Below are 144,179 nucleotides of genomic sequence, written 5' to 3' on the forward strand. Positions count from 1 at the left end.
AGCTGCGGGGACACCTGTGCACCCGCGGCAGCTGTGCAGGAGAGAGATGTTCTGGACTGTCATGAGAAGCTCAGCAAAAACCTTTGTGGTGTGTGCAAAAGAGAGTACATCTCTTCAAATGATGTTTGTGTAGAAACTGTCCTGCTTTATGGGATATATCTGTCAGTGATTGAGGGAGGTTTAGGGAGTTGCTGGGCAGGTTATTGCATGTTTATTAGCCATAGAAATTTTGTGTATGTGGGAAGTAGCACTATTTCAACAAAAATCAGTTTCAAAACACAACTTATTTTAGTGCAAAACCCCAACAGGGGTGCTCTCATAGCAATTTAATCTAGATATACCAATTTAGCTGAAATGGACTCCTTACCAAACTAAGCAAGGGGTGTTACGGTTTTGATGCAGAAGTTACGGAAGAAACTGGAGTTCATGCATATGAAATTATGTCAACCCTTTTCGATCTCCAAAAACTATCCATGGTGTTCAAACCCGATTTCAGAGTGCTCAGCTGGGACCTCAAACTTCTGAACACATCACTTTTGAAAATGTTACACTGAGTGGGGTGCACATTTGCAGAGAGGCCAGGTAAAGCATTGGTGTCTTGGGAAGGCAAGGGGCCGGGTAACAGTGGGGAGCGGCAGCAGTTTGTCTGTCCCACCGCCTTGGTACACTGTCCAGCATAGGCTGTCCGGAAAGCCCCTCTGTCCAAGGCTAAGCTGTGCTTTTCAGGTTCAAAACCTCAGCTACTGAATCACTATTTTAAAAAAAGCCAACAGGCCGGAGTTTTTTCAATGTGGAAAAAAAATTTTAAAAATCCATTTGTTCCCCTGCCTTTTGGAAGACGATCAAAATCTCTCCAGCACTGGGGAGGGAGAACTTCAGCATTTTTTGCTTGAGTGTCTGAAACAATTTGCTACCTGCCTTTGCCTTCTGGTTTGCCTGTGGAGGTAGCCTGCAAGAAGGTACCAGGAATTTGGCTGGGGAGAAGGCAGCTTGAAAGCCAGTCAGCCTGTGAAAACAAAACTTTCCAGAGAATACCTAGAAGCTCCTTATTTTATTTTGCAAATACACTGAAAATAAATGTTTCAGTTGCAGTGATAAGGAGCATTTTGATATTTTTTTATTCTTAAGTAGCTTTTCATTCTGAAGTGTTTTATTTTGTATTGCACGTTGTTGAAAACAGAAAAAGTATTTCATTGAAACAAAATGTTCTAAATGGTTGGTTTGAAATTAATTGCTTTTTATCTTGTTTTGTAGAGGAAACTTTGATGCTTTGGGCTTTCTTTTCATTTTGCTATGAAAAAAAATAGCAATATATTGGAGATTTCCCAGGAAAAGGAATACTGAATTTCAACCAGATGTTAAAAATCTCAATTGTTATATTCACAAACATATGAATTGCAGAGTTTTGTCTGTATCTTTACAAAAAATGATTTTTTTATTCCATTTTTCCTGGAGTTAACAAAGATTTGTGAGCTAGAGAAGAGACTGGGGAAGAGTCTAATTTGTTGCTTCTTAATGATACAAATGGAAAACGTTATCTACATCCCTATTTACAGCTAATAGCAAGATAACATACCCGAGAGACAAATCATAGGCTCTTTAAAGTGCTTGTTAGCTCAGAAACACAGCACCCCACAGTATTCAGCAAATAACAAAGGTTTGCAAAGGCATTGTTAATTTTATTGTTAGAGAGTAAAGATGATGTGAATAGACACAGGACTATAAAAAATATAATTTCATGAAAGGCCACACAGAAAAAAAAATTAAACTGGCACCTTTGTGACCACAGCAGCAAACAGGGGTGAAGCCCTGCAGAGGGTGGTAGAGGAAGATCCTGGACCAGCTTCTCTGAAAGCTGGTGGGAGGGTGCTCAACCACTCCAGTGACCCTCACTAAAAGGAAAAAAACAGTCTGAAATCCCCTTCGTTTGCCTTCAATATTTGTTCCCAGGCTTTTACCAGGGTTGCAGTTCCCCTGGGAAGTATTTCTTTGTTGCTGAAGCATGTGCTGGAGAGGTATGAGACTCCAGGGCAGAAGGGGCTCCAGGCATGGCTGAGGTGGGTCAGTGCCCAAAGTCAGGCAACGCAACTTCAGCAGGGCCGAAGTCTTTTGGCTTTGATAAGGAAAAAATCAGGAATTTTTTACATTTCCTGCAGAGAGCAGTCCTGGTTTGACAGACTAGAGCACTTCCGTCTCATGTTATCTAGAGGCAGAGCAGGTCCCTTCTCTGCAAGAAACTGCCCTTGCTGATAATTCAGGAACACGTGCCTCTCCCCGTGTTTCATGCAGCACTTCCCTCTGGCCCTACAATACTCTTTGCAGCATGATGAATTCCAAGAAATAGTCATGTAATAGCCTCATCTTTTTCCAGGGTTACTTGAGGACTTCCATTATGAGCAGCCTGGGAAATTGTCTCAAAAAATGCTATCCTTTTGCCATAAGCATCAGAGAAATGAGCCTATTATAGGGACATGGGTGAAGGCTGAACCATCTCTCATGGCTGCTATCTTGGAGCAGGTTTACTCTCATCAAAAGAATGGTTGCCTTGGAATGAACTGTTACCGTGCCAGACTTACCACCCCTGGAAGAGTTACTGTATAATTTCTTATGGGAAAAGCATTTAATAAGGGGTATATACAGATGGCTGAACCTACGTTACACTCATGAAGAGCTGAAGTGAAGGTTAAGTGACAGGATGAACTTTTAATGATGCTGTCAGATAGGAGGTAAAAAAAATAACTTTTCTGGTAACAGGAAAACTACCACCATTGGCCAAAAATTTTCTTTAAAACAAGTTTCACAAGACTTCTTCTGGCCACAGGCAATGAACAAACCGTTCTGCTGGCCTTGGGAGTATGGCAATCACTTCTCTCCAAAACTTCGTCTGAATTTTAAACTTATCTGGTTCTCCTGGATATTCTCACATTGTCCTTTGTTTTTTAGTGTACCAAGGTCCTCTGGGGACTATTCCAGAGCCTGATTAAAAGCCAAAGCCCTGACTGAGTGCACACAGAGCATCCTTGCCCCAGCCCCCCAGCAGGTCCCTGCCTGCAGGCTCAGCTGTCCCAAGGCTCCTATCAGTAGCTCCAGTCCTGGCATCACAACATTCCCCAATTTGTAATCAGCAATTACTTTCACCTGTTCAAAAATAACCTGTGGGGCATAATGCACATCTCCACTACTAAAACCAGATCTTGCCCTGCCATCGCTTCACGTGCTCTGTCAGCTCCACCATTGTCCAAAATACTAATTGGCAAACTTTACGCTCTTTGGCTATCTGAAAAGCTCTAAGACTGAAAGTTGAATTTTGACCTGCTGCCTTGCTGTTCCCTCATTTCAAGTGGCTTCAACAGCAAACCACAGGATTTTCAGGCACTACGGCTCATAATATGATGCACAGTACCTTTTCTAGGACTGCTAACAAGACAGTGAACTGGACAAAGAGATGTTAAAGCATCCTTAAACCACAGCATTTCTAGCCCCGTGCCACTTAGTATCACTGTAACATGTTTGACTACCATCTTCTCCCCCTTTATCTTTCACTCAAACAGATGCACACATGCTGAGGATCCCAATACTATTCTGACAGCATCTGAGGAAGAAAAGGTACCAAAAAGCCATGTATCTCTTATTCCAAGAAAATTTTTTCTTTTATTTTTTTTCCCACATAGGGTAAAGGGTGAAAAAGAAATATTGTTTTTGTACATGACTGTGAGGGAAGAAAAACTGTGGGGGAACGGAGTGGGAGAGCCAATTCTGACTGTGCTTTCTCAAGATGGTTCTCAGCTTTTTGTTTACTGGGACTAGCAAATATCTCTGCAATCTTGTTTTGAACCACTCGAATAGAAGAGCACTCTGCTTTGAATAATATCTCTGCCATGGCTCCATTTCATGTTTAAAGTCCTCCATTGTTTTGTGATGCCTTAAAAAATAGTATTGGCAACAAAACTGGCAGAAAGGTGCTGATGGGAGTGGGCTGGTTCCCTGCCACTGAGACCCTCACAGCCCGGGGCAGTGACAAAACCCCAGGGCACACACCACCCCAGCAAACCATGCTTTGGAGAGGAATTAATGCTCATTTTAGATTGTCAGTTTAATTACCTAAGAGGACATAGCAGCTTTCCTACTCTGTGGTCCTGGGCTTTTGTGCAAGAAACCAGCTAAAAATAGACTTCTTCTTCTGTCATTTCAGCCCATTTGGATATCACCCCTCTGTGGGTGAGGATGTGCCAAGTGCACCATTTCCAGACATCGTTGCAATCCCCCCATTGCTCACCTGGGTGATTACACAGGCCTGGGCATGGGGCATTGACCTTATCCTCCTGCCATAATACAGGTAACCACATTCCCCAGCAGAGATGACAGTGCTGATTTATTCAGCAAACCCAGTTATCTTTTTTTCATTTTCCACCTTAAAGGTTCAATATAACTAGTGAGACTCAAGTTGTACTCATTTTTGTCAAAAGCTTCACCTGCAAATAGGGGTGGTGGAATTAGAGCTTGTTTCCTCTTATCTAGCCCCCAGTAATTATGCAGATGAATGGCTGCTGCTGGGTTTGATTTGCCCAAGTTATCTTAAACTGTGAAGCACTGTGTGAATGTTTGAAGTTTTGAGTGCTAAGTGGCAAGAAAGTCACGGGAAAGCTCTTCTCCTGCACTCTTTATTTACTAGATTTTTACAGAAACTCTCAAATTAAATATAGTTGTTAGATTGTATTATTATTTCTAGATTTTAGTGCAGCCTGTCTCAATACTTGAAAGCCACAGGCTTAAAACATTTACTGTGACTCGATGGTGAGAGGCCACACCTGGGAGCAGTAATCCTGGGATTCTTAGGCCACAATCACACTAAATTAATACATGTGATGTGCGGAGTAATGACTTTACAACCAGTAAGGTTATAAAGAAGGTGTGTTTATTCAGCGCTGGGTGCACGGGGGATCGCTCCTCCACAAACGTGCACCCCTTGGAGCAAAAAGCAGCTCCTTTCTATAGTGTAAAGTGTTTACATATTCATTATAATTCCAAGAATAGGGAGAGATATTTCAATTAGTTTTGAGAAATCGTTAACATAAATCCTGCCCCAAGTCCCTCTCTGTTGCGCCTGTGCAGTGGCTCCTGGTGGTCTTGGGTGGGGGTCTTCAGGATGAAGATTGAAGATGCCTGCTCTTCCTCTCGTGACTTTTCACCCAGTTAGGTCTTCTTCTCCATTAGTCACCGTGACTTCAGCATTTCCATAGTCATCACAACTCAGCATTCGTTGAGTCCCCATTCCTTATCTTTGGACTTAGTAGTTGCAGCTCCTTCCTTATCTCAAGAGCCCATCCTGCTGAGAGCCCACCCTGCTGTAACTCATCCTTTTATTGCATCATCATGCCTGTCTAGTGTCCCTCTTAGTTGTCCTGCATCCATTTTGTTAAGGTTCCTCACTTCACATGTTTAGTAGTTAATGCTTAACTAGCTAAAACTGTGCTGGGCAACCTCCACACACATGCCCCAACATGCCTGCCCCAGCCAGAGCATCATGCTGTGCATACAATTGTCTTGTACTAGGAACTGATCTGCCTTTGGGGTAAAAGTGTCAGCTCCTGCCAAAATTTGTCATGTTAGAAGAACTGTTCTGTATATGATAGCCTTCAGATGTGCACCATGCAAGCCAGGGTTCAGCACTCAGCATCTCAGGGAAAAGATGCAAAATCTCTGCAGAACAGGCTGAAGTGCCTCCCCTTTTCACGCACAGCATCAATCAGACTTTGAGATGGGGATTAACAGCAGGCAGGCAGCTGTTGCACCAGCAGCAGCACTGCACAGCACTTCCCCACTCTCCTGACCCACCGTCACTTGCTCTGCCTTGAGCACAGCAGCATGTCCTGCACACACTGCAAACAAATGCCCCGGCCTCAGGCAGGTCCTGCCTGGCCACACTCTGCTGGAGGCAAAAAGCCCTTTCAGGTCAGGATACCTGTTGTCTGCCTTAAGTCTATGCCCCCAAAGGTCCACAAGCACAGCTTTAAATCTGATGAGATTTGAAGATATGCGTAAACTAAACATGTAGAGATCAGCCAAAAGAGGATCCCATCCAAAATCAGTAGCCACGAGCAGTGACTGCAGTGGGTGGGTTTGTTGCCCTGGGACCCTCTGTGCCACGATGTGATGCATGGGGCCATTTGTCTTCGAGCTCCCTGTCTGCTGCACCTGGTTTACATTTACTACTCCCTGATCCCTCCAGCCTTTTCAGCTCCGCTGTAAAAATAATCTGCTGCACAATTAAAATCCCCATAGAAACAAGCTCTCAGGTATGTTCTCAGAGGGATTGTTTTGGGAAGGGTCAAACAGCTTGTTAGGTAGAGACATACAACAGTGGTGATTTGGATAATTACCAGCCATGACCTCTCCCACTTTTGAAGTTAAACCATCAGTGATTCTCATCATTTCTCTGTGACAATATAGATTACCTCTAAGGTTTTTTCCTTGTTAACATATGGAGACTTTTTTTCCCACTGGATGAGTTTTGCAGCTTCACACCCAAACAAGTCTGTGATGTTTTCTTTGTAACTATTGACCTGCCAAAGTACCCAGAATGACTTTAATGGCTTTCCTGCACAACTGCGGGTAAGTACTTTGGAAATTATAAATGGCATTCTGGGAGGCTGTGGTTTACTTTGTATTGATCCGCATCCTCTTCTCCTCACTGCAGCAGTTAACATGTCCTAAAAATGCTGAATTGCTCTTGATGAGAACATGGATATGCTGTTGCAGACTAATTTCACCATCCTTCAGTTTTATATCTAGCAGATTTATGCAGTTGGCTTTTTTTTTTTTTTTTTCCCCACCCCAGGCTGTAGGTTGCCTGGAGAAGAATCTGAAAATGTCAGTATTAATCGATACAGCAGCAGAGAATCAGCAAATACGAGCCTGTAAACCCACAGAAGAAGGAAGTACCAGCAATACAATGAGAAGCATCTCTTCATGGAACTGAAGTTTTCGGCACCAGTTCTGTGGTGCAGGACAGAGAAGTGGTTTTGTGCCATTTCAGTCCCAGATGTCAGCCCTGTGTTTTGCTCCGAAGAAGTCCTGAGCCATTCTCAGCCAAGGCTGACAGATGTGGTCGTACAGCCCTGTCTGCCACCACTGTAAGCATGGCCCATGCAATGAACATCTACAATCTGAGGAGAGCCGTGTCCAAGCCTGATGTCCGTCCTCGCCCCGGTGGGTGTTGCAGCCAGGAGTATGCTCAGGGCTTGGGCTAGCCAATAGAATTCATAGCATCATGGAATCATTTAGGTTGACCTTTAAGATCATCAAGTCCAACCGTTAACCTAATACTGCCAAGTCCACCACTAAACCATGACCCTACGTGCCACATCTACACATTTTTTAAATACCTCCAGGGATGGTAACTCAACCACTTCCCTGGGCAGTCTGTTGCAGTGCTTGACAACCCTTTCAGTGAAGAAATTGTTCCTAATATCCAATCTAAACCTCCCCTGCTGCAACTTGAGGCCATTTCCTCTCATCCTATCACTTGCTACTTGGGAAAAGAGACCAACACCCACCTTGCTACTACCTCCTTTGCTAAGATGTGTCCACTTCACAGGGATGCATAATTTTAATTTTTCAAACACAAGCATCCATGTGATCTCCAAATTAAAATAAAATTAAAAACAGAGAGAAGAACATGCCATGCATATTCTTTTTTTCCGGCAGGTAGTGCATGAGTAGCAGTGCATTAGAAACAGGCCAGCAAACCAGACGTGGTGATGCTCACCAGTTGCTCAGCAGTAGCTCCGTAACCATGCCATTCCCCAGCACCATCTCTGCCCACACCATCCGTCACAGCCACATTTCGGCGGAGAGCAGCCAGATCGAGCAGTGCTCCCCCGCAGCCACCCAGCCGAGCATAGCACACACCAGCTCTGCTCTTCTGGTCTCAGTTCCCCTGTTGCCATGGCTCAGCCGACACATGGACACACAGTGCTACCTCCTTGCCTTCACCCAAGAACGAGCCCAGGCAAGCACGAAGGCTGCTGAAATTTGAGCAGTCTTCCTTGGGCAAAGGATGTTACTCCTCTAGGATCAGCAGGATGCCAGAAGGAGGAAAGCACAGGTTATGGGTTTTATTGGAACAAATACAAGATGGAACTAGACAACAATGACTAGCAAGCCAGAGTGCCAGATTATAGATTTAAAGTTTGTATTTTTAGGGATATTTATTGTACAAGACAGCTTTGTCTGCAATAGGCTCACAGAGCTTTCTTTATTCTTGGACAGATCCGAGAGAAAGCGTTAATTGCTCATACAGCCAGATTTTCCAAAGGGATGGGGGAAGCACTACTTTGCAGGATATAGGCATCAGATCCAATTTACAGTCTTTATTCACTCACTGCCTAAACAGATGAGATTGAATTCGTCCTGGAATTAATGTATACTTTCTGTAGGTGGTACCAATGTGTTTCTTCTGTGTCTTGCCTTTCTTTTTTTTGGGTAACATCTAAGTTTGCTTTTCACATTGCTTTTGCTCAGATCATGAAAACTGATTTTTCTCCTGGCTGCAGTTTTTGTTCTTCCTGTAACATGTTTTCCCTGCATTTACAAAAGTTTTCAATTCCCTTTTCTACCTATGTGTTACATACTTTCCAGCTGACAGAACCAAAGGGAGTATTTAGGAACTTATCCAAAAATTAAAAGTAATTGACATAGGCACCTACAAGAGAATTTTATTAATCTAGGCAATCCAATCTAAAAGGGAAAATCCTGCTCTGTACCCTACTGAGGTGCCAGAGCACCACACTGCCTGACCTGCCAGTTCTGTAGGTGCCTACATGTTTTTGTTTTGTGCTTGCCCAGAAACACCTGGCTTAATGCAGGTAGGTGCCTACATGCAGGGGAGCCAGAAAGGAGGGGAAGCAAGTTGCTTACACAGTTTAAAGCCTGTGTTAAAAAAGCGCCATTCTTCAAAGGATAATTCAGGCCTTGCAGCTGCTGGGTGAATGACTTACATGCTATCTGACCGTCTCCTGCTCCTTCTTGACTTCGTTATTCACAGCCTTGCAGGCCTTGCGATCCTTTCAGATCTCCCCTGAAATGGTAGTCTCGCCCAGCTCACCCCACAGTGTGGTGGGTTAGGTGTTTTCCTGGAACAAGGAAATGTGCTTTGAATCTTCCTGGACAGAGCCAGGAACTGAACCTTCACAAACACTCTTCTTGCTGAGTTAATATAGGGAAAGAAGCATCGTTGCCATTTTTTGAAGGAGCTGCGGCTGTGCCGCTTGTGTTGAAAACTGCACAAACCTACGTACCTGGTGAGACCCTTCAGCAGTCAGGTGGATGGAGACCAGCTTGAGAATCTCAAACAGGCACAGGCCTGTGACAAACGCGATGATTTGCAGTGCACTGAGGGCAGCACTTCTCACCCTGTGCAACAGCAGCAGTGTCAATGCCCAAAAGCAGCAGCTGCAATCTAAACACCTACCACAGCTTTACACAATTTTTTCTCTGGATTGCATGCTCAGGGGACAGCTTTAAGAGCATGGAAATAGAAATTCTGGTTTTAGACTCTACTATGCCCACAAACAAGTAATGTCCTACTTCCTTTTGTAAGCCAGTACAATAATAAAGTACAATAAATAAAATCTAGGTACTGTGGGGCAGATGGAGAACCCATTGGCCTTGAAGGCAAGAATTTCTTCCACGCTCTCACTTCTTCTAAATATGTACATAAATATGTGAACCAGGCACAACACAAACACAATAGCTACTTTTACTGTTGCTGGAACCTCAAAAATCTGATGTTTTGTAAGTACAATCAGGAAAGGAATTTCTTTACAACCCCACCAGGTGTCCCCTGAAGTTCTTCCATTAAAAACTGCCACGCATCATGCAGTGTAGGTATATTTAGAGCTAAGACTGTGGTCTACAGCAGCAGATGGATATGGACAGAAAAGGGGCTCAGAATACTGCAGTGCATCAAAGAAACGATGGAATATTGTACACAGGCAACAACAGAAGATACACAAGACATAACAAAACTGCTCAGATATGCCTGTAACCAACTCTCTCTTCCTGACAGAGGAAAACTTTATGTTCCATATTTGTATGAGTGGATTTAGAGCTGCAAGACGGGTGTACTATGTCAGTGGTTTTGGCACTTACCTTGTACTCCGCTTCACAGTGGTGACAGACTGTTGGATTTTGACCATGCATATAAATTACTGCAGAGTTTAATTTCAGAGCAAATCATCAAAGCTTTTTTCTGAAGCTAAACATTTTTCTTCACATTTATCAACCTGCTGTACAATGATACTGAAGATAAAATGATACTATGACATATTTACTCATAACCTTATGACATGTTTGGAAGGATGACCCCACTAACCACAGACAAGCATTTTCATCACTTTGCAATCATCCACTTTATCATTCACCAGGTGGTTAATGGAATTTGTCTTCATGTATCATCTAGTACTATTTTCAGAGTGCAGCCACACACTAACATCAATGATTAACATCACAAATGCTATCACTTCTACAGCAGTTTTAATCAAAAGGTAAAAAAATCACTTCTCTAAGGACTACATATGTAGTCCATTATTTGACTTGACTGAAAAACAAGTAATTATGAAAATGAATGTGATAATTATGTTTGAGATTGACCCAACAGAGACATCAGTGAGAAGAGAGAACATGGAGAATCCAGCTGTCAGCTGAGTTCTGAGCTTCATTGTTTCTGTTTATCAAATCCCTCCACCTTCAGCCAAGACCTTGAGTTTTTCATGTGTGCTGAGGTGTGACATGCTGGTGTGAACGTGAGCTAATCTTTCACTGCTCCTAATGGCAGAACAGAACACCATGAAAAATGGTAATAATAGAAGAAACTTGAGATTTTAAATCTTAACTTTATTGATTGTTTTGCAAATACATAGAAGGACTTTGACATTTAGTTTGCAGAGCTTACAGTACAACTACATTTCCTATAATATTTCATTTTTTTGCTTTTTCAGGGACAAAAAGTAAAATATAAAGTAAAATAAGTCCAATGTGATAATATAGTAGACTCATCATCTTCTTCAGGAGAAAGAGTATCAACTGTCCTTGTCTTGTGAAGTGCTGTCAAGCAGGGGATGATCTCAGTGATGTCCCAATAAACCTTCACACATACCACCAACCACCGAAGAGGAATGAGAAGCTCTCATCCCTGTAATACTGACCATTGCAACTAGTGCTCAGAGTGTACCTTACCTGCGAACCACACTTGCGTCCACAGAGAGGGAAATACTTAGGAGTGCTTTAATTTCTAATCCTACTTTACAAATCAATTTAAAAAGTGGAATCACACCTTGTTGCAAATAGCTTGTGCGGACATGTTATGTTTTCATAACAATACCAATATTCTAGCACAATATATTGTCCTCATGATAAAAAAATTCAAGTGTGACATACAGATATTTGCACCACTGTTGTACACGGAGAGAGCCTGTTCTCCTTTCTTCCCCAGTTTTCAGCACCATATTGACTTTTGCTCTCTTGCACTAACACTGATACAAATAAGAGAAGACACAGAACTCAAATATCCAGCATGTACGACAGTCTTCAAGTACTCTTCCACACTCTTGATCAAGTGTGATCTCCAAGCTTAAGAGAAAAAATAACCTGTTGCACAGACCTTAGCTGGTTATTCCTCACAACATCCCTGTGAGGTAGGAAGAAAAACATCTGCTTTTCCAGGAACAGGAGACAAGGCAGAGGGCACAGATGACATTTCTCAAAGCAGTAAGTGGAGAACTGGAAAAGCTGAAACTCAGGAGTTCTTGGCTTCTAATTCTTTACTTCAGAAACCAAGGTGCTGAACTCCCAGACATTATCAGGTCATTAGTCTTTTTACAGCCATATGTTAATGACAACAATGGCTTCTGTGCGTACTCCAGCAAAGCATGGTTCTATGGCAGGAGCAGCATACACCTGATGCTGCCCTCAGACACTTCTTCTGTACTTTATATATGTCAACAAATGTTCAATGTAATTAACTAATCAGTCCTACAACTAATGTAGCATAAGTAATAGCAATAGATCAACATTTCATTTATAGATTTAAGACCTCCCGAGCTATTAAAATATTTTTTTTTTTCTCTGGATAAGTTAATAGTAACTCCCTTCACCTGTTTTAGTTTTTTATACTCCTCTCCTAAAACCAGCATCCATTCTGAGTACTCTGTACGGGAGCTCTGAGTGATGATGAACAAGACACCTTCAGGCATCACACCTATCCCCTCAGAGTAGCTTTTCACCCATCGTTGGCCCTGAAGGCAAAGATAGGCACCTTTTGCTGTGTACAGCACCACAAGGGTCAGAAGTGTCACTGAAGTGTCTTTATGGACTGGGGAAGAGGTCTCTGGGCTGCTCTATCCGAAACCAAAACTGTTTCATTCTTTGCTAAAATAGAGTCAATTTTTGTCATGTAGAGACTTTTAATCTGCAAAACCTCTGTGAGCAGAACTTCAGTCCACCTCCACAGCAATAGAAATGGCTAAACTTTAAGAAAGTAACTTGTCTGGAATGAGTGAATAACATAGGGAATACACCTAAACAGAGAAAACAGGCAAAAACTAAAGCCAGGTAAAAATGAATTTGTGCTAATCCTAGGTTAAGATACCACTTTGATGAATGTAATCTCAAGTCTTGCATGCAAATTACCTGTCAACCAAATCACTTGTATATGTTTAATCACAAAATTAGCACTAGTCTTTGTACAACATGTTTCTTTCCTATGGGCTCAGCATCAGATCTTGCCTATACATCCAGGCTATAGAACAGCCTACCACCCATGAATTCAGGTCATACAATTAATTATTATAGGAGTACTTTGTACCAGCATAAAGGTGCTTACAAAGGCATTTTGGTTATTCCTTTGTGGGAAGAAGGATCACCTACGCTGGTATCAGCAAAAGATTTTTAAAATTGTTTAGAGTAAGTGCAACTAAACAAAATAATCTAGAATCAAACGAGTTTTACTTCTATAGAACCCATGTGTGGATCAAGACAAATTTTGTAACTGTCCCATGAAAGAGAAGCATTTCTTATTTTAGAACGGAAAAATGCAGGACAAAGGCTAGTGCAGAAGATAAATACTGCAGGATTTTCCTATCTGGTTTCCTAGAAATGTGTTACACTCCTTTCACAGCACACACTGACTATGGTGAATACCTGATCCATCTAGTATTAGAATGCCTTTCTATACCATATTCCAACACTGCTTATCACATGTATGATAGGCGCACATATATATATATATATTTATGCAGCTACATTTTGCATGGTTTTCATCACTTAATCTGCTCTAGTCCTGATGTCAAACATTATGTTAGGAATCATTTCAACTGAAGTGTTTTATGTGTTCCTATTTATATGAATGACAGAAACCATTATACTTGGAGAGAACACCGTATTTTAGTAAATGTGGATTTCCAGTCAATTCATGCTCTGTATAATAAAGACATATTGTGCTGATTTGGGATGTGAGATCCAATGCTGTCATATTACCTATTTGCAAAAATAACAGTCATTTTGTAATTAATAACAGGGAAAGGAAGATCTTTATCAAATAGCAGAACCAGTATGAGAGAATGACTTTTCATTTTGATTGTCTCATGGCATTCGTTCTAGTTATGGTATCATGAGTTTGGGTTCCAAACTCTAGTTTTTGCCGATGCCTTCATCAGCAAATGGTGCAAACTTATGGCTTTAACCCTAAACCAACTGTATTCTCTTCAGAAGGAATCTTCCAAGTGCCCACAACATTCTCCCCGTTTCTCTATGTTAACACTGGAAGGACAGATCTCACTCCAGAAACAATCTTCATGTGCCTTTGAATATGGGCTGGGGAAAAGGATTATACCTGGAGAGTAAAAGCAGTTCATGTGAGACAACTGTGCAGCTATCACTTGTCTGCACAGGGACAGAGACTTTTTAATCTTCCTCCTGCATACTAGCCCCATTCTAGTTTGTATGATTTAAATAGAAGGGGTCAGAGTTGGACTTTGGGAAGTGTAGGCTTCTTAATGCCACACAGAGCCCAGCGTTCAGGGCTAAGGACACAGTTATTTCCACTGGTAAAAAGTTTTTTCACAGATTCATTAAAAGGTTTGGGAAAAGGGAAGTCCATATTCCTGATGTCTCTCTACAGCTGCGTACATTTGCTATAGAGCACTCCAGAAACAAACCCCACAGCTTTACAGGAGAATGGACATGGTAAGTGCTGCAGTTCCAGAGCAATGGAGTGGTTTGTGAGTTTAATGACATAAGGAAAAGCAGAGGCAATCATAAGTTTTGCATGGTCATTTTCTGAATCTGTGTAAAAGATGTATTTGGCAGACAGACTACAAGGCATTTTTTTGACAATGTTCATTAACATTTTAGTATAACATTATTCACTATTTAGGGAATAAATTCATCCTTCCATTAAAATTGGTAATGTTATGAAAGTAAAATGCAATTTAGGCTGATAGTCACAGCATGAATTTAACTATCTGGAAACTACTTACAAAGCCCTTAAAAAAAAAAAAAAAAGAGAGAGAGAAGGAAAATTGCAAAACTGTCACTGATTCCTCTTCACTGAGCTTCATCTGGAAACAAGCCTTCTGGCAAGTTAAGCCCAGTCTGTATTTCACATTTAAATCTGCCTCATAGGCATTAGTTTTGGTGAAACCTGGCAAAAAGGAGGGAAAAAACACAACAGTTGGCATACAGATATAGCAGTACAGCCCACCATTCACTTCCACCTCTATCAACTATGTGCCACTGAAGACTAGAGACACTGTATTTATTTAAGCTGATATGTTTTGCAGTATTTCAGAGATAAACACTCCCACAACTAGATTTTCTGATACAAGAATACAGGATATGTGTGGTGCTAGTATCCAGCCTCTAAACTTAATTTATTTTGAGTTTGATTATTTAAGAATGCAAGCAGATTAAACTTGGACAGCTGAACCTGTACTTGCCACTGCTAATTGCATGGTCTTCTCAGATGGGTTCCGATGGCAGCAGAAGGGATAGTTGAACTCAGTTGAAGCAGCTCCTCAATTATACACCGTACAAGATGGCACACAAATGTAACTCAAAAATAGGGCGAGGCTTAGTTAATACACTGGCCCATAAATGGTCATAGCTTGTGTACAGTGGGGTGTACTTGCCATGGAAGCAAGAGGAGAGATAGCTGCAGATCGGCAACAGCTTCAGCCATCACCTTCTAATCCACTCGCATTCACACACCAATACACTGAATGATGTAGAGGCAACAAAACAGATTATATTCAACACATGATTTAATCGCCACTGCAGTATTGAAACAAGTATGCCAAGGAATCTTAAACTGATGATTTCCCTTCTTTGCTCAATAGCCAAGTTCATTCTGCTTTTCCTCCCCACCCACCAGGAGATAGGATGCTGTCTGTCAATGCTGGGTCTGTGCAGAAGTAGTCAACTGAGTTTTGCAACACATACTGTACCTATAGTTGTCCTGGTTTCAGCTGGGATAGAGTTAGTTTTTCTTCTTAGTATCTAGAATAGTGATATACTTTGGATTCAGAATATGGATATACTTTGGATTCAGGATGGGATTTGCTATGAGAAGAATGTTGATAACACACTCATGTTTTCAGTTGTTGCTAAGAGATCAAGGACTTTTCAACTTCCCATGTCCTGTCCATGTGCAGGCGCACAGGAAGCTGGGACGGAGCAGAACCAGAGCACTGGACCCAAATCAGCCAATGGAATATTCCATATCATATAAGGTCATGCTCAGTATATAGAGGAGGGTCAGCCAGGAAGGAGAGGATTCTTTCTCCTTTTCAGGATTGTGGTTTCAGGATTGTAGCTTCTCCAGGATTGTTAGCTGGGAATGGGCTGGGCATCAGTTGGCAGGTTGTGAGCAATCGCACTGTGCATTACCCATTTGTACTTTCTATTATTATTAGTCGTTTATATTATTTCAATTATTAAACTGCTTTTATCTCAACCTATGAGTCTCCCTACCTTTACCCCTCCAGTTCTCTTCTCCATCCCCCAGGTGAGGGAGGGTGAACAAGTGGCTGCTGGTGTTTGGCTGCCAGACGGGTTTAAACCACAACAATAGTATATGCATCATTTGATTTGATGATTTGTTTGATGATTATATAATTCAACACTTCTAATTTTACCTTTTTTAATTTAAATTTGCCTTTTTCCATTCCATTTGTGTGAGGACCTATTTATGTATTCTATTGTTTTAATTCCATATACTTATAAAATCAATTAGTGATATTATAAAATATATTAAGAGACCAAAACCAAAACACAGTAAGCCTAAACAGGAAACTAGATGAGGAAAGAAGGTGTAAATGGGAACAATACAGAAAAGACTTTGAAGAGTAGCAATGGTTAACACTTGACTGAACCCTGACTACAGTTCTACACAAGCACCCTGAGTATAAGCTCTCCACAGAAGATCCAAGCGTCTTTAAATATCTCCTGTTCCCAGACCTATTTAAATAGGTGCCCCAGGATGAAGACCAGAAATAACTCATGTGATCTTACTTGTTCAGGATGAAAACAGTTCCACAGATAATCTGGCTCCTAGTTGATTAATGTGTCCCACTGAAACATCACATACTGCACTCCTTCTGTCTCCTTATCCCATCTTTTTCACTTAACAGTACTGAGCAAGCTAACTCATGAAAGAATTATATATAAGGGCCTTTCCAAGCATTAAAGCCTCTTTCTTTTAGAGGTACAGGGCTGTATTTCCTGTACCAGTTAGATTTCTATGTATCCTTCCTCCAGCCACTATATATCATCATTTATAAGCTTATGAGAATAGCCACCAAGGAAAGCTTAGTTCATGAAGAATGTGTTTACTGCATGAAATGCTAATGAAATGTTTCCAGTGGATAGAAACTGTTCATTGATTTTTCAAAGTTGTGTGTGAACTAGGATAATAAATAGATGTAATAGTACAAGTGTAGAGGAGCTGAAGAAACTCCCTGAGTGCACCAGAATTCCTGGACTAGTTCCAGAAATGTTTCAACATTTCTGGTTCCAAGTGCCTATGTGCCTCACTTAATTTAGGCCTATTTCTGCCTCACCCAGGGATGGTTCCATGGAAGTAAAGGCAAAAACTTGAGGACGAAGATAGCACCATTAAAATACGTATTCTGCAAATAATGACAAAAGGCAATTACTGGAGGAGATTATTGTTTTTCTGCTGTTGTAGATTTTGGTGCCATCAAAACCTCAAGTGTTTTACATTTGAATGAGCATATTACGTTAAATGTAATTTCTGCACATCTGATGCTAACAGCTGTCATTTGTGTGTACCACTATCTGCTTCAGAAAGGGTCTGATCCCCGTGAGTGCTGAAATGCCACAACGCCTGCTGAGGATAACAGAGGTGGCAAGAGCCTAGCACCACTCAGAACTGGACCGAAATAAAACTGTTTGCTCTAAATAAAATGTGATTAAATAAGCAGAAAAATGCTAACGTAACAAAGGAGATGGTTTGTGCTTGGAAAACAAGGAGTGATCAACTCTGAAATGCAGAAAGCCCTCTGAGTCCACTGCTTTAAATCACACTAGAGTCAGTCAATTTGGTAACGCCCTGTGCTAAGAGCACAGCATTTGGTAAGGGCTGAATGTGCTTAATGAAAACTATTTTACAGTACACAGCCACAGAGTTGCTACTTTCTTACAGCACCTCCTGAGCAACACATTCATACTATTATTTCACTCACAGGAAGAACAGCTTATCTTGGAAGTTTCAAAATACTTTGCTAACATTGAACAGGTAAGCATACTGGGAGGAGTTTACCTGGGCAGTCCCGTATGCCGTCTCTTAACTGGTAAGAGGACACACAACCTCAGGGACTCCATGCAACTCAGGCTGGTTGACTCTCTGATTTCCAAACCCAAACTACCCTTTTCAGCTATACAAACAGCCCTATGCTTATTTCATTATATTTCTTTATGGCAAGCAGTTCTTTCACAGCCTGATTCTGAATGATACTGAGTCCTAATAACTTCTAATGACCTTATCAGGTGTGCAAAAACAAGTTAATATTCAAAAATGTAAAAACAGGCCCTTAAAAAAAAGATGACCAGTGTTAGTATATTTGTCAAAATAATAGAAGCTGCTTATACGTTACTAACTCCCAATTATTTGAAACTGCACATAAAAGCAAACCACAATTCCAACATCAGCTTTTGTACAGAAATCTGTTCTAATGTGGCTTTTCAGTGGGGGTGATTGATCAGGAAAACACAACACCCATTTAAAAATGGACTTAATCCTGCAACAGCGTGTTTCCTCAAAGGAAAATGTACTTCCAGAAAATAAAACCATATCCTCTATTATTTTGTACTCACTAGCTTGAACTTGGACAGTCAATTTCTTCTTAAACATACACTAGTCAATTGCTATTCAACTACCTAATCTTTCCTTAACAGATGCCTTTCTTAAAATCCATGTTATCTTTTAAGATAATTTTGTAAAACTGAACTTTTACATTAAGGAAAAAAAAAGGAGGGGATGGGGATTTTTTACCCAGACAGACTTATCTTGATTATTTTTATAATGAAATACATCTGAAAAAGTATGGTTCTCAATCTGTTCTGTCATGGTCTCATCAACAGTATAAACCAGTATTAGCCCAAACAGATTACCTGCCAAGGTGATCTATATGCTAGGTTACAGCAAAACTGATTTAAGCATGGAAGATAAGCCAACACTTCGTCTTCACAACACAGTAAAATCAAGGGCGAATTGTTTATTTTTGATATGATGCTAGTCTATAATGAAGACTGTTGACTCTAAATCATGTTTTCTTTGGCATTTTGTTGTTGCAAATGTCCTTTAGGAGATGTTTTTCCAAATAAGCAGGCTGTGAAAATGGGTCTGTATCACCAAATGTGTCTCAAAGAAAGCCATTCAGGCTATAAAGTTCTCCTCTCCAAAAAGGAGCAGTCTGCATGAGGATAGTTATATATAAAGTTACAGACATCCCATAAAATCTCGTTCGTAATGAACCTAGAGAGATGCTTGTTTCAGTTCAGATCATTCACTGCATCCACTGAAAAATGCTGCTAGAAAAGGGTCAACTCCTCATTTTCCACCCATTACTTCTCTTTCAAACTAGCAAAACATATGATCCAAAAAACCTGCTTTTACTGTAGCAACGCAATATCACTAAAGTTCCTGTCACCGATATAAACAAGAACAAGATGTCTCATTCAGTGAACATAAATAATCACAAGCATACCTGTTAATCCTGCAAGGAAACCTGAGGCAGAGTCTTGAAATGTGGGAAAAAAAGGGATCAGGGATGCTGCTTTCTGAACAAATGCCTATCGCAACACTCAAGTCTCTATATTCTGAACTCCAAAATGAAGTAAAAAAGCTGTAGGTGTTCACTGTATATGAAAATCACGCTATCAAGGGTCCAATATGACACAACAGTGACCCAGTCTTGCTGTCACGGATGTCAGTAGAAGTTTTGATAAGGATTTCAGTGAGAGGAGGACTGGGTCACTGTGGCCTGGAAACATTCTTTAGAGAAGGAAAAAAAAGAAGAGCTAGTGCTCTTCCATGCCACGGATTTAATAAATCATTGTGGTTCATGCCTTCCATCTGCAGTGCTATAAAGATTTCAGGCATTACCAATCAGTAGGTACTGCTGACCCCCACGCATACTTGGCAGAGGTACATGCTTTGCAAGCAAGCATTGCTTTGCAAGCATTTATTCAAGCCACATTCTTTCAAGGTAAGTATATGAAAGTGCATAACCAAGCAGCATCCACATCTTTCATGCCCACGGCTCCTTTAGTGCAAGCTTCTGATTTCATGCATGACCATGGCAGTCATACAAAGCAGACTGCACTGGAGTTTGCCTTCAGGAGAACTAGGAAATGGTGCCTGTGAAGTGTCCCTTCCTCATCCTAGTAGGACAGATCCTAGGGACCTAGACTGTGGATGGATTGTTGCAATACCTCTCATCAATTGCTAACTTCAGGCTATCCTGAAGATTCAAAATTTATACCATTCCTTTGTGACATTTACAGGAAGGCACTAAGGGACAGTGAGCGGTGCTTTTACTTGGTCCTAGTAGCCTTGCCCTATCATATCCATTGTGCTGCTGCAAAGCTTAATCTTGTAGACCATCATTTTAAGCATATCACTTCTCTCTCCAATTTCTTTGATCACTTCCGCTTTCACTGCCTTGAGCACAGACTGCTGGACTTTACTTCGGGTAACACAATTAAATGCATACATATTGGTCACCTGAACCAAAAAGAAACCAACTCCTGGCAAACAAGCAGGTTTGGAACATGTAAGGACTGCTGTCTTCTGACAACAAAAGTCCTTTCCTGTAGTTTCAGTCTATTTAAATGCTTACTAAACACAGCACCTTCAAATTAATAATGAAGTTAATCCTCAAATTAAATATGGAAGCACAAACCAAGGTGACTGACTGCAGTAGATACAAACCTACAAGGTCCTTTTTATGTTTTAATTTTGGATGCTAGCTGTTTGATAGGTTGATCAGCCAAAGAAAAAGAAGTCCTAACATTATCAAAGTTTTAAAAAATTTAAATTTTTTTTCCTAAATCACAGTCATAAACTGAACGAATAATTTATTTTGCACACAGAATTGCTGAATATGGAAGATTGCTTTGACTGTATATTAAAAAATAATAATTGCTTCCATAAAATGTTACATGGAAAATTAATAATGGAGTAAAGTGATTTTGTGGCAGTTTCCTGCACTCTGCAGTTGCAGGTCACTCATCTTTAACCGAACAATTTTTCTCAGATAAATGAAAGCATTTTCAGAAGTGAACAGCTCTTTGTTTAAAATATTTAAAACTCCACAAGAAAAACATACACTATCATATTTAGTTATCAGAAATGCTCTCTTATGGACACAGGAAATGAATGAAACTCCACAGGCTCATTGCTCATAAAGTTTTACTTACTGCCAATAGTATGCTCAAAGCCTTAATAACAAACTCTTTCACATACTAACTGCTCTGCAATCTTTCAATTATGTGCCCTAGCCCTACTGCAGAGCCCATGAAACTCTGCAAAGAGGAAGATAACTGCATTTCATTACCAAATATTCCCCAACTATTTTTACAGCACAACTTGTACACTGTCATATTCGATGTCCTCACCAAAGGAGGGCTGACTTGCCCCAAAAGACTTCACAATACAGAAGAAAAAATTTTGTAATGAGCATGTAGGAGAAGGCCATGAAGAAACTCTTATCTTATCAACCACATATACGCAATCAGTTACAATCTAGTGCACTACAGCTTTCCACTAATAAGTCAGTTTTGTGTTAGCATTAATGAGACTTAAGAATGAATGTGAAGGTCAAAAGGCAGTGGCTTCTGGATTAATGCAGAGCATAAGTTTCATTCGTACAAGGCAAAGGGAGAGAAAAAGCAAAGAAATCAACAGTAGAGCATTTGATTGGCACTAGTAACAGAGTGGACACTTGCAGTGACCCCACCTAAATATAGCATGAAAACTTAGCAACAGAGAGTTAGGTAAACTAACTTATACAGTGGAAAAAAAAATATCGGTCCACCTTTCAGGTATGAATCAGCTCCCCTCTTCAAAACATTATAAATAAGTTCCCCTTCCACACTGTCCTTTTACTCTTAGTCATTTCTCCATCTCTCCTGTTTCTCCCAGCTTCTAATGCTTCCAATATAATCACACTACATCTGCCCTAAATTATCTTATTTTCATTGTAAATCCCACAAGTAATCTACCCAGCCCTCTTCTATAAGGAGGAAACTTAATGTGTCTACAAGTCTTCATGGGACAAGTATTTGTGGAAAATACTTGTTCTGATACCAGACTAACAATATTTATTTGTAAAATGACTTACTGTGAAGTCACAGCCAGTGCTTTTCTTGATATCATCCACTGTCAGTCCTTCCCAGACTTCCACAAGGGTCAATCCCTTCTTCTTGTCCACATCAAACACAGCCTGGGAGGTTCAAATAACACATAATTTTTTATTATCATGAGCATGTAAATAGTAATATTGTACAAAATGGTGTGCTGAAGTAGGTAGCATTCAGTATCAAAAGATGCCATTATCAATTGGTTTCACTCTTCACTTCTCTGACTGACCAGTAAAGATTTCTGTTACATTTATTTGTACCTGAAAGAATCTGAAATACAAGATGTGTTAATTTTGTGGGAAAAAAGTGCAACTGTTCTTCATTGAATGAAATGAGGACCATGCCTTGTGGTCCAGTCTGGTGAGAACTGGGAGGTCCAAAGGGAAGGTCTGAGATGTTCTTTGCTGCAAGACAATGCTCACCATCACCAAGAGATCATGAAGGAAAACAGAAAAAGGCTATGTCTCCCTCATTCTTGTGTTTCATTTTAAGGCCAGTAGAAAATTGAGTGGTTGATCACCTTCACCAGATTATAAGCTTCCAACAGTTACTGCACACCTAGTGCAAATTTTAGTATTTTCAGAAGCTAGTAATGAAAGACAAGATTTCTTGTAGTTTTAATAGAAAGCCTGTGAGGAAGTGTCTGAAGGAGCAAAGGCTGTTCTTTCTGATGTCTTCATAAAATATGCTTTCCATTTCCAAGGCTCACAAGCACATCAAATAAAAACACCTGTAAAACAATGTGCACTTTAATGGTGCCTACCAGAGGGGGAGATACACAGGTCACATGCTAGCTGACAGGGAAACCCTAAGGTCTATCTATAGTTATTTTCCTTAAAAAAAACAAAAGTCAGTAGCAAAAGACCAGTGAAACTCGAACTTGAAATGTGAAGTCTTAAGCTCATCACAGAAGTGCACTGAAGTTCAGCTGTCCTCTGGGCACATAAGACTGGTTTACGGGACTGAAAAACCATAGCTCCTCTAAGTCTTAAAAGAGAAGCTGGGCATAAGGAACATACACACTAGGAAGGCTAGTGTGGAAACAGAATTTGAAACACTGTCTAAGTACTGTTGTACATTTGTGTCATCTCCTAATAAAGCAACGAGATCTGACAAGTGGTGACTGTTAAGAGAAATTTCTGCTTGTTTATTTTCTATCAGTTCTTGTTCACTTCCATTTTTTTATACCTTACATTTGTATGTGGTCAGTTAGTAGAAGGCTGAAAAAACTTCCATGTTTCCATTTATTTTCCCTTATTTTGCGAAGAAAAAATCCCTTCAAATTACAGTAGCAATATATCACCAAGAGAAAGCAAATTCTACATCAGCACCTTTGATGCATTCTACTTAGTATGATAGATGGCTCACACAGGGACTACTCTAAGTCCTTAAAAATGTAAACACTGACAATAAAAGAAGTATGATTACAGCAAAAACCTTAAGTCACTTATCCTTTGCTGAAAAGATCCACTAATGCACTTTGAGCACCAGCAATATCAGATACCCACAGAGAGTAAATTGCCTCACAAATGGAATCAAGTAAGGACAAAAGAACTAAATCCCTTCTACAGCTACTGGTTGTGTTTCTCCGAAAGAGTCTGCAGTATATGCCAAAGAAGACGCCAATTGTCTGACATACACATGCTACATAGTTGTTGCTCTGCTGGAAAAAACGAGCTGTGATGACAGCTGTATTTGAGGATTTGCATCTCACACAGCAAATTTTCAGGAATACTTTGGGAAATATAAGGAGATACACACTCTGCATACTTCTCATGCATGGCATCTTTGTTCTGAAGGTGTCTAAGAATATGGTCCAGTATGCTAAATGTCAATGGTGAAAGCTTTAACAGGAAAAATATGAGCCCCCAGACCTCTGGAATTGACCTCCAAGGGAAGCTTTGACCTTCACTGGCAACAGGTACTGAATATATTCTTAATTTTTATGAAGCTTTAGTACTCTACTGATTGTCCCTTCTTAGGGATAGAGGAGGAAAGTATTGGCAAGGATTCAAGAAAAGTACTTTACCTTCTCAGTAATGATGCGGTTTACACATTGTTTCCCAGTAAGTGGTAAATTGCACTTTTCCAAGATTTTATGGACGTTGCCCTGTGTTTAACAATACACAGACAAACATTAATTTTCAAAAACAACACAACTTACTCAGAATTCAAATACGTACATGAAAATCACAGATGTAGCCATTCACTATTATTGAAACATTCACTGTACTCAGAACACTCCTTGAATTAACTTCTATGGCAGATTACATCTCTGGTAATTTGGGACAGTTATTATTTAAATCCCACATATAGGGAGATGACTAATAAGAATCTCACTGTACCACTGAGTGGGCTCCTGAGTTTAGAAGTTCTGCATACTTCTGCTTAATAATCTGTCTTTCCTGCTGCAATGTGAGAATAAGAGATACATGGGACATCATTGATGACATATAAAGGACAAAAATTAGGGAAGGACATTGCAGGCATGACATTTCTCTGCCTTATACTTTATCAAAAACAGTATGTGCAAGATCAGCCATACACACAGGCATTTCAAATCCCCAGGGCTCAAGTGCATAGTCATACTCTGAAAATAGTAAATCCAGTTTCTTTACCCACATTGAATTCCCATTCCCTCCATCTCTCCAGGAAAGCCCAAAAGCAGACTAAGAGATGAGTGCAATATGCTCATCCTCAAGTGCTACACAGAAGTTACATTATCTCTGGTTTAGATAGGACAAATTAGCATGCAAATATAGTAGAAAAGAATGTATATATAGAAAATAGGATTTACATTTTTCTGGGGCATCAAATGTCAGCTGCTCTAAATCCTGGGAAAAATATTACCTAATGAGAAGACATAGCTCTGACATGAAGCTGGGTAGGTAAAATTTGGGTGGTGAGGGGGTTTTATTCTTCTTTTATTCTTCTTTTTTTTCTTTCTTTTATTCCTTCATTTTTTTTCATATGAATTCACAAATGGCTTTAGATCCTGCTAAATGAATGTAGGCTGCAAGAGCTCTGAATGGGTATAAAAGAGATGGATCACTACATTTTTAGTCAGTATTTGTAGGCGTTTTACAGAGGTAGCATTAAGTGAACATTTCTCCCATTATCACATGCTTTTGTTTTTTCTCTAATTATCAATTTTCAGTTATGCATTTCAAAACTCTCAGAGTATTACATATCTCATTTAACCACCTGAACACAATACTTTTTAAATTTACAATCATCAGTTTGCCTTAAGGCTTAATATAAACCCAGGAACCATCTCTCAGCCAGTTTGACTCCTGACTGACAACAAAATGAGCAATACACGTGCTTTAGAATTTATCTTTTTCTATGAAGAACTATTTCTTCATTCTAATTCTAATTATACTGGCAAGATCCACATCTGGTATCAAGGCAACTACTCTGATGAAACTCACTCACTCTTAATGAAAATAATGACTTGTGACACTGTTACTTTCAATTGATCTATTTGTATCATGTCCACCTTGAGGACCTTCCTGCATAGTTTGCCTAAGAGCCAAGATTAATCTGTGCTGTTTATAATATCTTCAGCAACATATCAGGTATACTTCTCAGCCATATGAAATGAAGTGTCTCTTCTTGGTACCCAATTGAGATGGAAATACATAGACTTGCAGAGGTGACAGTTTGAATGGCTCCTGTGACCCTGAGAACTGATACATTCCAGCTTCTTAACACTTGAGCTGAAAATTATTGTATTACCAGTGAGTATTACAGGTGACTTTTTAAAGACATCCATCAGGGCGCTATCAGAACAAGAATCAAAATGGAACCGCATGAATTTTTACCATCTGAGTTTATACAGGATTTGTTCAGATAAAGAAAAAGACTGTTGTGTAGATACATAAAACATTAAGGTGTTTTAGTCCGCTTTAAGTAAAAAAATCTGTTGTTGAAGAATAAAAATGTCCTTAATCTTCAACAACACTTTAAAATGAAAACTATTCACAATGATAGAAAGGACTTTTCAATTCAGTGCTCCATGTTTCAGTCACATCCAAATCAAGTGCTTAAAACTAGCTTCCATTCTATTTTTCTGAATGGTGTAGACAACTCATTTCACAACACGGAACAATTACCAGCCATTACTTTATTATGTTTTGAAAAACATGTCAATGATGGTATGGGGGTAAGAACTTGACTTTTATTTCTCTTAGGCAGCATTTAGCAGATTAGGCACAGATGAACAGTGACTGTTTAGAGATTAAATAACAACCTTACATTCTATTTTTTTTTTTCATGTTTATAAACAAAAAAGTAATTTAGCAAAAAATACATTAAGAAATACCGTAATGAATACCATAAGAAATACCATAGACTTAAGGTCCATTTGCCAAGTGTCTCACAGCATCTTAAGCATATGGAGCAAAAATTGAGCCATCCTTCCACAGGTATGCCCTCCTGGTTCCTGACATGCTGTGATGTATAGATTTCCTGAGCTAGAGACTGCTCCTGGGCAATGCTATTTAATTGTCACTGATGAACTTAACCTCATAAAACAGTTTAGTCACTTTTATGTAGACTTAATTCTTTGAGCTTCTGCATCATCCTGCCGATCATCCACAACTTCATTAGCTGGCTGTGAAAAATGGTTCTTGCCATTTTAAACATTCTGGTTGCTAATTTCAGTTGGCTTCTCCTACTTCTTTTATAAGGCCGTGACCAGCCATTCTGCATTAATCTTCTCTGTGCCCTTATTATTTTGCATATTTCTGTGTTACCCTTCCTCAATAGCATTTCTTAAGCTGAAGAGTCTTCTACAAAACTCATTTCATGTTCTGTCATCTTCCTTCTGTCCCTTTTGGTTTTCATTACATGTAAAAATTTAAGTAATTAAAAATGTAAATCATTTGGGGCAGAGCATATTTAGTTTCATTTGTAATATACTGCATATCATAGTTTAAAAAGATGAAAATTCTTTGAGTATTTGAGTGTTAAGACAGATACTAGTTTCATCCTCATAATCAAGTGTAAATTATATTTTGCCTGCACAGCAAGGACTCAGCCTACTATGTTTAAAAACTGCAACAAGTGCACTGAAAGAACAGCGCACTTTTAAACTCTTAGAAAACTTAATGTACAACAAGCTATTACTACTATACAAAAAAACTTAAAAGGGATTAAAATATCCTTCACAAGATCACAAACCAGACAAAACTGACTGCAAGAACTACCTATTACAGCAACTCTTGAGTATGTCCATTGAAGGTACTGCACGTATCCCATGCCTTTCACTGTATTTCCATCCATCAAATCTTGACTGCTGTTGATTTACAGGAGACTTTGGCATCTAATGACAGATTTCTTATTCATTTGGAGAATAAGATGACAAAAATATCTCCATACTAAAAAGCCAGCAGACACAACAGACTGTCACAGTACATGCAGACATTTCTTTCGCTCAGTGGCACACTGGGCTTTGATCAGGATGAAAGATTGCTCCTCTGATGCACAGATACAGATGAAATAAGTTTGTGAGAAAATCTTTGGTGTAAAGAATTAAAAAGCCGTGAATATAAAATCAGATCTGTAAGAAGCAGTCACCCCAATAAAAGGCTAAAGAAAAAAAAAAAAAGAAAAAAAAAAAAAGGAACATCTGTAACACCAGCAATTGATTTCCAAACATTAGACTTCCGTATTTCATTATCTTCACTTTTCAGCAAACAAGAAGTAGTAGTTGGAAGACCTCAAAAAGAGGCTAGGTAAGAGTGCCAAGAATACCCTCCATTTTAAAACAAGAATAAAATGAAAAACCATGTACATAGTTTAGTTTTGGAGTGCCTTCTCACAAAAGCAGAAGAAATAATTTATGAAAGCCTATAACTGGCTCTCTAGAAGTGCCCACCAGGCATCCCATGTACGTAAGAGCCCAAGTTCTGCACACATATGCCAAAATGAGTAAGTCTATTCCTGGACTGTTTGTAACAGTGAACCTATCTGTGTATCCATCTTTTTCAGGTTTCAGTACTCCTACTGACAGAAAAACAACATGCAAACAACTCCCATACACTGTGTGGAAAAAAGATTTTGGTAATAGTACTCTTAAGATAAAAACTGGCATGAATAATTACACCGTGTGTGGACTCTGAGCCTTAACCAAATTTCACAGTAACTAGAAATTTAGCATAAATATTTATTCAGATCATATTTATACCTTAAGTATGTGTCTGAGCAAATGGGTCATTACATATCTAGTTTTGGGGAGGCTGTGATAGGGATGAGAGTCTTAGAGACGAATTTACTTTGTACTTTCATTTACTTATTTACACACATGCATACAGAAGCTACTGGTCAGGCTCAGCCCTGTAACTGAAAATGTGCCCCTTGAGATCACAGCTTAGTAGAAACAGTGAAACTACTATATTTTTCAACATTTTTCTTTTTAAAGTGAAAATTCATTCTTCAAATCACATTTAAAAAACACACAACTGTTAATATATTTAGCTTTCATATTCACATATTTACTATAGTTTACCATGCAAATTCCTAATGCTTGCCCACATGCATTCTGACAGGGATATTATCTTGAATGATACACAACTAATTCTTATTGCAGACACACAACAAATTTGTAGTTACAGAAACTGAAATTAAACAAAAAGTTCATTTTCAAGCATCGGTATAGTTCCCTGAAAATAGAGATTTTTGTCCTTCAGTACATTTTCTCATAGTTTGGACAGTCCAGTTTTAGGAGTTTCAAATGACAAGTTTCCTATGACCTTCTGTGGGAGACCGTTTATATCTATAAACTCCCACCACAAAGAAGTCTCTGGATTAACCTCTGTCACATAGTGATGTAAGGCAGCCTGCATCTCATCATGCCCAAAAGATCTATTCTATTAAGCTCTCAGTACCAATTTGACTGGCAACTTCAAAGGTAAGTATTTTTCCATCATAACAAGTATCTAACCACGGGGAACCTCATTTTTCAAATTATTCTGAGGCGAAGAGTAAAACCTCTGGGGTAGCATTTACTGTAGCTCTGGCAATTGCCACTCTCATTAAATTTGGATGAAGTAACTAAAAAATGTGCGCAGCTTTTAAACATCAAGTTAATATTTCATTTTTTTCCGTGGTGAATGATTCACTTACAAAAGGAAAGGAACCACACTAACCTAGCCCTCTGTTCCACCTCCATAATAACCAACAGCAAAACTGTCAAAACCTCACAAAGTAGCAGAATGAATGTAAGATGTCCTTCTATTTTTTCCTTTTTTGGTACAACAGAAAGCACTAATTTAGAAAGAAGCAGCAGAACCTTACCTTGGCTGAGTGCTCCATGGTGACAACCACTTTGGTCTGTGCACTGGATACAAGGTCCATGGCACCCCCCATTCCTTTCACCATCTTACCCTAAAAATAAATTTTTAATGGAAATGTAACATTTTTACTATTAAAAAAAAAAAAAAAAGAATATATTGGCTGCAATGACAGCACAAGATATTCACCTTTCCGCATAGAAAGCCCACCTATTTCATCGCTACTGTATTCAAATGCTAACAGAGCTTCACCAGAGCAAAACCAGCTGTTTCATTCCAGGCTTTGTATGATGTAAATAGGAGAAGAATGATGAGTAGAATGAGGATCCACTGCCATGGCTGGTGCCCTGGGGTGTAACTTAAATCTGAGTAGTACCGTTGGGTTAATGGAAGCCCTGACACTGAGGAGCGATGAATTTAGTTTCAGTGATTCTGACATTAGAAAAGCAAAGTGTTCATTCTATTGATAGAAATATCATTACTTCCTCAAAAGAAACCTCCGCTTATGAAATGCAGCAACAAGAACATCTAAGAACTCTCTACCCGCCAGTTTAGAAAGCCATGGCTCGTATCACTGTATCAGCACAAACCTATCTTTCTGTTCTATTCCAGATGTCTGTGGATGTCATTTCAGAACATGGGCAAATAAATTAAGGTGGATCAGTATTCACTTCTGTTTGTCCCTCAAACCAAGCAAAAATTTCTGCCTCCATGGCTCACTGTTCTCTTAAAAGAGTGTCAGAATTACACCTGTTATCACTGCAGCTATATTATGGCTGGTGTTCAGCTACCTCTGTTCTTATTTTCCATAATGCTACAGCATTCAACCCCTGCCTGCTTCCACCACCTTAAACAGGACACATCTGATCCTGGAAGGTAACAGGTCCAGACTTGGCACACTTCTGACAGGAAATGACCATAAGTACAAAGTTCTATCAGTATGAGCAGAGCAACCATTTTTAGCCAACAAGCACTAGACCCCAAAAAACAAACAAAGCAACAACCTCATATGCCACTCCAGAGTTGCTGAGGAGGGCAGAAAGGGGAGTGGCACGTCAAGGACCTGCATGACACAAGAGGTTAGTAGGAAACATGAGGCAAGGGAATCTACAGATTAAAATAAATTAATTTCTGTCTCAAGTGTTTTGTATTTGCTGTCTTTTGACTAGTTATTACCTGTAATTAAAATATATTATGGACAGTAATACGATGTATGCTATTTTATATATAAAACCTAAAAGTATATGGTTAAATGACTGGAAAACTTCATAGTATAAAGCTTTTCTATTATGCTTCCTCTTATTAGCTATGTGATTCAGTGATTTACTACTATCATTACCTATGGTCCATGATATAAAACATATGGAAAAGACTTGTCTCATTAAGCTGCCAGGCCAGCAACTTATTGGTCTCATGATCATTGTGGTCTCTTGACCATAATGAAGGGAATATACACACCCCACCCCAAAACCTGTATTTTCTTACTGTTTGCACAGTGAAGAATAAAACATATCTTCCTCTATCTATAAACAACCACTTTGGAATTTCTCAGGTCAGATTAATGTTTAATATTAATCACATTAATTAACATTACTACTAAATATTTATTTGCAAATACAAACCTGAAAGGGATGAGAGGACTTACCTCTGTCCTTAACTTCCTCGCACTGCTCAGATCATTCTCTATCCTATCTGAAAATATAGAGCTCTTACAGAGACTGCAGTGACCTCTCACCTGCCTGACAGAAGCTCACTGACCAGATAATGCAGAGTAGCTGAAGGCAATTATTTATCTCCCCAATAACTCAGAATATGTCTGAATTGAGGATTATGCTATCAATACACCTGTTCTGGCAATGCCAATAGTTCATTTACCAGGCCTTTTAGTTCTATTAACTAGTGAAGACCTATAGCAACTAGAAAATACCTGAAGAAGTAAGTGCCGATGAAGCACAATGGCAATCTGCTGGAGAAGCTGTCATACAGTACTGAGAGAAAACACTCCATCCCCTTGTATACACAGAAGCAGGAAAATGCAAGTTAAGTTGAAGAGAAGGATTTAGGGACCTTTAAACTGCTACATCTGCTCCTCCTCTTTAGGCAGACATACTCATCACTGTAGGAGGTCTGGTAAAGCAAGTCAATTAAGCATTAACTCCAACTAGCCAAGTAATTACATGCTTTTATTTTGAGAAATATCCAAAGCATAAGAGCCTTACATCGCTCTCAGTGCATCTATCAAGTTCCCACAACTTCTATTTTCTACCATAGGGGACAGCTGTTTCCTAAATTTGAATTAAAATGCTTGAGACTAAAAGGTGATTCCCAAAAGACATTCTGTCCCTTTTTGTCTAGGATAAGCATGCAGATCAAACCAGTTCTGATATTTACAAAAACTGCACATTTACAAGCAACAAGCAATTTCTGTTTCTCCTAAATTTTAATAGCATATTTAACTGCACCTGACACAAATCAGACTGTTATATTTGAACACTTTGCATGTAATATGCAGTCTGTCATGAAAATAAACATTTTGTCCTGAAGACCTCTTTCAACAGCCATCTCTGCTGTGAAATCTCTGAAAAAAACTAAATTGGGTTTATAGTGATGGATACTAGCTGAAGTGGGAACTATACCTTTCACTTCAAAAACATGTTAATTTTTATTTATTTTGATTGACCAGGGCAAACTGCAGACAGTAAAACTGTTCACTTTTGGTTACTTGACAGGGCATTTAAGTGTAATGTAATAACCTGTACAAAGCTCAATTTTTTTAAACATAAATACATTTGCAGGTTTTCTGCTCCTTCCTATCATGTTGGTAAGGTCCAGGGTTTGCACGCTCCCCCCCATTAATTAATTTGAGATTATTTTTGTTAGTTCCCAGTTACATTGGTACTGCTAGCTTAGGAAACCAGAAGGAAAGACTTAGTTCAGTGGGAGTGCACTGGTAATTTGAAGCACTAGTATAAAGCCCTCTTCATCAGCAAGAGCTTGAAGTGAGAAGAAAAGTTTTTTGAATTAGCCATGTGCTTCCTGGAAGGTCCAATGTTGGCGATATTTATATAAAGGGTTAGGTAGAGGACAGAAACAAGCTGACAGTTTCCTTGTAGCTTCTCAGTTACCAAAAAAGGTCCATATTGCAGGGAGGAATTCTGCTTTTCCCATTTTGCTTCATCAACAGTTCTTGCTAAATCAGTCCAAATATATCTTGGGTTATGAGAGGTGGAAGTTCATGGACGTGACGGATTTTATTTTTTTTTTAAATTAAGATATTCAGCTGTTTTTCTTCTTGACAGCCATAAAACCACACAAAATTCTCATAATGCCTAATTATTGCAAAAGAAATTATTTTGTTATTGGGGTGATGGGACATCTTTAAGAAAATATGAGAGAACGGTATATATATTCTCATCTGACTTCTTCGTATCTGAACATAATTTGAGTGGTCAAAATACAATATTAAAGAGCCTCAGAAAGTAATTTAGCCTAATAGTAATTTCTAAACAGAAACCTTCCTGTTGATTTGGTCACTTGTGGCATCCAAGACAACCTGTGGCATTCCAACAGAAGCTTGTGAGTACTCCAAGGTGGGCAAGACAGTCAAGATATTTTTCAAGAGAATGTGAAGTTTTTCCACAATGGTATTGTAAGCTAGAAGGATGCTACAGCAAGCAGGAAACAATTTATAAGGAACTCCAAACAGCTTAAAAAGAGGTGGCTGAGAATAAAGAGCTAAACTCAGGAAACTTCAAACAATCTTGATCCATGCTGGTGTCTTAACCTTCCCTCTGTATTCCCAGGGGGAAGGACTTTTCTTCCATAACTGAATATTATAGCTACTCCAAACATCATAAGGTAAAATGCATCTGAACTGATCTGGTTACGTTAAAAGAACATAATCTTTTGAGACAAACACATACCACATCAACAGCACAGCAAAGCAGATGCTAATGACGTGTTCAAGAAACCATGAAAACTTATTAGTGGTAAATGCAGAGTCTGAAGGATTAGAATGCAGATGAAAAGAAAAGCTTGAATAATTCAATTTAAAATTGAGTATCAAAGGACAGACAAGGTGAAAATGTATACCCATTTGAAATGGAACGGAGCTACTTCCCTGTTAAGAGTCCTTGACCATGTTGCCAAATGCCCTAATATTGTATTAAATAAATAGCATTTAGTCTGAAATTTCTCCTTCCTTCCATTAAATAAAAGAATACATATGCCTCACACTATGCTCAAAGTTAGTAAAACTACTATTTCAAAAACTCTTACAGAAGATAATGAATGCTTGTAGTTTAAATTACAGTCCTCATGCAGGCTTCTCATTCAATCTGAATTTTCAGGCATCCCTCTGGAAGACCTTCAACAAGCTACTGACAATGAGAGAGTAAAAATTTTAAGAATGTCAGTATGATCTCTGACGGCCGCAGATGCAGAGTAGGTGGCAGGTACAGAATCCATTGCCAATCTCAGCTTCCTTATGAAAAGAAATAATTGTATTGTGCCAGGGACATCTACTAAAATTCAGAGCAACTGGAACAGTATGAACTCCACAGAGAAAAGCAGAAATGAAGGTAATGCAGTGGATACAAGATAGTTCCATCACCACCATCAGTGGTGCAAATGCTGCAGTCAGATGGGTAAATTTAGGACCCCTTTGAAGTTTTCTGCTCTGCCCCTCTCTGTAGTGGTATGTATGCACTACTAACATGTATCAGTCACACAGGTCTCCCCCTCTGTACAGGTACTGTCTGTCTTCACAGATGTGCCAGCTTCAAATGACATTCACAGCACAAGTAAGGAGGTCATCAGAGCCATATATAACTATTTGACAAAAATATCTCACAGTTGTGGTAAGGTTAGATGGGGTTTTTTTGTTTGTTTGGGGGGATGCATATTAGCACAGACCTTAGCTTTGTACAAAAAATATGCAAAACAGAAGGTAAAATTAAAAAAAACGCATACACATAAATCTAACTTATGTAGATGACAATCCTTTGCCCATTGCTAACAGTCCTGTCCAGTGTTTAAAGGAAAGAAAGGTACATTTATACTTGATTCTAAAATGAAAGTCACAACTTCCAGATTTCACTTCTCATTTCCTCAGTGAAAAAGATGGGATGAAGACTACATCAAAAAAGATTAATAAAGCTGAATAAAGATGTAAGGAAGAAGTTCTTCAGTGTGAGGGTGGTGAGACACTGGCACAGGTTGCCCAGAGAAGCTGTGGCTGCCCCCTCCCTGGAGGTGTCCAAGGCCAGGTTGGATGGAGCTCTGAGCAACCTGGTCTAGTGGAAGGTGTCCCTGCCCATGGCAGGGGGGTTGGAACTAGATGATCTTTAACTTCCCTTCCAACCCAAACCATTCTATGATTCTATGACTGTGACAGATAGATTAGATTTTACTCTGAGAATATAACTGAATAAACATTACCAGGAAACACTGGGAAATCATTAATGGGATTTTTAAATTAGTGAAGTTGATAATGCAACAACACAACAAAGACTGGTCACTGGCTGAATGCAACAAAGCTAAGCACACTCTACATGCACAACAGGGTGAAGATATTTTTTAAAGGATGTTCAAAATAAAGATTTAGTTGTATGGCTTAGCCATACAGAAAATGACCTGATTTTCAAGAGTGATAACCAGGTATCTCCTAAAACACATCTAATGAAAATCAAAATTTAAAAGTAAGCATAATTTTTGAAAGAATGGAACATAAGTTCTCGAGTGACTGATACCTCTTGGCAGAATTTATTAGTAACTCTTCCCTAAAATGTAGCATACACAAATATGTGCACTAACTATATTTATATTTTTACTATCCATAGCCAGAAAATTAAGACAGCATAAAATATGTACAAAGAAAGTTGGCCAAATTTTATTCCTTTATTCTCCCATAAAATTAACTTGAAATAACCATTGGCAACAGATTTGAATGACTGAGTGAAATTCAAATGAATACATTGAGAAATTGCATCTCAGGAGCAACTCAAAACAGTCTGTGACATGCTTCATTGAAATGGATTTGCTTTACAGTGATGTATGCTATTTCAGTCTGATGTTACAGTTAAGCCTTCCATTTACCTTTGCATACAGTTTTGAAAACACACAGCATGGCATGCAATAATTAAATATTATTGCCAACACAATACTAGTCTCACTTGAAAGTGATGGTTCCATATCGTAGTCACAGTTGTTACCACTAACCCACAGATCAGGAGTCTTTTGACATATGCTTGTATTTTCAGGACAGGCAGAATTTCTTCAGCTGCTCTCATTATACAGATGCCTAATGCATAGCTGCCACTTCCCACATTGAAAATTTAAGAGAGTATGAATAAAATACCAAGTGAGCTCCTACATTCCTTCCATGCAGTCTGAAGAGAAATAAACACAAACAAAATTGATAGAAAAAGCTGTCAAAAAGGTGGAAGTAGAGCTAACACAATATGCTCTGTTTCTCCTTTGAGGCTCCAGGACTCTTCCAATGGCGGTAATTATATGCTGCAAGGGTTTTGCAGGGCTTCCAGGCATGTGTTTGTTGGGAGAGAACCAGTAAGCTGATATACTACTGTAGGCTTCATTCCAAGAAACATGTGCACAAAAACCTAGTATCTCTTCATATTAAAATAATATCCCACTGAAATGTAGATTTCCAAGGAGACTCTAGGTAACTGCAGGCCCTGTCCTTTTCCTCTGTTCAACTGCTGCTGTATAAACACTACTCAGTCATGTCCTAGACATCAGACAACTTCACATTACTAGTAAGAGAAACCCAGTTATTGAACATAATTAACCTGCATGTTTTCTATTCATACAGAATTTAGCTAATTTGTAGTGCTTAATTCATTTTACAGTTAATAAATGTGTCTCAAAATTTCTTGCAATTCTGTACAACTTGAAACAAAACACTGAGTTTGATGCACTCGGTGCAACAGAAATACTAGAAGGGAGTTACTAGTCAGCGTGCTTGGATTCAAAATGAAAATACACCTTGTGCAAAGACACTCCTATTCAAGCAAAGTGGTGAAGACCTGCAACAGGTCTCCTTGAAAAGACCTGCCATGCTCTCAGGCATTCAGATATGTGTCCTTTCTCCCATCATTAAAAGATGTATTTTCAAGTCAGAAAAGCTCTTGGTGTGAAGCCTTCTGCTCTCAGGGTTGGCGCTACAAATAATACTTAAAACCAAAACCAAAAAACCTTCCCTCGGTCACATACTCAGCTGGCCTCTGCCAACTTACTTTCACTTTAAAAATGTCTCTACAAATTAACATGCAGTTCACCTCATGGTCAAAGTGTCCAAACCTGTGCAAAAGATGTACGTTGAAGCTCTGTAGAATAACTACCAATAATGTACAAAATTATATTCCTAACGCCTTAGGTTATACTGACCTCTACAGATGGTAAATTAAAAGATTTATTATTAAATTTGAATTGGGTTTCCTCATATATTCTCTTCAGATAATCTTTGATTAAGCCTAGAATTTTTGTATCATTTCCTTTCAATTTATTTCATTATTAACACTTTAATCCTTTAGGTTTGGCTACTCCAAGTCAGAGCATTAAAAATTAAGACTGCTTGTTCTAAAATTCAATGATTATTTATTTATTTTTCCAAGAACAATCCAGATTTATGTATCCAAACTGGATCACCCTGCACAAATTACATCACCCTCTTCCTCAGCCCCCTAATTGCATTACCTTAGCTATCAAAACATAAATGTTGTACTTCATCAGAAGAATATACAAAGCTAGAGTTAATTTTCTTCCTCAAGATTTTATTTGGTTTCTATTGTTTGGAGGGAATATAGATGTTAAATAGTATCAGCCCTGGTATCATCCCTGAGGCTGCTGCTCATTAACTAAACTGATTAATCAGTCCTCAGTCCTCTTCTATGGTGGGTACTACCCACCCTTCCCCAAATTCTACCAGTAGCCACAGAGACCATGTCACTGAAGTCTAAGGCAAAGATGTTAAGTACCTCAGCTTTCATCCAAAATCACAGAATCATTTAGGTTGGAAAAGACCTTTAAGATCATTGAGACCAACCCTAAACCTAACACTTGCCAAGTCCACCACTAAACCACATCCCTAAGTGTCACATCTACACATCTTTTAAATAACTTGAGGGATGGTGTCTGCACCACTTCCCTGGGCAGCCTGTTCCAGTGCTTAACAACCCTTTCAATGAAGAAATTGTTCCTAATATCCAATCTAAAACTCCCATGGTGCAACTTGAGGTTGTTTCCTCTTGTTACTGGGGAGAAGATACTGACCCCCACCTCGCTACAACCTCCTTTCAGGTAGTTGTAGAAAGCAATAAGGTCTCCCCTCAGCCTCCTTTTCTTCAGGCTAATCAACCCCAGTTCCCTCAGCCGCTCCTGGTAAGACTTGTGCTCTAGACCCTTCACCAGCTTCATTCCTCTTCTTTGGACACACTCCAGCACCTCAATGTCTTTTTGTAGTGAGGGGCCCAAAACTGAGCATGGTATTCAAGGTGCAGCCTCACCAGTGCCGAGTACAGGGGGACGATCACTTCCCTAGTCCTGCTGGCCGCACTGATACAAGCCAGCATGCTGTTGGCCTTCTTGGCTACATGAGCACACTGCTGGCTGATATTCAGCAGGTTGTTGACCAACACCCAGGGTCCTTTTCCACCAGGGACCTTTCCAGCTACTCTTCTTCAAGCCTGTAGATTCACATGGGATTGTTGTGACCCAAGTGCAGGACCCGGCGCTGAGCATTGTTGATACAATTTTATACAATTGTCATACAATTGGCCTCAGCCCATCGCTCCAGCCTGTCCAGATCCCTCTGTAGAGCCTCCCTACCTTCAAGCAGATCAACAGTCCCACCCAACTTGGTGTCCTCTGCAAATCTACTGAGGGTGCACTTGATCCCCTCGTCCAGATCATTGATCAAAGGTATTAAACAGAACTGACCCCAATATTGAGCCCCAGGAAACACCACTTGTGACTGGCCACCAACTGGATTTAACCCCATTCACCACCAGTCTTTAGGTCCAGTCATCCAGCCAATTTTTTACCCAGTAAACAGTACATCCATCCAAGCCCTGAGCAGCCAGTTTCTCCAGCAGAAGGCTGTGGGAAATGGTGTCAAAGGCTTTACTAAAGTCTAGGTAAACAACAGCCACAGCCTTACCTTTATCCTCTAAGCAGATCACCTTGTCATAGAAGATCAAGTTAGTCAAGCAGGACTTGCCTTTCATAAACCCATGCTGACTGGGCCTGATCACCTTGTTGTCCTGTACATGTGATGGCACTCAAGATGGTCTGCTCCATAACCTCCCCCAGCACTGAGGTCAGACTGACAGGCCTGTAGTTCCCTGGGATCCTCCTTCCAGCCCTTCTTGTAGATGGTTGTCACATTTGCTAAACTCCAGTCAACTGTTAGCCAGGACTGCTGATAATTGATGGGAAGTGGCTTGGTGAGCACTCTACCAGCTCCCTCAGTACCCATCTGGCCCCACAGGCTTGTGTGTGTCTAAGTGGTGTAGCAGGTGGATTATGGGGTCTTCATTCTGCTCCTCATCCCTGTCTTCCCACTCAGAGGGCTGAGTACCCTGAGAACAATTGGTCTTACTATTAAAGACTGAGGCAAAGAAGGCATTAAGTACCTCAGCTTTCTCCTCATCCGTTGTCATGGTGTTTCCCCCTGCATCCACTAAAGGATGGAGATTCTCTTTAGCCCTCCTTTCACTGCTGATGTATTTATAGAAACGTTTTTTATTGTCTTTTATGGCAGTAGCCGAATTAAGTTCTAGTTGGGCTTTGGCCCTTCTCATTTTGTCATGGATAACCTTGCAACATCCTTGTAGTCTTCCTATGTTACCGTCTCATTAATGACATGCTTCATAGTTACACTTTTTACCTGTAATAAATTTTTGCCTACTGAAATGTGATGTCACAGACATTTCATCCATTCTGCTCTTTCAGATTTGTCAACTTCCAGCTGCAGGGCTCCTCCACCAGTGTTTCAATGGTTCTTCTGCTGGTACAGCATGTCAGCTATCCATAGTTATATTATTTGTGCTTTTTAATGGCTAAGGGATGTTCAGAAACACAGATTAAGAAGACAGAGGACCTGGTGTCGCAGGGGAACATTTCAGAAGTTCCGGTGTTTTGTTTTGACCTATGCTCAGCCTCTGATATCTGTCACGACAGCACCCAGAGTCAGATACCTTCCATTAGAAAGCCTGTAGAAAATAAAGGTGTACTTCGTAGTAAGGTATAGCCACCAGAAGGGCAGCAGAAACTGATTCATAAAATGATTCTATTCTGAGGGTCTCAAAAAGTCACCAGGAGAAAGGAACTACAAACAAAGCAAGTACAGGCAGAGATGTGCAGTCAATCCCACAACCTTTAAAATCCCAAGTGAGACAATTTAAACTGCCACAGGAGCCAGGATTGCTGCTACAGTGCATGCTCATGCTGCTGCTCTGCAGATGCAGTGAAGTTGCCCTGCTAGCAACAGTTTCTGACGGTACCTTGAGAGACACAGATAAGTCAGATACTGTGTTCTTCACTCACAAAGTGAAACATGGCTCCATCCATGGGCTCCCATCTGTTCTGGCCTGTCTGCCCTACTCCATGGCCATGTCTTCAGTGTTTCTCTTCCACCTTTCTTGGCCACCTTCCCCCAGCTGCACTCTGTTTCCAGGGGCTCCTCAGAAATTTGCCACCTTCTTCTCCTTTCCCTCCCCAGAAACCCTCTTGTTAGTTGGAGAAATACCAAAGAAAGGAAAACAAAAAGCCATTAAGGAGTAGTGCTTAATGGAATAAAACTACCAGTAAATGCCAGTGTTTAGGAAGTAACTTCTGCCTAAGCAAACAACAATGTTTACTGCATGTGCTTAAAATATTCTCACCCTCTTCTTCCTTTGCTCACAGGATTTTCCTCTCCATTAGAAATTAGCAGATAAGAGCAAAGAAAGGGCTGTAATTATTGCAATGAGGCTTCCTTAGCTCAGTTCCTAATAATAAGCAAGTGCTAGTAAATACACACATGCATGCACTAGGGCTCAAGTGTTATCAAGCTCTTATAGGACACGAAGGATAGCTTCATGATGGCACTTATTCAAAACACAAAATTTAAGAGTTATTACTTGCCTCTGAAATAACAGTGAATACCATCAACCCAAGAACCCAAAAGCTACAGCTTATAAGAAATACTTAAACCAAGCCTATATGCAAAGTGAAAAATTATACAATAAAATACAGCTTAAAGTTTCCTTACACTATGAGCTTTCAGCAAAGTCAATTTTTGTGTCACTCCACACAAATCTTGTGACTGAAAGAAGATGCATCTCGCTCATAATTCAACTTGATTGACAAAAACATACAATCTTATTTACAGGAAAAGCAGGAAGATCTGAATGTCTGCATGCTGGTTAGTTCTGTTTTAAAAATCTGTACTGTAGTAATATGACATCAGTAAAGCGGATTAAGAATCATCTGACCAATGGATCTCAAAACAGAGTAACCAAAGGAAAATGATTACTGACTGGAAAGGCTCCTGGTTGGATTTACGGACTATCATCAGGCGTACTTACTCACAAGTAAATACAAATTCATGGCAAAATAAATTTGCAGACAGCCAAAGGTTAATAAGAGTGGCAAATGAGGACAGCAAAAAGTCACAGGGACTGCTGTGGTGTACACTAGTAAAAAGGTACACCTCAAAGGTAATAAAAAGACAAATAAAAGTTTCCCAAAGTTGTATTTTACACTTTCATGTTCTGAAAATGTACCTGTAATTCAGAAATTTGGTGCTGCACAGAATGGAGAGACATCTTCGAAGTAAAATAAGCAATTCCAGATATGGAAAATAATGCCCTTGATATGGATGCAAAACTAAAATCAGCATCTTCTAGAGAACATAAAACACTGAAGGAAGGAATATATAAATCTACACAGTTTTGAGAAAAATGTAGAATCATACAATGGTTTGGGTTGGAAGGGACCTTAAAAATCATCCAGTTCCACCCCCCCTGCCATGGGCAGGGACACCTTCCACTAGACCAGGTTGCTCAAAGCCCCATCCAGCCTGGCCTTGGACACTTCCAGGGAGGGGGCAGCCACAGCTTCTCTGGGCAACCTGTTCCAGTGCCTCACCACCCTCACAGTGATGAACTTTTTCCTCATATCTAATCTAAAAGCTACCTGATTTCAGTTTAAAACGATTACCCCTTGTCCTATCACTACATGCTCTGGTAAAAAATCCCTCTCCATCTTTCCTGTAGGTGCCCTTTAGGAACTGGAAGGCCACTCTAAGGTCTCCCCAGAACCTTCTCTTCTCCAGGCTGAACATCCCCAACTCTCTCAGCCTGTCCTCACAGGGGAGGTGCTCCAGCCCCCTGATCATCTTCGTGGCCTCCTCTAAACCCGCTCCAGCAGGTCCATGTCCTTCTTATGTTGGGGGCCCCAGAACTGGACACAGGACTCTACGTGGGGTCTCATGAGAGCACAGTAGAGGGGCAGAATCTGCTCCCTCAACCTGCTGGCCACACTTTTCATGATACAGCCCAGGATAGGGTTGGCTTGTTGAGCTTCTTGTCAACCAACCATCCTTCTCCTCAGGGTTGCTCTCAATCCATTCATCTCCCAGTCTGTATTTGTGCCTGAGATTGCCCCCACCCATGTGCAGGACCTTGCACTTGGCCTTGCTGAGCTTCATGAGGTTTGCAAGGACCTACTTCTCTGGATGGCACATCCCTTCCCTCCAGCGTGTCGACCACACCACACAGCTTGGTGTCATCAGTAAACTTTCTGAGGGTGCACTCAATCCCACTGTCCACGTCTCCAACAAAGACATTAAACAGTGCCAGTGCCAACACTGACCCCTGAGGAACACCACTTGTCACTGCTCTCCACTTGGACATTGAGCCACTGACTGCAACTCTTTGAATGCGACCATCCAGCCAATTCCTTATCCACTGAGTGGTCCATCTGTGAAATCCACATCTCTCCAATGTAGAGACAAGGACGTCATGTGGGAGAGTGTTAAATGCTTTGCACAAGTCCAGGTAGATGATGTCAGTTGCTCCTCCCTTACCCACCAATGCTGTAACCACATCATAGAAGGCCACCAAATTCATCAGGCTTGATTTGCCCTTAGTGAAGCCATGTTGGCTGTCACCAATCACCTCCTTATTTTCCATGTGCCTTAGCACAGAATCCAGGAGGATCCACTCCATGATCTTGCCAGACAGAAGTGAGACTTACTGGCCTGTAGTTCCCTGGGTCTTCTTTTTTTTCCGTTTTTAAAAAATGGGGGTTATGTTTCCCTTTTTCCAGTCAGTAGGACCTCCACTGAACTGTCACGACTTCTCAGATATGATGGATAGTGGCTTAGCCACTTAATCTGCCAGTTCCCTCAGGACCCGCTGTGCTGGGTTTGCGTGGCAGGGTTTTCGCAGCAGGGGACGGTGTTACAGCGGTGGCCCCCTGTGAGAAGCTTCTTGAAAGCTCCTCTGGTTCCAAGTCAGACCCACCTTTGGGCAAGGCCGGGCCAATTAGCTGTACCTCTGCAACAATATATTTAAAAAGGAAAACCTGAGGGAGAGACGACTCATGAGGAGGTGTTACAAGAAGGACACCTGTGCAAACACTGAGGTCAGTGGAAGGAAGGAGGAGAAAGGGGGGGGAGTTGCACATGAGCAGAAAGCCCCCCCGATACCCATGGAGGTCACCAGAGGAGCAGAGATTTGCCTGCAGCCTGTGGAAGACCACTGGGATTGTATGGGAAGCTCTCATTGTTGTCGTTCAGCACTGGGAGAACTGCAGCATGTGGAGGTGACCCATGCTGGAGCATCTCAAGAATAATTCATCCTGTGGGGAGGACTCACAACAGAGAGTTTGTGGAGGATTGTCTCCTGTGAGAGGGACACCATGTGGAGCAGGGGGAAGAATGCAGAAGACTGCTTCCCCGCTGCAGTGGAGGAAGAACTGGTGGACTGACTGCACCCCCTATCCCCTGCCCACTGCACTGCTGAGGGAGGTATGGGGAACAAAACTGAGCCTGGGAAAAAGTGAAGGGTGGGGGAGGTGTTTTAAGCTATGGTAAGCTTAAGGTCTGTTAACTGTTGCTTTTGTTAGTGTTTGAATTAGAATCATCGATCCTTGGGATCACTGAGTCCAACCATCAGCCCTACTCTACAAAGTTCTCCCCTACACCATATCCCCCAACATCTCATCAAAACGACCCTTAAACACATCCAGGGATGGTGACTCCACCACCTCCCTGGGCAGTCTATTCCACTATCTGACCACTCTTTCTGTGAAAAATTTTTTTCTAATATCCAGTCTACACCTCTCGTGTTGCAGTTTAAAGCCGTTCCCTCTTGTTCTGTCACTAAACACCTGTGAGAAAAGACCAGCACCAACCTCTCTACAATGTCCTTTCAGGTAGCTGTAGAGAGTGATGAGGTCTCCCCTCAGCCTTCTCTTCCTCAAACTAAACACTCCCAGCTCCTTCAATCTCTCCTCATAGGATTTGTTCTCCAGGCCCTTCACCAGCTTCGTTGCCCTCCTCTGCACTCACTCCAGCACCTCGATATCTCTCTCGTATTGAGGTGCCCAGAACTGGACACAACACTCCAGGTGTGGCCTCACCAGTGCAGAGTACAGGGGGACTATCACCTCCCTACTTCTGCTGGTCACACTATTTCTAATACAAGCCAGGATGCTCATTGGCTTTCTTGGCCACCTGGGCACACTGCTGGCTCATGTTCAGCTGCTTGTCAATTAGAACCCCCAGATCCTTCTCTTCCACACAGCTCTCCAGCCACACCTCCCCAAGCCTGTAGCGATGCAAGGGGTTGTTGTGGCCCAAGTGCAGGACCTGGCACTTGGCCTTGTGGAAGCTCATCCTGTTAACGTTGGCCCACCGATCCAATCTATCCAAGTCTCTCTGTAGAGCCTCCCCATCTTCATGCAGATCGACACTCCCGCTTAACTTGGTGTCATCTGCGAACTTACTGATGATACACTCTATGTCCTTATCAAGATTATCAGTAAAGATGTTGAACAGAAATGGTCCCAACACCGAGCCCTGAAGAACACCACTTGTGACCAGTCGCCAGCTGGATTTAGCTCCATTGACCACCACTCTCTGGGACCGTCCATCCAGCCAGTGCTTGACCCAGCAGACCGTTCGCTCATCCAGGCCATGAGCAGCCAGTTTTTCTACGAGAATTCTGTGGGGAACTGTGTCGAATGTGTGATATTGTTTTGCTTCACCTAACAAGTCTGTCATTTGCCTGTCATCATTTAATGGTGAGCTATCCCTCCCTCTTATCTAGATTCCTGAGCCTTTTGATTCATTTTCTCCTTCCCAGCGTTCAGAGGGGGAGGGGGGAGGGGGGAGTAAACAGCTGCATGGTGTTCAGTTGCCCTCCGGGTTCAAACCACGACACCCACAGACACATCTCATCAGGTCCATGGACTTGTGCACCTTCAGGTTCCTCAGATGGTCTTGAACCTGATCTTTTCCTACAGTGGGCAGTTCTTCACTCTCCCAGTCCCCGCATTTGTCTTCTGCAACTTGGACAGTGTGGCTGGAGCCCTTGCCAGTGAAAACTGAGGCAAAAAAGTCACTGAGTACCTCAGCCTTCTCCGTATCCTGGGCAGCCAGGTCTCCTGCTTCCTTCTGGAGATGGCCCACATTTTCCCTAGTCTTTCTTTTATCACCAACATACCTATAAAAGCTTTTCTTGTTGCCCTTGATGTCCCTGACCAGATTTAGTTCAAACAGGGCTTTGGCCTTCCTAATCTTATCCCCTGGCTGCTCGGACAATTTCTCTGTATTCCTTCCAGGCTACCTGTCCTTGCTTCCACCCTCTGTAGGCTTCCTTTTTGTGTTTGAGCTTGTCCAGGAGCTCCTTGTTCATCCATGCAGGCCTCCTGGTGTTCTTTCCTGGCTTCCTCTTTGTTGGGATGCCTTGCTCCTGAACTTGGAGGTGATCCTTGAATATCAACCAGCTTTCTTGGGCTGCTCTTCCCTCCAGGGCTTTACCCCATGCTACTTGTCAAGCAGATTCCTGAAGAGGACAAAGTCTGCTCTCCTGTAGTCCAGGGTAACGAGCTTGCTGTTTGCCCTCCTCACCACCCTAAGGAACTTGAACTCTGCCATTTCATGGTCACTGCAGCCAAGGCTGCCCTTGAGCTTTACACTCCCCACCAGCCCCTCCTTGTTGGTGAGAACAAGGTCCAGCATAGCACCTCTCTTCATTGGTTCCTCTTCCTTGGAGAAGGAAGTTATCATCAATGCATCCCAGGAACCTTCTGGATTGCTTATGCCCTGTTGTGTTGCCCCTCCAATAGGTAATCAGGGTGGTTGAAGTCCCCCATGAGGACCAGGGCCTGTGAACATGAGGCTGCTCCTATCTGTCTATAGGGGACGTCATCTGCTCGGTCTTCCTTGTCAGGTCACCTGTAGCAGACTCCCACTCTAATGTCTCCTGTCCCTGCCTTTCCTTTAATCCTGACCCATAAACTCATGGTCAGCTCCTCATCCATCCCCAGGCAGAGCTCCATGCACTCCAGCTGGTCACTGACATAGAGGATGACACCCCCTCTTCATCTCCTCTGCCTGTCCTAAAGAGCCTGTATCCTTCCATGCCAACACTCCAGTCATAGGAGTCATCTCACCATGTCTATGTGATGCCAACAACTTCATAGCCCTGCAGGCTGTGCACGTCTCTAACTCCTCGTGAATAATTATAACAATTATCATATTATTATTATTATGAAACATACATGTTAGTGTGTTTGCATAGAGACATTTAAGTTGGGCCCCTGATGAAGCTGACTTACTGGCTGGAATTCCTTTGTGCTGCTCTTCAGATGCTCCCCTGCTGACCTGTGATCCCTCTAGAGGCTCTGGGCATCTATTGCTGGCACTGACATCAAAATGGTATGAGTGGGATGGACTGAGGTTCCCCTCCACCGGCAACTTTAGTTTAAAGCCCTTTTCATCAGCTTGGCAAGCTGATAGCCGAAGATGCTCTTTCCCTTCCATGACAGATGGAACCCATCAGTCCCCTGCAGACCAGGTTTCTCAGAGTCCCATGATCTAAGTAGTTGAACCCCTGTCTGTGGCACCAGTCCTGTAACCAACTGTTGATTCACCAGATTCAACTGGCTCTTTCAAACCCCTTCCCTTTGACCGGGAGGACTGATAAAAAAAAAAAAAAATCTAAGCTTCAGTGTTTCAACAAGTATATTTGTAAATGAATCTGTTTTATTAATGCAGAATGCTGGTTTCATCTTTTGATAGTTCAGATCTTGAAAGACAAGTCACAAAAACTGTCAGTGAAAGATTTTCAACATCATGATTTTAAATCAAAAATGATTTAAACTTCTATATAGCAAAAAGTATTCTGAAAGAAAGTAAAAAGTGCACAAAGCTACTGGAAATGTGAGTATTACTTATTCCCTGAAAACAGTATGTGGTACTGTAAGTATTAATTGTGCCTGCAGTGTATGTGAATGCCGTGCTTTTGTTCAGCCTAAATCTAGGACAAAGGCTAAATTTGTTTGAGTAAACATACTTTGTTGTACAAAATATAAATACATCTAGTTTATCAAGTTTAGAAAATGCTTGTTCAGCTTGACTAATTTTTTCAAACATAGAAAAAACAGAATTATGAAAAAGATCAAAAGATGGTATGAGAAAATGGCAATACATGTTTATTTTAACTGCAAGTTTTAATTTAAGAAGAAAAAGTCCTGCAATTCTATTTACAAATACTATCATGAATAACAACACTGAACACTTTGCTAAAAAGCTTTGGAACATAGCAGGAAAGTCCTAGGAAAAGCCAATGTGAGTGGTCAAAATAAAAATAAAACTGGAAAAACAGCACAATGGGGTTTTTTTTAAAAAAAAGGAAACAAAAAAACCTACCCCAAGTAAACCAAAACCAGCAAGAAAACAACTGGTGAATTGCTCTGGCTCATGACATTGCTTTCAAGAATGAACGCTCTAGTGAATAGCTTTTAGATTCAGCACAGGTGCAACTGCATGAAATTTTATATCCTGAGATACCAATATGGTCAGTTGAAATTACTGGGATTCTTTGGTATTAAAATCTATTCACGGATGATTCAGGAGTGTCTTTTTCAAACATTTCAGCTTCGGGAGCTATCACTAGAGATGCATTTTTGCTGATTTACTTGGAATACTTTACAGCAGGAATCTTTATTCATTACTTGTTCACTTGGGCATTTTGAAGATTACTTCTCTTGCCACTTCAGTCCTCAAAAGCAACAAAAAAACAAACAAAGCAATTCTTCCTACCTAAATTCAACCCACCCCCTTCTGTTTTCTAATAGGCCTTTCAGAAACAGCTTGAGTAAACAGAAGGCTTTACCAGGTGCAGGAACATTTAACACTGCTTTTGCAGGACCAAAAGACTGTCAAAAAATAAAATCTCAGGATTTAAGTCATCTTGAACATAAAGGATAGTCTAGGGACACATTTATACAGTGACTTTCATTTTGTAAAAGTATAAAGAGAACGTCAGTCGAAGGCAACCCATCTAAAGAAATCCTAGAATTTATCTGGCAATTGAAATAAAAAGATGTATAGATTAAAATCACCTTGAACTGCACCTATAAGAAAATCTCTAAATACTAATTACAAACAGAAACCGAGTTTATACTGTAACAACTTGCCTTCCAATATTTTTTCTAACTTCAAAATTTTGACAGAGAATGTAATAATTCTGAATAATTTTTAGAAGCCACTATGTAAGCAAGTAACTTCTACTTGTATAAGACATCACAGCCACCACAAGTTAATGTGAAGGAAGTGCTTTCACAAAACCAAAGCTACTTCATCCAGTAAAAGGATAGTCCTTAGACTGACATGAAGGAAAAAATATCCCACTCAGCTTCTCAGTGACATATACCTGCAGTACCAGACTAACAGTGTAGACTACTTATATTTATTTATGTCAATCATCTGAAAAAAAACAGTTTACTAAATGTAAGTTTTTTAAAGTTAGCTACTTTAAATATGTAATTAGTTTAAAAAAACCTTTGAGATACAGAGCCATGGATAAATCAGGTGAATCCTATTTTAGTTACCTGAGGTTTCAACTCCTTGAAAACTTACACTATCATACTTTTGTATTGGCTCAAACAGCAAACCTAGGGTTTAAAAAGTAATTTGATTTATCCTTTATATTTCAAAGTGTGCATGCTCCTCTGTAGAGGCTGGTTTCATTATTCTTGATTCCAGTGACAAGTTCATGTAACTTAAGACAAAAAAAGAACTTGGAATTGGACAATGCAAAGCTAACCAGTATTACCTTAATGCACCTCATACTTGGGACTCCTACAGTCTATCTGACCATCAGATTATGTTTAGAACACAGAGTTCTTTAAAAAGACATAAAACAGCAATGCAAGAGCACACACAATATCCCAGAGTGATGCACTAACAGCAGCATTATTTTTCAGACCCTATTTTTCACACTGTTAACTGGATGACACTGCAAGTAGAAAAGAGACTAGAAAAAGCTAGCATTTGTATCACTGGGGTCTGAAAAGATCTAGCCAGCACTAGTCCATCTGTTCTCAGTTGTGTGACCATAAAACCAGGTTGTGCTGTGAGAACATCTAAGGACACTGTTTTCTTATGGATTTATCTCCTATGTGCCATATTCCAACCTAGTCATAACCCCTTCACATCCCCTACAGTTGCTCACACAGACATCTGGAATAGCCCTTTAGATAACCCCTCTTCCCATGTCTGTCTGTATAGACCCCATCTTCATTCCCTCTCACTAAAAGTAGCTTATGCTCCAACTACTGATCCATGACTTGAGCGCTCCCAGGCCTGACACAGAAATTGTACAGACTGCTGGGCTCAACTAACGCTTCTCCAACAGACAGGACATTCATTTGGGTTCTTTTCCTCCTCTACCCAGCTTTCAGTTTTCAAAGACTTTCCTGAGACCTTTAGCACTGCTCAGACAGATAGAAATATGCCTCATTACCTTAAACCTGGCTAAACTGTATCAGAAAATACCATATGGATAGCCATTGAAAATATCAAACTTGTAAACCATGTGAAAGATACATATGTTGTTTAATGTTAAAACATAAACTGTGTTCAAAGAATAGCTTCATGTCATCAGCTGCTTAAATAATACTGGGATTAGTTTATATTTCTATGAAACCTTGTATTTCTTGAAACCTGTAGGACTATTTGGGTCAATACAATAGTATTGCCTCCTTCTAGATGTATTCAAAATGGCAACACTGTGATCTCTGACAGGAACACTGAGAAAAATAATTCAGACTTTTTTTTATAATTTTATGAAGAGCTACATGCTATTTTACACCTTCAAGTTCTTGCTCCAGGTACAACTATACAAGAGTTGTCACTCTCAAGGAAAAGCATCAGTCCTCAGCAAAAAAAGTGACATTTGAAGGGCACAGACCCACGAGAAAGGAAAAAGGCTTACATATATCATTTTAGCTTTTCACAATGCTTAAGCACAAGCATCATTTTAGAGGGCTGACTCCTGATAATTGATTGGTTGGTGCCAGCAATACGCAAGAAAATCTGTTAACCTTAAAGCTGCACATATCCTCTGTTTTAATGCTTGGAGCTTCACAACCTCCCCTTCTGCTTCAGCAATTTTCTCCTTTGCCTGACCTTCAACTATATTTATATTATCCTAAACACAGTCCACTGACAGTAGCACAAACACTTACTTACAGGAATCATCCAGTTGGCCAGGTCACCGTACTTAGACACCTGCATAGCTCCAAGCATTGTCAAATCAACATGGCCTCTGGCAACAGAAAGTGTGTAATTAGCATATCATGTTCAAGTAACAGCCCAGAAATCTTAACAAGCTTTTGTTCATATTCTCATTACATCAATACAAAAACAATGGCATACCACAGAGGTAGCAACCATTTTGTCACACATGTAGTTGTTTTTTTTTTCCCCTCTAGATGTATCGCTGATGCAAATTTTTCTGTCTGCCTACTGACCCTTAAAAATGTTACTACTTTTGCCTGGTTTTGGCTAATTGCGTGCACAGTCAATCAGCTCTGAACTCATACTTTTAAGTGCACTCCTTCACATATTTACATGCACTCATTATCTTTTCAGAGCCATTAGGATTTAGTGTTTGTTTGCATCCAACCTCCTTCCTGAAAAACAAACAAAAAACAGGTGCAGATGGTGAATTTCCATTAGGGAGGTGGAATGAGGATCACAGTTGCAAGCTGAGCAAAGAGAATATACAGAGTGCAAGTACAGATTAGATACTTGGAAATGACCAAAAAAGTAGTTGTTAAAACATAGTTATAAATGTGTTTATATATGGCCAGGTGGTGGTAGACACGAACATCACTACTGTATCTACTAGTTACAGTGTTTTTCTATTTCCAATAGCTAGACCTAATCCTCTGTACACCATCACTGATTAAGTCCATGACCATTTTACAGGTTGTTAAATGCAAACCACATTTCAAAAAATTATTAGTCAGTTCAGTCACTGATTCAGTTTACTCTTTTCATGTTTCAAAAGATCAGGGTTTGTGTTGTTACGTACCCTCTTATCATTGCAAATGATTCATCACTAGAGAAATAGGAAGAACCTGGAAGAACAGTGACTGTCTCCTTACCTGTAAAAGAAATAAGCTATAGTATGTATGTATTTTGTCTCTTTGACGAAGTCACAGCTGTTAACCCAAAAATAAATTCCTTTGGAATCTGTACAGCTATGGACGTGATTACACTTACTATGTCACATGTAAACCTAATCAATCATAATGAATTCTGAAGCCGTTTGTCACAGTTTTTAATGACAGGCTTGCCTGATCTTTGACCACCAGCAGTTCCAGACAAGACATTGCTGACACCAGAGGCTAAGAAATCTCTTCTCTGTGGATTTCAGCTTTATGCTCTATCCACAAAAAAAACTGAGAGGTAACTCTCTTTTGAAATAGAGAAAGAGCATTTTTAGGACACAGGTTGCAAGGAAGAGCAAGTATACCAGACTGAACAGTCCAGAGTGACACTGATGTAGAATACAGAAAAATAAATGACAGATCTAGTCTACTCTTGCTTTGTTGAAAGTGCACAAGAAAATGTGCTACTGTGTGCTATACTGTTCTCTGTAAAGTGGTTGGGTCAATTAATGGAGCACATATGGAAGTGTCTTATTTTCTCTCTGTCCAGAGCCCTCTCTTTCCTCTCCTGCCAGCACTAAGCAACAACCATATGTACAGAGTGCCTCTGGAAAGGCATAAGAAACACAGCCAAAGGTGAAATTACAGACCAAGCATGGGAAACTTGAGAAAAAAGACTTTAGCACCAGATGAAATTGTGAAGAAAAAGTCATGTAACAACAAAGGGAAGAGGAATGAGACATCATTAAACAGTTTCCAGAAAACATAGAAAAAGAGACAATGAGATTAACTAAGAGGATGCCAAAAGTGAAGGAATCACTGTAGGAAAGTTAAAATAGAGACCTAAGTTACCTGCTTTAATTTATTGAGCTTACCTGATGTATATTACATGCCAAGATACGGTATGGAAATTAAATTTTGACACACAAAATAGTATAGAATTAAGGTCATACAAGTGGTCTTGCAGGCAGATCACAAGAATTCACCATGCTAACATCCAGACCTGCAGAGACTGCCTGAATTTTCTCTCCCTACCAGCCACCCACCGAAGGCAGTGAAAGAGACAACATAGCCTGCAAGCAGCAACATGGAACAAGAACCCTGGAATAAAGTGACAAGCTAAGGCAATGCTGACAAGAAACAGACACAGGCTGAGGACCACAGAATAATGTAACAAGAGCACCGTATATTACCCACTTCTTGAAAATGCTCTCAGGAAGTCAGTACTTGTAAATATCTCTGCTGCAAGACAGAAGTCTACCTTTCAATTACAGTGAGTATAAACCATGTGAGATACTCAGAAAATGTGACAAACAAAAAACCCATGCATATTTCAGAAAAATACAATTACATTTGCAGATAAAAATTTGGCAAAAGCTTGAACTAGGAGTGTATTCTGAGAATGTGGACTCTGGAGCTGATACTGGACCATTCCAGTTGATGAATGTGAACAGAAAACCTACTCCTTTGCCATTTAGCTTCTGTTTTCTTCACATGATTTTATAGATTTGGCTGGAAAGCATCTAGAATGGTCTCAATCCAACTATCAGTGGGATTTAGCAGCTTCTGAATGTTTCAGCAATGATAACAATGATAATTTTGGTGGTAGAACTGAGGTTCACCTATCCTGTGTCCTGTCTACTGCAGCTTCAGGGGAAGATGGGAAGGTGCTTAACACTGAATTACCAATACTGGAATAATCTGATTTCCATGTTGCATTCTGACCTCTTATGTTAGCTTCATGCTTGCAAGATTATCTCTTCAAAAATATTTATCAAGAATAAATAAAAATTCAAGGTCATCTTGACATCCATATAAAAGCACAATGATTTTTCAGAGTATTTATCAAGTTCTTGGGCATTTTCTTCCATTGTCACTCTGTTAACATGTTCATTTCTAATGTACCCATATTAGAACTTAAGTTCTAATGTGCATGCATATAATTTCACCTTTTATAGTAAAAGTTTTTTATTCTATATGTTTTTCCTTCCAGTGACACCTTCCATAATTTACCTTTTTTTTTTTTGAAAAAAAAGGACCTCAATTTCAGTTCAAGCATTAACACAGCTCTCAAGTGCCTCTGACATTTTCCTTCATACAGGGTATCACAACAGTTACCTAGCTACTGGTGAAATGCTGGATTCAATTCCTTAATAATTTCTTATTCTGAATCAGAAGATGGCCTTAAATAACGCCTTATTAAAAATGTAATACTGAAATAGGGGCAATAACACAGCAGTATGATAATGGTATCAATTAGTTAAACCAGGTAGCAAATATTTCAAGTCAGTGAACAATTGCTGGACTGCACCCTGATATTAAATTAAAAGCTTGTTTGATGTCAGTGCTTTATCTCCTTTGACTTTTCAGAGTTTAATTGTGCTTGCTAACAGCCAATGAGAAGGGTACTGTCTACATAGGCACATACATACACACCCATGCATATATGTGTATGTAGGTATATGTATACATAAATAAAAAAAATATAAAATGCATAGGTTGTCCATATGAAAAAAACCAACTCTAAAATGTCAGCTATGGGTCTATAACCTATACCATTAACATCAATGGGAATTTATAAGGTGCCAAGTTTGGCACTTCTGTTTGTCACAATGCAACATATAGGTGTAGTTTTACATGGAAACAGAACAGTGACTGGCACAACTTTCCATGAAGAAAACAGAAATCAGACAGATGCACTAAACCATAAAAAGCTTAAATTTTTACACTGCATGGCTGCTTCTGAGGTTAAATGCCCAAAACCAGCTGGGCAAAAACAGTATGTGAGGACTGGCATTCCCCTGCTAAAGTGGCAAATGCAGCAGAGCCCTCCAGTGTGCCAAGTCCCGTATGAGGAGCTCTTTCCCCCTGTCCTGGCTACAGCTTCCTCTCCAAATGAGCTGCACTCCTGGCAACTCACTAGCCAGAAATAAACCAGGATATTATACACGGTACATTTTAAAACATGTCCCAAACATAAATCATTGAAAACCATTTTCTAAAAGACAGAAGATGAGAAGTAGCAGGTTAACAAATCCATGTTCACATACAGGCTTCATAAAACAATCTCACTTCTGAAAAGAAAGATTTGACCCTTTACTGCCTGGCCTGAAAGAAAGTTTCCTTCAGTAACTACTAACATGCATGAAAGCATAAGCTCTCTAACTAGAACATTAAACATCTCCATTGATCAAAACCAACCTTCACTTAGAAGAAGACAAGTACATTAATGTTTATAAGAAAATAAAACAGGAGTCTAGGTTCAACTACGGAATCAAAAGAAAATTTTTAGATTAGTAATAAATAATCATTTTCCATAAAGTACATTTATTTAAAAGATTTTACCTGCATTAATCAGGTCTGGATCGACTTCATTTTCAAGTGGATAAGGACCCTGACAACAACACAGACATATGTCAGCTTTATATTAAAATACCTTTGAGATACAATTCATAACTGCTTTATTGCTTCTAATGCTTATTACTGAAAAAAGATCATTACAGGCATGCTTTTTTTTTTTGTCTTTAGCAGAACAACATTGCTGACAATAGAAGTCGCAGTTTACATCAACTAACATATGAGGACTGATGGGCATATTGTTAGAGGCTGTTAGAATTACTAAATAACCATGAAGTGGGGGTTTTGTTTGGATGGGTTTTTTTGGGTTTTGTTTTTAGCCAAAGTGACAGACATATTTCAGAAAAAGGTATGTAGGTGCAACTTCATAAAGCCATACAACAGTAAAAATAATATTCACTTTAAACTTTATTTAAAATTATGTTTGATAAGGCTTAGAAGGCCTGGTCTTGCAAACTATTGAAGGTTCTGTCTCCTCCCAGCAAAACATGTACTTAAGAACAAAGTAGCACTATAATCCTGAAATCAGCATTTCCTTCAAGACTTCCCTGCCCTACAATAAGAATTTTATGATCATGAAATATGGCATATATTTGAATATGATTTTTAGTGAAATCATAATTAAGTTGGGTGTGGGCAGGGAATAAAACCCAGTCACTGCAAGGTAAATACACTGCAGTAAGTGACCAAGATACATTCTTACCAAACCCAGGACTCCATTTTCACTCTGTAAGTGAACAGTTATGTCTGGACTGATGAAGTTACTGGCCAACAGTGGGATTCCAATACCCAGATTAGCTGAAGAGAATTGGTTAAGGCACAAACAGGAACATGCTTACAGCAAACTAGTAAATAAAAAAAAGTTGTCATTGTACTATGATTAGATTAGAGCTGTTCTCCTCACAAGCACTTTCATTTTCCGTTAGATCCCTCATATTTGTGATGAATTATTTTGCCTTTTAGACTAATTGCACTGTCAAATGTTTTACATGATAAAAAACACACAGTGCAAGTAAGCTTCATTTCCAGCGTACATAAAGTTTTCAAGAAATTCTTGCAAAACATTCAACTGCTAGCAAACTCTCCAGATATGCCTGGATAAAAACTCCAGGTACTCTATATTTTAACTTCCCATCTATTTCAATAGGATGTTAATAAAATGAGAGAATCCCAGGCTCTGGGAAAGACAATGAGCATGGCAATTAATCTGTCTTAAACAAAAGAGCTGCAGTTGTTATTCCAGTGAGTTGTGATTTTAACCTACAGCACAGCTGAAGGATACCATACATGCCATCCTCAAATTCTAAAGCAGCTCGTCTGATGATTCTCTCCCTCACATTGTCTCCTTGCTTTTGTTTGGCTTTCGAGTCTTCAGGCTTTCGGATTGATAAGCGCTGCAAAAGAAGTAATCATAAGTAAAGATTAGAATCTAGATTCTTGCTTCTCAAGTCACAAAAGCCTGATTCATGATTGCACTGAGATACATGGTCTAAGAATAATGTTATTTATCCATCTTCTTCAAAAAAAAGACCTTTTATTCCATCAGTTCAAGCTTATCTAAACTAATGAAGTCATCAAATATCCCCAACGATAGCCTTAGAGCAAAATGTTATTTCTTTGTCTGTATTACCAAGGCTGAGAGAGTACATGATACACAGACAACTGGTTAAGAAGGCACGAAGCATTAGTGCAAATACTAGCAAGTCTGAGATTCATTACCCCAGAGATACCTAAATAGATTTGTAAAATGTCAGCCTAAAATACAAATGCTGCTCGCTTTCTACATTCATTCAATTCAGTGGTGCTATTCTAGATTTATATGCATGAGACAGACAAATGCCGGTCATCTAAACATACTGGGAGCTAAGCAACAAAGTTTTCAAATATAAATCTGTATAATCTTGCACAAATCTGCCTGAAGTTGTTTCCTGAGATTTCCTGGCTTTAAGTTGATGCTTTCTAAATCCCATGTAGGTGAAAATGCCATGACATTCAAGAAGTTTGTAACACCTTTTTTGTAAATTATTGCTTACACAGATTATGTTGTTTGCACATCTCTCCCATGCATATAAAACTGCTCTGGGCAACATTATATCCTGCACCCCCATATGTCTTCACATCCTCTCCTACTTCAGGCCATAACTAACACCCCAGGTAAAATTATCTTCTGTTCCTTTTCATCACCACAAAAGAATTTTTGCAGTGTCTTTTTTCCCCATGTTGGGAGTCACTTTCATCTTAGGCAGCCAGTATCAATCCTGTTGAATTTCCCAGCAACCTTCTTTTTATGCCTTGGCTATTTTCCCTAGAATTGCTTCACTTGTGAGTTACGGAAAAGGTAAGAAGAATCACAAAGGGTTTCTCTGCAGCAAAGAGAAGGTTGGGTAGAAAGTACAACTTGCACTAGAGGGACCAGGTCTGAGCCAAATTAGGCAGGAACTGCTATTTAAAGCAGTAAGAATTATGACAGACTAGCTTCTCATTATTCTTTTTATTCCTCATCTCTCCTCTTACCACTTATCATACTCAATGCTTTCATGTGTACAGCCACTTCCTTTATATATAATCTTTTATGGAAGAGTAAATAAACCTGCCATTTCCTTCCTATACTTCTGTTAATGAGAGGCACCACTGCCAGAATTACAAAATTACACAAGCAAAATTAATCTCTGTTACAACTTTGCTGTACAGTTTATAGCACCTTTTTTTTCCTCCCCCTGTCACTTCCTTTTTTTCTTAAGCATATAGGGAAGGGGACAGTTGGCTAGGTAGATGTATTCACTTATGCAGCCAAGCCAAAGAAAATCAGGTGTATAAAGGTGTATAAAGGTCTTCCCTGGACAGAGTCACCTCTTCATCCACTGACAAACTGCAATAAGAATAGCAGTTTAATAAATGCAAAATGGATTTCTCTCATGAAAGGTAAAGCTTTTCTGTGAGATATTGCATCCATTCAGAAGAAGGAAACAGGCCATTAACTGCAGTCTAACACAACATGCCCAAGAGGAAAAAAAAAAAAAAAAAGAGGTTTGACACATCTGTTTCCAGTCAAATACTCAACAATATGCAATATGCTTCTGCAGAATGAACAGATTGAAGGAAAAAAAAAAAAGGGTTTCTAACCTTAACATTCATAAAAGAGTCTACTCACAGAAAAGGCCTTGTGTGACTTTCTAGGACTTTGTAACTTGGTTTTAGTAATAAAAGTTTAATTATTACAATTCCTTTCTGCACTTTTTTTTCTCAAGATGGTTTTTTCCCTTGTGTCATATATCTCCCCCTCCACCAGCTCTTCTGATGACATTTTGAATAATTCCCACCTCCAGAGTTTGGAGACACAGGAGAAACACAGAATTTTCAATGCACTTTAAGAGCATTGTCACATCACCAGAATGAATATAGGGACATAGCTTGAGTGAAGCAAAGCCACAGAAACAAAGAAAATTACATAATCATCATTTTCTTGGATGTTTTCAGTGACAGAATATTATTGCTGCAATTTTTAATACTTACTGACGTCTTTTATTCAGACCAGAAATGCCACTGGCTAAAAAAGTTCCTGATTAAAGAAAAGGAAAGGAAGGTTCCAGGACCTTTGCAATGTAATGTAATTCAATACAAGGCACAAAAGGGGCTGAGAATGTCCCTACATGCCCATGTCAAAAGCTCTCCAGTAGAAAAGAAAGTATCTAATTGTCAATGCCTTCTCTTAGTCTAGGTGTTCCCCTTGTGTCCACAGAAGATGAACAGAGAGAAGAAAGGAGAATGAATTGGCATTTTCCACCAAATTTTCAACTGCCTTAAAGCCATCCAAGACTACAGGCAGTTGCTCTAAATTATTCAGGGACCGAACCAGAGAGACTGAGGTATAAGAAACAAGGCTCAATTCTCAGGCCCCCACCTAACTAATAACTACCTAAATACCTACCTAAACTCCAGTACTTAGCAAAACTTCACAGCTCTTTCTCACACTATTTCCCCAGTGCTAAGACTTGGTGGCTAGAGCAAAAACCCTGTAAATTCTAAAATACACCCCAAGCTGAAATATGTAGTGACCAAAAAGCTCAGCTACTTACTTCAATTCTCTTCTCAAACTTCTCTCCTTGTATAAGACGATCAACATAGATTTTGGGAACATGAATGTCTTCTGGGGCAAATGCTCCTATATCAACAATTTCTTCCACCTACAGAGAGAAAAGGGAAAGTGAAAATATTTAGAGAAAAGTATTCACGGAGAGATTTTATTAGCAATGAAGTTTCAATATTAAATATACAATGAATCATATCTAAAAAACTAAGGAATGGGACAAAATATATATACCCTTTAAAACAGGCTATTTTAGAAGCTGATCTTTCCTATTCTTTCAAATTATGCTTCTACATACAAATGGAAAGCAGTTATGTTTTAACAGCCTAATTTGTACAACCACCTTGAAGATATATATACCATGTAGTTACATCAGTTGTTTGTACCTACAAATAGCTTCTATTCAAACAGAAGGAACCAATATGCTGCTAACAAAATGTCAGAGTACAAAGCAGAAGTATGTATTTTAAGGATACAAACACTGAAGCTGGCTTTAAGTTTCTCCACAGTGTACTCAAAAATAAAACTGAAAACACCAGTTTGTGTAAAACTGAAAGTAGCCATCACAAGTGAAGCAACATTAAAGAACTTGAAATTCAATTTGACATCCTACTGTTATTGCACAATGTGATCAATAATAAAATCTATAGTACATCTGATAGACAATTACCTTCCTACTGTACCTTACAGTTTGACAATAAACAAACAAACAAATCCACCCTAAAAGCAGCAGAGGGAGAGGAAAAAATAACAAACTAAAGACCACAGGATCGGTCTCAGATGATACCTAAAAAAAACCCTGGGGGTAAACAGACAGGAAGAGACAAGTTATGAAATCTGTAATGCAAAGGTGGTAAGGAAGAGGCAATAACAGCCACAGTGACACCAACCTCAAGTGTCCATGGAAAGCAGAATCACACGTCCAGAAAGTCCTTATCCACAAGATAAGGAGAGACAATCAAATCAATATTTTAAAAGTTCAGACTACTGTATTCACAAAAAAATTGTGCAATCGCATCAATGCCCTGTCTTACATTATTTTATACATTAATTTTAAAATTAAGATGGAGACCAAGTCAAACACTGGTTAAAATGAAAAAATCCTGAAGCACACAGCTGAAGCACACTGCACTTTTGGTGCAGTGACTACTATCAGAACACGCTCAAAAGGGAGAAGCAGGAGACAAGACTTTTCAATGAAGCCATACACAAGCAAATGATCTGCTACCAGCAGAATTCCCAAATTCATCTTTTCTAATTAAATTTGTCTTCACCTATCAGGTGGAAAATTAGGTCTGGGGAATACTAATCGCTATTGGTTTGAACTTTTTCATAAAAGAACTACATTTATTTGCTGCAGTAGGTGAGATTATAAAACCAAAATCTTTGCTGGCACAATTCAACCAACTTCAACAGAATTATGCTGTCAGAAACTTGACACACTGTATCTCTCTCCCCCCATAGAATACACAGAATAAATATTAGTCACCCAATTCCCTTGATTAGTATTTTGTCTCTTTGGAAACAGCAGTCAGCAGGATAGGTTTTCTTCATAAGAACCATCACCATTATTATTATTTCTGTATATTATCCTAAATGAACACAGACAAACTATTTTGTCCTGGGGATTTTAAATGAGCCTAAGGATCCCTGCAGACTGAAACACCTTTGTATTCACAGGCAGCCCCCCACTACTCTTACTGGTGTTTTGCAATTTCCATGTTCTACCATTATGTGACATAAACATTAAATGTAATTAAAATTAAGTATGTTAAAATATCCATATAGCAATAAAATTGAATTTTGAAAAGGGATTAAAAATTTGCATGTAATGTCTGCAAGAGTACACATCATTCAGTTCTGCAAGTAAAATTAATCAGCATGTTTATATGAAAATGAAAGAATTCACACAGGGGAAGTACAAATGTCATTTGATTGCTCCAACTCTCTCTTCCAGCTCTGCTCACAGGGCACTACATGATACTACAGATGAGACACAGTAGAAAGGCTGCCAGCAGCCTCCATCAGTATTACCAACACTGCTACCACAGATGAAGCTGTGCCAACGGAAGTGAAACTGGGAAATCTAATGGCTATGAGAATCAGCAACTTAACTTTCTGTGACCACCGCAAGACATAACCCAAGCATCTTTCTAGATAAAAATGATAATGCAAAAATAAATAGTTCCATAGCTGGGCATATTCCTTCCCTTTCAGGTTTCATATTCCTTTATGAGTCTTTTCTGTAACACATCCACAGCCTAAGCCTCAATGAGACACGCAGGAGAGCATTCATATTAATGATTACAAGGATGTGTGTGAGTTTTCTTCCTGTTCTGCTCTCCATCTTATCTATCCTCCTGTTCTTTCTTTTCTCTACTTACCTTGCCTCAGGCTTTATTTTGTCATGTACAGAAGAATCCCTGTAAATATCAAAAATTATTATGTGGCATCCCACCCAAGAGACACAAAAACTGGCGAAGCATACAGAAGGAACTAACCAGGGCAGACCACCTCCTTCATTTTTTTTAATTAGCAAATCAAAATACTCTGGTACCATTTACAATGCCTTGATCACGTGTGTTCATTTTAAATCTCAACTTCATCAAAGTGATAGAAGACATCTTTGCTACACAGGTAAAGCTAACGAGTAACTTCAAGCGACCATATGGGCCGAGTTCCTTCATCTGGGAAGGTTGTGATGCATGATTCAAAAATCTTTTCATTGTTTCAAGAGTTTCACAGTATTGGTTTTCTTCCTGGGTATAAAAGTTCTTGCAAATCTTGTCTGATTGCTGACAATGGGAGCAGAATGAATAAATTCAATCATTTCTGAACACTGGTTTATCTGCAAGTACATCCAGAACATGAAAGCTGTTCTCTGCTATGATTCACAAGAGCCTTCTGCCACTCCTTTTGGTATCAGCACTCATAGAATCAATGGTCAGTTGTTTCACAATACCATTTCCTTCTGTAATTTACATCTACTTTCCCCTTTTTAAAGTAGTTTTGATTTATTTTTGTTTATGGAAATTCAGCTACTCTTCTACAGATTTATCTCAGAATTTCTGAAAGCTTCCAGAGAGAGAAAGGAATCCTCAAAGGTCATGGACTTCCAGTAATAAAGATACAGAACTCCGGTTCTTGACCAAAAATTGACATGGAAATTACAATGACACAACTATTCATGCCAAATCACTTGAAAATAAAAAGGTCTTTCCTTTGAGTATGTACCTTTTAACCTATTTCTGCAGCCTGATTAGGTCCTTTATGATACATTAAATGTTTTCAGCTGTTTCAGTTCTAAACCTCAGTTTTCATAAAACTAAGCTATAACCAGAAATGACAATGTAATTCCTTATTATGGAAAAAAACCTGAAAACGTGCGTGTGTGGGTAGGTGAGAGAGAGACTGGGGGAGAGAGAGAGCGCTTAACAAAACCTATCAATTTTTAAGTAGCTGATTTTTACATTGGCTTTATTAAATCTCACTATCTTAATTATCCTAGTACACTCCAGTTCTTCAAACTGAAATAATAAAAATACCCAGCAGACCATAAGTAGAATAAAACATTACAACTGGTCAAACATCCAAAACAACAGAAGAATGAAATCAAATTTAGCCCCTTAGATGCTCAAGACAATCTCATTAGAGCAATTCTTCAGTTGGCTACTGGTAGAGTCAGGATGTCACTGCAAAACTCATTGTAACATTTATAAAATGCTAAGAAGTTAAAAAATATAATTTAAAAAACACAGTAAGGGCTATGAGGAAAAGTTGTGTGTCTGGTTCACCCAAGATCACAGAAACTGTGATGAACCATTCCTCATGGCTAATGACAAACAAGAAAAAAAAAGTCTTGATTTTAATTGTTTAGACTGAATTTCACAAAAAACTTTGATATTGTAAACTAGTTAAATACAGTCTGAAAATAGGTCACTGGAAATTAAGAACACACTATCAAACTGATTGGGCTACAGGAAAAGAGCGAAGCATGTTAGTATTTACTCAGTTCTGCCTGCATGCAGGGACATAAAACAGAAGATCTTCTGAGTTCAATTCTGTCCTTTTCTGACTCTAAGATCAGCCAGACCATGAAATTTCTACTACTGCCAAACTCCTTTGGTAATGAAATGACAGTCAGTCAATAACCATGCTGAAGAAAAGACTTTTACAACTTTAAAGAGCAAGCAACTACCAAGTAGTCTGATAAAGACACATCTTGGTCAATAATCAGCACGTTACACGCACATCAGATTTGGAATAAATGTCTTCATAAGCATACTGAGGGGCAGGGAAACAGTAAAAATTTGTAAAGTTCAGATTTATCAGAGAATCTTTACCCTAATGAGACTGATCTGGGTCGCTCTGAAGGTCCATTCAGTCCCATAACCCTTCTTCTTGGCAAAGAAGAGAAGCCTAAAAGACAGCGTGGTGTTTCTGGTTATATTCCCTAGCTTCTAGCAATGTGCAATTTAAGGACATCCTCAGTCAGAGGCTGCACATAGACCACCTTGCTTCATAGCTTCTGATGGACCATGAATTTGTCTAATAGTTTTCTTGGAATTCAAAAGACTCTTATCATTGCATTTCTACAATCTAACTAGTACGCAAAACATTCTTATTATCTCTTGTAATTTCACTGTGTGCTTTTGTGCGCTCTCTTTGCAATACAGGAATAGCACACAGCAGTTCATTTGCTTGTTCCATACCAGTGAAGATCCTATGCACCTTCACATTTTTTCTTGGTTTCTAGTAGACTGTTATCCTCTGTGAACACCACAGAGAAAAACAGTGAGGTGTGTTGCCAATATGTCATATCTGATCATTAGGGAAGCAAAGCTGACATCAATCTCCTAGGTTTGTCTTCAGAGTTTTCATTATGTAGCTACAGATCCTCATAAACTAGGAGTCCATGCTAGATTATACTCATTTCACCTTTGTTTTCTCTATTCAGAATCTCAATCACCTCCACTTTTAGTTGCCTCAGGCTTAATTTCTCACACTTCTCTGCACCTGCTGCCTGTTTCCTCCAACTGCCCCTTACCATTCCATGCATTTAACCTCTTCCTCCATGCTGTACTGCTGACAGAAAAGGAGATAGACTGCACTAAATTACCTGCTCTAGGTACTCACACATAGCAGTTCTGGGATACCAACCGCAAAGAAACGAGGAAGCATACTTGATTATCAGAAAAAAGCTATCTGTATGTAAAGCTGTGTGCGTGCATGAAAGAATGTGAAAAATTTAACCAGCAGCCTATGAAAAAGTTCTCCCATATACATAGAACTATATTTCTTCAGAAATTTTTAAGCTAGTCACATTTTAGCATGGTCAGGATACATGATATTCTTAAATTTCAAGAACATGTTCAAAGTCAGAAGATACTGAAATTTCTCAAAAGAATAATCCTAAGAAAATATCATTCTCAAAACAATCTATTTTCACCTTTTTTTTTTCCTTATAACTGGGCAGTTTTACACAAAATAAAAACTCAGGCAGACTCACTTAAACCACAATAGAAGTGATTTTATAAAAGGGTAGCTACTTCAACAATAAATGTCTGCTATCAACCATGCCTATAAATATGTACTGTAAAAATTTATTCTGTAAGTATAAACTGAAACTTGCAGGTTTTTCCTCAAGCAAAGTAGATAATGAAGAAAAAAGCAAAGCCTGCTGACTATTATTGGTTTCTGAAGTTACTCCATTAAATTGATGGAATTGCTTGTCTGACAACTTGCACAACTAGGTCTACATAATTCTGTATGCATCAAAAAGCAAAAGTGATAAATGATAGCTGTTTTATTGATTCCTTCAATTCATTCATTTGGATTTTACACTGGTTTTCTAATGTAAAATTACCTGAAAAATAAGTATGAGAGAATTCTTTAAGATCCAGCAACCTACCAGTCCTGGTTACCAATCAACCCAGACTCCTGCTGCAGGCACACCTAAGGATTGATTCCTTCCTCAACCCTTCTTAAAATCTGATATTTTGATATAAGCCATTAAAGAACTCATGCTGGTAGTGATCATGTTTTGTGACTTGTGCTTTCTCGATAAAATGAGGTGATTTCATAGTGCTCAGTAATTATTTTTACTATACTCAACTGGATGATAGCAATAACAACAAAAATGGGAACATAATTATGTTCTTACCTTTTAATTATAAAGTGCCCAATTTGCATTCAAGTACCTAAGTTCTTAAGACAAAATGAAACATAACCATCCGCATGAAATACATGTAAAATTGCCTCCTCGGATCCAGAAAAGGCAATTTCAGGAATATTATTTTAGATTACATTATGTAATTATTTTTCAAGCAAATAATTAGAATAATGGGAGAAGAGCCAGAAGAAAATAAACAAAAGCCCCACTGGTGAACACACTCTTAATTTATTAAGGGCTAGCTAATGGCAAAAGAAGCTACTTAAGCTGTACTAGGTACCTCTGCTGAATAGGTAATTGACCACATCCCAAATCTTCCCACTCCAGAACAGAACAGCTGCTAACAACATTAACTGTACTTGAATTATAGCACTCAACATTTTTGCAAACAAAATGTAAGTTGCTTTAAATACACTATTCCTGTACTTCGTTACTTATTTTCAAAATACATTAGGTTGAAAGCCTTTGAACTGATTAGAAGATAAGTAACTGACATTTTTTAATGAAGTTATTCACAAACTATCAAGAAGAATTGAAACCTAAAAAAAATTAGCTTTAATCTCAACAAAAGATTTTATTTTCTTACTCATATCAGAGAAATGACAAATGAAAAGAGACTGAAAGAGATCTTGTCTCCTACACATTCAAAGAAATGTAACTTAAAGGTCAGGTGACAAATTTAAGCTTTACTTTTAAAAATTAACTAACAGGAATTTAACTACTGAAGGGAGAGGTAGAAAAGTTGAAAAAAAAATTTCAGATATTTAATTGCACTGTCCAACAAGGACTTCTTTGTATTTTCCAGGCTATGAAAGACCAACTAAACCACCCACAAATTCAAGGAATACTTCTAAGGATCAGACCAAAGCACACTAAGCAGGAGACCTATAGGAAGGAAAACAGGGTAAAACAATCTATTAGCAGCTAGTTTGTAACAAACTATGTTACTGGTTCTCTCTGGTAAGAAAAAGAAACCCCATAAGTATTTCAGTAAAGGCAAGAAAAGACACATCATCTGAAAATGGCACTTTATGTGCACACATGTATTAGTTATCCTCCTTATTACAGACATTCATTATAGACACTGGTAGTTTACAAAGATTTCTGAAACCTACATGCTACCACTTTCTTTCTCAGCGAGGGATCAGTGTGGTTCATTTCACCTTCAAAATCATAGCAGATATTCCAACCCCGACCCCACCTCCCCCCAACATTCAGTATGTGTAAAACTTTTCCACAGTGTTAAGGAAGAAAGTAGTCAAGAATATTTTTCAAGGAAATGATTGGAAGAAAGAAAATTGACATGCGGCTTAAAAACTTTCAACAGATTAATCAGTAACTACGGGAATGTGCGTTATCAAGAGATTGTAAGTAACAAACGTTAAGAAGAATAAAACTTTTCTTATACTTAATCATTATCCTTCCTGAAAGCTGCCTGGAAAGAAGAGCACTAAACATACATGGAAATAAAAAACAAGAATAAGTGCTTCACAGAACCAAAAATATTATTTGATACTGAATCAGGCAGAAACATCAGTCCTTCACACCATAAAAATAAGTTTTTGCTTATCACAGACGAATGAGAAGATTCTCATTTCTTTCCCTCTATCAATGGTGAAAATGGTATTTAGAATCATAAGATCATAGAGTGGTTTGGGTTGGAAGGGACCTTAAATACCATCTAGTTCCAACCCCCCTGCCATGGGCAGGGACACCTTCCATTAGACCAGGTTGCTCAAAGCCTCGTCCAACCTGGCCTTGGACACTGCCAGGGAGGGGGCAGCCACAGCTTCCCTGGGCAACCTGTTCCAGTGCCTCACCACCCTCACAGTGAAGAATTTCTTCCTTATACGGAATCTAAATCTACCCTTCTTCAGTTTAAAAGCATTACCCCTTGTCCTATCACTACAATCCCTGAGAAAGAGTCTCTCCCCATCTTTTCTGTAGGTCCCCTGTAGGTACTGGAAGGCCCCTATAAGGTCCCCTGGAGCCTTCTCTTCTTCAGGTTGAACAATCCCAACTCTCTCAGCCTGTCCTCATAAGGGAGGTGCTCCAGCCCCCTGATCATCTCCATGGCCTCCTCTGGACTTGCTGCAACAGGTCCATGTCCTTCTTATGTTGGGGGCCCCAGAGCTGGACACAGCACTGCAGGTGGGGTCTCACAAGAGCGGAGTAGAGGGGGAGAATCACCTCCCTCTGCCTGCTGGCCACAATTCTCTTGGTGCAGCCCAGGATAGGGTTGGCTTTCTGGTTTGTGAGCACACACTGCTGGCTCATAGTGAGTTTTCCATCCACCAATACCTCCAATTCCTCTCTTCAGGGTTGCTCTCAATCCACTCATCACCCAGCCTGTATTTGTGCTTGGGATTGCCCCCACCCATGTGCAGGACCTTGCACTTGGTCTTGTTGAACTTCATGAAGTTTGCACGGGCCCACCCCTCCAGCCTGTCCAAGTCCCTCTGGATGGCACATCCCTTCCCTCCAGCGTGTCAACCGCACCGCACAGCTTGGTGTCATCAGTGAACTTTCTGAGGGTGCACTCAATCCCACTGTCCATGTCTCCAACAAAGACGTTAAACAGTACCAGTCCCAACACTGGCCCCTGAGGAACACCACTTGTCACTGCTCTCCACTTGGACATTGAGCCACTGACTGCAGCTCTTTGAGTGCAACCATCCAGCCAATTTCTTATCCACTGAGTGGTCCATCTGTGAAATCCATGTCTCTCCAATGTAGAGACAAGGACGTCATGTGTTAAATGCTTTGCACAAGTCCAGGTAGATGATGTCAATTGCTCTTCCCTTACCCACCGATGCTGTAACCCCGTCACAGAACGCCACCAAATTCATCAGGCTCGATTTGCCCTTAGTGAAGCCATGTTGGCTGTCACCAATCACCTCCTTATTTTCCATGTGCCTTAGTATAGTTTCCAGGTGGATGGCACATGTGATATCCAAAGCCATAACAAGTATGACCTCTAATTTGATCATACCAAGTTTTCTATTCTGTCTCTGTATTTATTAATCAGGCAGAATAACTACCAAAGCAGATCAAGGCATTATCAACTGGCTTAAAATTCCCAATAGAATGCCTATGCAACTAATTTAAACTCTTTTTATATATAAACTGTTTGTTTGGGTTTTTAACCACTTCCTCCCCAGCCCCATCAAAATAGAAATACATTAAGGATAGGTTTCTTTGCTGTCTCTGATTCCTCTGAATTGCTGAAAGAAAAATTCATCACTCTCAGAAACCTTCACATTCATTTACTACTTTTTCTTCTTCTTGTGTCTTAACAGCCAGACAAGGTCTTTAAGTGGGTGGTTGGTGGCCAACTTCTTATAACTCGTCTGGTTCTCCCCTTTCCCGTAAGCCTTCTGGCAGATGTCTAAATTGGATATCTTTGGTTAGCGTATGTTCAACCTTGATGGAATCGGATGGAATTCATCACAAACAGAAATTAATTTCTGCTTGTATGATGGCTCAATTTAGTCCCTTAAATCTGGAGTTTCTTAAAATCCCTAATTAGTTCATTGCATGAACACAAGGAGAAACTGAGGGTATACATAGCTCAGGAAAATTAAGGGATAGTCTGCTTTGGCATGCATGGGGGGACAGGTGCTGGTGCAAAGGCAAACACAAATCACATAACCGCTCCTAATGCCTTACAGGAGATGACCAAATACCAGAGCATCAAGTATGTGCTGCTGTCCGAGCTAGGAAGCCTGCTTCTCAGCTGGCCTCATCACAAGATGTTACAAAAGCTACAGTACTTATCAAAACACACAATTAAAAGAAAAACAACCAAAAATCCCAACAGCGCAAAGCAACAGAAATAAAGGTGCATAACAATTTGCCTAATTCACTTAAATGAACAAGGGAGAACCATGAGACATAAGTATAACTTCCACTGCTCTGGAATTCAAACAGGCAAAAATTTTGCCATAAAAATGCAAATATCTATTTTGAAGGTACTGTGGGGAAAAAAATCGATACCTGAAACTATTGTTATTGAAAAAAAGTTAGTTTACTTTAAAAACTAAGTGCTAGATGCATTTGTACTTTTATTTGCAGCTTTTGCTGGTCAGTGTTTGAGAAATTCAGCACTTTGAGAGCCTGGGGGAGCACAAATGCTCCTCCTTAGCGTATTGCTTACAGAGACAACTGGGTACACACCTCACTCGTTTTGATCAGGAATATATCCCAGCTCTCCTCTTTGCTTTTCCCTGCTTCTTTCAACAAGAAGGAAAAAACTGAGATAATACATTTGACTTATTGCAAAGGTTAACAAAAAAAGAGAAATGTGCCTGGTTTTCTGTCACAAAAAAAACAGGAGGTTATTTTAAGATTTGTTTAGCTATCACTTTCTTCAGCTTCATCACAAGTGGCAAACTTAAGAACTTAGTATCTAATTCATGGGAATATCAATGGAAGTGCATTTCCACACACTGGACTTCCAAGAGTGCAGGTTTTCTATAAAGCAATTAAAAACAGTTCTGGTAAAAAATGGAAGACTAGGTGACTTCCAAATAAACACCAGGAAAACTGTTTGAGAGACAGAAATAGAAAACTACTCCATGGTCCTCATCCATTCTTTTACCATCTTCTGCAGCCTGAAAAATAAGCATGATTTGAAGTCAAGACAGTCCTGGTATCTCAGTCATTTACTTCTCTTTAAATCCTCACTTTCTTCACTGAATAATTCTATTCTACAGCATTTGCAGGGAAGGATACTGGAAGAGAAGACTAAAATCTGAGCTACTGATTCAAACAATTACTCTGAGGCTGCAGCTTTTCTAATCTCAATGTTTTGACCACCTGAAAATGTTTTGACCACCTGAAAAAATGCATTTGTTTCATGTCAGTGGGCAATTACTCACGTTGTGAACTTTTTGTAAGATTTTCAGTTTGAATGTTCAATCTTTCTCATTTTGTACTAGAAATCTCCATCAGAGATGTCAATAGCCAGAAAACAAATCACTGCTTTAAGACATAAATGAATGTATGCATATAAATTCCTTGAGTCATGCCTAAAACTCTCTCTGCATCATCTTTTCAGTGATATAATAATTTGTGATTTCAAATGCAAAGATTGATAAATCATTGATTGACTGATTAATGGATCTTACACACAGAGCAGTGCATAAGAATTATCATCAATTCATTATACATATTAGCACATACAATGAAAAGTTAACTGAACAGTAATTTAAATTCTATTAATTTTCAAATTCTCATTATACAGAACATGAGTACTGTTAATGAAAGGCACTTCAAATGCACAGTATATCAAGTTTTCTATAAATCGTTATTAATAAACCCTAGATTTAGCTTTAGGAGAAAATAGAGGCTTTCTATCAGTTTCTCTAGCACACTGACTTCCTGGCAATCTGCAGTATCTACTGATCAACCATGGACTTGCTTTAGTTTGTTCTTTTTGAATGTCACATTTGTTCTTAACATATGTGACAAGGATAAAAGGGATTTTTTTCATTGAATATTATATTCACATCTGCAGTTAACTTCTGAAGCTGAATGCTGAGAAAGCTCATGATATTCATTCAAGAAAGTATCAGTTTAGAAAGGAATAAAATTTAAGAGACAGATAAAAGAAAAACAAATTCAAATCTTCCAGCACAATGTTGTGTGTAGGTTTAACTATCTGAACAGCAGTCAGCAACAATTCGATCTGCTATGAATTTTAACCACTTAACATTCACTACTCCAGCAATGAAGTGCCAAATCTGAACCCACATAATTAGAGGTTATATATAAAAGAAAAGCAATCATAGGAAAAAAAACCAACCAAACAACCCAAAACCACATAGCTAAATTAACTATTAAAGTTGATTCCCCTGAAAATCAGTAACATGTTAACTAAACATAAAAAGAACTACCTTTTGAACTCCCTTCTAGCCCAGTCTATTCTAGTGCTTCTCAAATCATCCTAAGATGGTCTGCACAACAGCTGTACAAATATTTTGTTTTTCTGTTCTTTTAATAAACACATGCACACACAGAAGCAAGGAATCAAATACAATGAAGGGAAACAAAAACAATGAAAGAGCATTCCAGTCTGGGGGTGGGCTTCTTGTTGGCAAACTAAAATTACTGTGGCAACAGTGTGCAAACATTTCTAGGAGCTGCTTTTCCAAATCAGTACTAGTAGTCCTGGATTTCAATTCCTATCCTTCTCTGACTTGTTCTTTAACCTTCTATGACTGGCATCAAACTGCTTTTTAACACTGATGAATATTGAAGCAGAAAAGGCATTAAACACTTCAGCCTTCTTTGTACTCTGCATTAGTAATTTTACTCTCCTCATTGAGCGGTGAAGTATCAATGTCCTTGGTCTCCCAGCCCACTAGGTATGTACTCTTAGAAAGATTTCTTGCTACTTTCAAGTCTTATTTTGTACTGGGCTGGAGATTTCTGAGTTTGCTTCTATGTGCTTAAGCTATTTTGTCTGTTTGGGTTTTGTAATGCTTAGCCTCAGACATCTGACATCTCACTTTCTGTCATTTTTCTTTTCTGTTTGAGATTGCAACAATTGTGATCCAGATCAAACTCCTACTGCTTTTCCAATGTTTTCTCCATGCTAGAAGAGTTTATTCTCAAGTTCTTAACACGGTCTTCCCCTAACTTCATAGCTATACCTCCCAGGAGCCTTCAACTATCAAGTCTTTGAGCTCACAAAATCAGACTTCCTAAGAGGCATTCCTGATATTTTGCCATTTTCCCTTCTGTGATTTCTAAAGATAATGTGCTTGCATTTCATGGTTACCCTCCCACAAGTGTTCACTCAAATCTTTCATCTAAGGTTCCTTTGGGAAAGGATATTGTAATGTCTATACTCTATAACTGGGTTATCTAAATTCAGATCCACAAGTATTTCTGATTCAGGATTTAGCCAAAACCTAGGCATGCAAATCCAATCATGCAGTCAAAAGCCCTAACCACCTAGATGTTTAAGATGTAAAGACTTCCATACCTGTACTTATACTAATAATATATATTTTCATATATAACACATATTTTGCATATATTATACTAAGACATTATGGCAACTAGAATTCTACTGTCACTTGTGCCAAAAGCTGCTGGTAAGGTGGCAGGACTAAGCAGCTCAGTGTCCATCCTGTACCAGATGACATTCTCAGACAGAACATTCCCCCACTGCAGATCCCTGGGACACCCACTCAGCAAACATCCCCTAAGCACACACAGAGTCATCACTGAGCAATTAAACAATATTGAAAAAGGCTATAGCAACACAACAGCTTAGTGGTTACAGCATTTGCACAAAAGAACCCCAATTCTGTATTCTTCTTGGTCTCAAATCCTGTTCTGTGGTTTCCCAGAAACACATCCTGATGCAGGTCTGTGCCCATCACAAATCCAGAACCACTTCCTGTAGCAGGGTTCAGTTTCAAGCTCCATGGCTGGGGCATCCAGGTAAGGAAAAAGATTCTTTTAGATTATTTTTCCACTTTAAAGTAGTACTTACAGGCTTTTTACAGCAAACTGTCACTGTGCAAAAACCTTGAACAATTCCTCAGAACAATGCTATGCATCTGAGGAAAGTTTTGACATTGTTAAAGAATTTGGAGGAACAGACACCAAAAAAAAAAGGTTCATTTTCCAGTTTCCTCAATAAAACACAATGCCATGATTTAGCACAGATAACAGGATACAAATAGCTTATTTCAGTTTGCTTGTCCCTTTGCGCAGCACAGTTCATTGTACCTGAGATAATGGCGCTCACTGACGTGGCTGTGTTGTTACTAGGCAACCAGAGATAAAATGCAGGGTTTAATGATTTTTATTTAATGCATTTTTATGAGAAAGTACACTCTCTTTTTTCCTCCCCTGGTATTATTTGAGGTGGAAATGCTGTTTACACAGGGAGATATATTTAGCCATCCCATGTAATCTGAACAAGAAAATTATTCAAACTGGTTATTCAAACCGCCAGTCAATAAATATTTCTAAACATATTGACCATTACCACTATCAAACACTTACATCATGGCAGTGGCTGAAATCTCAAACCACTTCACCAGGGTCAAGCAGTCAGCAGGTCTCATGGCAGAGAATAACAATGTCAAGAAAACAGCTTAGTGATGTTTGGGGCTGTTACGGATGTTCATGTACCCTTCATGGCAAAGCGCAAGAGCCCAAGCCAGTATCACCCTTCACTTCTCCCATGCTGTCACAACACCTAGACATGGCAAGGTCACACTACGTTTTTTCCTGTGGCTTTGGGTTGCCTCGATTCTCTGCAAAAAAGAAGCATCATCACCAAGCCTGTCCCTCCTGGCAGGGTCTGGCTTACAGAAGCCTCTACAGGAAGATGCACATTTTAGGAAGCATCTTAACATCACAGCCATTGCCTGAGCAGTCCAGGCACACATCCAGGAGGTCTCCCTGTAACTCCAAGTGGCTACACATTTAATTTCCCATCACAAAATTCAGTGCGTTTGTGGAGGGGTATGACAGCACTACTGCCTGCTGAATTCAGCAGACTTGTCCTTGCCCTTGTTCTTTTGGGAGACTTTAACTTCCCAGACATCTGCTGGAAATACAACACAGCAGAGCGGGACCAGTCCCAGAGATTCCTGGAACGTGTGGGAGACAACTTCCTGACACAGCTGGTGAATGAACCAACCAGAGAAGGTGTCCTGCTGGATCTCCGCTTTGTGAACAGAGAAGGACTGGTGGATGATGTGGCAGTTGGAGGCCGACTAGGGCACAGCGATCATGAAATAATAGAGTTCTCTATTTTTAGAGAGGCCAGGAGAGGGGGAAGCAGAACTGACATCCTGGACTTCCAAAGGGCTGACTTTGTCTTGTTTGGGCACCTGCTTGACAGGATCTCTTGAGAGACAGTCTGAAGGGTATAGGGGTCAAGGAAGGCTGGGCACTCTTTAAGAAGAAAGTCTTAATACCTCAGGAGCAGGCGGTTCCCAGGTGCTGTAAGAGAAGCCGGCAGCAGAAAAAACCACCCTGGCTGAACAGGGAGCTTTGGCTGCAACTCAGGGAGAAAAGGAGAGTTTACAGCCTTTGGAAGAAGGGACTAGCCACTCACAGTGATTACAAAGAGGCTGTGAGGCTATGCAGGGCAGAAATCAGGAGGTCTAAAGCCCAGATGGAAATTACCCTGGCTTCAGCAATCAAGAACAAGAAATGTTTCTATAAGTATGTGAGCAGCAAAAGAAAGACCAGAGAGTCCATCCCCTGCTAGACGCAGGAGGAATCATGGTAACAACTGACAAGGAAAAGGCTGAGGTGCTTAATGCCTTCTTTGCCTCAGTTTTTAATAACAAGACTAGTTGTACTGAGGGAATCCAGCCTCCTCAGCCAGAAGAAGAGACTGGGAGAATGACCCCTCCTTATTCCAGGAGGAGATAGTCAGTGACCTACTGCATCACATAGACACACACAAGTCTATGGGACCGGACGGGATACACCTGAGGGTGCTGAAGGAGCTGGCTGGGGTGCTCACCAAGCCGCTTTCCATCATTTACCAGCAGTCCTGGCTGACCGGGGAGGTCCCGACAGATTGGAAATTGGCCAATGTGATGCCCATATATAAAAAGGGTCGGAAGGATGATCCGGGAAATTACAGGCCTGTCAGCTTGATTCTGGTTCCCAGGAAGCTGATGGAGCAGCTCATCCTGAGTACCATCACACAACACATGCGGGACAACCAGATGATCAGGCCCAGTCAGCATGGGGTTATGAAAGGCAGGTCCTGCTTGACAAACCTGATCTCCTTCTACAACAGGGCGACCTGATTATTGGATGAGGGAAAGGCTGTGGATGTTGTCTGTCTTGACTTTAGTGAGGCCTTTGACACCGTTTCCCACAGCATTCTCCTGGTGAAACTGGCTGCTCGTGGCTTGGATGATCGCACGCTTTGCTGGGTAAAACACTGGCTGGATGGCCAGGCCCAAAGAGTTGTGGTGAACGGAGTTAAATCTGGTTGGCGGCCGGTCACCAGTAGTGTCCCCAGGGCTCGGTTTTGGGACCACTCCTGTTTAACATCTTTATTGATGATCTAGACGAGGGGATCAAGTGCACCCTCAGTAAGTTTGCAGACGACACCAAGTTGGGTGGGAGTGTTGATCTGCTCGAGGGTAGGGAGGCTCTGCAGAGAGACCTGGACAGGCTGGAGCGATGGGCTAAGGCCAACTGGAGGAGTTTCAATAAGGCCAAATGCCGGGTGCTGCACTTGGGCCACAACAACCCCCAGCAGTGCTACAGGCTTGGGGAGGAGTGGCTGGAGAGCTGCCAGTCAGAGAGGGACCTGAGGGTGTTGATTGACAGCCGGCTGAACATGAGCCAGCAGTGTGCCCAGGTGGCCAAGAAGGCCAGTGGCATCCTGGCTTGTATCAGAAATAGCGTGGCCAGCAGGGACAGGGAAGTGATCTTGCCCCTGCACTCGGCACTGGTGAGGCCGCACCTCAATTCCTGTGTTCAGTTTTGGGCCCCTCACTACAAAAAGGACATTGAATGACTCGAGCGTGTCCAGAGAAGGGCAACGAAGCTGGTGAAGGGTCTGGAGCACATGTCGTACGAGGAGCAGCTGAGGGAACTGGGGTTGTTTAGTCTGGAGAAGAGGAGGCTGAGGGGAGACCTCATCACCCTCTACAACTACCTGAAAGGAGGTTGCAGAGAGCTGGGGATGAGTCTCTTTAACCAAGTAATAAGCAACAGAACAACAGGTAATGGCCTCAAGTTGCACCAGGGAAGGTTTAGACTGGATATTAGGAAGTATTTCTTTACAGAACGGGTTGTTAGGCGTTGGAATGTGCTGCCCAGGGAGGTGGTGGAGTCCCCATCCCTGGAGGTGTTTAAGAGTAGTGTCGACTTAGCGCTGAGGGATATGGTGTAGTTGGGAACTGTTAATGTTGGGTTGATGGTTGGACTGGATGATCTTCAAGGTCTTTTCCAACCTAGACAATTCTGTGATTCTGTGATTCAACAGAGAGCATCTGAAATGTTACCACATACATACGACCACACAAGCCCTCAAGTTTCTTCACATTTCAAGCCCTTCCTCTGCACCTTTACAAGGGCTGGTAGCTTGTATATTACTTGTGACTGCTGAGTTCCTTTTAGATGAGCTGATTTCCCAACTCTCCCATCTTTGCAACAGCAGCAGCAAAGTGTTTATATATCTGAAAATCACCTGAAAGCCTCAGGCTGAGTGCATGCGTCAGGGCTCAGGTCCAAAGAAAGCTACAGCTCTGACTGCATACTTAACTCCTGCAAGTTCTGCAAGATGAAGTGAGAAGCAGATGAACAGAGAACTTTTTTTAAATGCAACACTGTAGAAGAATTAAAAAACAAATAAACTCCTGCATCATTTTGCGTTCACATATAGATAAAGCCAAACTAACTAATGCTGCCAATACTGGATTATTTAACATTTTTCTCTGCAAAGGTTACCCTCCAAATAACAAGAATCATGGAATTCAGTTGAAAACTTCTTTTTGACCCTTAATATTGGTCACCTTTAAATTAAAGTAAAAATTCCACTAGACTCAGTGCAGTTGGATCTTTACAGACAGTTATCTGTGCTGAGGTATGCATACTTATTATCATGAATGTTAGCAGGTTCTACTTCCTATCACTTAAATAAGCAAAAGAAATACATGTAGTGGTCCAAAATACTTGTACAGGTTAGTAAACACCTCCTGTATTTCATTAGAAATTTACAATCAATGTATTTCTGATCCCAGCAAGGGTACTGAACAACTACTTCTGACCATTTTCCTAGTCAAAATAAACAAGGCTGAGGGTCAGACACTTTAATCTGAAATTTGTTCTAGGGGAATTTTAAAAATCAGTAACTCTCCACTGTGTACCACAGACATAACCGGTAATGGTACAGACTGACTTCCTCCTTCTTCAGAAGCCTTTCCACACACAGCCAGCCTCACTCCTCACAACACAGGGGAGTTTTAAAGCAAGCAATAGCTATCAGTTTGTGGGTTTGTGAGATGGGCTTTTTTTGTCTTCACTCTTACCCTCCACATGCACAAATGCTGTCAAGCTCTCCCACTTCTGAATTGTTACAAAAATTAAGTGTCTGTCCGTACTTCAACTAAGAGAATGTAAAATGCCACACTGACATTGGAGAACAGCAGCTTTAATACATTAAAGAAAAAAGTGTCTTTTACTGTGTATGATTGTCAGGAGATTTCACAGCTCCTTGGGTTAATTTAGAAGGACAGGTTAACAAATGCAATTGATTCTGAGTGTACTTCCCACTTTCATCAAGTTCACAGATACCTTGCGATTGGATTTCTAGTAGTTTATATTTCCCTTGGTATGGATCTTACTATGCCAATTGCCATTCCGTATTTTTTATCAATGTTTAGAAACTAAAATAAATCTGTGGAAAGATTGATGAAATAATAAATCCTAAAAAGGAAGCGGCAGTACCAGACACAACAGGTAAACTGGGTCTGTTCAAACATAACATGTTTCATTACAAAACACAAAGACATCTGTGATCAAGAAATATCTGCCATGCTTACAGAATGCATGCTGAAAAACACTGATTACATTCTCCTTGAAGTATGCCAGAAATGGATCAACAAGGTGTAAGCAACTAACACTGCAAGACCCCCTGTATAATGATCACCAAAGACTACTGGTTTGCAAAGAAGGAAGCAGCAGCACCAAAGAATAACTCTACTTTTCATGTGACATTAGTGGGAGCAGTGTTACAGTGCTGAAGACGCTTCAGTTGGTCATAAAGTTTCAGAAAAAAACAGAGGGAGAAGGAGATGGACATGAAAAGGATAGGAATGCTGAAGAAAATGTTTTACAGATAGAATCATGAAGACCTTAATCTGAATCTGTTCATCATATCAACAGCACTGAGAAGTCACTCAGTGGGAAGGATATGCCAGCTTCAGAAAGGTTTTTAATCTAGCAGAAGGGAATAAAAGCACTGGATGGAACCTAAAGCCAAACTAATTACAGTAAAAAGACATATTTATACCAATGAGGGTGATTAACCACTGGAACATGCACAAACAGAAGGATGGGTTTTCCATTTCTTGTTTTATTTGTATCAAGCAGGATAACTTTCTGATTAAACCTATCTTTCAAAATTCAAGTTACACTCTGATTGAATGTACTCACTGAACTTAATAATGATATAAGCGAATGGCCTACAACCCCTCCTTCTAATGTAAAGCTTAACAAATTAAGTTCTGTTGCTGAAAAAAGAGATTGCTTCTGAAGGACTGGATAAAACTAGATGTATACATAAATAAATAACCCATTAGAGTAGCTACGAGAACAACTCTCTTTTCTGTGTATTTATAGCATTCATTTTAAAGAAAAAATTTCAGCAACCCAAAAATCAGAAACACAGAGGGAAATGCCTCTAATTTTTGCTAGTTACCTGCCTCAGCTTGGTGCTTTGTTCTAGACAAGCAGATGTTGGCAGCCTAAGTCTGGTTGCATAACAGGTACAAAGCTTCACATTCAAAATCAGGATGGGAGTGCCAGACTGAGAAACTACAATCCTGCAAATCCCAATTAATCACTGTATGACTCTGAAGACAAGTCTGACCTGTAGCTAGTTTGATGGAAAGGAGCAGGAATGGCTTCAAATCTCTACTTCTACATGTCTGCTTAAATTCAGTTAAATGGTCACTGTGTGAAAAACAGAAAGGGAGCTGGGAACAGATACAATTCAGAAATCCCTGCTGCCAAGACAGTATCTGAATTACTAGCCTACACAAACTTTTTTCTGCTCCCTGTAAGTGGGATTGAGAATTTCACCCTTCAGCCTTGAACAACATTAACTAAGGAGCCAAGCAAAACTCTTTTCAGCTGTCTCAGTTTCCCCATGATTAGTTCTAGACAGCAGATGTACTAGATGCCATATTGAGATATGCCCTTCCAATTCCCTGGGTTTGAACTCATAAATCCAAACACAACATTCTGAATTCTGCTTTGGAAGAAAGACACTTAAAACTTAACCCAATGAGGCACTGCATTTGGCTCAAAATTTCTATTTGTTCTAAATCTCTGCTTATGCTTCTTCACCCATTAATTTGTCCATAAAAAATTAGAGTTGTAAAGTAACATTAATGTGCCATCTCACAAAAAGCTTGTCAGTTTTTAAATGGTATTGAAAATGCAACAAGACTCATGGTGGACACAGTTCACAGCAGATCTACTGAAGACTGTTAAGTGGAATTAGAACAAGAAGGATCTCACATAATTGCTGCTCACTGACAAGAAAATTCTACCCTATCACATGTGGATAGAAGAGCAGAAAGAAAGAATGAGATGGAATGTAGGTGGAAGGCTCTGATCTACTTAAATTCTCTAAACGCCAGACTGAACAAAGTATGAAGGGCAAGTGACTAGAAGAAAAGGGAATAATGAAAGACTCTTTATTTCATTTTTAAATGGAAAAATATTTTAAACTTTTCTTGAAAACCAACTGTGAAAATTCATGTACTGTTGCTGTACTGTAAGTCGTGTGACAAATTCTATGGTGTTTTTTGCCATAGTTCTGTATAACACAAAAAAATAACTCAAGTTCCCAAATATATTATCCAGAGATGTTTATGTAACGAATATATTTTCCAGATAAGATTTTACCGAAAAAAACCCAAAAGCCCAAACAAAACCCAGCCTCCAAACAAAAAAAACCAAACCAAAACAAAAACCCTGAAGAAACACAAACTTCTTTCATTTACAATTTACTAGAAATAGTCTAGAGGGATTTGTCTTGATTTTACTGTCAAACCATATTTAGCTTTTATTAGACATATAAAAGGTGTGATATAAAAGGTTTATTAGGCATACCAGGGTGTGATGAAAAAGCTAACAGAGCAGTCTATCTTTTAGATATTGCTATGCCTTAGCAACTCTCCAATCACCAATGTTATTTCCAGCATTGGCTGCTCCATGTTTTTAAACATTATCATTTTAGACAACAAGGAAAAATGACAGAAAGATTGGAATAAACTTCTACATCATCTAGTCCATCCTCTTTCTCAAGGTGTAATCAAATGTCTGTATCTCATTCTGGACTGATATTTATGTAATTTATTAAATTTTGGAGACCACAAATGTGATAGCTCCACAATTTGCCCAATCTCAGTTGTTATATACTTATTATCATGAAGTTTTGCATAAGGTCTTATGTGAATCTTCTTAAGCACAGCTTAAGCCTACTGTTTCTTCTTTCATCCACATACTATTTTATTTAAGAAATTATTTTATTTAACAAAAGGACAGGCAGGGGAGAGGAGGAGGGGATGTCACCCTCTATGTCAGTGACCAGCTGGAGTGCATGGAGCTCTGCCTGGGGATGGATGAGGAGCCGACCAAGGTTTATGGGTCAGGATTAAAGGAAAGGCAGGGACAGGAGACATTAGAGTGGGAGTCTGCTACAGGTGACCTGACAAGGAAGACCGAGCAGATGACGTCCCCTATAGACAGATAGGAGCAGCCTCATGTTCACAGGCCCTGGTCCTCATGGGGGACTTCAACCACCCTGATTACCTATTGGAGGGGCAACACAACAGGGCATAAGCAATCCAGAAGGTTCCTGGGATGCATTGATGATAACTTCCTTCTCCAAGTGGTAGAGGAACCAATGAAGAGAGGTGCTATGCTAGACCTTGTTCTCACCAACAAGGAGGGGCTGGTGGGGAGTGTAAAGCTCAAGGGCAGCCTTGACTGCAGTGACCATGAAATGGTGGAGTTCAAGTTCCTTAGGGCGGTGAGGAGGGCAAACAGCAAGCTCGTTACCCTGGCCTGCAGGAGAGCAGACTTTGTCCTCTTCAGGAATCTGCTTGACAAGTAGCATGGGGTAAAGCCCTGGAGGGAAGAGCAGCCCAAGAAAGCTGGTTGATATTCAAGGATCACCTCCTCCAAGTTCAGGAGCAAGGCATCCCAACAAAGAGGAAGCCAGGAAAGAACACCAGGAGGCCTGCATGGATGAACAAGGAGCTCCTGGACAAGCTCAAACACAAAAAGGAAGCCTACAGAGGGTGGAAGCAAGGACAGGTAGCCTGGAAGGAATACAGAGAAATTGTCCGAGCAGCCAGGGGATAAGATTAGGAAGGCCAAAGCCCTGTTTGAACTAAATCTGGTCAGGGACATCAAGGGCAACAAGAAAAGCTTTTATAGGTATGTTGGTGATAAAAGAAAGACTAGGGAAAATGTGGGCCATCTCCAGAAGGAAGCAGGAGACCTGGTTGCCCAGGATACGGAGAAGGCTGAGGTACTCAGTGACTTTTTTGCCTCAGTTTTCACTGGCAAGGGCTCCAGCCACACTGTCCAAGTTGCAGAAGACAAATGCGGGGACTGGGAGAGTGAAGACCTGCCCACTGTAGGAAAAGATCAGGTTCAAGACCATCTGAGGAACCTGAAGGTGCACAAGTCCATGGGCCTGATGAGATGCATCTGTGGGTCCTGAGGGAACTGGCAGATGAAGTGGTGTGAGAGACAACTTGTAAAAAACAGGTCCTGAAAGAAACAGGCCTGCAAGAAACAAGGACTGAGAAAAACAGCCTGAGAAAAAGGTTAGCGGGGAGGGTGGAGGCCCTTTGAGCTAAGGAATGTCTCAAACACTCGCAAGTAATGAAACTGTAGTCACAGGGTGGATAGTGTGGAGGTCAAAACTGATAAGGCTGCCCAAATAACACAAGATGCAGCTGGAGGAGGGAGCCCTGTGGAGACAGGATGACTCTGCTCTGGTGCACCTGGCCAAATTTCAAGGGCCATCTGTCCGGTGAATGACCTTTGCTTCATTATCCATGAAATGCATATTAATACCTGAATATGCTAATGAAGAGTAACAAGATCATGCTAATTACATCATCCCATGAAACACCTTACCCCTCCCCATACATGGGATACATAGGTATGTGGGTCAACCTAGGGGATAGACCCAAGGAAAGTGTGTATAAATAGAGGGGGGCAAGGGTGGGGGGGACTCAGAGAGCGAAGTGAAGCAAAGAAGATAGATGCCTCCTGGAACCCTTGCGGGAGGGATTGATGCAGGAACCCAAACCGGTGATCTCTATTCCTCTGTTCTCTCCATCTACCTCCTTTCCTTTTTCCCCTTTTCCTTCACTACCATTAAGAAATGCAAGGCATACTGTATCGCTTGCCACAACTCGTTATATACTTCGCCAATTATCATGTATCCAATTAGTACATTGTGCGAAGTTAATAAATGTTTGGGCTTTGAAACTTGTCTCACTGTTTTCCACTCCGTTGCGGATGTATGAGTCTCAGTCACTTGTCTCCCTCATCTGAGCGGGACATGATAAGTGGCTAAGCCACTATCCATCATATCTGAGAAGTCGTGGCAGTTCAGTGGAGGTCCTACTGACTGGAAAGGGGAAACATAACCCCCATTTATAAAAAGGAAAATAAGAGAAGACCCAGGGAACTACAGGCCAATCAGCCGCACCTCTGTGCCTGACAAGATCATGGAGCTGACCCCCTGGAATCTATGCTAAGGCACATGGAAAATAAGGAGGTGACTGGTGACAGCCAACATGGCTTCACTAAGGGCAAATCGAGCCTGATGAATTTAGTGGCGTTCTATGATGGGGTTACAGCATCAGTGGGTAAGGGAAGAGCAATTGACATCATCTACCTGGACTTGTGCAAAACATTTAACACTCTCCCACATGACGTCCTTGTCTCTACATTGGAGAGACGTGGATTTCACAGATGGACCACTCAGTGGATAGGAAATTGGCTGGATGGTCGCATTCAAAGAGTTGCAGTCAGTGCCTCAATGTCCAAGTGGAGAGCAGTGACAAGTGGTGTTCCTCAGGGGCCAGTGTTGGGACTGGTACTGTTTAACGTCTTTGTTGGAGACATGGACAGTGGGATTGAGTGCACCCTCAGAAAGTTCACTGATGACACCAAGCTGTGCGGTGTGGTTGACACGCTGGAGGGAAGGGATGTGCCATCCAGAGGGACTTGGACAGGCTGGAGAGGTGGGCCCATGCAAACTTCATGAAGTTCAACAAGACCAAGTGCAAGGTCCTGCACATGGGTGGGGGCAATCCCAAGCACAAATACAGGCTGGGTGATGAGTGGATTGAGAGCAACCCTGAAGAGAGGAATTGGAGGTATTGGTGGATGGAAAACTCACTATGAGCCAGCAGTGTGTGCTCACAAACCAGAAAGCCAACCCTATCCTGGGCTGCACCAAGAGAATTGTGGCCAGCAGGCAGAGGGAGGTGATTCTCCCCCTCTACTCCGCTCTTGTGAGACCCCACCTGCAGTGCTGTGTCCAGCTCTGGGGCCCCCAACATAAGAAGGACATGGACCTGTTGCAGCAAGTCCAGAGGAGGCCATGGAGATGATCAGGGGGCTGGAGCACCTCCCTTATGAGGACAGGCTGAGAGAGTTGGGATTGTTCAACCTGAAGAAGAGAAGGCTCCAGGGGACCTTATAGGGGCCTTCCAGTACCTACAGGGGACCTACAGAAAAGATGGGGAGAGACTCTTTCTCAGGGATTGTAGTGATAGGACAAGGGGTAATGCTTTTAAACTGAAGAAGAGTAGATTTAGATTCCATATAAGGAAGAAATTCTTCACTGTGAGGGTGGTGAGGTACTGGAACAGGTTGCCCAGAGAAGCTGTGGCTGCCCCCTCCCTGAAAGTGTTCAAGACCAGGTTGGACGAGGCTTTGAGCAACCTGGTCTACTAGAAGAGATTGGAACTAGATGTTCTTTAAGGTCCCTTCCAACCAAACCATTCTATGATTCTATGAAATTTGAAGGCTGTAGCCATGTTTCCCCCAGAGTCTGATCACAGTGAACATGAAGTCCTGGCCAGGATTACAACAGTAATAACCTGAGGAACCATGGTGAACTAACCACTAAAACAGAGCATAGCATTAGGAGTAGACAATACAAGGAGACAGTTTAGACCACTGTCTCTGACATGAAATCCCCCAATGAGTCAAGAAAAGAGGAACTCTCTCCCAAAAATACCACGCAAAACAAAGGAGTTTCTTGACTATAGGGGTATAGGGCTTACTATGTTTCAGTTCCCTACCTCTACCACAGTTGTCTGGGCAGCTTTACACATAGGTTGGTTGAAGTTTCTTGCAGTTTTCCTGCGAAAGAGAAGAAAATGAATAAATATTAAAAGCTGTAATAGTACGAGGAAAGACTTTTCAGAGATAGGCTACAAGTATCTCTGTAATACAAACATCACAAATATATTCACCAAATAGCTAGAGGATTAATAAAAAAATAGGAGGAAGGAAAAAGTATTGTGGAATTGTGTAAGATACCTATGAAATTAAGTATTTTGCTACATTAGAAAATATTTACTACAGCTCTTTTGACTTTTAACCAGCACATTGTTTAAGTAAAATTGAGTATGCTACTGATACCTTCATTTATTAGATCCAAGAGCAGCAGCAAGCTGGGCTTTGTACAATGTACCTTCCCATTATTTCACTGCACAAAGAATAAAATTAACCTCCATAGGGGGGCCAGTAACAGGGCCTAACAGCCTCTCAAGTCCCACATATGCCTTCATAATTCAGACTAGGACTTGGGATAGCACTTTGCATAGTAGTCAATTTAATCCAGTTCTCTTGATTAAAAAAGCTATGCCAGTTCTGGCACTCACTGCAAGACTCTGGCATTCATCCTAACGATTCCTGCACAGTATTTATGTAACAAGGAAGAAGAACCTCTAGGGAATAAAAGTAACACATGACATGTATAACCATGCTGGGATCTGCACTGAGATCTTAGTAGGTACAGGGAAAAACAACTGACCTTTGCCAGCCCCTTTTTATATTTTTCAGAAAGCAAACAAAACTGTGCAGCATTATATTTAAGAAAAATTGTGTGTATATTTTAGTTGGGTTCCACTGACAGCTTCTCAGCATTTTTCTCTTTAAAAAGTAGAATTCTTGACATTTCTTCATCAAAATGCATGAAACTAGGGTTTAAAACAAGCCAAAACTTCCCTTCTCCCATCCTCTTTTCACAGAAGCATTTTTTTTCTGACCATCCTCATTTCCCAATGCCTTTTCCTCTTTCCTTCGCCATTTAGTGCAATGACCATGCCTAGTGCTATGGCCATGCTGAATTTTGGGATGCTGCCGCCACCTCGTGGCTTTGAGGGAGGTAGGAAATTGCAAGGGTCAAATCCTGAAACTACCATGCAGTTTCCACAGGATTTCTAGTGCAGAGATCTATAGAATCAAAGCTACACACAATGACATATAACTTGGGGAAATACTGTTTTACTGGCAATACACAGCAGCTGTGAAGGTACAGTATCTTTTGTCCATGGGTCTCCTCTGTGGCTGTATAAACACAAGAGGATGTAAGAAGAGGAAACAAAAAAAAAAACCAACCAACCCTTGAATTTATATTCTTCTCTTAGTGAACAAATACAATACTAGCTGCTAGTGATTTACAGAAAACTACCCTAAACTAGGTAGAGTATAAAATGAGAAGAAAACCAGAGTTACAAAAGCTGAATTAAAATAGCAGGAGAATGGATACAGATGGGGGAAGGCAGATACGGAAACAAAGAATTCAGTATTTCATCCCAAGCAACTACTTTTCTGAGTCAAAGACCTTCTCAAGATCATAGATCTGCCAGTAAAAGAAACTGATATAAAATTATTTTTACATAGGGGAAAAAATTACAAGAAAACATTTCAATGACAAATTATTAAGAGTTAATGGGCTTGATTCTGACCCTATTTATAAAAGCTTATGCAATTTAGAATGTTCTTGGGTTAGTAAAGTTGTTTCAAAAGCAGCAGTCTTTTATAAGATCAAAGGTCTTATTTCTAAAGAACACATCATACAGAAGAAGGAAAACCAGAAACGCTGTGCTATTTTCCAACACAGAATAATGTTCAGGTTTTTGGAGTATGAAATGCAGAAACTAGCAAGCCAAGTTTGCCTTTTTATTTTAAGATAGTTTTCTGGACATCTCGACTCAGCAATGTGTGCAAAGTCCACTGTTCCAGCAATGGATTCCTAAACTGACCCAAAGGCATGATAACAGCTTTTGTCCCAAAGGAAAAAGGTAGCAAACTAGCTCACAGTAGACTAAATCAATGAACTACATCCACTATGTACCTAATGGAGCAGAGATGAAGGGACACCTCAGATATAAACTGAATTTATGTATTGCAGAACCACTTGAAGCATGAAGAGATGACCTGACATGACTGTCTGTGACAGCAGGGGCCCTGACTCAGTTTGTCCCTTCAACATCTCTGTTCCTTTGTCAAGAGCGTACTTTCATCAGCACCAAATCACACCTCCACTTGTAAAGTGAAAGTATATTGGGCTAGAACAACTCCAAAGCAGATGGTACCAGATGAAAAGGGAGGAGAGCCAAAGGAGGTAGAATGTCCACAAAAGCAGCGGCACTCCCTGCTGTTGTCCCTAACAAGCAAAGCTCCAAAGAAGCTTAAGACCTGGAGACACTCTGTTCTACTAAACAGAACTAGTACCTGCATCAGACTAACAAAGCGAAATGCCCATATACGCATCCTTTCAGCTATCACAAGAACATGGTGGGATTATTTCATTATGGTTGCGGAAGTCTTGGATAATTTGTCTTGGTAATGGTGCAATAATTCTTGGTAAGAATTATTACCTACTGGGTCAGATACAGGTCTTGTTAGGCAAAAGCTGTGGTGCAGAATAGTCCATTCAGCATAAAGATGCCTGGAAGGAAAGCAGCCACGGCATGCTGTATGGAACAAAAGAGCTAGGTGACATGAAGTATCATGTAGAAAACCCTGTTTAAAAAATTGACTTCTAAAGGAGCTGGTGCCATTCCGGATCCCCAAGAAAACAGCATAGCTTCATGTATGAGAACAGACAAAAAAACTCATGCTGGCCTGTGGTCCAAATAAGTCTACCTAAAGTACATCCTTTAAATTTAAAAAAGCCCTTAGCTTGAGGGTGTTTAACAGTTTGGCAGACACTTACTCCATTCCTATTGGCTCCACAGATACCAGAGTCATGGGATACATACTATAAATAGTACCATGCTGCCGTGAAAGCAGTGGCAGATGTGAGTAAACACAGAGCCTATGTCTATCCAGGCATATTTCAGCAAACAAAAACAGAAGTCACATAAAAAAAGTACAGAAGCATCCCACTGCCAGTTGAATACATACTCGGTATGTAGCATGATGTCAAAAATACATTTTCCTTTTCATCAGTCCTGTAGATCACAGAGATATTGCTGTTACATTCGAATCTACTACAGTTTCCTCCTCTGTTGCCTCCCACAGGCTATGAGATGAGCCTATGTTTCTGTTCTAGGCCATCAGGTAATCTGCATCTCATCTAAAGCCAGAAAGGGTCACTGCTGATTATGAGCAAATTCTTTTAAGCTAGCAATACTCTACATGAAATAAGACACTGGATGATGATGTTTCCATCTTTGATTAGTTACACTTGAAAGAAGGACTCAAGATTTTTAGGTCTCCACTGATGGAAGTAGTATCTGGTATCAACTGTACTGTGTGAATGTGAGAGACATATGAAGACTTCTGAAAGGAACAGAAGGGAGAGGAAAAGCCATAAAGAGAGACCAACAGGACATAAAGGGCGGGGGGAGGGAGAATGCAACCAGTCTGTTTCCGTGGAGAATGAAAGAATTTTTCTGAGTTAAGTAAGCATCAGTAGATAGATATGGGGTAAAAGCACAGACAGTAGAGGCTTAAGATCAAACAAAGACAAGCACAAGGGGGAAGACTGTTTCCTGTATTCCATGTCCCAAAGTCTAAGGAAAGGAGTTTAGCAGCCATCAAATTCATGTGCACACACACAAGAAAGTTCAGTTTTCAATCAGAAACCATCTTGTCTTGTCAGTGGGCAAGCCACGATGTCAAGAGTTGGGTAAAATAAAAACTTCTTTCTTAATTTTCAAGTATTTTTATTTAATATTATTATTATATCCATAAGATACAGAGATAAAAGTTTATGTGAATACATGCATACATATACATATATAAACAAAGAAAAACATTACTTTATCAGTATTATTTTATCCGCATATTTTTCAGTTGCTTTTTCAACTCTTTGTTTGTTTTAATACATACAAAGACAAACTGCATTACTCAGCATCTTCTTGTAGTAAACTGCAACTGATTACCATAACACTTACCTTTTCATCTGATAGCCATAAAACAAACAAATGAAAACCAGATGTTAAAGATAAGCAAACCTCTCCTGCTTCAGTTCAGGACAAACCAGAGCACAAATATAGCAACTCAAATAAATGATGTTATCACTAGTGCAACGCCCAAACTTTTCACTACAAAAGATGTTTAAATTCATATGATACCTCTCCCTACGCCAGTGAGATCAAATCAACTTTACATACTTTTCTGGGGACCGAATCAAGTTTTCCCATCAACGACTGGCCAGGAGACTGACTCAGCTCCCTTCTCTTCTGACATGTATGAACCTGCACTTCTTGGGTCAGCCTTCAATTGCACAAGGAAAAGGACCCAAACTAGCACAAAAATTGAACCAAATAGAATGACACTACATCTCTCCACAGTTGTCATAATGACTTTGGTCTGACATGTCTCATTTTTAACTACCAATGTTTTATTTCACAGCTATGTTTGAATTCTCAAAAGTCATTAAAAAAAGCAATTATACTTTGTTTTTTATAGCAGTGTAATTTGACAGTAGGGAAAGGCAATATGAAAGAAAGTGAAATCAGGAAAACATTATTTTGCCATCACACAGAAGACAGGATTCTCCTCTCTTTCATTATCTAAACCATTAAAGAATCTTTTCCCACTGGTAAACAAGTCATACCTGAAAATTATGTTTCCTGCACGATCAGCCTTCCATGCCTTCACAAGAGCAAAATCTCCTGTAATCGACTTCTCCAGAATAAAGTGACGGCCATCAAACTCTCTCACCTACAGAGAAAAGTACTGTATAATAACAGAGAAACACTGAAAGGCTGTAAACCCCAGTTTTATCACAGTGTCACTATTTAGTGAAACAGAATGAGAATCAGATCCATATTCCTGCTGCTCCATCTACTGGAAATAGACATGCTTCTTCCTGCACATCTACCAGTTAACCAAAAACTGAAATGCTAAAGCAGAACTGTTGAAAAAGTTCATCATCACTGCCCACCACCAGAAATCCCAAATCTAAAACAAAATGGATTTGAGACAAGAGTACTCAAATCACATCATCTGAAAGGCTGAATTTAATTTGGTTTTCTCTGCATTTATGATCAATGTTTGTAATGATATTGTGCCTGAAGTCAGAATATGTAACTGACAAACAACTAGTATTTTAATCCTATATAGAAACATGAAACAGCACTTCTCTTAATGTCAAAGGTTAGAGTATACAGAAATACTATTTGAGAGCTATTTAAAATTTCTGGGAGGGGAAGGAATTATTGACAAAAGTGTATCAGAAGTCAGTTTTTCAGTCCTGCAGAAGGAGATCTGAGCTTTTACAAAATGACAGTTGCATTTGAATTGGATTTGGAGAACGGATTTGATCAAATCATGCTAGTCATGTTATTAGCCTCCCAAAAGACTGAGGAGAGTAAGAGAGACTTTTCCACAAATCTTAAAAGTAGAAGAAAAGTGTTGTCAAAATTATAAGCTATTTAATAAACAAAACATTCCTTCAAATGGTAAAACATCATAATGACATATTCAGTAAGAAAATTAAGGAAAAAAAAGACTAAGTTAATGATTAGATACTGAAAATAGCCATGCATAAAATACATTAAAACTATGGCAGGGAAAATTACCTTTACCCCAGAGATGTTCTTGAAGTAGAATTTAATGCTGTTTGCAGCCTCACTGGAGCAGACAGCATTAGCTCCATCCATTTCTTCAAGTACAATTATGGCACTGAGAAATCTCTCTCTTTCCCCAAATTCTACGTCCAACTTCAGTATGAAGCCCTCATTTCTCACTTGGAAGACACACTTTTTATTTCTTTGCAATTTCAAATACTCAGACTAAATTGCATTTCAACTGTTGGCAAATGCATTTCCCGAAAGTTTGTGTCAACTGAGCTCTTCTCTCTTTAGCAGGAAAATGTCCCATCTCTTCTAATGCTAAAGCTTTTATGTACAGCTGCAGGGCTGCTTCCTCCATACCACAGTATTTATGGAGCACCTGCCCCACTAATAGGAGGTTGTTCTCAATCCGTACTGTGCACTTCAGTGGTCTCGTACAAGACTTTGTTGTAATACACAGTGAACCTGCTCAGAGAGCTGTCAAGTGAAGAGTAACTCAGCAACTTGGACCAGTTCTTGATACTATGTCACCCTAAAGCTGTAAAAACTTTTCTAACACATCACACAGGACAAAAGTAAGCAGTGGGAGAAAAACAAATGTGTCTGGTACCACAGATATCCTGTTAATTCAACATAGTAAGGTTAAACTTGGCCAGGAGGTGCTTAAACTAATATTTATCTTGGGAATAGGTAAGAAATTTCATTTTCAACACAGAAGGCTTCCTAATAACAAACTGACGTCTTACCTCTCTTGGCTGGCTGGCAATGGCAATGGTGCCATCTGTGTTGTATTTGATAGGTGCACCCCCTTCCTGCACCAGTGTCCCATAGCCAGTACTGGTGTAAAATGCTGGAATTCCTGCTCCTCCTGCTCTAATACGTTCAGCGAGCGTACCCTACGGGAAAACATATTTAACTAGTCATTTGGGAACAACAAATCAAACTTTGATGAATGGGTTGCATGCACTTATTTTTATATCCTGTCATTTGGAGATTTTCTTTCCGAACTCAGCAGACCATCACAGCTCTTTCTTCCTCCCATTTTAGCTCTACTTTGTGGGACTGGTACTGGATATGGCAAGACATGCTTCACACACGGCCATAAATTGATCAAGAGCACACCATTACACAACTCCCTGTCAGCTCCCAAGCCCCAGCACTTTGCTGTGCCTACTCTCCTTCAGCTTGTTTCCCAGTCCACTACTCTGAGAAAAGTACAGAGGTTTTTTTTTCCTTCCCACCTGGCTACATATACTAGGTTTTTCTTTTATAACAATCCTACATATTTATGTTTCATTCTCCAACATTTTAAGAAAAACTTCATACCCTACTCCAAGTTGAAACAGCCACGCAGTAGAAGATTGAGAAAGGAAGAGGGAGTCCAGTGATCTGGGTTGCCCATGCTAAGAATACCAAGAAGCTGACAAAACAGCATTTCTACTCTATTTGACCACTCCATCCACACACTGTTCTATGTTCAGCTGTACCATGGATATTAACATCCCAAATTCCTCATCAGCCTTAATTACAGATTTATGGCCAAAGACATGTCTGCCTGTTTTTCATTAGTGTCCATTCTCAAATTTTTTTTATATTATTCTGTATTCAAAGCAAAACAAGACCATCACAGACAATTATCTAGCGTGATGGCCTCCAAAACACACGTCGCATTTTCCCCACTTATCCTGCAAGAAACACAATGACTTCTGGTAAGTTTACAAAATGGTGGCAAGAAGCAGATGCAAACCATCCAATGATACAAAGTCCTGTGTTCCAAGCAGCATTTCAAGATCTTACCATGACCTCTCCCTTACTGTGTTAACAAGGACACAACAGTTCCCCATTTTGCCTAAAGTCATACAAACTTGAAGAGCATTTCCAAAAGACACAAATATTTCAAATTCCTATATATCTTAGGAAGTCATTAATTCACCTTACTGTTTACCATTGCACAGTATTTTCATGCTGGACCTACATAGCTTGTCTGTGCAGTCCACAAAGCCTATTACATGTCAAAGGAGTTCAAGGTCTTCTAGATGAAAGCACTGAACATTAAGTAGGAAGAAGGAAAAAATGAATTGTGAGATTTGCAACTTTTTAAACATGAGAAGTGGCAAGTGCCTCGATATTTCCGTGTCAGCTGACTGGGTATAAAAGGAGCTTTTCTGCCCATCTCTGGGATTCTAAGAGACATTGCCAAGAGATGGAGCCCAAGACCCTCTTCTCCATAAAAACTTAAGGCTGTTGCTTTTCCCAGAGACTTAAATCAAGAGCTGTTTAAAGCCCAAAGATCATGTGTCACCTTTGGAAATGCAACACGCTAACATGCTGTAGGCTTTAGAGTAGTAATTTCACAAAACTCGATGTGAATATAATGTAACTGATACTCAAGATTTTAGGATCTCATTGCATTCAGAAGATTTTGGTAGCTTGGCAGTGCTTAATAATTAAAACTATGGTGCTAACAAGTAAAGCTGTAAATATTGGCTCATAACACTATGCAGAGATTAATTTAGTTAAGATTTAATGAACAAGCCCAAAAAGAGTTGTTTCAAACCAAAAAGAGTTGTTTCAAATAAACTGAAATATCCTAATTTGATTCCTACCCACTAGATGGCAGACACTGCACATGCAACATCCCCAAGCGCACATGTGAGCTGCCAGCAATACTGGAATTCAGCAACTCCCTGACTTTTTTCCCCTTATATGGGCCACAATATTGAGCCTGCTTCATGTGTTTTTCTACAGTCTGGGAGGAACTATCAAAAAAAGCTAACAGCATATTGGGCCATCTTGTCTAGACCATGCTTTTGCCAAGAAAGGTTGGATCAGATGATCTTTGAGGTCCCTTCCAACCTGATATTCTACAATTCAAATCAAACATTGTAAAATAAAATACACATATATATATACTTGAAATGAATATAATGTAACAAGTCATAAAAGGAATTCACACAATATGACCAGTAAGTTCTGCAACATACCAGTTGCAGCCTATAGCCCATGAGCCTAAAATGGTATACTGGGTTTGCATGGCAGGGTTTTGGTAGGGGTGGAGCTACAAGAGGGGCTACAGAGATGGCTTCTGTGAGCAGCTGCCAGAAGCTTTCCCTATGTTCAGGAAAGCCAGTGTCAACTGGCTCCAAGATGGGTCCACTTGGCCACTGGCCAAGGCTGAGCCCATCAGTAATGGTGGTAGTGTCTCTGTGATAACATATTTAAGAACAGGGAAAAAAAAAACAACCTGCATAACCCCAGAAGCAGTCAGAAGAGAGAGAAGTGAGAATGTGTGAGAGAAACAACTCTGCAGACACCAAGGGCCATGAAGAAGGAGGGAGAGGAGGTGCTCCAGGCGCCAGAGTGGATATTCCCCCTGCAGCCCATGATGAAGACCATGGTGAGGCAGGCTGTGCCCCTGCAGGCCATGGAAGTCCACGGTGTAGCAGATCTCCACCTGCAGCCCATAGAGAACCCCACACTGGAGCAGGTGGATGACCAAAGGAGGCTGTGACCCTGTGGGAAGCCCATACTGGCGCAGGCTCCTGGCAGGACCTGTGGACCCGTGGAGAGAGGAGCCCACGCTGGAGCAGGTTTACTGGCAGGACTTGTGACTCCGTGGGGGACCCACACTGGAGTAGGGGAAGGGTGTGAGGAGTCCTCCCCCTGAGGAGGAAGCAGTGGCACAGACAACGGGTGATGCACTGACAACAACACCCATCTCCTGTGCCACTGCCATGGAGGAGGTAGAGAAATTGGGAGTAAAGTTAAGCCCAGGAAGAAGGGAGGGGTGGGGGGAAGGTGGACTTTTAAAGGTTTGGTTTTATTTCTCATTATCCTACTCCGATTTCATTGGTAATAAATTAAACTAATTTCCCCAAGGTGAATCTGTTTTGCCCATGACAGTAATTGGTGAGTGATCTCTCCCTGTCCTTATCTCGACCCACAAGCATTTCATTGTATTTTCTCTCTCCTGTCCAGCTGAGGAGGGGAGTGATAGAGAGGCTTTTGGTGGGCACCTGGCATCCAGCCAGGGTCAATCCACCACAGATGGCAAGTTCCATGTGTCTTTACTGCACAGTTGCACACAGGCAAAACATCTGGATTGCAAAATAATTTTAAAAGAGCACTTAAGCATTATTTTACTCAGTATTTTAGATGAAATCAACAGCCTCCTAGAGACACTCCTTACCTGAGGTGTAAGCTCAACTTCAAGCTCACCAGATAAATACTGGCGTTCAAATTCAGCATTCTCTCCAACATATGATGACACCATGCGTTTTATCTGCTTACTCTGAAGTAGAAGACCAAGTCCAAAATTGTCAACACTGTGTAGAAAAATCCAGGCAATAATCAGCATTTAGAATAGAGTTCTGTTGTATTCAAAGCACTTAATAAAGTTTAATGACTTAGCAAGATAGAACAAAATTATCATCTCCCCCAAGACATAAGGAATTGGAGACAAAAGTAAAATTCCAGCTTTTAAGGGGGAAAACATCAAAGCTACAATTAAAATTTAGGACTCTAGTGCTCAGACCTCATTTCTTCCAAGGCACTGAATACATCCAAAACTTCCTTTTAAAGACATTTCACATGTAACAGCTACAAATACCAGCCTAACAAGTGGTGTTATTTTACATATCTGCTCCTTTAAAAAGCCTTACTAATTAACAAAAAGTCACACATGGCACAACCTGGCTTTGAGTGAACAAAGACATGATCCAGAAGTACCTCACAAAAAGTGATGTATATCTGCCACTAGTTGTCTCAATTCAGTATGAATTAATTATCCACACATGGCTTCAGATTTCAGGATAGGAAATATTGAAGAATATTAAAAGAATCCTTTAAGAAGCCAAACCCAGTATCCAGCATGCTGCAATTAACATGCACATGTGTTTACAATATATGCATCCTATTGAAAACACCACTCCTGAGGAGCTCCAAAAAGGTTGTCTGTACTTTCTAAGTCTATCAATTGCTTTAGTGAAATATCTCCCTTTCCTATGCAAATCTCACCCTTTTGGTATTCTTACACCACCATGTTTGCCATACTGCTTCCTTCTCTAGGTAGTCAGAAATGAACTGTCTTTCCACTAATGACCAGATGAAGAAAGTAATGTATCAGACTGCCTTCCCTCTATTCTTCCTCCTTACACTGTACCCAAATTATCAGTAAGTATATTCCCTAACTCTGGCTTTATAAGCTATGGTGATGGGGAGACAAAGAATGTAAAGTATATATAAGTACTGTAATACAAATCTATACTCCCCACACAAAAAATACTATCTTACTCAAAAAAGGGAAAAACAACTCAAAAATCAAGATATGATGCTGAGTGAGCCAAGAGGATTTGTTTTGCACAATAAATCAATGTAGATCAGAGGAGAGAACCACTGAGCCACAGCGAAACCTCACTTAATGGATGTTACTTCTCCACCACTTCAGGATCCATGTCAGAATCCAGCTGGGACGTCCTGGCATCCTTTCAAAAGGCCAGATTCAAAAAGCTTACTACTATACAGTATCCATTTTCAAATACTAAAGTGGTAACGATGAACCCACTTTTACAACAGCACCACTGTCCTCTTCCTTGCCAGCCCCAATGTCCCATAGCACATGCTGCAGTGCTACATGTGAAGGGAGAGGGGCTGAGCAGAGCAGTGCCAGCACCAGCTCTTCACCTCCTACCACAATACTCTCAATAGCTGCATGGACAGATGTGCAGTCAGAAAGACTGCTCAACTGCATGCTTATTTTAAGGTTAGGACTATTTTAAGAAGATACCCCACTTCTATGCATACTCAGGCGTTTTGGAAACTGCATGACAGGAAGTGAAACAAGCTTCTCTGATCTGGGTCTCTGAATTTATTCTCTAGATGTAAAGAACTTGACTTGCTGTAAAAGCTTGCTCCACTCTCCAACTCTGACCTACTAAGAAAAAATTAAAAATCTAATTCTGATGCAATCTTTTAAGTGTTGTAGTGCCAGAGCCTTGAGAACAAAATGTGTTCTGCCTGGAAACAACCTATATTTCTAACTCACCACAGGAAAAAATTCCACCAGTTTGAAACTAAGAGTAGAAAGAGGAGTCCCATGGGCAAAGAAAGGGATTAAAAAAAGAATAAAAGTACAAATGCCACAATTTCCTGTATAGGGTCACTCAAAGCAGAACAACCCATCTCACAACCCCCTTTCAGGGACAAGGCCTCTCAAAACCATCAAACCCTGACCTCTCGCTTTAAAAGGTAATAAACAAATGTAACAGACTGGCCAATATCTGATGGCAATTTAATGGATTTGTATAACTAGAGTATTGTGTAGTGAAAGTACGTAAGTTAAACAAAACTGTACAGTGCTTTGTAGTGCAAGAACAAGCAGGGGCAGCTTGAGCTGCTTTCAAACCATAGTTGCTACTTCTGTATCACTTCTGTATCACTGCTACTTATATCACTCAGGTGGTTGGCACTGCTCTTACCATTTCAAAACTTGAAAGCTATCAAATAGAAACAGGATTTCTGCATGCAGTCACCAAAATTCTGAGTGAGCATTCACATGAGAAAGGGATGGCAACAGAAGAGCAGATTTGTAATGGTTAAAGAAATTTCTGCCTCATTTCATCAAGATCTGTAATCCTTCCTCCTACAGTCTCAGAAGCAACTACTGGAGCACACTGTCCTTAACAGGATTTTGCATATTGTCCTGCAGAATCCCATGCAGGATCTCATACAGGTACACTTGGCTCCCTTATCTACTACAGTCAGGTATCTTCTCTCAAACAAAACTTAGTAGTTACAAAGTTCCCTATAGAAATTAAATAGAAAGATGCACAAAATTTATTCTCTGTCACGCTCATCCCAAGCTGCACTTCACTTCTTAAGCCACTCTTTCTCCTCACCTCAAAAGCAGTCAATTTATTCAAAAATAAAATTGCAGTGAGGATCAGTCACTGAGCACACAGGTCATACAATCTTATTTCTCTAGCACAATGAGAAGAGGAATTTTACCCTCAGAAAGTCATGCACCAGGAGGCTCTGCCTGTCTGGTAACACAAAATTACTTAATTCCCAGGCGCATTTCATCTTCAGAGCAGCATCACAAAATCCAATTGCTGTTACTCATATGTTTATTTTAAATGTACATTTCTTAAAAGAAATACAGCACTACCCACCTTTAAGGATGCAATCTGCATTCAGGTTTCCAGCTAAAATAACCCTTTTGCTCTCTACGCACATCAGTTTTCCTTTCACCTCACTCCAAAAAGTCATTTGGAGCATCTGAGACTATTTTATATTTCCTATGTTTTTTTCTTATATTTGAATGTCCTAAGAAACCAACATTTCACACCACAGTGAAAATGCTGTTCTGACTCCTATTCTCCCCACCGTTTGCTCATTACTTGACATCTCTATCCCAGAATAAAAATTTCAATATAACATTTTTATGGCAATTGTTAGTTACTTGTACTTCCTTTCCATCTTTTGCTGCTTTCTTGGTTGTGTTGTTTTAGATGGAAAAGTTTCTTTGAACTTTTCAGCTTAAAATATGTTTATATAATTTATATTATGTTTATATATAAATACCCCTAAAGTATCTGTCTTGCAGGCAATGCACTTCCTATCAAATAGTAACCATAAAAAGAAAAAAAGATTCTTCACTGAGGGCATCGGAAGAATACGTTCTGTGTATCTATTCCAAAAGCTTAATTCAGTCCTTTAAAAATTTAAACAAAGGTGAGTGCAATAAAAATATGTTGTCCTAGATAGGAAGGAAAAAGGCGTGGTGGAAGTTGATATAGTTGTTACATGTGCCATCGGAAGAGGGAAAGTACACACTAATGATAGACAGAGAATGCATTATTTTGCCCTCAAAATTGTTAAGATTTCTAGAAGTTTCTCCATCCTGTATTAGGGTAAAATATGAATGAACAGAATACATGAAACACATACAGGAAAAGAGATCTAAGCTGGCACTCATCAAGAACGTAGGTCACCCAAGCTCCCCATTCTACTGATGCGTACAAGAAGGAAGTCTGGTTGTTTAGTAACACATTCCTTCCTATTGTTTTGTCCTCTCAGACCTACAAACCCTTCCTGTCAAAAACTAATGTTTACCTAATAAAAAAATTAGCCAACAATGACTCCCAGCCAGATCTAGACCACATATCTCAAATATACTGGAATTAATCAAAAGCAACATGTCCATGTTGCACTCCAGATAAATGGTAATTTGCAGCTCTGACCTCTCTCTTTGGCGGCTCAAGCAAAACACATTCTACAGCATTACAGGGAAGAAGAAATTACCCACGTTTCCAATCTGATAAAAGCTTCCCACACCAACAAGCCCTACACAGCCTGATGAAGTAGGGAATAGAAATCTGCATTCTTACGCAGAAAAAACAGGAGACTTGGAATGTCACACTGCTCTGGCAAGAGACTTAAGATGGCTTTTGGGGTTTTTGTGAGTAAAAGCAGATAATTACACTCTCTCTCTCTGTCTTTCTAGACATCTGTAGGTGTCTAAGAAAAGGGGGGGGTGGTCAGGACAGACTGGCTGCCCTTACTGGGAACACTGGAAAACAATGGTGAGGAGCATCAGTTAGCATAAGGGCTTCATTCTACATCTCTTAGCGAGAAATCTTCCTCTATACTTGTTTTTCAGAGATCCTCCAGAACCTGCAGTGCATATTCCTGAGAGATACCACTGAGACCAGAAGTCACTGGTTATGAAAGATTAACATGAATATTTTTGAAAAATTAAAAACATGATGGCTAAAGAGGAGCCAACATGAGCCCTACCTGACCTTTTCCTCTCATAATTTGGGGACTCGAAGTATGGGAGGGTAACTGCATCACCCTTAAAGACTATAGATTGAGAAAGAAAAGCATACAGTAAGAATCCTAGGGTAAGACTCAACCTCAGGCAGAAACTAGAGTTTCCTGCAACTTGCTGTTGCTGTAAAAAAGCATATTTATGGTTGGTCCTACTACTGGAGAATGCATTATATAAAGACACCAGTCAGCTTCTGGAGACAGACAAGCAATCTCTCTAGGCATTTGGCAGGTCCAAGTGTCACACAACTATGCATGAAACCTGATAACAAATGGACCTGTTCCAGAGCTAGAAATTTTCCTGGCAAGAAAGGAGTGGGAGAAGGAAACAATTTCCTCTATCATTCGCCACTTAAAAGGGGCTTCATCTTGTCTGTTTTACTTCGTAACATCAGCTTTTCAGTCTTCAGAAGGATCTGCTCCAAGTTACATGCAAACGTCTCCCAATAGGTCCACACTTCCTAGGAAAGCCCAGATATGGTTCCCAACTAAAAGGAATGTATCAATCACTACCTGTTTGGCATCTCTTAGTAACGCTGCCTTAAGCTTTCAGGTCCATATGGGTGCCTAAGCATAGCATGAAACTTTATCAACATGAAAGAAGGTACGTGGCTGAAGATATCATCCAAGTTCTTAGTGATGAACATTCACAGGTCCACAATCATAGATTACAATCCTGGCAGCACCAGAAAGTGACCCTTTATAGCCTTTGTGCATAAAATTAGTAGATGCCTACTAGATGATATTTGCCAGAAGACACCAAACAAAACTGCAGCAACAGGAAGGGTAAAATAAATGTGGACTATCACCCACATAACAGTTCCTTGATGAGTCGTCTTCCAGCTGGCTCTTAACAGTGATACTAGTCCCACAATAATCCCCCATCGTTACACTGAGTCAGCTCAGATGATAATCTCTCCTCCTTTTCTGTCCCCAACTTCCAGCAGGGTACACAGAATGAGGGCAAGATGTGGTATGGGAGTCAACTAACAGGGAGAGGAAAACAGATTCAGCTCACAGGAAGGCAAATTAGACAGAGTCATAAATTTATTTGCCTTACTGATTCCTGAGACACTGTCCTCAGTCATGTTTTTTCTTTTTCCTAGGACATGTTCCCATCTATCCTAATGCGAACTGCTTAATGGAAAGCAGAAAAGAGACACAGAAGCTCTCTGAGGGAAGGTCACCAAGAAAAGAGGAAGAGAAAAGCATGGGTACTGCCACATGCTAAGGCAGTCCTGGTCAGAAGGAAGAGGTAGCACAGAAAAGAAAGCAGTGGGCCACAGCTCCCAGAAACCATCTCATCACCTTTTCAGCCCATGGCAAAGAACAAAAGAAAGAGTGCACTGAATCTCTCTCAGCTCAGCAGCCCGTGACTTCTTCCACTTTGAGGGGACAAAGAAGAAGGAAAGAAAGGGAGGCCACAGTTGCTGGGAATCATGAAGCCCTGCATGCAAGTGAGCATGACTGAGCCTTAAACTCCCTCTGCTCCTTCTCTGCAGTGTTTGCACTGCACTCTTCTTCTTCCACTACTGAAGTCTTCCTAGGGGAACTCTGTCCTCTCTGCTCCAATAACTTCATCTCAGTTCCAGCCTCACAGCAAAATGGAAGTATTCTTCCTCCACCATTCTCTTCAAAAATGATGCTCCACTCCTATAAGAATGATGGATGCAGGCATATAGGCCAAGCCCATTGAAAGGCTGCAAAGGCAGGTAATTTTTGACAAGGACACAGGTACTGTACATTGCATGGTTACATCAGTGGCAAGGTCTCCTCTTCCCACATTCCTTCCTGCTATGAAATGGCATACTGTGTTTTTATTACAACAAATAAAACAACTTTATTCAGAACATTTAAAATTTACCATATTTCTCCTTCACAGCGAAGCTATATGGTACAGACTTAATCCAATAAATATTTCAGTTTCATCATGAATGCATCATACTTCAAAAGTCTCCTGGCTGAAAGCTAGATTTAACTTTCATTGTCACTTTTCCAAAATCTATGCCTATTTTGTCTTTGTTTGTAATTACAACCAGAAAGTCATCTGCACAGCTGATTTCTCAACAGTTCCATGTAGTGCAAAGTTTAGTGCAATTCGCCCTGCCAAAATCCTAAATAGCCGCTACACTAAAATTAGCAAGATGACCTGGTCAGATTTTCAAGGATTTGCAGTTCATAGTTTCACCAATTTAACACCTGTAATAAAGCATCTGATTAGATTCTTTACAAAAAATTGAGATGATTTAAAAAAAAAAAGTAAACTGCTTCAAATAATCAGCTTAACACTGGAAATGTCTTATATACCTTGCCTCATTATTTTGGCAACTTGCCATATGCAGGATTTTACCTCATTGGTAAATAAGTATATAAGTATATTTACTTTGGGATGTTTAAAGGATTTCTTATACATATACAAAAATGACACACACAATGTAAGATACTCTGAGCATCACCTTGATCATATCTTTGTGCATATAGAAGCTTTCTTCCCAGTCCCTCATAGACTTTTTCAGTCTATTCATGCCATTAAAACCACCTGACACCTTATACTACGTGAAAAAACTTCTCAACTTTTTGTGAATTTGGAATGCAAGTTCCACCTAACAATATATTTTAATATATTTAAATATACATAAGTAATATAAATATATATATATTTAACATATATATATAAAAGTAAGGATGGAATGTAACATATATATATAAAACAGTAATAATAAGGATGGAATTAAGCCATAGAAGCTACATATGAAAGAACAAACAGTCTGTGGAAAAGATGGCAGACATCTTTTTTTTAACAGAAACATACAATTCAAAGCAATGACTGAAAAATGAGATAACCTTAAACCTTAACATACATAACATTTATCAATCCTGCCTTAAATTCAAAATATTTAATTGTTAAGAACTTAAAAGTACGTTTGGTGCTTTAGAATATGGGGTGCAGTAAGTTTACCATTGCATCTGATGCCAGAGTAGGACCTTATCTGGAGATTTGGCAACTACAAATAGCCCATTAGGATAACAAGGGTATTATGTTCAACAGAACTAAATAACAGTGCACTCAGGCATCATGACCAACAGTTCAAATGCTTATCTCAATGCCATTTTCTCCTTACTAATACATAACATTGTAACATAAAAAGAACTTCTTCACAAAGAGCACAGAGATAAAAGGTTCAAAAAGCTGGTAATGCCTTTTAAACAGACAGTCTGAATCTGTGATAATCTGACAGTGTGCTGTCAATCTCCTTTTAGATGATCACCCAGGTGATTAGCAATTAAGATATTAACTGTGAATTCTCTATTTTTACTGTAAGTGAAACCCTACTGTTCAACACTACTGCATTCAAAAAGAATGCATATTTAAGTCTCAAAAGCTGACAAAGCCCAGAAGGAAGTAGCTCATTTGATACAACAGTCAAATCACATGTGCAGCTACTACAGGTAATGGACTTAATTTTTACCAAGTACATATTCAGCCTATTGAGGTGGTAGAGACAGAATAAAAGTGTTGATCTCAGAATGTGATTATAGCCAAAATTAGTTATTCATTTCATTAAGCAAAAGTCATTAAAATAATAATTTGGTGCCAATTCCTTAAACTTTCATTTTAAATATCTGGCTATGTTGACAAGGACACAGTCTTTGTTGCAACACAGATCCTGAAACAACAGGTCTGATAGCCAGCATTAGGGAAGTCTTAGTGTAAGCCAACCTGAAATGTCCAAGTCCACTGTAACTTGAAATCAGTATGCAACAGGATACCACAAAGTCACAATCAGATGAAAAAACAGCCATGTGCAAGAAGGTACTGTATACTAATCACAACTATGTTAGGAATTTACTGAATCGAGGTTTAAAATAAGGACCTACTGACATGTGGAGTGAACCAAATTTAAATAATGCAGCAAAAATTTAATAAAATGGATCTTAGTAGCTTACTGAGACAAAATCCTCTAAATTTAAAGGGCTTATAATAACATCAAGAAAGTATGTAAAATACAAACAACATCAGCAAAACAAGTTGTAAGGGAAGGTGTGAGAGGCTGTATTTTAGAAGCACGCCCACACACCATGATATCTTTCACTATCTCCCTGGTTCATAAGCTCCAGTTTCCCTTGCAGCAAGTTGTGCAAATACCAGAGATACTGGATATTTGTACTGCTTCCCTTTCAAACACTTTGCCTTGTTTGGGTTGGCAAAAGAGTAACTACTCTTAAAGGTGCCATTTCACTAGCTAGCACACAGGATATGCACTACCATAATGCACCGCAACAGACAGTAAGTTCAGCAGTATGGTGTTTCCAACTACGGTGCCTAAGAGCACCCCATAGACTACTGTACAACCTGTACTTGGCAAGCCTTTCAAAGGCCAAAACAAGAACTTTACTTGCCAGCAACTACATGATTTGAAGGAGAATTTGCAGGAGGAATCTCCCTCCTGCTACACTGCAGCACAGAACAGTAAGGCGTGAACTTGTGAACATCCTACTCCTTTAAAGTTATTTCCAGACACTGCCAAGCGTTTCTAGGCTGAACCTTCTTTCCAGCTAAAAGAGTTGGTAAGAGCAGTTCAGAACATCCTTATTAATGCCTTCCCCTGGATGTCAGTGAAGCACTGTCTCCATTGCTGCTATTTTAGTTATGAATAGATAGCTCTGTACCACATTTTGTGGTTCACGCATATTCTCCAGAATAGGTTGCCTGTCTGTGTACTTCCCTGCTCCAATTACAACTTCCCTGCTAACCCCACTGCAGGATGAGAACACCTAACCACAACCAATTACCCCCCGTTTGCTGGAAGAGCTGGAGAAAACAGCTGCAGTCAGGAAGATGAAACACAGCAGGACATCAACTGCAGCACAACAGTGCCAAGGCAAAACATACCGAATCCTGGGGCAACTTGGAAAGTGAAAAATTACTCATTCCACAAAGTAACTAACATCTCGAGATTACAGGAACAATTCACCCTTTAAATACTACTGCTGCAGGGTATATGATTGCTGTGCTACTTTCAGTTTTTAAATCAATTTATTAATATTGCAATAGTTGATAATATCACTATACTTTTTGACATCATATTCGAAGATGATTAAATAGTATCAATCACTGTGATGAGGATTCTGACTTTATTAATAACAACATCTGTGCTTTAAGCTGGTTCCCAAACCCTACCAAACTACAGCAGCCTAAGTTCCACATAACTGCAATACAACAAATAAAAACAAAAGATGAGACTAGATTTTATTATTAATTTAATTTCAAAATAAATGATACTGTTCAACATGAGAACAAAACCAGGATTTTTAAAAAACAGACTTCATGAAAAGCCTAGATGCCCTCAGGCATTTTCAAATCATTATACTATTCTGTGAGGAGTTTACCAGACTTCCATGAATGTTCATGGAAAACTAATTTCAAGAAAAAACAAACTAAACTTTGCTTTCCTGCTAGCAACCAAACGTTTTTACAGTAATCACCCCAGCCTCAAAGTCTAAAGAATTTTCAGGAAAGGTAGCATTATTATAAGTAAAATTAATTCTAACCTGTAACACCACCAACTATATACAGAATACAATACAAAATGTCGTCTTCTCCATACTATTCCACAATGCTTCTCTTTTCACTCTTTCTCACATTCAGACCCTCATCTCACTCCCAGAAGCATCTGTGCAATCTATCTACATATATGTCTGTTGTTCAGAAATAGTGGGAGGAAAGTGATTGATCTCTACTCTGAGTGAAATGATCTCTAAGTGATTGAACTTTCCACTCAAAATTATTTCTGTCTCTTTCTCCTTTTTCTCATCCAGCAGAAATTGTTTCCCACAAGAGTCTAAGGAGCTTGAGTTTGACTGTGTATGTGCCCACTACCAATACAAATCATATCTGTTATCCAATGAATGTGCAATGGCAAGCATGAAGCACTGAAAAAAAATTAAGATCAACATATTGTGAACTTCAGCCTCAGAAGCCTAGACTAATATATATATGTATGTAGAAACTAAATCTATGGCTCTTGAATGGTATTCTGTTTTAACTTACATTAAATACAGTCAGGTTAAAACCAAAACAGATTGGGATGCAAATCTATGGACAAAGTATATGGGAGATGTAATGATGCAGCTGAAAATAGCACAAAGCATTATTAGATAAATCCCACCTAATTCACTTCTTTGGCAAGGTTGGAGGAATTGAAAGAGCAAGATTTAACATCTGTTTTCATTTTGTATGAAGAACAAAGTTCTTTATACCCAAACAACCTTTCTGGATCACATAAACTTGTCTCTTTTATTCTAACATAGGTACAGAAGAAAACAGTTTCCCAGTGATCTTTTTTTTTTCCCCCTACAGCTCTTGTTCTGCAGTTGGATAAAGGCTGAGCTTCTATAGAACACATGGGAGACTTCCAACCCAAGGAAGTGGCTCATAATTGCAAACATTAATGAAGTTCCATGAAAACAATACAAAATTCACATTATTATTATTATTTCACTGCAAATACAGCATTCAAAAGCAAAAAGTTCACAGAAAATGTAGTAACACAGATACTACTATTTGCTGAAAGTAAGCAACATTATAAAAAAATTGAAAAAAAAACCCAAACAACAAACTGAAAGAATGCTTACAAACTATCTTCTGTACCAACTGGGCTGTGTAACCCCAGTACATCTAGCTGTGAGAAAACTCTTATTTCACAATACAATACAGTTTAGGATGAATTCCCCAATCAAAGAAAATCTGCTAAAGGGACACACACCTGCCTTCCAATATTCTTTAAATCTACAATGAACTAAATTACACTTGAATTATTATGTTGCTGAAGGTGATATTTAATAGGGTAAGTCACTGAACCAAGGTTAGAGTCACCTGCAGATGCTAGTCATCCAACAACACTGCAAGGAACAGACTATTAAGACTTATTGACCAGGCTGATTTCAAATACAAATCATTACATTCTGCATACCAGTATTTTTATTTCATTTCATTTCTATTTTATTGATGCCCTTCAACAGAAGTAGTTGCAGTTATTTCTTTATATGAAGATTGTTAGGTATTGTGGAGTCTACTACAATGAACAGCCTGTGTAAAAATTAGCCCTAATGAGAAGCTGAGAAATTATACATAAAAGAATTATCCTCACTGTCAAATCCACATGAATTTCTCAATAGGAACACATTTTAAAAAATAAAACAAAACTTCCAAGACGCATTAAAGAGGCTCTCCATCCTTTTATCATAAATATTCTCCACTGTTGTTGTGGTGTTTGGGGTTTTTTTAAAGTAACAGAATTACAATAAGAAGGTCAGAAAACACCAAACTGTGGTCAGAAAAAAAAAAATCCCTATTTAGAACTTCACACACACAAATCACTGATATTACATTTAAATCATCTAAGTCAGAATTTTCAGTTACAGTCAACCAGTTAAATATATATAAATACACATAACTGCAACCATCTACAACAGTGACAATTGCTCCCTGACAAAGCAGAGTATATATACAGTATACACACAGTACTTTCTGGGCTCATTACAAAAATAACACTTTCAAAACAAAGTTGTATGGTTAGTATGAAAATTCTTATGATGAAAAGTAAGACAGACCTTTCCCATGAATGGAATATTTAGTCTGCACTTATTAAACCACAGACATATGAATACCTACCCTGCATTATTACTGACTGCTGTTAGTCCCTTTACTCCAGTCTTCAGTAAACCCCCAATGAGGTTTTCAGGAATCCCACACAATCCAAAACCTACGTAAAATAAAAAATTGAATATGTAAAAAGTGTTTGAAAGAACACAGACTAGTCAGAAGTCTGAGAATGTGTACTGTTTAATTAAAAATCTTTTCTGAGTAGAACAAGCTCCTTAGCTGACTAAATAAACCAACACTTCTGGAAAGAGTTGCATCCTAGTACTGGAGTCTCCCAGTCACTAGATGCTTCTCAGTTTGGATGAAAGCCATTTAACCATCAGAGGTCTGCTCACACACAAATCGCCTCTGGAGAAGGGCTCCAGGACCTTGACTGTCCTATTCCTTCTTCTCTTTCTACCCAGCTAACCTTCAGTTCTTTGCTGCACATAACAATGTCAAACAGGAGGAGGGAGGAGTTCTCCCATATAGGTTAGCCTATAATTAGGTGATAGAAATCCGTGAATTTTAACAGTCTCAGGAAGACCTGTAACTGGAAGCGCAGTAACCCAGATCTCCACCCAGGCTGAGCTGCCTCATGCTCCTACCTATTATGCAAGAACCCAGTATGCCTAAAATGAAACACCATGCCACATTTGAGGCACCTCAGTCTTAGGCCAGGCTCTAACACTACAACTACTACCATTTCCTTCCCAACCACTTAGCCTCAGATCCTTTGTTCCAACAACAACAAGAAAATAATTCTTCCTAGAAAGCATTTTGCCTCATTACACATCTCCAGTGAGGTTTCCCATGTTTTACAACATTAAATTCACTACTTCCAATACTAAAAATTGATTATAACCTATTAAATAGAGATACCGCTTTTCTTTCAGTAGATTGAACAGGATGAAATTGTGGAAATATCTAGAATATTCAAAAGCTCAAGTCACAGTGAAAGTCAGTATTGATTTGCGGAAACAGACTCTACAGCTCCGAGAGTTATAAAGCAGGTATGTTTACTCCGGCGCCGGGGTGCAAGGGGATTCTCCACAAAGCTTGCACACCCACAGCACATTTTACCAAAAACTTATAGAGTGTGGATATACATATTCATTGGATTACATAACACAAACATACATATGCATGAGTAAGGCTGGGTTAGTTCTAGAGGCTGGTGTCAGCAGTTTATGTTATCTTTGCACCTGCGCATTCCCTCCTGGGGGCCGTCTTTGGGGGTCTTTTGGAGGAAGGCTCATAGTCTTTCTCTCCTTGTACTTTCCCTCGGAGCATGCGCAGATTCTCTTAGCCAATTTCTTGAATAACAAGAGTGGTTCCCGCTGGTTTACCACCTCTATCTTATCTAAAAGCACCACTCTATTAATTTCTACCACCCATACATGGCTATCTATCCATTACAAAGACTAAACTTGCTAGAGCACATCTGCTTTCCAAGGACTTGTCTCTTATTTTTGCTGAACATAGTAATTCTTGGTAAGTTTCCACAGAAAACTGCTTTGTTTTGATGAACAGAGTAGCAGTAGCCCTTGGTAAGGGCAAGCAGGATTATTAAGCAATATTCAGAAATCATTATAAGTTGCTGTAAGTTGCTATAAGTTGCAAAGTAGGTGATTATTTCCTTGTATCAGTATGACACAACTTTTTGACTCTTTTGGAAATACTACATATAATCATTTAGTGTAATGCAGATAAGTATTATCTTCACTTCCTACAGCCAGAAACAGGTTAGGCAATTTCTCCAAGGTCACAGAGACCCGGCAACTAGTCAGATACAGAACACAGAGAATGCTACCATAAAAATAATCAAACCAGATTTTATTTCTTCACCGAGATAACAATGCTAACTTGAAAAAGCCCAAGCTGATTTTCTGCATTCAAATTGGCCCAAGTAAAGTCTTACAGTTCACTTAGTGGGGCAAAAAAACCTAATGATTTTTCTGAGGCTCTTTCCCTCCCCTAAAAAACAAACTGGGATTTTCTCACTGAAAGAGTCTGCCCCTCATTAGCAGAGTAGGAAATCCCTTGTTTAAAATACCCATATACAAGTATATGGATTCTCAAATTAGTTAATATTAAAAGAAACATGGTAAAACAGTAAAAAGTATCTCATTAACAGAACATGTGATTTCATCCATAGAGAATTTAAATATTTACCACCAACAAGTATAGTTGCCCCATTGGGTATATCTTTTACAGCTTCAACAGGATCAGTATAAAATTTGGTGTTGCGATGACAGCTGGTAGAAAAATAGCATCCACAAATCTGGAACAACATTAAAAGAAACAAGTGAATGAATAAAAGCATTACATAGTAGCTTTATAATGATGACCAACCCTCCAGCTAGATAAGGGAGAAAATATATAAAAGATATTGCTACTGTAAACACTAAATATGGGGGGGTGGGGGTGACAGAGAAGGGTTCAGGTCTCCAAAACAAGGACTCTATTGTCTCTCTATCCCCCAGATCGCTCATATTTTAGAGCATCCATATGTATTATGAACGCTTTAGGCTTAATGTAAGCTGCATCAATTTGACAATATCCAAACAGATTTTAGATTTCTGAATTCCATCATAAACTACTAACACATTGTGATTTACTGTGAACAAATTCACAAACGCAATTCCTCAGCATGCGTTAGAGCAACCCAAAGACTGCTCTAACCTATATATTGCTACTTGTAGCTTCAAAGGTATCCAGACACTAAACATAATCAGAAATTGCTGAAGCAAAGAGCCAACACCACCACAAAATTTGAGTGGAGGCAACAAACAATAAGAAGCACAGCGTCGTGCTGGCAGTATAGTAAGCAGAGACTCTCTTCAATGGAGTGAACCTTCCCCCAGCTTCCTAACACGATCTTAGAGCTCTTGTGTTGTTGAAGAACAGCCCAGAATCAGGGAGACTCTAACATACCAATGAAATAAGGAGGGCAAGAGGGAACTCAATACAAATCCTACCCCCAAAACTAGACTTCACAGTGCTAAGCCATTCCACGGTAACCACTGTAACTCATCTATTATATTCTTAGGTCATGGTCACCCTTATTTTTTTTTCTTTTTTAAATATTTCCCACTAATACTACCGTTCATTAATATCAATCAAGTACTCTCAAGGCACCAGGAGCAATTTACATTTAAGTCACTACATTGACACAGTCTCCATAAATTGAGAGTATTTGGAAGTTAAAATACTACCTACTAGTGTTTATATTTCTAATTTGATAGCAGGAGTGAGAAATTCTGTACTGGGAAAGAGGGAGAAGAATGACTAAATAAATCATAAACAAGTTCATCTACACACATTTTAAAGACAATACCCTAATTCTTTGCTAAAGACTTGCCTTAAGGTCCAGTTACAACCAGGGCAATATTTTTTGGCTCACAAATTGCCTTTTTATAACTGCGTTTTTTAAATTAAATTAAGGCTGCAAGAGTTCGTATCGAATATTAAGAAAACCTTTCTGAATGGAGGCTTATCTCTTTCCCAATGGACACACTGATGTTCCTCTGCTCTGATGGGCTAAAAAAAAAAAATAATTCGGTATGTGGGTCATAAGGAACAGGGCCAGGTGAGAAAAAGACCCTTCCCCATGCTCAATTATACCATGACTATTTCTTTCAGAAACATTTTTTCATAATGACAGTAAGGCTGAAAAGACCATCTCTTCTTGTTGCACTCAGTAGGCAAGTGACAAAATGAGTATTAAGGGCCGGCAGCCTCGTGATCCCCGGTACAACAGGGCTGCAAGCAGGCACGAGGGCCAGGGCTGGAGGGAGGCCAGGGCACTGTTGTGTCCCCGTACCCACACACAGGAGAATATTTTAAAGAGGCCACATGGTACCTTTTCTTTAATATTCCCAACTGCCTGTAACAGTGGGGAACAGAGTGGCGTGTGTTACATATGTGTGCATTCCCAAGATGGATGTCTCTAATGCAGTTATCTGCCCTTCTATACTAAATATGTTCTCTTCAGTCCCTTTCCCACTCACTCTGCAGTTGGGCTTTCCAGGAGCCGAGGTGCCAGCGATCACCCACACTTGCCCTGCACACCAGGGCAGCAAGCTAAGACCTCCAGAGCTGGCCGCAATTCTGGCAGCCCAGGTTTAAGAGAGAAGTGGGGGTATATGAGCTCCTAGAATCATCAACAAAATTAAATTTTATAGAAGAGCAAAATATAACTTAACAAAACAAAGACTGAAAGAGCTATGATTATTTGTCCATAAAGACATCAGGAAGAGTAAACACAGGCATGAGAAGGAGAGTAGATGAGCTGTTTCAGCTAAAATAAAACAAGAAAAGCCACAGAAACAATTCCGCCTGAAGAGACAAAAAAATTAACGTATCTATGGTTACACGTGGGCTGGAAACCATTAGATCAGTGAGGTTTGGCAAAAGCTTCCCCAGGAAAAGCAAAGCAAGCAAGCGAACTAGCTGCACTGCTGAACTCCACACGTTTATGAATGGCAAAACACGGCGGGGCTGCCGGGGAGCTGCCCTCACCCACCTGCACTCTCCCTGCCCACACCTCTAGGAAAGACGGATGCGGTGAGAGCAAGATTGAAATATACAGGAACACACTGTAACTGTGCTGCGATTTCAAACGCAGGGGAAACAAAATTACATCTCAAAGCCAAACCTCCAGGCTGGTCCCCCAAGGTCACCGCATCCCAACCCGCCGCCGGGGCCGGGCCTGCCCCTGGGCCGCGCTCTGCCCTCCTCCCCGCCGCCCGCCTTCCGCAGCGCCCGCGGCCCTCCCTGGGGCAAAACCGTCGCGTTAATGCAAAAAAACCCCCACAACCAAACAAAAACCCAACCAAAACGAAACCCATCACTTCCCCGCGGGGGCTCCGGCCGCCCGGCCCCGCCCGGCTCGCCCGCCCGCCGCAGACGTCGAGCCCCGGCGGAGGCGGCCCCGCCGCGGAGGGTTCCCTGCCAAGGTCACCGCTGCCCGGACGGGCGCGGCGGCGGCCGAGGCCCGACGGCTAGGGAGGCGCGGAGAGGGTGCTGGCCACTGGCGAGGCCGGCCGCTGTGGGGGTGCGTGGCCGAGCGGCGGCCCCGGGGCTCTGGCTGTCCCCGCCGCTTCGCCTTACCTCAGCGGCGGCGGCCCGCGCCCGCGCGGCGGGAAGGAGGATGCGGCGGCTGAGCGGTGGCAGGAGGAATTTGTACGCCGCCATCTTCGCGCTGCGCGGCTCTCGGGGAGGGGAGCGGAGGGGCGGCGGGCCGGGCCGAGGCGACGGCGGCGGCTGCTGCTGTCCAACGCTGGGCGTGGGGCCGGGGGCGGGCACGGGCGGGACGGGCCGGGACGGGACGGCGGATCCCGCGTGCGGAGGGAGGGTGGGGGGCTCGGCTCTGACGCCCACTGACGTCGGCTGCGCCCGAGGCGGGGCCGCCGCCTGTGGGGGGGCCGACGCCTGAGGGACAGGCGGGAGCCGCGCCGCTGCCGCGTCCCCTGGGGCGGCGGCCCAGGCCGGGGCGCGGGAGAGCTGTCCAGCCGCCCCGCGGCTGCCGAGCCCAGGGAGCCCGGCCCGGCGCTGTCCCGCGGGGGGGCCGGCGGCGGGGCCAGGCAGGGGAGCAGCCCCTGCTCCGGGAGCCTCGGGGAGCAGAAGCAGCCCGCTGATACCCCCGACCCAGCAGTAGTGGTGGTGTTAAAAACCCTCAGACGCACGGAAAACGCACGTCAAACCCGTCAATGTTACAGCCACTTAAGTTGTAAAGAGCGGGGTTTTTTCCTGTTTTCCTTCTAATGCACCACGGCTCCCACAGACGACAACTTAGGTGCGCCATCGCAGATGTCTCCCTGTGAAGTTAAAGTGGCTGAAATTTCTGTCCTATCACTTTGTGACCGAGAACTAACATCACGAGAATTAAACTAAGGACAGAGGCCTTGAATGGTTAAGTTTCCAATGCGTAGCCCTCAGGGTGAGCCAGGCTCCAGTAAGCACGTGGTCTCCACAGGGAGCTTGGATGCTATGTTTGGGTGGGAAAATGTTACTAGAATAGATGTAGACTTGTTTAAGCAGCCGCGTGATGTGAACTGCTGGCATTTCTGCTGCTGCTAGAAGGAAAATTCAAAGCATGCCTCTGCGATTATTTACGCTTTCTAAAAATACCCTATATGATCAGTGCATGCTCTAACAATGCCCGATGGAACCGAAGGATTCACAGAAAAATGTGAGAAGCTGTTTAGATGCAGGAAAGGGGAAATTCCCCTCACACACTTGACAGCGAGGTCACACTTCTTGCAGGTCACGATGCTCCTCATCTTGTTTCCAGGCTGCCTCCAACGCAGTTGCTGGCCTCACTATACTTAACCACTGCAGTATGAACACACAGCAGGACACTTTACCACAAGGAAGCCAAGGTTTTAAAAGGGTGCTGCCAGTCTCCAAAGTGTTTGTGCACAAACAGTCCAATTTATTCAGAGCACTGGTCCAGCCTTGCAGATGCTGGTCTGTGCCCCTGCCATGCCACTCTCTTACTCATTTTAAAAGGTGGTGGTACCTGGAGTTACAGTTCACATAACAGACAAACCTTGCAGATGACAGTGAAGTTGCTGGAGACGCCTACAGTGTTTTGGGTTGTGTTTTCTTCCAGATACTCACCCTATTTAGCTAGTCAGTTAAGTCTGGGGCAGTTCCAGGCAGTTCCAGATACAAATTACAGGGGCTTAGTGAACTGAAAAACAAAGTAATGGCATAGCTTGTATTCTTCCAGGACTAAGCAGCAGCAGCAAAGTTTTTTACAGGACTGGATTTCTGAACATCAATTCTACCTAAATTTCATATAGATATGTAAATAAGTCACATTTCCTTTCATGAAAAAATTTCTCTAAGCATTAAAAACCTTGTGTAAAAGAAGTTTATTATCTTCAGTTCAATAATATCTTCCTTCAAACCAACAGTGTGCATTCTCAGACTTATCAAAGCGTTCACTCTTGACTACGTGTTACATACCCAGCTAGCACTTATTTTGCATCGCTCTGGACTATTTGGGACTCCAACAGCATTCCTCCTTGCATACTGGAGGAAGAGGGCTAACTGCATGCAGTGGGTATAGTGCATGAATATTAATTCCTCCTTGGAATATCTATTATGCAAAGCTGGTAATTCTGCTTATTTAAATTATAGTTTCTGATCTAGGAAATTAGAGAAATATAACTTTTCCTTACCAGGTGCTATGGATTATCTAAACCCACAATTATTCCAAAGAAATTGTGCAAAGTCCACATGCTTGGGACTGCAAGCCCCTTTTGGCTTAGAACAGCTTCAAACGTAACTGAACAAGTAGATAACATAATTTGTTCTGGAGTAGTTTATAAACGGTAGTGGATCACCTACTTTGTCTTAATTTTTAAGATGTCTTAAAGCTATTCATACAACAAGGACTACAACTAAACAGCCAACATGAAACCAGTCTCTAAATGATCAAGAATATTTTTAATATGATCTTATTTTATTCACTGAAGTAAATCACGTAACTGGTAGCATGCAAGTCAAACACTTCAATAGCACTTACAAATGAGTAGTGGGAGAGTTTTGAGCCCTTGGTGCCAAAAACAAGTCAGCAGGTAGGCATTCTGGAGCTACCACAGGTTAATCATTATGTACACCGTATAAAACCAGCTTACTTATACTACTACCAAGCATAATAAGATGTCAAAGTCAGCACTCCAATACAGTGAATTAATATTTCCCAAAGAAGCCACCACCAAGTTAGCAGATAGGCAGGCTATTTTTATATGTTTGGTTTACCTGTACAGGGGGAGGAACCAGAACTCTGAGATGAACAACTTTGTTTCTAGACAAATGTCTTAAAATTTGTTCATATTGACCCATATTTTAGCTAATTAAAATTTAGCAATTTGTGTTTCTTTCGGATCCATTTGAATTTGACAAGAAAATTCAGTTATTGAGGCATGAAAATCGTATGTGGAACCACACAAAAGGGAAAGCTCATTAAACTATGCAGCAACTGGAACACATACAGAACACCTAAACTTATCTCCAACATGTTAGTAAGTCCCAGTTCTGAAACAAGAGGTTGGTGTTTAAGTAATTTTGAGTATTACTCAAAATACTAAAGTATTTTTTTTATTAATCATTTAAGAGCGGTTGAAACACATCTTTGGATAAAGTGGAATGAACCTGATTCCCTTGCTATGGGATGGAAAGTCAAGAAAATTGAAAGACTATTTCATAGCATGTACATGTTACTGCAAGAATGGAGTACTACAGGGAAAACAAATAAAGGAAGGATATAAAACTCATGATACAGACCTAAAGGCATTAGATAATTATAAATATATTCCAACTAAGACCATAAAAATAATTACAAGCTTCTGTGCAGTATGTTTAACAATTTTAAGATCAAATCACAGCTTTTACAGGAAATATATTTAAGTAGGGGAAGACAAAAGAGCTGTCACCTGCATCACCAATGATTACACTAGTAAGCCATGTGAACTTAAATATTCAACTTATTAACAAGGTTCCACTGAAAGGAAGGTCATTACAAAGAAAAATGGATATTTACAGGTCTCGTGAAAACTATACATGTTAAAAAATTGCAGGGATTTGGCAAAAGAAAGTTCATATCTAATTAAATATAAATACCAAAGGGAAAATTAAATTGGAAAACAAATTAAAAAAACAAAAAATCCATCTTCTAGACACTTATAGAAATGCAAAGCAAATGTCAGAACCACAGAGCCAAGATTTTTGAAGGAAACAACCTGTGGAGCTGTTGAGGAATCCCTTTGCCAGCTAACTCTGGCAACATTTTCTCTTCACAGTCCTGATCTTAAGATCAAAGGGGCTACCAAACTATGAAAGGATCCTGAAGCTACATAATAAGGAAGAACCAACAACCCTTTGGTAAGAGCAGTTCTTTATCCCTGAAGGAACTCTTGAGCAGAGAATAGAAAGTCAACTATTTTTGTTACAATAAATGTCATAGCAGAATATAGGAGCTCAAATAATTAAGAAAATTTAAAAAAACCTAACTGGATGAGGAGGTCCACATTGTGAAAAACAATCTGGGAGGATATTTTTTGTTTGTCTCACACTAGTCCAGTTTCCATGATAGCAGTCTCATATTTTAGGCAGGATGCCCTACTTTCATATAAACAATACAGAAGTTTCTATATCATGTCAGACTATCATACCATTATTACAAGCTAAGATAAGCAGCTATGTAGAACTTCTTAGAAGCCACTGAACATTTTATTCTTGGTCAAAATTGGAGATTAAAGGTTTCTGCAGCAAATTATTCTCATATTAACCTTGACAGCACTGAGGAATACACACTGAAATATCAGCAGTTAAATCTACAATTATTAATTCAGTTCGGTACACTTAAAAATACAGAACTTCTTTCTGTCCACTGCAAATGCTGCACCTCAATTCAAAACCACAGTACTTTCAAGGTGTAATTATACAGTACTTAAAATTAAGTTGTCATTTTTGTTTAATGAGAACCACAAAGTCTGTTACTCAGCATGATCCCTGGCACTTCTATTCATGTTCATATATTGCATATTTAGTAACTGTCATCAATACTGTCTAAATCAGTTAAGTGTAATAACCTGCAACAATGACAGTCAGTATGTCTACTAGTTCTGGAGAAAGGATAAGTGACTTATCATTCCTTTACAGCAGGAATGAGGCAAAAATACAGCAGATATTTGCAGACATCAGCTGCACAATTTCCATATGTTTGTGTATTGATACTTATGCAGGCTGGTTTAAATTCTTACTCAGAAAACACTACTAATCTCTTCTAATTTTTGTCAGGAATTTTTGCTGCAAGAATGTGACAGAACAGGGAAGTCTTTTTTTTTTTTTTTTCCAGCGCTTGCCAAGCTGAAAGAATGAGGTTATTTTACATGCCATACCAATAGTGTTGTAAAAGAGTAAAGGTAAACATAACAAAAGAAACAGAAAAAGAAACAATAAACTAAACAGGAATTTCTGTCACACTGCAAGTCAGTTCATGTTTGGTAGCACTACTGTAACAGGCTTTTCCAGATTCTGCAATGCAACATTACATTAATAAGCTGCAAAGGGTACTTTCAAACAAACCTCATCAGCAACAGCATGTACTTTAAACTCAGAACCTAGGAGGCCTACTGGTGAAGAAATCTTTTTCCTTGTATTTGATACACAGCTTACAAAAACAAATACAGAGCCTTAAGATGATAATGCAGAACTCTGTTTATAGATGTCATACACAGCAAACAAATCACACCCACACATACCCCACCCCATACCTCCCTGCGGCTAGTGCTGTACAATAAGACTACAGGACAGCCGCCAGAGCTGGAAATTAAGAAAAGCAACACCTGCCTGCCCTGCAAGTTTCACCTCTAACTCTGGTTTCCTCTTTGAAACTTGGACTTTGCCATCCATTTCATGGGTGTGAAGCTTAATTGGCAAGCACCATTTCTTAGCTACAAGACTCTAGTATGCAAACTCACGTATGCAGTCCAAGCCCTTGTCATTAATTTATCATCCACTGACTAGGGAGCCAGTTCCCTCTGTGCACTGATAAAACCAAGTGCTGGTCCATTCTCATCTGAATTGTTTTGCCTAGTTCTTCTAGTCCATCCAGCTGTTGGAGGAACAGCTGTCTGGAGTTTAGAACAGCTTCCTCCCTACAGAAGGCAGCTTATCAATGACTTGTATATTCTCAGTGGTCTAAAACTTACACATCTAATACAAAAAGCAGACAGCCATTTCCTGTGACATTTCATTTCTCAGTCACAATCAAATGAACAGAAGAATTAGTAAGGAAGGTAACAACTTTTACCTGGGATATATGCCAAAATCTGAAACTTTTGTTAAATTTTTTGTAAGGTGATTTAAAATTAACACCTACCATTCACTTGTCCATCTTTTTAAAAGGCCTCTTAGAATCAGTTAGTCTTAGCATATGGGGTTTTCCTTCAGCTGTCCCCTGTTTTTGTACCTCTGTCTGATTTTAAACCTGGTTCTACAAATACATACTCAAAAGGAGCTTGGAAGCCTGCTAAGCCTAAGCAGCAGGTTCCCTGCATTTACAAGCACACAGCTGCTCGTTGCAAAGCTCTCAGGCCTCTTGCTCTCAATTTCATCAGCTCCAAATGTCTCGTCAAAGATCCAGAGGGTTTGTTTCAGGGGCCAGTTTGAAGCCATACCCTAACAGTTCACTGAAGACTTCTGTAGTCTACTTTTGGCGTTTTGCAGATCTTCAGGAAACACAATCATTTCAGACTAACGTCGCTACCATGAAACATCCCTGTTAAAAACTGGACTATGCTGAGCGCACTGGTGACAGTCCATGGCATCCTGCTGAACTCTCAAACTGAAAGGGCTTCAAGGAGTTTGACATTTGTCTTCCTCCAGCACCAATGTCCCTCCTCACTTAAGACTAGTAGGCCCCAATGAGGTGCTACGTCTGTAGCGAGTTTGGCATAGAGATCTTTAGCAGTTGTAAACAGAAAGACTGGGTTGAAAGTAATTTCTATGGAAATTGCTAAAAGGGTCTCAGATTCCCACATAATTTTAAAGTACCTTTGGAATGTATAATTCACATGATTCTAGATTATTTATCCAAGTGTTAAATATGATGCTTTTTGGCTGTCGTGCATTTAAATTGTTAGTAAATTGAAGCAAGCGCTTCCAGAATTTCACTCAGCTCGCAAGTTATCCACAACAGAAATTAAAGTTTGTCAACAATCTTGGATTTCCTGTTTACCTCACAGGGTAAAACCTTGATTACTATTATCATGGTTTGCCACTCCAGCAGTTGTGCACTGTAACAGAGGAATTACCTCTGACAAGAACAGGTCTTCCAAATCAGTATGCTTATATTTATTTTCTTACACCTTTGAAAGATACGGTATTTGGTTGAACATAGGATCAAGAGGGTACTCTCAGCAGTCACACTCCCAGGTAGCAGCTTTACAGCAAGCTAACCAGAACGCTGCAGACACTTCACATCCTACTGCATGCTTAATGTACAAGAAACATGGACTTCTTGCCCTAGCAAGGACAATACATGCATTTGCATGGTTGAACATTCAACCATAGTACAGGAAAAGGAGTGGGGAGGCTTTTAACACAGATGAAGTTCCCAGTCATGTTCATCTGAAAGATACACAAGCACAACTTGAAAGGCAGCATCATAAAGAGTGGGAAGAAGGGGCAAGAGAGCAGAGCAGCGTTTAAACTTGCACTCTTCCAAGAGAAATGCTTGCCAAACTAGGACAGGACACCTTTGCCTTGCATTTTCAAGTACACGTTGCTTCTTATCCATCTCATGATCCTTTTGGGAATGTTAGTTTGTTTGTTTGTTTTTTTTCAAGAGAAACCCCAGAACCGGAAAAGCTTTAACACTAAGTGCTACATAAATACAATACCCCAATTAATAGATTTAATTTTGCTATAATCCAATGGAATTAACTGTATAAAACCTCTTACAGTGGTATAAAACTTTACTAAAAGTCAGATGAAGGTTCTCTGAGAGTACATTACACATTACAGCTTTGGAAGAAAGTTATAGTCTCATCTTACAGCCGTCCAGATCAGCTTGGTGATTCAACTGCAGACTAGGTCTGTGGAAAAAATGGGCAGCATTCAGTCAGATAAGTGAGCTGACCTTACACACCAAATTATCGCATGACTCTAGGATTAATACAATTAAAGATGGGAACATGCAGTTAGGGGTATGAGTCTCGTTACTTGTTTGACCAAATGATATTACTTCTGCATTAGCTAGAAGTCGACTGTGAAGTAATACACTAAATTACATACACAGTAATCTGTAACAGTTGGGTGAAAATTGCTGTAAGCAAGTTCTCCCAGACTGACACATACAGGAGCCCATTAATGAGATGTGACAGGCACAAGCATTCTCCTGGATGAAGGCATCCACAGTACATACCATTCTTTGATCATTAACCATATAATAGAAAAACACAGGTTTCCTTGCCTGTTGCAAGTAAACTGTTTCATTCCATTACAGAAGACTGTACACTTTATACTTGCTTTTTAAAAAGAAACTACTTGACCTCTCCCTCAAGCAGCAAGAATCAGTTCCTATTTGTCGGTCTCTAATGCTCCCTTCTTCTAGGGAGGTCACTTTAGAAGAGAGCAGTTCCAACATCAAAGTTCAGTGCATGCCACTTCTAATAACCAAAAACCAAACTGCTAAATCATCTTGTATTTTCAGAACCTATTTAAATGCAAATTGGGTACCATGTTGTCCCAGTTGCAGGTGACCACATTGTAAGAAAGCAGCTGGTTTATATTTTGTCAGGGCACCACCTGAACTACACAGAATAGAAAGCAGGTAGAACAAAGAACGGTCATGCAAGACTAGGCAAACAATGACACACCTACAATATCTACTAATAGTTGGCACTCACATGCCTCTCCAGAATAAATATATTTCACATCTATTGACACAAAGGTAAAATTCCATTACAGATCAGCCTTATGTCCTGATCTAACATTTGGCATCCATGGGATGAATATCAAATGCTCTGACTTTGATATATTTCAGACTAAATACATAGCCTTATTTTAAGAGGCCTGACTGAATTTGATACTTCCTTATTCAATGCTATGACAATATCCCTGTGACACTGAATTCTGGAAATCATTTCATAGCGCTTAATCCTGTGAAGATGGAGGAAATCTCTGGTAACTATCTTCCACTTTCTTAGCACTAATCTGAAGAAATTTCAGTTTTACAACCCCTTCCCTGATAACTGCAAAGACACACAGTGGAAGAGAGAACGTGTGCCTCCTTTTGTGAATCCAAGGAACATTTGAAAGCTAATACCGTAATATTGACCATCTTTCTTACAGATATTATTAGATACAACAAACTCGTGAAGCTCACACACAATAAATAAAGACCCTCATTTAATAGTTTCTGTGCATAAACACAAATATTTTTTTGCTTATTTTCAAGAGCAGAAATATTTGATTCAAAGAATACAGTGAGGAAAGACATGCGAAGGACCAAATACTCTATTACACATTTTAATAAATTCAGTTTCCCTCGAGTATTTATATAAACAACATTTCTTATAATCCTCAACTAACACAGTTTATGTGCAAGTCTGACATCTAAGACAGAGTGCAACAATCCAGTTGTTACTGAGGCAGCTCTGACCAGGTGAGTTACAAAACCGACTGAAACTGGCACATCCCTTCATCACCTCTTTCCTCACTAAAGCTCATACAAAATGAAACAAGATGGATGTGAAGCAGACTTCAAATTTATTTTGAGCAAACTTCTATGACTCAAACCCACAGGAGACAAGCATGACTAAATGTCGTTAATACATATAAATAAGTAAAAAGAGCAAGTACCTTGGATTTTTATAAAGTGCTCCTTAGTTACTAGAGGTACACCATAACAGAATACATAACAGAAAAGTTTCATTTCTAAGATAGCTAAATCAGCATAATGCCCACCACATGTACACAAATTCTGATCAAATCCTGAATTCACACCAACACCCAATAAAATGGAATTTGTCCCTAATTTAGGTAGTTAAGCTTTTGTACACTATCAAAGTTTGTAACTTTCTTAAACAAAAAAACACCAGAGAAGTCAATTCTCATTTTTTTGCTAACAAAAATATACCATTACTACTTAACATTTTACAAATATATCCCTAATTTAAGTAATTTACCAGAGATTAAATAAATCTGTGAAATCTATTGCACAGCTGAATAAGCCCATCTCATCTTTCCTACGTCAACTCACATCTCTCAGTTATAATTACCGTCTTAAATTCAGAGACAGATGTCTAACACTTAAAATACCTATAAAAATTTATGAGGATCATACATTATTCATGCTTGCAAAATAAGGGCATACACTTATTCTTGAAATCATAGTAAGTCAGTGTCATTCTAAGATGCTGTACCAAATGCAGTGTTATAATTTATCCCCGGTTCTACGGGACTTGAAGCAAGCTGCCAAGTACATCTGTATTAATATCCGTGATGTCTTCTCTGTTCATTTCAAAGACAAATTTTGACCACAGACCCTAAAACTGTTAGAAATCTGCTAGATAATGCATAATGTCTGACATATTTTGAGTCTTGTTTGATCAGGTCCAATCTAGTTTTTCCATGTCTGTCTTTCCATTCAGTTTTTCCATTACTAACTACTTCCACCTCCACACTATTCCCAAAAGGATATATTTTTTCCCTTTCTTCTTTTCCTCTTTTTTCCTCTTTTTTTTAAAAACATTAATAAGGCTTAGTAACTTCTGGTCAGACGACTAATTTGCTGAAAAGAAAGCCTCTTTCTTCCAGCTTTCTTCCTAGAGATCAAAACAACACAGAATCAGAAGGCTGAGGGGCACCCTCATGGCAGTCTACACCTTCCTCACGGGCGGCAGCGGAGCGGGAGCTGCTGATCTCCTCTCTCTGGTGACCAGCGACAGGACATGAGGAAACAGAAGCTGCATCAGGGGAAGTTCAGGTTGGACACTAGGAAAAGGCTCTTCACCGAGGGTGGTCGGTCCCTGGAACAGGCTCCCAGGGAAGTGGTCATGGCACCAAATCTGTCAGAGTTCAAGGAGCGTCTATACAACGCTCTTAGTCATGTGGTTTAGCTTCAGGTGGTCCTACGAGGAGCAGGGAGTTGGTCTTGATGGTCCTGATGGATCCCTGACAACTCAAGATATTCTGTGATTCTATGAACATACACGGTTCACTTGAACCCAAAAAAATTTCTCTTGGCTACTTCTCCAAGAATTAGTATGGGTTCATTATCACCTCACTTAGGTGCCATAGTTCAAGAAAATCTGCACAACCTGCACAACTTAAAAGTTCTTGAAGCTGCTAATAATGATAAAAATGTATCAATCATTGCTGTGCAAAGCTGCTTTCTCTAGACAATTCTATATTTTCAATCAAAGCTAAAAACATTTTCCTACTTTGGATAATACTAAATATACAGATGAACAACACAACAACACAACAACTTGTGCTTAAATATTGTTTCTTTAACTTTCAGAAATAAAAGATGTCACAGAACTTGTAAAGCAAAGGTAGATTATCTATATCCAAGACATTAGTTGTTCTAATATGTTCAAAGTTTTCAGGTATTCAGAGATGTCAGGCTAGCCCAGTTTCATAGTTACATACATCAAGACAGTTCGTAAGTGTTGATGAAATACCACAGGGCAAAAATAATTCCAAAGTGTATAGTTGCAACCAGTCTGTTTGCTAGCAGCTTGCAAATTTACACACACAGATCTCAGAAAGAGTATGTGGTTTGGAATGAAAGAAGCAGCAGAATCTACGGTAGCAATCTACAGAATCTACCTTACATTCACACCATGTATACATACATGCGCATACACACAGAGATATATTTATGTATAAACCCAAAATAACAGCAGAGTTGTGGCAATGCCATATTCTTGTCTCCGAAGGACAAAATCATCACAGCTTTCCCCCATCCACCAACCACAACTGTTTACACACCACAACACCTTTCCTGTTGCGCTTCCACCAATTTAGGAACAGAGCCTGTCCCTACACAGCCAACACCTTACGCCTTCCTTTATTAGTGCTAGGCACCGAAAGATCACAAATCCCACACAAATCCCTTCACCTGAGGGTGTACTGTAACTATTCCCTAAAGTAACTCTATGGAGCAAGACAGTTTCTTGCTTCAACAGAATTTATGTTAAGTTTCACCCAGAAAAAGTGTTTCTTCTTAAACATGGAAAATTTCCAGAAAAATACTGGATGAAACTTTATCTCTGTGTGAAGCTCTGAGAATTTGAATTTTAAGGTTTCCCAGCCCTGGAAAGAATAATGAGAGATAGCAAACCCCAAATCAGGCCATTCTCTTTCAAATATCTCGCAATGATATAATCCAAACAGGTTCTGTAATAATCCAAAAGCAAAATAAATGTAAACCGAGGTCACTGTTCCCTCAAACAATCAGACACCCGGTCTTTTACCAGTCTTCAGACCAAAGCACTTTGCAAGGTGTGGGGAGAAGACTAGCACAGTAGCTCCACAAACTATGAAATGCAGCTTGGGGTTTAGTGCCAGAGAGAATACAGCTTGAGAAAGGCGTGGACACGGGGCTGTTCAGAGGCCACTCCAGCCAGGAGCAAGGTAGAGCCCAGGGGGAGGCAAGGGCTTGCCCACTGCAGTGAGGAGGCAGCACTCCACCCCAGCTCAGCCCAGCTGCTCCTCCAGGCTCTGCAGTCTCTTGGGTGTTTGCCATTAAGTCCTGCCAGCCCTGTTCCTTGCAAACAAGCTCCCAACAGGGAGTATATAGGGTATAAGACAAGAAAAATGCTTGAAAGCCACTAGAGATGTCTTCTGCTATTTCATGGCAAAATCAGGTTGGGAGGGGGAAGTAGATAAATTTTAAAAACCCACTGAAAATCTGTCAGGCCCTCTTCCTCAGAGAAGTGGACATCACCTCCTCTTTTTAACAGTTGTAGCAGCTTCTATTTTACCAGCTTGGTATTAACAGAAACGCACCTCTTCCATCTCAGCCACTGATGAGAAAGGTCAAAACCAGATTATTTAAAGAAAGAGTGGATAACAATTTCTGGGAAAAAGTCATTGCATAGACATCTAGCATTCAAAACAGATACAGCTAAAGTAAGCTGCAGCAGTGCCCGAAGCACGGAAAGCAAAAAAGATACCACTTCCTTTATCAAATGAGTCAGAACACAACAGTTTGGGGGGTTTGCTTTATTTGGTTGTTTTTTGTTGTTGGTATTTTTAAATTTTTTTACAAGAGACATCTTGAAAGCTGGATGACATCTCCTTCACTATTAAGGGCTAACCCACCTGCCCCCTTGACTAGTTCTGAAGAAAGCAACTAAGAAAGCAACACAAAATCATAGATGGGTATTGAAATAGAGAAGAAAGGACAGGACCAAGCAAGCAAAGGATCTGACGAAGGGAACTCCTCAATGCACAGACATTCTTCAGTCCCAAAACTGACAACATGGGAAGTGGTGTGTTTCACTTAAAACACAAAGCACCATCTCCTCTACTCTCAGGTATGACATGGTTAACTACCCTAATACTTTTGGTATTGTTAACACAGCTGTTCCTTAGATGAAAAATTTTATCTGGCTATGGACTACACAGGAATAAATTGCAATACTTATGCAACCAAAACATTAAGAGATTTCTTCTAGAAATCAAACTGTTTCTTGAAGCAAGCACAATTTTGCCTTTTAGGTTTTACGTTTTTGTTGTATTTGATCTGTTTGGCAACTCTTTCCTAAGACATAACACATGCAACAGCAAAAACATCTGTGTCTGTAAGTAGACAGCTTTTCACTACCTAAAGTACTCCAGTAAATGACACTTTTTTCCTTTTTCCTGTTTTTTTTTATTATTATTATTTTTAGGTTCTTTGGTGGGACACAGGCACTAACAGAATGAACTATAGCTTTTTCAAGATATATGACTTGAAAAAGGGAAAATGTCTTTAGTGAATTATTCTTTTAAGATAGTCAGGCTAACAAAATCCAGAATATTGTTTGAGTTCATGACACATTACTTCAAAGGATGCTGAGGTATTAGCTTTCTCCAGGCACGTAAAGAGATGGAGAAAGCTAGAGAGGCAATATAGTTAAATACAGCATTTTTGTTACACAACATAAAAAATTTGATGATTTGCTGTGGGGTGGTAGCAAGATTTTGTTAAAAATTAAAACTTAGTTTTTTCCCCTCATAACATGCAAGATATTTAGCACTTCTGAAGTTCATGAAGTGTGCTATTCAAAGTTGGTGAAAAAACTGGAGCACAACTCTTATTCCTCTAACCAAAGGTGTGTGGTTTCAAGATGATTTAACTGTAATTTCACAGTTGTACCTCTACATGTCAAGTAATTCAATACTAATTCAATACTAATTCAATACTAAAATATAAAACCACCAATAAAGATGTATTTATTGAGAAAAAGTATGGTTTGGGTCTTAAAAAACCTTGCTGCCTTTCAGTGTTTCAGTGCAGTTATTTCACAGTGAGGCTGGGGAGCGCCCTTTGATGGGAGGACACAGGGACACGCTAGGGACTCTCCCTGGGGACCCTGACACAGATCTGCAGAAGCCATAAACGTCTGTTTCATAAAAGAGCTTTCAAGTCCCCACAACACTGAAGCCCCAGCCTGCACTAGGCTTGCCCCAGCAGGCCCGGCTGCCGTTCCGCCGCCTGCCCGCTCAGCCTAAGGCAGTACTGGGAGGCCGGCGGTGCCCTGGTCCCCCCGCTGCCTGGGCCTGGAGCTCACACGACGCCAGTGACGCCTCACCCCGGCTGCGGGGCGCGGGGACGGCAGCCCCGGCTCCGGCACGCCGCGCTGCCCGCTGCCCGCTGCCCCCGGGCCTCCCCGGCGGCCGCCCCCCTGCACCCGGCCCGCCCGGCGGGGCCGCGGCCGCACACCGCCGGAGGAAGCGCGGCCCCTCAGCGCCCGGCCCTGCTGCGCCTGCGCGCCTGCCCCGCCGCGGGCGGGCCCGCCCTCACGGCCGCCCGGAGCCGCCGCCGCGTAGCGCGTAGCGGTGCGCGGTGGCGGGCGGCGGCGATGGCGGCGGCCGGGGGTGCCGCGGCGGGCGGTGCGGTGTCCGCGCTGCGGCCGCGGCTGGCGGCGCTGGGCCGGCGGCTGGCGGCGCCCAGGGGAGCGGGCGGCGACGGTGAGAGGCCGCGGGAGGGAGAGAGGGAGCGAGGGAGCGGGGTTGGGCCGGGACGGGCCGGGTGCTGCCCGGCGTCCCCGTACCGCCCTCTGCTGCCGTCGCGCTGCGCGGCATCGGCAGCGCTGCGGGAGCGGGGCTGGGGGCGCGGGTCCTCGGCTCCGGGGCTGCTGCTGAGGGCTCCGCCTCTCCCTCCTCCAAAAAGAGACTCGCCCCTGGGGCAGTGCGGCTGGCGCGGCCCAGGCCGCCGTCCGGAGGCTCCGGCTGGAGACCTTTCTGTGGAGCAGGGCGGCTGGGGCCTCAAGCGTGTACCTGCGCCTTAGCGAGCTGCGCCTTCGGTACATGACTTCTTTACAAGAGAAGTGTGTGGAATTGGTTCTGAAACATCAGACCATAGCCATGAATGCCCTAATTTAGTCCTGAAAGGTGTAGCCTAACAGGACAACGGGCCTGTTCAAATGCTGTCTTACTCAGCTGCTCTTGCAGATACCGCAACAATGGATTTAAAACCGTACGAAGTGTAAAGGGAGAGTAAGCAAGGCTCTTGCTGAGTGCTGTTCAGTGCTAAGGAAGCGTTGTGTTCTTCCTTCAGATACCTTCTTAGCAAAGGGCTCTGCTACTCTGGATAAATTGAAGGACCTCTGTAACGAAGGGAAAGAACATCCTTCCATGCTTTTGCAGCTCTATACGCAGGTAGTACCTTTAAAGCATTAAAAACTCTCATTGTGTAGGGTATGGGAGAGGATTGGGCATAGGAAAGAGAATATAGCAGAAAGGGATTTCTGTTATTTGGGGCATCCCGTGAACATCCATGAAGTGCAGGGCTGCTTTTGTCTGGATTAGAAGAGAACTTGGAGTCGACAGTAATTGTGCTGGTACTGCAAGAACAGAATGGGTTTTGAGTTTACATTCACTGTCAACAATCTTACCATACCTTTAACTTGCAGCTTATGTAAACTAAATGTTAAAAATCACCTTAAAAATGTAATGTTTTGTAAACCATAACAAGTTTGTATGCTGCTGCACAGCATTTGATTATTTTGCTGGTAGCATTTTTACTTTCTGTATCTTGTTTTCATAGGCTGTCTTAGACATTACATATTTTGAGGAAAACCAGCTTGTGGATGTAGATTTTCCGGAAGAATCTTCCTTACAAAAAGTTAAAGAACTTATTAGTATTCTTTCAGAACCGGAAGACCTAGTGAAGAAATGCAACATAAATGAAGAAGTGAGTACTAACATTATTCAGCCAGAAAATTAATTATTTCATTATCTAAAAATAAAAAACCTGAAAGAGGATAGTAGTAGTTGTATTTTTGATGGGCAGAATTTAAGATATTTTGAAAAATTTTCAAGTCTTACTTGTATTTAAACAGTGATTCCTGAAAATATTTTTTCAAATAACTTGTTGCGTGCTCAGAATTCCTCTTGCTAACATTTCATGATTCCACGTGCTTTTGGCAGTTTAAATCCAAAGTATTATGCTTGTGTCTGTGACTGTTGCTATTAAGTATAGCCTCTGAAGTTTGAGACAATATAATACTGTTTGCATGTGTGAGTGTGTATATGTGTAGTTCAGATGTTTTACTTTTGGGTTAGCCAGTTTGTTGGATTTTATTTCAGCCCATCAACATCCTTGGTGCAGAGCTGTTAGAATGTCTTTACTGGAGAAAAGGCGCCCTCTTTTATATGTATTGTCATACAGCAAAAGAAAGGAGCAAATGGCTACAAGAAAACATTACCATATTTAAAAAGGTAAAGGAGATTAAAAAGTTTTATGAGCATGTGAATACAGTTTTAAAGTTTGATTCTTCACTTTTAAAATACAACTTTGTGTTTTAAATAGGGTTTTGGGAAATTCATAGCGAGAAGTATTTCTGGCTATCATTAAATTAATCAGAACTTATCTAAAAGGTTGGGGTTTTTTTCCCTCGTTTTTTAACTGTACTCAGTGTCTTAATGATGGAGTCCATTACTTGATGAAGATGCTTAGCTTCAGATGCCCTCTTCAGCTAAATGAAGATGTCTCACTTCAGGATAAAGACGCAGCTAGATTACTCAGTGAAGGTAAAAAAAAAAACAACTCCAAAACCCTCACAACCCACTCTTCTTAAAAACTACTCCACTTATGGAATGCTTTATTACATATTTTTATTTGACTTCATTTGTATTCAAAAACTGGCACTTTTTAGGGGGGGAAAAAAAAGAGATGAGCTGGCAACTTTCCCCCCACCCTGCTTCTTTTTGACTCATGGATTTTAGGAGATGGCAGTGCTCATTTTCTCTTGTTTTTGAGTGCATTAGAGGAAAGGGAACTGAGGTCATGGGTGTTTCAAGCACAGCATGTGTGTTTTACAACCATCCATTTGTCAGTTGACAAATGGTGAAAGCACAGATACGACTGTGATGTTCGCCTGTTGGTCATCCTGTTTAGATCCAGGAGAGCACAGATAGGAACACAGAATTACTGGCTTCATACAGGTAGCAGGTACATGCAGAATTGGTTAGATTTGGCAAACTTCTTTCTGTCTCCGCTATATGTATTTTTATGTAAGTTGCATCACTGTAGTACATTTACCTGAGGATCTGAGGCTGCATCAGTGTGATGCAGGTAGGGTGATTGCAGCAGGAGGGGATTTGTAAGGTAAACCAGCTGGTGCTGAGGACATGATGTCCACGCTGTGCACACTCAGAACTATCTCTACTCTGGCTGTGGGGAATATGGAGCATCTTGCTTAATTTCATCTGAAAGTGGCATTGCTCCAATTTAGCTCCACAGTGAAAAGCCAAGTTCAGTAACTGATGGGTAGATGTATTTAGCAGGATTTTTTTTCAGTGACCATGGACACATGTGGCTTTCTATTCAAATACTGAAGCTGCTGCTGCTTAATCTGAGTTAAGTTGATGCTCAAACAGTATCTTTTAGGCTTAAATTGTGGGAGGCACAGAAGTATCCTAAAATAATATAAATAATCATGCCTGCGCTTAATGGATGGTAAAGAAATACTGAAATTCTGTAAGATAAATAGGCAAATGCAATTATCAGAATAATATTTATATGGCAGTCTTTGAGATTTAGGTATTATGGAGTAATGAGCAAGGTCTTGATCCAGATTGTCCTCTAGGCAGTGTCAGTCATCTCATGGTTAAAATCTGGTTTTTTTGGTGTATATCTTTAATATATATTGCCTTTTTGGAATACATGTTATATTGAATATATGAAATAATATACTGCTTTTTTGGATTTTTTTTTCCAGTGTTACTAAAAAAAATATTTGAAGTTAACAAGCCATGTACTTGCTTATAACAGAGCAATAAAGTACTTGATCTAAATTATTTTTGCAGGTATATTTAGTGACACTCACTTATTGGCAATGATGTACAGTGGAGAAATGTGCTACTGGGGACTGCGACACGGTGGAGAAGGGAAGCAGGAAAGCCTCGAGACAGTAGCTTCCGTCTCTAACAGTGACCTGGGCTGCAGATCACAGTGCGTGTTGCTGGATTTCCGAGAAACTGGCAAGAACATGTTAACGAAGTATGTGGCTGTATGTGAGGGACCTTTAAAAGGCCAAGGGTGGAACACATCAACGGCCAAACAAATGTTGTGCTACTTCGTGAAATCCCACCACTAAAATACGCTGCTTTGGCTGTGCTGGAAGAAACCTTGTGCCCCAAGAGCACGCTTAGGGAGGCGGTCTGTGCTTCAGTGTCCCACCGTTCTTCATATCAAAATGTATACTTTTCTTGCATTAAAAACACGCATTCAAAGAACTCCTGGTATACGGGTCCAAAGTCTAATCCAGTATTTCTGGGGTGGGAAAAAAAAAAAAAGACAAAAAGACCGTCTTGTAAACTGTCAGGCGAGGTTGACTCTTTCCCCGCCCAGCCTCTCCCGCCGGCGCCGGCGCGTTAACTCCGAGGGGCGGTGGCGGGGCTCGGCGCCATGGCGGCCGGCGGAGCGGAGGAGCGGGGCAGTTTGGAGGCCGTGGTGCGGGGTCGCCTGCGCCTCCTCCGGGAGCGCTGGACGCGGGGGATCTGCGAACGCGGCGGTACCGCCGCGTTCGCGGATCCCCCGCGTCCAGCGCTCCCGGAGGAGGCGGAGGAGGTGAGCGCCCTGCAAGCGCTGCCGGTGAGCGGGGCCCGGTCGCGGGGAACGGGGGTGGAGGGGAGGTAGGGTGTGGATAAATCTCGGCATCCCGCTTCTGGCATCTTCACTGCTTAATTCCTGAGTCGTTGAACCGCTGCTCTCGACGGTTTTCAGATCGACGTGCAGCTGAACATCATGTCGTTCCTCTCGCCCCAAGATTTGTGCCATTTGGGAAGCACGAGTTGTTACTGGAGGGCGGCTGTGCAAGATCCGTTGTTGTGGAGGTATTTTCTCCTCAGGGATCTTCCCTTTTGGACATCCGTTGATTGGAAATCACTCCCAGATGTGGAGATTTTTAATAAAGCGTTTTCAGAGGTCAGCAATAATGCGCTGTACGATTACATGGCAGCGTAAGTATCTTCATATTCTCTTACACCGCTCTCTCTACAGCAGTAATACTCAGCCCACAAGCATGTTTTATATTTACAGCAATAATGCTGTGCTGTAAGCCGCTGCTTAGGTATTGATGTGACTCAGATCCAGTGTTTATTTTGGAAATACAATTTCCTGTTGTTTGGCAGTTTGGTCAGCTCTTTCTGTTTGGAATTCAACAAGAATGTAAAACATTGTAAAAAAGTCAAAGCTTATATTATAAAAAAGTTAAAGCTTTTTGTAATCTGCATCTCCACTGTGCCACAGAAGTACAGTCATCTCAGAAGCTGTGTGTACCTTTGATCTTGATAAAAATGTGTTCTTTGCGCTCAGTACAATGACAAATGATTTCTTATTCTAATAAAAGTACTAAGGAGTCTTCAAACTACAGCAGATAGAATGAATCTTTGTTTTTTTCATCGTACCTGGAAGACCTAGGGGAAAAAAAAAAATTTTTTTTTGAATGTGCACAGAATAACAAATAGTATTGATTTAGCTTTGATGGTCAAAGGCCGTAAGACAAAGACTGGTTTCAGCTAGTGTAATTGAAAAGCATAGCAACACTCATAATATGTTTGGATGACTGAGAAGAACTCTTTAAGCAGATTATTCTGTAGGGTTTTTTTAAAATTTCATTCAATTCCCATAACTAATTTGCAGTAATTTTTTTTAATTTGCAGTTAAATTCTCCAGAGATGATTTCATGATACTGTTGCTTCATATAAGTGCACTAACCTCTCCAATCTCTGTACCCTTTATCCCCACTTTACAGACGGGAAGGATGGACCCTGAATTTGAAGTGCAAAATATCTCCTGATTTTAAACATCGGATTTAAATCTCTCTAGGTCTGAATACTTCAGAGCATCAGCTATGTAAAACCACCTGTCACTGGTTTCTGTTGTGTCTGTGAGCACTCAATGGTTTTGCTGATCTCAACTGAAGTGTCTCAGTTTGGGTGTAGAGGAGCACACATTTAATGTTTCCTTGAAGTGTTCTGTCCAGCAGCAGCCTACCGTGACCACAGAAGCAAAGACTGAAGCTGCTTCTCTGGGATGTCTTGTCACTTGTATGACTGTTACTTCTTTCCCTTGGTTCCCAAAGTCTTTTCATGCCTTTTAGCTTCTGCATCAAATGAGCACATAAGCTTGCAGACAGCACCTGTCTCCCTTCACAACAGGCATTCTCGGTGCCTACAAGGGAAATGGGCCTTTTCAGCACCCATTTCATAGTTAATAAACACAGCAGAGGTCTAATGAAGGTTTGAAATGCACTCAGAATTCTCATAGTTTTTATATTGTATGTGACTCATAAGCACTGATGTTATTTTACCAGTATTGTGTGTTCAGCAAGGGTGGGGGAATTTGTAATTTTATTTTATTTTGTTTTTAAAGTGAACTAAAAGATCCATAGATAGAAGTTACTAAGGTCTAAAGAGTCAGTATTTGGATTTTGAGAGGACTGATGCCTTTGCCTGCTTTGTACTGGTGCTTGAAACCATGAGTTTGGAACTTTATGATTTTTGACCCGTGCTTGAGTTGTACTGGTAACAGCCTGAGAAGTATGGGACCTAAATCAATTTATGTTGTGTGGTTAATACCTCTTTTGTATTTTGTGTTTAATTTCTAGTTGCGTCTATTTTACACAGATATAAAAAAAGCTGTCCTCAGAGTAGAAGAACTTTGAAATCAAGCCGTCCCCGGTATGGGACTGTGACTTCCTTTTTGCAATCGCTGGTCACTCAGGCAGAACCTCGCTTTGCTATGTTTGGGCCGGGTTTGGAAGAGCTGGATGACTCTTTAGTGCAAAAGATGATGACATGCCCAGAAATTCTGCTAGTAGCTGGCCTACCCCAAAGACAAATTCATGGTAATGCTGTTTGATTTTTGGCTTTTTTATTTCATAAACAGATAGAACATGAAAAAAAATTGGTGGGAGAAATGGAGAAAAGGGATGTTTTTTTCTCCCCTTGAAACTCAATAGCATAATGGTAAAAAACCCAACATATATTTTCTCTCTTTGTATTCAGAAAAATAAATGCAATGGACATTTGGATAAAATTACAGCTGTAGTGAATTTATGACTAAATTTGCACCATGTCGAAGTGGTCACTTTGCTCCTCATATTTCTATTTTGATACTAAATTCCATGTCACACCTGCTGTCATAATGGATAAATGCAGACAGAACGAACTTTAGATACTGCTTGCAGTAAGTGGCTAAAAACACCTGTGTTTTTATACAGGAAGTCAAGACTGGTCATTTATATCATTCAGTCTGGTGGTGTCAAATGTGTAAATTACATTTAGAAGAGTTAGAGGAGCAGGGAAAGGATTTTTTTTCAATGTTTAAAAACATTTATTACCTTTTAACTAATGTTTGTTTCAGCCCAGCAGAATTAGAATAATTAAATTGTATTTACAGAAAGTGTGAAAATATGATTTCTTAGTGTTATCTTTTTTCTCTTATGTCATTTTCAGTGCAGCTTGTCATAAACACACTAGAGTCTTCGCTATGCCAGTTTCTAATAAATACAAGTCTTGTTCCTCTCTGACTTGGATTTCTAGGTTCCAGTCTAAGTATCAGAACTATGGAAATGCCTTGTTTTCTTTTAATACTGTTGAATTGATTTTAATTAAATTAATAGTCTGATCAATTGGAGCATGTATAAAATTTCATTGTAAAAGAATAAATCTGCTACCCCTAACAGGAACACCTAGGCTTGGATATATCCATTGTATAACAACACTGGAATTTTCAGCCTATCACTTACTTGTATTCAGTAACCAGATAGTTGTAATCTCATATATTCATTTTTTCCACGTAGGAATTGGATCAGGAGTCAGTTTTCAGTTTAATAACAATCAAAAATTCAATATTCTGACATTGTATTCAACCACCAGGTAAGATTTGTTTTCCACAAAAAAAAAAAAAAACAACCAGTTTCTTGGTTATTTCATACTTTTCTTCATGTTTTTGTCATGTGTTTTTTTAATTTGTGCATTCACATGCATGGATATCCCTTTTCAACTGAAGCTTCAGTGCATATCTTCACTTTTTCTTTCTCCAACTGCTAAATTTTCACATGGAAGTAATAAACCTTTTCCAAACCTTATACATAGGAAGTGTGTATGACGGGTAACAGGTTTTTCTGTCCTTCTTGATACCTTGATTGATTCCCTTTTGAAACACTATATAAATTCATCCTGGGGTGTATTTTCACATACATCTTGCAGATTGCTAGTCATCTGTGTACGTACACTAGAAAAGAGGGGGGTGTGGGAGGGGTTGGTGGGAAATGAAACACTTCTGCTGACTCAGGCCATTCTCCTGTCCCTTTCCTGCCCTTTCCTGTGCTGCCTAGACTCAAAATTGAGTTTTTGCATTCTCGATTAAACTGACTATTGAAATAATAAAATATCTTTCAGTGTGGAAAGGAGGAGAGCAAGAGAAGAGCAAGCTGTTGCTGTGAATAAGATGTTCTACCAGGAAAACAGCATAGTAGGGAATCAGCAAGCCGTGCACTACAGTGTAATAGCTCAAGTGAAAAAGGTGTGCGAAGTAGTTGATGGATTCATTTATGTTGCTAATGCAGAAGCTCATAAAAGTAAGGGATTTCTCTTTATTTATTCATATTTTGTGAATGATTCGACTGTCATAAAAGATTGCAAAGAATATGCAATACATCAAAATCCACATTCTGATTCTTTCAAAATCTGCTTCATTAGTGCTATTTATTCATGGCTTACCCAGTCGAAGAGGTCCCCTGTCCTAGACACTCTTCCTCATCTCCCTTTGACGGGTTACGGCCCCTTCTTTCATATATGGCGAGTACTGATATGGTTGCTGTCTAAGCTACATGTGGGAAATGATCCGGATTTAAAAAAAACCAAAACCCTGGGCATGGGTAGAAGAAGCCTGAAATGCATTGGTGGTGGTGCAATAGCCTGGAAACAGAACCTTCACCAGGAAAACTGCAGTAAAAGATGCAATTAGTCCAAATCAGGATAGTTCAATCAGGGGATAATGCAAATACCTATTAGGGTAATTATCTTTATGGTCATCAACTTTAAATGAAGGGAAGTGTCTAGCTCAGAAAAGAAAAGGGTAAAAAAAAATGTGAAGGGATATACTAAAGAGAAAGGTATGGTCGGTAGGGAAGGGCTGCTGATGGTACAGCGTGAGTGTTTCTTAAAGGCTTGTTGCAATTTTGATCTCTGTGAAGTACTTGGAAAATGCTCTGATGTTAAGGACTGGAATAGGCTACCTGTAAAATCTACAGAGATCTTTTAATAACATCTTAAGTGTGACGTGAACATCTGTGTGACATGAATGCAGATGATCCAGCCTTGTGATAAGCGGAAATAGTTAATTTGGCCATGTCCCTTCCAGCCCTCTGTTTCCTCACCTCTGAAATCTTAAATATTTGAAAAGTAAAAAAAATAAATTTCTCTTTGGGATTTGCATATGTTTAATATATATTAATGATTGTTTCATAGAGCATGATCGTCAAGAGGAACTAGCTCGTATTTTGGCAATGATTGATCCAGCCCTCGGGCCTCCAAACAGACCTCTGCTAGTTTTGTCTTGTGTCTCTCACGTTGGTGTGAAAAGAATTCCATGTGTTTACGTGGCGCATCAGTTGCAACTCAGTCTGCTACGTCAGCCCTGGATGGTACTTGCTTTTAAACCTTTATTTTCTATTTCTCTGTGGCTTAAATTTAATTCAGGGTTATGGTAGTTCCTGAGCTGTACCTACCTAAGCAAGTGTGCAGCTTTCAACACTAGTACGTGAGCTCTTCACTGAAGTGGAGAATTTAGTTTCTCCACTCCTCTAAGATGAAGCATTAGCCTATCTGAACGTAGGGGAGCTTGAGTGGCTTGCCCAGGAGCACACAAGAAACTTCAGATAGAGCCAGAATGTCAGGAAGGACAAAATGCTGGTCTTGAAGGTTTGAGTAAGGAAGCTTCAGTTAATTTAGATCTATTTCCTGAGTCATGACCCACAGCCCTGGACACAAATAGATTTTTCTGCTGTTTTCAGGAGACTATTAATTGTTACTCACTTGACATGATGGATTGAGTTTTTGACAGTTTTTTACGTGGCACATGAGATCCTGAACCTGTTCTTTTATGCTTGTCAAGCACGGTATATATCAGTATGGTCAGTCACACGTTATTTTTGGCAATACTGCATAGCCCAAGAATAATACTTAATCAGAAAAAACAAAATCCTGATTTGAGATAAGGCCTTTGTTTTCATAAGGAAAAAGTTTACAGGGTTTTTTAAAAACATACCATTTATAATTGCCACTTTATAATACGTTACAAAGTCTAAGAATTGGTAATATGCATTGAATTCTAAACGCAGCAGCATTCTGCTTTAAGAGTTACAAGAAGAATTTTCAAGTAGATTCTCATCTGTAAAGTAAGTATAATGTTCCAGAATAGCTAGGCAATGATTGAGATAAAATTCACCTTGATACTAAAAGGCTTTCCTAGTAGCTCTTAGGATTCATTTTGTAAAGAATAGTGTTTTATTTTTTGTACCTTACTCTTAAGAAACCTTCTCTGTCTAAGGGACTTTTAAACCAGTGATAAAGATTTAGATTTGATACGAGTATTTCTGTCTTTAAGGATAGACATCGAGTGATGCTAAAATGCTGTTAGATCCTGTTACCTGTATCTCTAATACATTAGCTTTTTTTGTTTTTACAGGTGCAGGACACTGTAGCTGCAACTTTAGATGGATTGTTAAATGGAATTGAGTGGCTCCTGGAAGAAGCAAATTGTAAAAATGCACAGTAGTGTAAATGTGCATTGTTTTACTGTATAGAGACTTTGGTGTTTTGCAGTTAGAGGAAGTGAGAATCTTGTCCTGACAGAACACTGTCTGAAGGAGGATGTAAAAGGCAAACCTGCATATATTTCACTGCACATACTTTAATAATTAACATTCTTCCAACTGTAGTCCTGAATTAGAAGTACAAGTAGGATTGCCTAGATTGCAGCAGCCGATAAAGAAGTCTGGGGGGACAATCTGGGTGTTTCGATTTTTTTCTTTCTTTCAAGCTGGGGCCTTTAGGGCATGATCTTTTCTCACTATATGTGATAATCTAATCTCTTCTCTAAATATACCTAACACTAGCTTAGTTTATCAGCACAGCCCTATGGCATGCATCACACATTTAGTAAGTATATTCAGTGGAGATCTTGACAATGATGGTTCCCAACCAAAGAAAATGTACTGTATGCTATACAGTAGTAAGTTGACAGAAAGACAGTATGTGCTTCAAAAGATTAAATTCCCCTGTATTTTTTCCAGAGACAATGCCTAGACAAGAAATAGCACCTGTGGAAGAATTGTCAGCCCAGAAGCAAAGAAACTACTGTGTATGAATTGGTTATTTCTTGTTTGTGATCTTACTTATTAATCAACCACTAAAGACTTCAGTATCTTCTTTTGCTTTCTGTTGCAGTGAAATTATTAGCTTGAACTGGACATACCTCTGATGTCATGAATAAATGTTGAATCATTAGTACTTCAGGACATTTATCAAATAGATAGGACCTGTCAGTTGCTCAAATAGTTGTGGCCATTTGCAGATGTGAAGTGTGCTTGGCTTGAAATTTTCTACACAGTTGCAAATATTTTTATAAAAAGGGAAACAACATTTCAGAGCTGGAATTGCATTTTCTGTATTGACGTAATTTCAGACAGTCCTAGTCTTCCACCTTTTAAATGTTCCTTTAATTATTGGATGAAAGATCAGAAATTTCCCTTGGATTTCTTGCCTATGCATGTATTTGTTTTGTTCTGCTTGTTTGGTTTTTTTCCCCTCTCTCTCTCTCCATGGAAATGCAATAGTCTCACAATTTTGGTACCTAGATAAATGACTACAAGGTGCACATTCAGCTGCAACTGCCCTCAATCTGGTATATGTGTGTGATGCTCAACACAGCTATGTCAGAAACATTCCATTTGAGACTTTTTTTTAATGAACTATGACAGACACGGAAGTGTCTTTTTTTTTCATCTTTATGCACAATTAACTCAGCTTTCTAGACAATTTTGTATGTCTTCTAATCAGGTCATATGGGAGCTTCAAGGGAAAATCCATGGGAAGCTATACTATCATAATTCTGTGGTTTATCTTTTTTTTTTTTTAATGGGATATGTGTGCTTTGCCCTTTAAAATAGAGAAGACACAAAAGATTTATGAATATCTGGGGAAAGTTCCACGCTTTGTGACTAGGTGTATGTGACTTTCCTGCTAGTCATAATAATTCCGTAATGATCTATCTGTAGAGGGTTGAATGAAGTAACGTGTTGCTATGTTAGTTACTACAAATACGTTTTTTTTATGCAAGATCCTCGTTCTGCTTTCTTCATAAGGAATAAATTATTTTTTAAATAATGATATTTACAGTCTTTCTCTGTGTGTTAAGCCCCCCTGCATGTGTGCACACAAACACAATGTCTGCAGTCATGCTGTCATAGCAGGTAACAAATCATGATGTCATCATTAGTCATTAATGAACAACGTTATTGTATATTATCTCTTTAATTATCAGATATTCATTCACTGTCATTTTAAAAGGTCAAAATAATGTAGGGAACATAATTTTTCTTAACTTAAAGAACATCAGTTATATTAACTTTATGATAACATGAAGAATTAAGAATTAACAAGTTTTAAGGATGCAACCTAGGAAACAAACAGTGGGAATTAGAAGTCCGTGTAGCCACAGAGGTCCAGCATCATAGGACTTGCAGAGCTGTTGGTGGGGTAGCTTGCATGACTGAGTACTGTGGTGGATCAGTACAGGCATGGAAGATGAACGTGTGTGTTGTGCAGTGGAACAGCTGAGATGCACAGAGGTATGCTATGGAAGAGACGAGCAGCCTGCTGAGAATTCATATGCTAAATAGTTGCAGAGATGCACTGTGAATTGCATTTAGCACTACCTTTTAGATTTCACCTAAACCACTTCCTACTATTTCAATGTCTGAGTCTGCTGAATTTAAGTCAATTAAGCATAAGAAGTATGATAAGTCAATCAAGGTTGGGACTTAAATTGTTAGAAATTCAAAATTAGTTGGATATGGAATATTAGAACATCACTAAAATGTATTTTTAAACATTTTAATATAAAAACCCCCAATTAAAAAAATTATTTGGGTTTCTATTTATCACAGTAAATGCAACTGTGATGGGTTTGTGAGAAATAAAACCATTAGGATCTGGATCCCAGAAATCTTGCTCTCCTTGGGATGAAAGATTCTAACAGTGCAAGAAAGAATATCACTTTCCTGCCTGCCGAGGCAGGATGTTTATCTAAACAGTGGTCACAAAATAAAAGGTTAAAGTGACAATACATGTGATTCATAAGAAAACTCAATTACTGAAGCTTCCCCTGAGCAGCTTTACCATAAAGAAAGTGGCTGTGGGATGCTCATTTTCAAGTCTTTGAAACTTAGAGTAGCAAAAATGCCTGCTGCTAGCTCCAAAGCGGTATGTGAGGGCACCTGCCAAACCGCAGGACAAAGGAGGCAGTAGCACCCTGACAGCGCCCCTGTAACTTGATGGGTGTCTCGTCGTTTCTTCTGACGGATCGGCCCTGGGGGGCCACCGAGGCTCCAAGCGGGACCGACAGCGGGGATCCCTCGCTTCCCTGTAGCTTCTGCGGGGAGCTATAGCTCGCGGGGTGTCCACTGGATGGCACTGCTGATCCACAACAGCCGCTGACGCTGCATCCCTACGCCCTTTGCCAAAATTGTTTCAAGTAATCGATTTTACTCCCTTCTCAGAGATGGTAGCAAGGAGATGCAGTTATAGAAAAGCCTACGAGAAAATCAACATGCTTTTCAAAGACTTATAGACAGGGGATATCCTGCCTCATCGTTTAATCTAGTGGGTATCAATATTGATTTTTATAGTAGGTTGAGTGTTGCAGCTAAAGAGAATACCTGTAGTTGCTGTCGGGAGGATCTATGGAAATTTGCTGCCATCATTGCAAGGTGATTGATGCTTTAGTCTATGATTTAGTTTGTCTTTTGTGCCATTGTCTTTTGTGCCATAGTGGTTCTGGATAAATTATTTTCATTATGTACAAGATTAAAGAAATAATATTATTTGGCCAATTACAGAAGGTGACATAGCTAGAGCTTGTGCTTAAATCTCAGGCCAGAGGACGTTTGCACACAGGCGGCTCTCAGTTTCCTCAGGAGGATGAAACTGCGAATCAGGAATGTAGGTAGGTGTATAGCAGAGATGTACAACAGGTAGACAGAGCAAACAACAAAACACATTGGATCTGGATACAGGGGTATATTGAAGAACCAGTGAGATTGGATTATCTCCCACACTAGCTCGCTCCCCCTCCAGCATTATGTTCTCTGTGTTTAACCTTCCCTTCCCAGAAGAGAGGACACAGCTGGCCCAGGGTCAGGCAGAAAGTCCTGTCTGTTTGTGCTGTGCAACTGCTCACAGGTACCAGCCTGGGTGTTACTGGCCAAGGTCTCCGGGCAGGTGCTCTAGCCTCTTAACTGTCTTAGTGGCCCTTTGCTGGATTCTCCCTGGTTTGTATCTCACATATTGCAGGCTTAAAATTGGACAGTGTTCCAGATCCGGATCGACAAGTCTTGGGCAGAGGGAAATGAGCACTTGTCCTCAATATAGCCCAGTATGTGGCTAGCCTTTACCACTGCATGGGCACACAGCTGAATCCAGGTTCATTGATCCACCAGGAACTCATGTCCCTTTTACTGAGCTTCTCCCAAACCAGTCAGTCCCTGATCTGCACTGATGCACACTGTGGTCCCTTCCAGACTTTGTGTCTGTCATTGCTCAACATTTGGAGGTTCCTGAAACACCTGTTGGCCCATTGAATTCACACTTGCAATATTTCTGGCTGACCTTACACATGGAGTCTAGTATCTATTTGAGCAACTGACGTCATCTACCTGGACTCGTACAAAGCATTTGACACTGCCCACACAACATCCTTGTATCTAAATTGGAGAAACATGGATTTGATGAATGGACCACTCGGTGGATAAGGAATTGACTGGATGGTCACACTCAAAGAGTTGCGGTCAACAGCTCGATGTCCAAGTGGAGAGCAGTGATGAGTGGTGTTCTTCAGGGGTTGGTGTTGGAACTGGTGCTGTTTAACATCTTTGTTGGTGACACGGACAGTGGGATTGAGTGCACCCTCAGAAAGTTTGCTGATGACACCAAGCTGTGTGGTGTGGTCAACACACTGGAGGGAAGGGATGTGCCATCCAGAGGGACCTGGACAGGCTGGAGAGGTGGGCCCGTGCAAACCTCATGACATTCAACAAGACCAAGTGCAAGGTTCTGCACATGGGTGGGGGCAATCCCAAGCACAAATACAGGCTGGGTGATGAGTGGATTGAGAGCAGCCCTGCGGAGAGGACTTGGGGGTATTAGTGGATGGAAAACTGACTAACCAGCAATGTGTGCTCGCAGCCCAGAAAGCCAACCTTATCCTGGGCTGCATCAAGAAAAGTGTGGCCAGCAGGTCGAGGGAGGGGATTCTCCTCCTCTGCTCTGCTCTTATGAGACCCCACCTGCAGTGCTGTGTCCAGCTCTGGGCCCCCCAACCTAAGAAGGACATGGACCTGTTGAAGAAGGTTTTTTCAGCCTAGAAAAGGCTCTGGGGAGACCTTATAGTGGCCTTCCAGGACTTAAAGGGGGCTACAGGAAAGATGAGGAGAGACTCTTTCTCAGGGAGTGTAGTGATAGAACAAGGGGTAATGGTTTTAAACTGAAAGAGGGTAGACTAGATTAGATATAAGGAAGAAATTCTTCACTGTGAGGGTGGTGAGACACTGGAACAGGTTGCCCAGAGAAGCTGTGGCTGCCCCCTCCCTGGAAGTGTTCAAGGTCAGGTTGGACAGAGCTTTGAGCAACCTGGTCTAGTGGAAGGTGTCCCTGCCCACGGCAGGGGGGTTGGAACGAGATGATCTTTAAGGTCCCTTCCAACCCAAATCATTCTATGATCCTATGTTCTCTGAGAACACTGGCCCTGCACATAACAGCATGCAGAATCAGTCACCTGATGTGAGAGAAAAAAGGCACTCAGTCTTCTCCTGAAGTCTGAAATCAATCAAGCCATCTGCTCCATCAAAAAAGTTGAACAATACTAGTCTTAGAGCCTCAAAATAAATTCCTCCATAGTTTCGCAAACTGATGGGCGACAAGAGCTGTGAGTACGAGAGGCTGCTATTGTCACACAAGTACATTTCACCAAGCTCCGAAAAGTGTTGTGTTATGAAATAATCCTGGTGAAAACCCAGAAACACCTACTGTATTCATTAAATTATTTAATACTACTCTCTGCAAAATGATAACAATAAAATAAACTCTTCTGTTTGTTTTCAGGAATGACAATCAAGGAACTGAGATAGGTAGAGAAGGACTGAGGGCTGTATTTCTTAATAAATAATGTTTTGTTGATAAAGTGATATCATTTTCGTGTGGCATCTTTCATATCTTCTCCACAGACTTGAATTATGAAGGCAATTCCACAGCCTGATGTCAGGGGAGACATGTTCCACTAATGTGAACTTATAAAGACTACTCTCCAAGAACAAAACCAAGACTTTTTCTCTACTTTGAATCAAATCCAGCTTATTGTCTCTTATAAAATTTTTCTATAATGTTTCCTAAACAGATGAATCTAGAAACAACAGCTGCTTAGAACTTTCACGTGTGAGACTTAGAGTATTCACAGCCAATTACCTTTGAAATTCAGCTGGCTTCATCTTAAATTATTTTGAGATTTAAAAAAATGTCTATACTTTAGTTCATATGAAAACAGTAGTTTCAGTTTGACCTGCACATGCTATACATTAAATTCTATGGGATAAATTATTTTAAATTTTGTCATGAATCTGAATCACAGGGATTTAAGTAAACGAGTTACCTGGTGTACTGGGTCTGACTGAGCCAGAATTGGTCTTCCCCTGTAGCAGCCCTCATGGTGCTGTGTTTTATGCTGGGAGCTGGCAGGGTGTTGATAGCACACTGGTGTTGTGGCTACTGCTGAGTAGTGCTTACACAGCACCAAGGCTCTTTCTGACATTTCCCCCCCACAGTGGGACGGGGTGGGCAAGATCTTGGGAGGGGACACAACCAGGACAGCTGACCCGAACTGACCAAAGGGATATTCCATACCATATGACGTCTGCTCAGTATAAAGCTGGGAGAAAGGAGGAAGGGGGTGGGGTCACCCTTGGTCCTCCGAGGCAACCACTACACGTATTGGGGCCTGCTTCCTGAGAAGGCCCGACATCGCCTGTTCATGGGAAGTAGAGAATAAATCTGTTTTCTTTTTTTTGCTTCCATGCGCGGACCTTTACTTCACTTTGCTTATATTAAAACTGCTTTTGTTTTACCAACAAGGGTTGTGGGTTGGGTTTTTTTTCCTATCTTATTTTCTTTCCCCTCTTTGCCCTGTTGAGAAAAAAAGGGGAAGCGGGGGGGGAAGTGATAGAGCGACTTGGTGGCTACCTGGCATTTAGCCAGGGTCAAACCACCACACCTGGGAATCCCCTTTTCAGAATATAACCTTTATTCATCTGATGTCCAAGCCTTGCACTGTATAGTGTAAGGTTGCACTGAAACAGCTACACATTATGCCTCTTTTAAAAAGCACAAGCTATTTGCAAGACAATAAATGCAAATTACAAGTTTAGCTAACAGAAATGTTAAAAAAAATCCTGTTTTTTCCAAAATTAGAGACTCAAATTTTGTAAAAACATAAATTATTGAGAGCAAAGAACCTAATTACCTGATTACTGCTACATTCATATAAAATAAGTGAGGCAACTCTGAGTATAATCAACATGTGGTTGAATTGTGCACTTGAATTCAAGCATCTTTCAGTCTCTTGTTGAAAAGAATTGCTGCTGAGCCAATATCAATATCGTTCTTTTCAGCTGGTAGATTTGAGTTGCTTTTGGACTCACCAAAACAAAAAAACTTCTACCAAATATTTATGATTCTCAACTGGCTTTACACTACAGGAAGTGAGTGTATATAAATCAGCAGGTGTACAGACACACGAGACATTTTTCCCCTAGCAGTTCTCTGATCACTTGTTCCAGTCATAAGTAGCTAATAATTTAGAAATAAACTGAAAATTAAATAAATTAAAGGAATTACTGGTGTAAAGGTTTTTCAGAGTGTCTTTGTATGCCTGAGTGTGACTGAGAGTGAAATAGTTTGAGGGGCCCTCAAGTTAAAAGGAGGCATTGGAAACTGCTGCTACATTAACCAACAAGATTCATGGTAGGCAGCCAAAATCACCAATAATGGAAAATTCTGGCTACCATCCAAAACCCTGATATTGATATTTCCACAGTGCCCGTTGTCTATGGGCATCCCAACTGCCACCTGAGTCACCCCCTCAAGTCTCATATGCTGAGTGTAAGACTCACAGTCAGCTCCTGCCTCACTTTTCCCCAGGGGTATCCATGTGTCTCTGGTCTGTAAGCAGTTAGCAGTTTCCTTCCTGCTCTGTTATTCTGTGCACCTAGTTCATTTAATTGGCCTAACCTGTGATTTGCCAAGCAGATGATTCTGAAATCAGGAGTAGAAGAAAATGCAGAACCGTGCTTGATCTGGAGCCTGCAGCCCATATGAGATTCTGCACTCAGAGGTGCAGCCATATGCCGGGAACCCTCTCCTGATCCTAATCACACCCCAGGTGTATAAATTTACCCCATATTTGGGTACACAGAATTGTATACACTGGGAGAAATGGAGGTCTTAGAATATTTGAGCCGCATCCACAGAATTTCAATTCTTATGGCATGACATGCAGTGAAATTCCTGGTGAATATTCTGCTTGGATATTTCTGTGCATTTATATGTTGCTAGTTTGATTTGGTTTTGTGCACATCAAAGTGGAATGGAGATATTTGGATACTGGAATATCAGTGTTGTCACATGATTACCTGCAATAGCAGAAAGGTCGGGCTGCTCCAGGGAGGCACTTGCAACATACCCAGGGGTTGTCAGGCTACATATTTATCTGAGTGCAGGTACACGTTGACATGATGATTAGGGCACCAATCCTCAG

General features: G+C 40.3%; 3 protein-coding genes across 4 annotated transcripts; 2 read left to right on the forward strand and 1 right to left on the reverse strand.

Annotated features, from left to right (window-relative positions):
• Positions 1-10,875: 10,875 nt before the first annotated feature.
• Positions 10,876-111,193, reverse strand: OXCT1 (3-oxoacid CoA-transferase 1). The gene is made up of 17 exons (XM_074811775.1): positions 110,954-111,193; positions 108,014-108,122; positions 105,869-105,959; positions 93,554-93,689; positions 90,111-90,260; positions 88,404-88,510; positions 83,626-83,686; positions 58,367-58,474; positions 55,573-55,684; positions 54,994-55,088; positions 54,279-54,327; positions 50,855-50,927; positions 50,008-50,083; positions 29,242-29,331; positions 23,972-24,052; positions 21,924-22,025; positions 10,876-14,701 (listed from the first exon to the last, which is right to left on the reverse strand). The coding sequence occupies exons 1-17, from the start codon at positions 111,035-111,037 to the stop codon at positions 14,666-14,668; spliced, it is 1,560 nt and encodes a 519-aa protein (XP_074667876.1). The 5' UTR covers positions 111,038-111,193; the 3' UTR covers positions 10,876-14,665.
• A 14,240-nt stretch (positions 111,194-125,433) lies between these two features.
• Positions 125,434-129,319, forward strand: RIMOC1 (RAB7A interacting MON1-CCZ1 complex subunit 1). Of its 2 annotated transcripts, XM_074812433.1 has the most exons (6): positions 125,434-125,548; positions 126,138-126,238; positions 126,627-126,773; positions 127,169-127,300; positions 127,498-127,612; positions 128,891-129,319. In XM_074812433.1, the coding sequence occupies exons 1-6, from the start codon at positions 125,440-125,442 to the stop codon at positions 129,178-129,180; spliced, it is 894 nt and encodes a 297-aa protein (XP_074668534.1). In that variant the 5' UTR covers positions 125,434-125,439; the 3' UTR covers positions 129,181-129,319. The 2 variants fall into 2 exon arrangements, with proteins under 2 accessions (XP_074668534.1, XP_074668535.1); XM_074812434.1 differs by lacking the exon at positions 127,169-127,300.
• A 125-nt stretch (positions 129,320-129,444) lies between these two features.
• FBXO4 (F-box protein 4) lies at positions 129,445-137,482 on the forward strand. The gene is made up of 7 exons (XM_074812432.1): positions 129,445-129,677; positions 129,810-130,045; positions 131,714-131,934; positions 132,892-132,967; positions 133,493-133,671; positions 134,564-134,739; positions 135,783-137,482. The coding sequence occupies exons 1-7, from the start codon at positions 129,492-129,494 to the stop codon at positions 135,870-135,872; spliced, it is 1,164 nt and encodes a 387-aa protein (XP_074668533.1). The 5' UTR covers positions 129,445-129,491; the 3' UTR covers positions 135,873-137,482.
• The last annotated feature ends 6,697 nt before the right edge of the window (positions 137,483-144,179 follow it).

Source organism: Strix aluco, chromosome Z, assembly GCF_031877795.1.
Source record: "Strix aluco isolate bStrAlu1 chromosome Z, bStrAlu1.hap1, whole genome shotgun sequence".
Lineage (NCBI taxonomy): Eukaryota > Metazoa > Chordata > Aves > Strigiformes > Strigidae > Strix > Strix aluco.

Bases quoted from the DNA above. Each gene is read 5' to 3' on its own strand.
- FBXO4 (XM_074812432.1), top strand. From the start codon at position 129,492: ATGGCGGCCGGCGGAGCGGAGGAGCGGGGCAGTTTGGAGGCCGTGGTG. The intron at 129,678-129,809 runs GTGAGCGGGGCC...GACGGTTTTCAG, and splicing joins GCGCCCTGCAAGCGCTGCCG to ATCGACGTGCAGCTGAACAT. The intron at 130,046-131,713 runs GTAAGTATCTTC...TATTTTACACAG, and splicing joins CTGTACGATTACATGGCAGC to ATATAAAAAAAGCTGTCCTC.
- OXCT1 (XM_074811775.1), bottom strand. From the start codon at position 111,037: ATGGCGGCGTACAAATTCCTCCTGCCACCGCTCAGCCGCCGCATCCTC. The intron at 90,261-93,553 runs GTAAGGAGTGTC...GTTTTCCCGTAG, and splicing joins AAGTTGAGCTTACACCTCAG to GGTACGCTCGCTGAACGTAT. The intron at 55,089-55,572 runs GTATCCTTCAGC...AATTCTCTTCAG, and splicing joins ATTTGAGGATGGCATGTATG to CTAATCTGGGTATTGGAATC.
- RIMOC1 (XM_074812433.1), top strand. From the start codon at position 125,440: ATGGCGGCGGCCGGGGGTGCCGCGGCGGGCGGTGCGGTGTCCGCGCTG. The intron at 125,549-126,137 runs GTGAGAGGCCGC...TTCTTCCTTCAG, and splicing joins CAGGGGAGCGGGCGGCGACG to ATACCTTCTTAGCAAAGGGC. The intron at 127,301-127,497 runs GTAAAGGAGATT...AACTGTACTCAG, and splicing joins ACATTACCATATTTAAAAAG to TGTCTTAATGATGGAGTCCA.